The 144,179-nt window shown below is 36.6% G+C and overlaps 9 protein-coding genes across 20 annotated transcripts; 3 read left to right on the forward strand and 6 right to left on the reverse strand.

The window, feature by feature from the left end:
• Positions 1-12,186: 12,186 nt before the first annotated feature.
• LOC130714284 (uncharacterized) lies at positions 12,187-13,891 on the forward strand. The gene has a single exon (XM_057564189.1). The coding sequence runs from the start codon at positions 12,582-12,584 to the stop codon at positions 13,689-13,691; it is 1,110 nt and encodes a 369-aa protein (XP_057420172.1). The 5' UTR covers positions 12,187-12,581; the 3' UTR covers positions 13,692-13,891.
• A 1,322-nt stretch (positions 13,892-15,213) lies between these two features.
• LOC130711660 (translocase of chloroplast 90, chloroplastic) lies at positions 15,214-19,553 on the reverse strand. 2 transcript variants are annotated; one of them, XM_057561368.1, is made up of 3 exons: positions 19,247-19,553; positions 18,854-18,990; positions 15,214-17,911 (listed from the first exon to the last, which is right to left on the reverse strand). In XM_057561368.1, exons 2-3 carry the CDS (start codon positions 18,987-18,989, stop codon positions 15,654-15,656), a joined length of 2,394 nt encoding a protein of 797 aa, XP_057417351.1. In that variant the 5' UTR covers position 18,990; positions 19,247-19,553; the 3' UTR covers positions 15,214-15,653. The 2 variants fall into 2 exon arrangements, with proteins under 2 accessions (XP_057417351.1, XP_057417350.1); XM_057561367.1 differs by having other exon boundaries at positions 15,214-17,917.
• A 1,973-nt stretch (positions 19,554-21,526) lies between these two features.
• On the forward strand, positions 21,527-62,195 carry LOC130710179 (uncharacterized). 10 transcript variants are annotated; one of them, XM_057559350.1, is made up of 48 exons: positions 21,527-21,774; positions 22,334-22,480; positions 23,334-23,411; positions 26,025-26,134; positions 26,376-26,469; positions 26,978-27,021; positions 27,404-27,472; positions 27,937-27,995; positions 28,608-28,815; positions 29,348-29,416; positions 29,527-29,606; positions 30,206-30,355; positions 32,351-32,414; positions 33,780-33,881; positions 34,863-35,060; positions 36,201-36,328; positions 38,013-38,163; positions 38,831-38,926; positions 39,440-39,541; positions 40,924-40,982; positions 41,078-41,180; positions 41,985-42,167; positions 42,273-42,389; positions 42,540-42,820; positions 44,162-45,717; positions 45,818-47,034; positions 49,001-49,129; positions 49,248-49,403; positions 50,080-50,667; positions 50,760-50,831; positions 50,926-51,327; positions 51,435-51,618; positions 51,703-52,447; positions 54,054-54,170; positions 54,297-54,570; positions 54,817-54,930; positions 55,011-55,094; positions 57,588-57,638; positions 57,722-57,901; positions 57,980-58,308; positions 58,409-58,765; positions 58,863-58,926; positions 59,556-59,702; positions 60,034-60,138; positions 60,231-60,341; positions 60,426-60,530; positions 61,080-61,149; positions 61,241-62,195. In XM_057559350.1, exons 2-48 carry the CDS (start codon positions 22,390-22,392, stop codon positions 61,951-61,953), a joined length of 10,506 nt encoding a protein of 3,501 aa, XP_057415333.1. In that variant the 5' UTR covers positions 21,527-21,774; positions 22,334-22,389; the 3' UTR covers positions 61,954-62,195. The 10 variants fall into 10 exon arrangements, with proteins under 10 accessions (XP_057415333.1, XP_057415334.1, XP_057415335.1 ...); XM_057559351.1 differs by having other exon boundaries at positions 22,339-22,480; XM_057559352.1 differs by having other exon boundaries at positions 21,528-21,774; positions 50,095-50,667.
• A 1,178-nt stretch (positions 62,196-63,373) lies between these two features.
• Positions 63,374-79,999, forward strand: LOC130710351 (uncharacterized). 2 transcript variants are annotated; one of them, XM_057559572.1, is made up of 6 exons: positions 63,374-65,051; positions 65,135-65,279; positions 70,975-71,343; positions 78,756-78,797; positions 78,881-79,283; positions 79,377-79,999. In XM_057559572.1, exons 3-6 carry the CDS (start codon positions 70,975-70,977, stop codon positions 79,406-79,408), a joined length of 846 nt encoding a protein of 281 aa, XP_057415555.1. In that variant the 5' UTR covers positions 63,374-65,051; positions 65,135-65,279; the 3' UTR covers positions 79,409-79,999. The 2 variants fall into 2 exon arrangements, with proteins under 2 accessions (XP_057415555.1, XP_057415554.1); XM_057559571.1 differs by having other exon boundaries at positions 63,376-65,051; positions 70,971-71,343; positions 79,377-79,998.
• LOC130710353 (phosphopantothenoylcysteine decarboxylase subunit VHS3-like) lies at positions 66,991-68,699 on the reverse strand. The gene is made up of 3 exons (XM_057559574.1): positions 68,449-68,699; positions 67,567-67,631; positions 66,991-67,479 (listed from the first exon to the last, which is right to left on the reverse strand). Exons 1-3 carry the CDS (start codon positions 68,569-68,571, stop codon positions 67,146-67,148), a joined length of 522 nt encoding a protein of 173 aa, XP_057415557.1. The 5' UTR covers positions 68,572-68,699; the 3' UTR covers positions 66,991-67,145.
• Positions 80,000-80,227: 228 nt separating the features above from the next.
• Positions 80,228-83,211, reverse strand: LOC130710352 (actin-related protein 2/3 complex subunit 3). Its single transcript, XM_057559573.1, has 4 exons — positions 82,952-83,211; positions 82,743-82,851; positions 82,380-82,649; positions 80,228-80,686 (listed from the first exon to the last, which is right to left on the reverse strand). Exons 1-4 carry the CDS (start codon positions 82,952-82,954, stop codon positions 80,544-80,546), a joined length of 525 nt encoding a protein of 174 aa, XP_057415556.1. The 5' UTR covers positions 82,955-83,211; the 3' UTR covers positions 80,228-80,543.
• Positions 83,212-88,282: 5,071 nt separating this feature from the next.
• Positions 88,283-91,404, reverse strand: LOC130711977 (monogalactosyldiacylglycerol synthase 2, chloroplastic). The gene is made up of 8 exons (XM_057561789.1): positions 90,976-91,404; positions 90,628-90,800; positions 90,170-90,331; positions 89,810-89,951; positions 89,480-89,704; positions 89,303-89,365; positions 89,146-89,220; positions 88,283-88,935 (listed from the first exon to the last, which is right to left on the reverse strand). Exons 1-8 carry the CDS (start codon positions 91,264-91,266, stop codon positions 88,678-88,680), a joined length of 1,389 nt encoding a protein of 462 aa, XP_057417772.1. The 5' UTR covers positions 91,267-91,404; the 3' UTR covers positions 88,283-88,677.
• A 6,194-nt stretch (positions 91,405-97,598) lies between these two features.
• Positions 97,599-100,515, reverse strand: LOC130714429 (uncharacterized). Its single transcript, XM_057564325.1, has 4 exons — positions 100,450-100,515; positions 99,589-99,629; positions 98,902-99,196; positions 97,599-98,233 (listed from the first exon to the last, which is right to left on the reverse strand). Exons 2-4 carry the CDS (start codon positions 99,607-99,609, stop codon positions 97,923-97,925), a joined length of 627 nt encoding a protein of 208 aa, XP_057420308.1. The 5' UTR covers positions 99,610-99,629; positions 100,450-100,515; the 3' UTR covers positions 97,599-97,922.
• A 34,124-nt stretch (positions 100,516-134,639) lies between these two features.
• Positions 134,640-135,111, reverse strand: LOC130713156 (uncharacterized). Its single transcript, XM_057562950.1, has 2 exons — positions 134,953-135,111; positions 134,640-134,858 (listed from the first exon to the last, which is right to left on the reverse strand). Exons 1-2 carry the CDS (start codon positions 135,109-135,111, stop codon positions 134,640-134,642), a joined length of 378 nt encoding a protein of 125 aa, XP_057418933.1.
• Positions 135,112-144,179: the final 9,068 nt, after the last annotated feature.

The following is a 144,179-nucleotide window of genomic DNA, read 5'->3' on the forward strand; positions in this document are numbered from 1 at the left end:
TCATGATTTAAATAGATTATTAATATCTGAAAAAAAAATTTCATAAAATTTTAAAAGATTAAAAAACTAAAAATTCAATAAAAATACCTTAAAAATTAATTAATAAAAACTACCAAATCACAATAAAAACTCATAAAATCCTTAATTAAATAAAAATTCGAAAATTCAATAAAAATAAAATAAAATTTAATTAATACTCTAAAAATAAACATTTTTTTACCTAAAATTTATTTCCATAACAAATCTTGAAACCAATTTTTTAAATTTAATTTTAAATTTGAGAAACTTTTTCATAAAATATTAAAATCTTAAAAGATTTGCCTTAATTATCTAAGATTTACCTAAATTGCTCCTTACTAATACTGCATCAGTCATCTCCTCCCCTACATGTCTCTACTGTGAACCGGTTGACATGGAGGAAAAATGAGGAAGATTACTCGAGTATGCAACTTGCTTAATGTAGTGTTGATAATTGTGTAAGTTGATAATTGTGTAAGTGTTTGACATAAATGTTTATGCTTCGCTTCCTAAAGGTTTTTTGTTGCTGAATTTGATTGACCTAATTAGTGAGCACTATATTTGGTAGTGTTGATTCAATTCCTAAAAGCCATGTCCTTTAATTTTCTCTTAATTTGTTCATTGTTCCCTATTTTGTGATGCTTTCTCTTATGCAACCCTTATTCTGAATGTTCTTAATAGGCCAATTGATAGCAGACTTACATGCTTTTATCCTTCCCATTGCAAGTTTATTTAATTGCATCATTGTCTTCCAGTTTTGGCTGTCAAAACTTCATCTACAATGTCAGCATCATGAAGGCAGAGAAACTCTTTCAGAAGAAGGGACGTCCAACAAATTTGACCCAGGATCTCAGTTAAAGAAATGAGATTTAGGTAAGATACTTATTCATATGATTGCTTTTAATTCCAGATTTTGCTATTTTTCTTATTAATTAATAGCTTTTTTTTGTTGTCAATTGTAAATCGCTTTTAGACATAGCTATAGTCTCTTTTATTTTGCTTTACTATCTCAATAGTGGAAGCTTTTTTTCAATTAGTACATGGGTTAAAATTCTAAATTTGCTTAACTAAAGGTTTGATTCTATTTGATTTTCAGGCAGTTTCCTATTTTGCTCAAGAATGTTTGGGGTTATGGTCCGGGAACTGCATCTTTATACCTGTCACATCCATGAGTATTAGTTGTACTCATAGCTGCATCTTTATAACTCATAAGTTACATTTAGTTTGGCTTCATAACTGATACTTGAACTTTTGCTTAGTGGGAAGCAAGCCTTAACACAGTTAATGAGCTGAATGGAAAGGGAATGTGGATAAGGAGAATGAATCATATAAAATTTCCTTATTTTCATTCACCAATTTATGGCCTTTGCTCTTGCTATCTCATTTCTTGCTGATAAATTTATAACTACTGATTTGTGTTGATTTTGGATCTTAGAATTATTAATCTGATCAAATAAGTAACTTTTCCAGCATGTGGTTCATTATACTTTTCGTCTCCATTTTTTTACTGCAATTCTTGATCTGATGTGGAATGGGGTTAGGATATAAGATTGGTGGCAGAATGAACAGTTCTTGGTTCATATAATGAGGATAGGGACTTTGCTGAGCTATATGGACATCACTTCTCATCCCAATTTTAGGTAAGGGAAGAAATTTATTATAGCCTTCACACATTCTGATTGCTTAGTATAAAAAGATTATTAACTCTTATCCGGGTTTTATGGACTTGCATGTCTGCTGCTCACCTTTTTTTTTGGTAATTCAATTGTTTTCCACTACCTAAACATCATTTCATTGTTCCTCTCAATCTGTTTTGTCCATCTCACATGTGCAATGTAAGCTCTTGCTTGGTTTGCAATTTGGTTTTGTATTTTTTTTCTATAACAGATGCATCATCTTGCACAATTTAAGGTCATTCCAATGTTGTAGAGTAAAAGAAAGACATTGATGCTCCCAAATACCAAAGAAGCATGACGATGATTGATGATATGATGGATTTGCAAGAAATTGAGCATGAGTTCTACACCAAGAATAGTATAAAATGTGTTATTCTAAATACAGTTGGTGGCTACTATACAACTCTAAAGGACCACACTTCTTGATAAATGGTGGCAAAAAAGAGCATGCAAAGATCAATGTTTGTTGTAATGATGTTTCAAGGTGTTGCCACCTATGTATAAGTAAATCCTTCTCCTATTTTGACATGTGTTACACTGAAAATTTTAAAATCTTCTTTTTAACTTTAGAGATTTTTTTATGCATATGTAACGTGACATATTGTTTTATATAAAAAGTATCATTATATTTTTTTTAAACAATCATTATACTCTAAACTAATTGATTGATATTGTGTTAAATTACAAATAAAATCAAATGAGATACCAACCGAATGCATTCAGTTATAAATGGAGAGGAGAAATTTCTGAACCAAAAATTTATTACCAAAACAAATCTATGTTGGCTAATTTAAAAATTTTAAAGATGAGAAACTTTTTCATAAAATATTAAAATCTTCTTTTCAATTTTAGAGATTTCTTTATGTATATGTAACGTGAGATTTTATTTTATATAAAAAGCATCATTGTATTTTTTTAAACAATCATTATATTCTAAACTAATTGATTGATATTATGTTAAATTTCAAATAAAATCAAATGGGATACCAACTGAATGCATTCAGTTATAAATGGAAAGGAGAAATTTCTGCACCTAAAATTTATTGCCAAAACAAATCTATGTTGGCTAATTTGAAATCTATGCAAAATTATTTTTGTCGGTTTAAGGTTCGTAAATTTTGTACAAAATCTGATATATTGCTATTTTATGACTTCAAATAAACAAAATGATGTCATATTTTATGATTTATCTTTCACAACCCTAATTTGTGCTACTATCACATTCTTTTTTTTCCCTAATTAATATGTGTTTATTATCTGCTTTATTATAATTGTTCTTACATTCTTGGTATGTTAAATTTTTTATAATTTAAAATATGATCGATGTATCAAATACAATAGACACATTCTTTTTTTTTCCATGATTAATATGTGTTTATCATCTGCTTCATTAAGATTTTTCTTACATTTTTAGTATCTTAAATTTTTTTATAATTTAAAATATGATCGATGTATCAAATGCAATAAACATATTCCCCGTGCAACGCACGGGTAAAAAGAACACTAGTATATATATATAAACATGAGGAGGGATATATTGACTCTTGGAGTAACTTAGAAAAGTGACTCCAAATCATAGCCATTAATTTTAGGCTTAAATACTCTGGAGGTCCCTGAAATTGTCTGCCGTACGAAAATAAGTCCCTAGAATTTTTTTTTCCGATTTCGAATCCCTGAATTTTTTTTTAATCAGAATAACTCCCGACTCGTGTTTCCAGCCTTTGTGGCATAATTGGCTTTTCTTTATTTTTTAAATACACATGGATTAAAAAAATAAAATTAAATATTTTAATTTTAATTTAAAATCTTTTAAGCGTTAATTAGATTTAGTGATTTAGGGTTAATTAGATTTAGGGTTAATTAATTTAATAAGATTTTAATTTTAAAATTAAAATCTTTTTAGGGATTTAGGGTTAATTAGGTTAATAACATTTTAATTTTAAATTTAAATGTTTCATTTTATTTTTTTAATATATATGTATTTAAAAAAATAGAAAAGTCACGTGTAATAAATGACTCAGCAAAAATTGAGCCACATAGGCTGGAAACACAAGTATGGACTTATTCTGATTAAAAAAATAATTTCAGGGATTTGGAATCAGAAAACAAAATTTCAGGGACTTATTTTCGTACGGCAGACAATTTCAGGGACCTCCAGAGTATTTAAACCTTAATTTTATTACAAAACAGTGGTTGAGATTAATATTTAAAATCTCACGTGATTCTACCATATTTCTCTTTTTTTAGCAAACACTCTTCTCCACCGTTCCCTGGTTCATCTTCGCAAGCAGCAAACATCGGTTGAAGGTCTCCCACCGTGGCAATTGTAACAGAATTAATTTTGGTCTTCAGATCTCGTATAATGACTTGTGTATTAGAGAAGGTGCAATAATTAGTTTGATTCAAGTTTTAACCTTTTCTTGTTCAAGATTTACAAATCAGTATCAGCAAGATTTTGAACCACAATTTAACACATAAGAATCCAATTCATTGTGGACAATTATGGAGGCAAATGAATAAGAGGTGATCGATTGTTGTACATGCTACTCGTGTACCATCAGAATATGATATTTTTGTAGTGGTCGTTTGGTCTCTAGATTTCATCGTTTCTCTTAGAAAGATGGAGGTGATTGTTGTGCCTAGTAGCTACGACAAAGACAGAGGAAAAGGTGGAGGAGAACTATGATCCGATGCCTGATGGTGGTATGTGCTTCACGAACTTGGAGTCTTTTTTTTTTCTGAAAGAAAACGAATTGGGAGTCATGTGCTTGCAAAGAATTATGAAATGAGGTAGAATGTCACGTGATATATTTTAAATATTAATCTCAACCATTGTTTTGTAACAAAATTAATGGGTATGATTTTTTCATCAAAAACAAAAAATAATGGCTATGATTTGGAGTCACTTTTCTAAGTTACTCCTGGAGTCAATATATCTCAATTAATAATTGTAATATCTATTTTCTACAATTAAATCTTTAACTATCTCTTAATTCAAAATCACACCTAGTTAAAATCTGAGCTAGAAACTGATACATCTAAAATTAATTCAAATAACTCGAGATTTGTTTCAAAAAAATAACTCTAGATTAATTCTTAAAATTTAAAATAATATTCTGAGTCCATATTTTAAAATATCATCTCTGGATTAAAATAAGAGATAATCTTATTTTCTTACTAGAAATCAGAAAATAATTACAATAATTATATAATTATCTTTTAGAGAATATCTTCAGCTATTATTTTTGAATATGTTTTAAAATTTAACCCTTCTCTAATTTTTCACCTATATATCCTAATTTTCAAATAAAATAACTTTATCTACTTATAAACTAAATCTAAAATTGATACCTAATAATAAATTCCAAAATTGATTCCTAAGGTTCAAAATAACCTCTGAATCATTTTTTTCAAATAATATTTTATGATTACAAATACATGAATTCTGTCGACGGTGTAAAGTTTTTTTACACCGTCAACAAATCAGATATCAAGGATGTGAGAAATTTATTTTTTATTTAATTTTATTAATTGATGTGAAAAATTCTTACAATCTAATTGGTTGACGATGTAAAAAAACATTATATTTTTTTCAATTCTAAATGCTAAATTAAGGGAAAATTTAAATGTCAAACGCTAACTTATTTAACTTTTTTTTATAAGCCCGTTACCATACAAATATTTCCATTTTGGATTCAGAATATACTCTTGTTCGTTTTTCAAATTAAAATGAGTCAATTTCTTCTGTTTTTTAATTTCTAACTAGCAATCAGTCATGGTGAATTCTAATACATTTATTATACGTTTATTTCTAACTCTTGCAAACTCATTTAACGGTTAGAACCCTAATTTGAATTTCACACAATCTGAATATCCTTTCAAGACTCACCTTCCCGTAAGTGCCCAAACCACATCCGACCACCGCTACCCCCATTCCCGGCCACCTGCGGCCGCGCGACCACCGACGACCACTCTCACGGCCACCGGCGACCACTCCGGTCTACGGCCACCACGTCTCTGCTTCGACCAAGCTCTCAGGTACCATTTTCTTTGCAATTTTTTTCGCTTTTCTGGTCTTTTTCTGCCCTCACACGTGGATTTCATTTAAAAGAAATGAAAATATAGGGAAAGAAACCTGGATTTCATATTAATGGTGCAGACAGTTACTCACAAGTTTTAATAAGTCTTTCATGCTACCTACATCATAGTAACGTAGTCCAGACTCGATCTGTTTGGAGTAGTGATCCCAAAGAGGTGAGGTGAGTTGATTGCTCCAGTTGTTGCCTCCATACAACACTCATCCTATCTTCCCCTATAGATATATGATAGCAGCAGCTTTTTTATACTTAATTGTACCGGTTGTTGGCTTTGCAATAAAAATTCAAATTTTTCAGGGGACTCCAAAACGTGGGATGAGAGAGTACTATAGATGTATCAATCCTACACATAAATAATACGTTAAAACACTAGGCAACAAAGACAAATAATAATCAATCAATAACAAATAATAATACCTTTCTTGTGGCTTTTTCTTTAATAGGCTAACAATGAGAGCTCTATGTTCTTCTCTAAGTGTTGTATGGAGGCAACAACTGGAGCAATCAACTCCACCACGTCTCTGCTCAGGTACCATTTTCTTTGCAATTTTTTTCGCTTTTCTGGTCTTTTTCTGCCCTCACACGAGGATTTCATTTAAAAGAAATGAAAATATAGGGAAAGAAACCTGGATTTCATCTGAATGGTGCAGACAGTTACTCACAAGTCTTAATAAGTCTTTCATGCTACCTACATCATAGTAGCGTAGTCCAGACTCGATCTGTTTGGAGTAGTGATCCCAAAGAGGTGAGGTGAGTTGATTGCTCCAGTTGTTGCCTCCATACAACACTCATCCTATCTTCCCCTATACATATATGATAGCAGCAGCTTTTTTATACTGAATTGTACACATCCGGTTGTTGGCTTTGCAATAAAAATTCAAATTTTTCAGGGGACTCCAAAACGTGGGATGAGAGAGTACTATAGATGTATCAATCCTACACATAAATAATACGTTAAAACACTAGGCAACAAAGACAAATAATAATCAATCAATAACAAATAATAATACATTTCTTGTGGCTTTTTCTTTAATAGGCTAACAATGAGAGCTCTATGTTCTTCTCTAAGGGTTGTATGGAGGCAACAACTGGAGCAATCAACTCCACCACGTCTCTGCTCAGGTACCATTTTCTTTGCAATTTTTTTCGCTTTTCTGGTCTTTTTCTGCCCTCACACGTGGATTTCATTTAAAAGAAATGAAAATATAGGGAAAGAAACCTGGATTTCATCTGAATGGTGCAGACAGTTACTCACAAGTCTTAATAAGTCTTTCATGCTACCTACATCATAGTAGCGTAGTCCAGACTCGATCTGTTTGGAGTAGTGATCCCAAAGAGGTGAGGTGAGTTGACTGCTCCAGTTGTTGCCTCCATACAACACTCATCCTATCTTCCCCTATAGATATATGATAGCAGCAGCTTTTTTATACTGAATTGTACACATCCGGTTGTTGGCTTTGCAATAAAAATTCAAATTTTTCAGGGGACTCCAAAACGTGGGATGAGAGAGTACTATAGATGTATCAATCCTACACATAAATAATACGTTAAAACACTAGGCAACAAAGACAAATAATAATCAATCAATAACAAATAATAATACCTTTCTTGTGGCTTTTTCTTTAATAGGATAACAATGAGAGCTCTATGTTCTTCTCTAAGTGTTGTATGGAGGCAACAACTGGAGCAATCAACTCCACCACGTCTCTGCTCAGGTACCATTTTCTTTGCAATTTTTTTCGCTTTTCTGGTCTTTTTCTGCCCTCACACGTGGATTTCATTTAAAAGAAATGAAAATATAGGGAAAGAAACCTGGATTTCATCTGAATGGTGCAGACAGTTACTCACAAGTCTTAATAAGTCTTTCATGCTACCTACATCATAGTAGCGTAGTCCAGACTCGATCTGTTTGGAGTAGTGATCCCAAAGAGGTGAGGTGAGTTGACTGCTCCAGTTGTTGCCTCCATACAACACTCATCCTATCTTCCCCTATAGATATATGATATCAGCAGCTTTTTTATACTGAATTGTACACATCCGGTTGTTGGCTTTGCAATAAAAATTCAAATTTTTCAGGGGACTCCAAAACGTGGGATGAGAGAGTATTATAGATGTATCAATCCTACACATAAATAATACGTTAAAACACTAGGCAACAAAGACAAATAATAATCAAACAATAACAAATAATAATACCTTTCTTGTGGCTTTTTCTTTAATAGGCTAACAATGAGAGCTCTATGTTCTTCTCTAAGTGTTGTATGGAGGCAACAACTGGAGCAATCAACTCCACCACGTAAGAATTTTTTACACCGTCAACCAATTAGATTGTAAGAATTTTTCACGTCAATTAATAAAATTAAATAAAAAATAAATTTCTCACATCCTTGATATCTGATTTGTTGACGGTGTAAAAAAAACTTTACACCGTCAATGTATAGAAATTAAACTCGACAGAATTCATGTATTTGTAATCATAAAATATTATTTGAAAAAGTGATTCAGAGGTTATTTTGAACCTTATGGATCAATTTTGGAATTTATTATTAGGTATCAGTTTTAGATTTAGTTTATAAGCAGATAAAGTTATTTTATTTGAAAATTAGGATATATAGGTGAAAAATTAGAGAAGTTTTAAATTTTAAAACATATTTAAAAATAATAGCTTAAGATATTCTCTAAAAGATAATTATATAATTATTTTCTGATTTCTTGTAAGAAAATATGATTCTCTCTTATTTTAATCCAGAGATGATATTTTAAAATATGGAGTGAGAATATTATTTTAAATTTTAAGAATTAATCTAGAGTTATTTTTTTGAAACAAATCTAGAGTTATTTGAATTAATTTTAGATGTATCAGTTTCTAGCTCGGATTTTAACTAGGTGTGATTTTGAATTAAGAGATAGTTATAGATTTAATTGTAGAAAATAGATATTACAATTATTAATTAAGGAGGGATATATTGACTCCAGGAGTAACTTAGAAAAATGACTCCAAATCATAGCCATTAAATTTTTTTTTGGCTAAAAAGCATTTTTGGCCCCTGATGTTTCAAGTTTGTGCAAATTCTGCCCCTATCTATTTTTGTCGATGTTTCTACCCCTCATATTTTCAAACAGTGCACCGTCTACCCCTCCGTCAGGGGTAGACACTGCACTGTTTGAAAACATGAGGGGTAGACGATGCACTGTTTGAAAACATGAGGGGTAGAAACATCGACAAAAATAGAGTAGGGACAGAATTTGCACAAACTTGAAACATCAGGGGCCAAAAGTGCTTTTTAGCCTTTTTTTTTATGAAAAAATCATAGATATTAATTTTATTACAAAACAATGGTTGAGATTAATATTTAAAATATATCACGTGACACTCTACCTCATTTAATAATTCTTTGCAAGCACATGACTCCCAGTTCGTCTTCTTTCAGAAAAAGAAAAAAAAACTCCAAGTTCGTGAAACAAATACCACCATCAGGCATCGGATCACGGTTCTCCTCCACCTTTTCCTCTTTCTTTGTCGTAGCTAATCGGTACAACAATCACCTCCATCTTTCTAAGAGAAACGATGAAATCTAGAGACCGAACGATCACTACAAAAATATCATATTCTGATGGTACACGGGTAGCATGTATAACAATCGATCACCTTTTATTCATTTGCCTCCATAATCGTCTACAATGAATTGGATTCTTATGTGTTAAATTGTGGTTCAAAATCTTGCTCATACTCAAGTTATTATACGAGATCTGAAGACCAAAATTAATTCTCTTAAAATTGCCACGGTGGGAGACCTTCAACCGATGTTTGCTGCTTGCGAAGATGAACCAGGGAACGACGGGGAAGAGTGTTTGCTAAAAAAAAAAATGGTAGAATCACGTGAGATTTTAAATATTAATCTCAACCACCACTGTTTTGTAATAAAATTAAGGCTTAAATACTCTAGAGGTCCCTAGAATTGTATGACGTACGAAAATAAGTCACTGAAATTTTTTTCCCCGATTCCGGATCCCTGGAAATATTTTTTTAATCAAAATATGTCCCTACCCGTGTTTCATGTTTATGTGGCTCATTTTTTGCACAGTCATCAATTTCACGTGGCTTTTATAATTTTCTGTTATTACACATGGATTAATAAATAATAATTAAACATTTTAAGTTTAAAATTAATCCCTAAACCTAAATCTTAAAACATTTTAATCTTGAAACATTTTACTCATAGCCCCAAATTAACATCACATGATAGCCGAACCCACCCCAACATCCAAGCATCAACTCCAAAACCTTCAAACCCATATTTAACCCCATAACCACCTGATCTCATGCCCAGTATCACCCTCTTCGCCAGCTTCTGCTATTTAGATCACCCTCTTCGTCAGCTTCTGCAACTCCACCGCTCTTCATCTTCTTCATCAGCACAAATTCTTCATCTTTTTCCTCTGCAACCATAAATCCTTCATGTCAAAGAATGTTCAGTTTCTGCAACTACAATCATGAGATGGGTTTGCTGAGGGTGGGGGTGGGTTTATGGGTTTGGTGGTGGCTCTGTTGAAGGCACCACAATCATTCAACCATGGCCTTGGGAGAGAGAGAAAGAGAGAGATGATGGGTTCACGAAGAAGAACAAGTTATAGAAGATGAGGGGAGAGGAATGGGTGGCGGCTGAAGATGGAGAACTAGGGTTGGGAGAAGATGGTTCTTTTCTTCGTTCTTTCTCCCTGGTTCCTTCTGATTTTTTATGGAGTTATTTTTTTTTTTTGAAAATGATTTTTGATAGAGTTAGGGATTAATTAGATAGGGATTAATTAGTTAGGGATTAATTTTGAGATTTAGTTGTTAATTATAATTCATTAACACACTTGGAATAAAAGAAAAAGAAAAAATACACGTGGAATTGATGACTGTGCAAAAAATGAACCACATAAGCATGAAAGTGATGAAACACAGGTAGAGACTTATTTCGATTAAAAAAAATTTCAGGGATCCGGAATCGGAAAAAAAAAAGTCAGGGATTTATTTTCATACACCATACAATTTCAGGGACCTCCAAAGTATTTAAACCTTATTAAAACTATCTTGAAATGATATTATCTAAAAAATAAAAGATGGCTGAAAAGATGAATCAATTCAGTTAAAAAAAAATAAATGAAACAATTGTAATACAATTTTTTAAATTTTTTAAAAAATGTTTTGAAATCACCTCCATCTTTCTAAGAGAAACGATGAAATCTAGAGACCAAACGACCACTACAAAAATATCATATTCTGATGGTACACGAGTAGCATGTACAACAATCGATCACCTTTTATTCATTTGCCTCCATAATCGTCCACAATGAATTGGATTCTTATGTGTTAAATTGTGGTTCAAAATCTTGCTGGTACTGATTTGTAAATCTTGAACAAGAAAAGGTTAAAACTTGAATCAAACTAATTCTTGCACCTTCTCTAATACACAAGTCATTATACGAGATCTGAAGACCAAAATTAATTCTCTTAAAATTGACATGGTGGGAGAACTTCAACCGATGTTTGCTGCTTGCGAAGATGAACCAGGGAACGACGGAGAAGAGTGTTTGCTAAAAAAAAGAGAAAAGGGGTAGAATCACGTGAGATTTTAAATATTAATCTCAACCACTGTTTTGTAATAAAATTAAGGTTTAAATACTCTAGAGGTCCCTGAAATCGTCTGCCGTACGAAAACAAGTCCCTGAATTTTTTTTCCGATTCCGAACCCCTGAAATTATTTTGTTAATCAGAATAAGTCTCTACTCGTGTTTCCAGCCTATGTGACTCAATTTTTGCTGAGTCATTTATTCCACATGGTTTTTCTATTTTTTAAATACACATGTATTAAAAAATTAAAATTAAACATTTAAATGACTAAAAAAATTAATTAACCCTAAATCTAATTAACCCTAAATCCCTAAAAAAATTAATTTTAAATTTTAAATTAAAATCTTATTAACCTAATTAACCCTAAATCACTAAATCTAATTAACCCTAAAAAGAGTTTAAATTAAAATTAAAATATTTAATGTTATTTTTTTAATCCATGTGTATTTAAAAAAAATAGAAAAGCCACGTGGAATAAATGACTCAGCAAAAATTGTGCCACATAGGCTGGAAACACGAGTAAGGACTTATTCTGATTAAAAAAAAATTACAGGGATTCGAAATCGGAAAAAAAAAATTCAGGAACTTATTTTCGTACGGCAGACAATTTCAGGGACCTACAGAGTATTTAAGCCTAAAATTAATGGCTATGATTTGGAGTCACTTTTCTAAGTTACTCCTGGAGTCAATATATCACTCCTCTATAAACATTATTTATTTTGCTAGTTCATTGTTCTTCTATAGACTTTGAGTTTTTTTCTCAACACTCTCATTCTAATTTGAATGTCAAATTGCATTTGGATGTACCTCCTCTACCATGTTTACATCGCACCACTGTACCAAAAGATTCATGAGAATGATGCACAGCACAACCACCACATAACATCAAGAGCATGTACAATGGCTTAGATTCGGGAACAACAATTAGCATATACTACTCTATCTACAACTCCCACCTAAGACAACTCTTTTGATGCTATTTAAAAGAGGATTAAGTATCACAAAATCCAATTCCAAATGATATCCTCATAAAACTCCAAAGTACTTTAGTTTATCTTATTGTACCTTAAAAAAACACCATTCAACACTCAAACCCAAACACACTCATGAGTTGCGTATATAAGGCATAACCAGAAGAAGAAGATTGAGAAACTGTGTTCGAACTGAATCGCCATGGAAGAACCATCAAGAGAAGAAGCTGACACCACCACCATCAACAACAACACCCAGATGATCCCTCAAGTTCTGCAAGTCCTCCAAGCTCTCAAACAAGCTTCACACGACATCCAACACTCTTCTTCTTCTTCCTCCGACGACCATTCACCTGCCATCAACGCTCTCCTCCAACTCCACACCACTCTCTCCACCGACTCCCCACTCTCCCACCACCTCCACCGCCTCAAGACCCTCCTCGACTCCCTCCACAACGCCAAAGGCATCCGCTCCTTCCTCACGCGCCCCCTCTCCGCCCACTCCATCTCCCGCGTCGCCGCCTCCATCGAAGCCGAGCTTCAAGCCTGGATCGACCGTGAAACCACTCAAACGCTCTCCCGCTCCCTCACCAACAACCACGACCTCCTCCTCCTCCTCCCGCTCCTCACCCAGCTCATCGACCGAGTCAACCAAGGCTTCGACCGCGAGTTTCAGAACCTCGTCCTCACCATGAAACTCTTCTCCTCCCTCGAGTCGCTCCTCTTCGATGAAAAGTGCCAGCAACCGGTCCGTGAGCACGCCGGAATGGCCATCGCCGCGTTGATCCGGTTCAACAAGGACGTGTTCGTCGGTCAGGTGCTGATGGGTCCGACCGTTCGAGCCTTGGTTTCCATGGCCTCCGTGGATTCCCTCGACGTGCTGTGTTCCCTTGTGAAGTCCATCAGGTCCCCTTTCGTCGACGAGATTGAGTCCAACGGCGAGATACCGAAGATCATCGCGCTTCTGGGTTCCGACGATCTGCAGTTGACGGTGCTGGCGGTGGAGGTGGTGCTTGAGATTGGGTATTTTGGCCGGAAGGAGGCGATTGAGGCTATGATGAAGGAGGGTGTGGTGGAGAAGCTTGTTGAGCTTCAGAGATTGGAGGTGGAGGGTGGTGGTGGAGGGATGAGGCACCCTTTTGCGAGCTGTGTGGCGATGTTTGCTGTGCAGTTGGATGTAGGGGAAGGGTTGAGGCAGAGGGAGAAAAGGGCTTTGAAGCCTGAGATTTTGGAGAGAGTTAGAAAGGCTTCTCTTTCTGATGCTGAATCTGCTACCATTGTTGCTGAGGTTTTGTGGGGTAGTTCACCCTAAACTTTTTCTTTACTTTACTTTATTTTTTTTTTGGTTGTTTGTACAGATTGCATGTTAGGAACAGGGAATTCAATTTTGTTCATTTTAGATTGTAGAGTAGTGTAATCAATACTTCTTCTTCCTCCACTTTCATTTGTTTGTATAATACCATCATGATAATGTTGTAATCTGAGTGTCAATGTGATGAAGGTATTGGTGAACATGTTTGTCTCATGTGATTGATGTTGAAGGCCATTATTGAATGAGATTTTAACATGGGGTTTATAAGTTTTGAGCTTTTTGCTTTACAACTACAATAACTAGTTTTTGTGGTATAGTTTTGTTAAGGTTTTATCCATTGGTATCAAAGTCTTCTACATTGTTTTACTTGCAAACTAGCGGCGCAGGTGGTAACCCTGATATTGCCGTGTTTGTTTGGAACTAATCAAAGGGCTAGTGCACAATCAGCTCGTGTGAGCAGCGAAACTATGTGTTGTGTGAGATGTTAAGATCCAATTATAACTATGAGATTTCTAGATGTGCAATTGCAAGAATGTTGAATGAATGCTAAAGTGTGAATCGAGATTGTTTGTTGCTTGGAATAATTTGGATACAGAATATGCTGGGGACAAGTCAGGATTTAGAAGGGTATATGCCATTTGTGTGGTGGAGAGTGGGGTTGGAAAACGGAACAAATGTTCAAAGCCTACACACACGCATCTGCACACGTCTACTTAATATTCAATCCACGAGTTTAGCGAGGTGAAGGAGTAGTTGACTGGTTGATACAGCATAGCTTTTGCCTTTTCATATTATATTTAATTCAACAGACATTTTTCTTTTCTACTACATGTTAACATGATTTGTTTAAATACTACTACTAATTAAAGGTAAAATTTAGACCTATGATGTTCCTAGTAGCTTCTACTTCCTCGGACTCGCTTTTTTCAACTGGAAGAGCAAGTCACAGAGTTGCGTGCTGGAATTGGCACCATGGAAACTTACGGAGAGCTGATATCTATTTTAAAGTTTAAATGTCATGACCAATGAACGTGTGGTGCACGAACCATTTATATAACTAGAGTTAATTGCACTTTTAGTCCTCTTATTAACGTGAATGTGTAAATGAGACCCTAATGTTTTAAAACGATCGATTGAAGTCCTCTAACATTGCTAGCCGTTTGCAGTTGGTTGTGCCATCTTTTTTCCGTCAAAATACGAACATTTCTTGCGCTTATAAATAAAATTAACATTTCTTGCTTATGCGGAACATATTAATTGAACTAGCACACGAGTTGGTGAGTTGGACCCTTGCATGTGACTTGCATTCATTCTCTCACTTTCAAGGGAGGTTGTGGGGAAAGGTTAAGCCTCACCTTAACAAAAAGGAGAATTGTTTTAAGATAAAGAAAGAAGATCAACAAGCATTTACTTTCATTTCATCTATCAAGATTTAGATGAAATCGTGTTCAAGATGGTTTCCAATGCATCCAACCTCTAATGAAGGTTGAAAGATTTTGAACTCTTGAAGGTGACACTATCATTCTCAATATATCCTGAGCTTCATTAACGTTTTCCACATTTCAATAACTCCGGTTAAAGCATTCATATTCCAACTAATTTGAACAAATCACATAACAAAAAAGCCAGATGGTTTCTGTGCTTTACTGTACAGTTATGACTACATTTTACTAAATGAATACCAATAGTTGGTGAAATCCAGATACTGATAATTGAAGTATTGAACAACTATGTACAGACAATAGGTTCAATATGCCATCCGTTTACCTGAATGAGACTTCAAAAACAGGCATCCGAATTATCACAAAAAGAAACTAATCTAACTCTTCAAAAATGATCATCTATCCTCCCTTCGCAGGGAAAATGGTCCATACCTATGTTTAGCATGTAGAATGCTTCCCCACTTTCACCTCTTCCTTGAACAAAAATGATCAGTGACAGAACAAAGTCAACAAACATAACCTAATCTCTGTCCATTACTTCCTTCATCACGTTTTTACTTGTTGCCTTCCTACGTGATAACACTTTGAAAATTGAGAAAACACCAACCAGGGCAATTTGTAAATGCTCAGAGCTACTCATCTTTACAGATATTTGCCCCATTTTGCGACTATTTAGATTCGCACCAACAGATGCTCTCAAGCTTCGACTTAACCTGAACTCAGATTGTAAACTTCCACTCAACACCATCTCTTTGTTGAAGGAGAGGATTGTCATTGTCAGACTTAAATTGTCACTTCTTACAGGATAATCTTCCCCTCGTACAATAGCTTCAAAACTCCCGCCATACGCCACTTGTCCAGGACCCTCCATGCGACCAGCATTCATGACAAATTTTAATCTTTTCCCAACTAACACAGTATCCTCAAGTTTTGCACCCAGATAGAACTTCTTTGCAAAAGATGTCACAGAAAGACCACACTCAGCAGTATTGTGCTTTATGTTTCTCAACTTTGTGTTGCTATGAATAGTATATATCAGATCTTTAGCATAAGATTGAACATCAACACCGACAGAATAGGTAGGGCCCCACGGATCAACATAAGCTGCAGCACACTCAGATTGAATACTGAAATCCTGCTTGTTCTTGCTCATCTGTCCCACAACAGATGCATGTACATTCTTCTTTATTTCTGTAGCTGTCTCCAAGTTTATACCATCGAAGCCCACATCATGATCCCAACCTTGAGGGTCAAGAACTGGTCTTACAAGCCATTGGTCATTAGTAACAAGGCAACGGTATCTGTGTATAGGACAATCTGAGTCAAAACTTGGAGGAACAGCCATATCTGGTAACAGAACAGGTTCCGGAGGATCATCATCAGAAGGATCACTATCCAAAAGTGTTTTCTCTTTTAAAAGTAACTTCTGTTTACGCTCACGATAGTCTTCTTTCAATTGTTTCTTTAAGAAAAGAGTCTCCCTGTAATCCAATTCATCCAGATAATCTTCTTTCTGTGCCTTGGACAACTTTTCAAACTGGAATTTTGTCAAGATCCGTATGGGTGGAAGTTGATCATATTCATCTTCTTCTTCCTTATCTGAGAGTAAAATTTCTTCAATTTCATCATCAATTCCATTCTGGTTGGGTACAGGACGATGACGTAAAAGAGACGAAAGGAGATGGGGCAGAGAAGGAATTCGGGAACTATTTGCTGGTCCCAGTTCTACACTGTTCTGAAACTTAAGGAGGGAATTGACATCACCCAGAATTTTTGTACAGATGCAAAATAGCAAGAGCCTAGATCTCCAAACTTGTCCATTTGGAAGAATTTTCTCCCCCATAATATTTTTCGGGCACTGAGAATGGTTCTCAACCAATAGTACGGGGTTTTCAAGCCTTGAATCTAACACTGCCTGATGTATATACTGCTGTATTATGTTGGTACGTTGAGAAATATATGAATCGTAATTAACAGTATACCCATCAGGTCCTTCTGGAATAGGTAAGGAAGAATGAGTCATCACTAGGATAGTGTTGAACCAGATTGCTGTGCCAAATACTTCGGTAATGAGCTTCAGAAGTGGGAAATCACTATAACCAGCATTAGTAAGATCAAGCCGTTCAAAGTACAAAACAATGTCCGGGGGGGACTTTCTGATGAATCTCTTCACAGAGAGCATGATCCTCTTATTTCTCTTCACATTATTGGTGGAGGAAGGGAGGAAACCAGGGGTATCAATAAATGTTAAGTTAAGCCCATTGACATTTCCCACAACTTCTTGGATGAAACTAGTAGCTGGTTGAAATGCATCAGTGATGGCTTTTGCTTGACCAAATATTGAATTTATGGTAGCACTTTTACCAACTCCTGTTTTACCGAGGACAAGTATTCTGCAAGAGAAATCTAATTGGGGAATACCAATTGCCTCCTGTTGGCTTGCTATTGCTCGAGCTCTCCTGCTACTAACATTAACTCTTTTTAGATCTGGTTCCTCAGCACGAATCAAGGTTGCCAGGTGCATCCGAGAAAGAACCTGTGTAACCAAGAGATTTTCTTGTGACGGACCAAGACGCTGGAGGAGACGGAAGAATTTAACTTGGAGTTCCTCAACCTTTGCCAAAGTGTCATTCCGTCTTTCATTGGCATTATGTTGAGATTGACAAATTTCTGCATCTGAAATTTGCTGCAAGGTGGAATTATGCGGAATAATCTGATTACCAAAAGAGCTTGATGTGTCTGAAGGAACTGGTGATGATACTGCACTAGCTGAGTGAACTGTACCTAAAGAAAGAACAAATGTATCAGTTCTATCTAAATTGTACTGATGATAGACAGTGCGGTCACGAAAATCAGCATTAATGCAAATAGGTATTCAGGATTGTTTCGTACACTCGAAAATTAGAATAGCTTGCCTTATCCAACCTTAGTTAAATAAGTTAAGGAATAAACCCTTAAATCAACATCACAACACCACTTTTACTTTGTGGGAATTCCACATTCCTAGAAGTGTGGCAAACAGAATCTTCAAATATACCTGTCCACTGGACTAGACATGAAAGAGAATCCTTCTATTTCACCCAGCATCGAAGAACTAACGATAAGCAAAATGCAGTACATATATGACAGTAGCAATTCCTGAAGAAAGAGGGCATATACCAGGAGAGTCAAGCAACTCCAGCCACCTTAATATGTATTTTTAAGTTCATTAATATAATGGTTATTAGGAATTTAATTTTATAATGAGGTAAGACTACAAAATTTTATTTTACACCCAAAAGGTATTTATTCAACAATAGATGGGTCATTTGCCTAGATAACATCTTGGATTTATATCCCCCCACAGACATCTGGCACGGTAGTACATATATGTCCTAAACATGTAAATGCCACTTAACTGCCTTACATTTTAAGCAGCCACAAAAGAAGAAAATAAACACCATCTTATATATCCCCTCCAAGGACTGAATATAAGCATCGCCATACCATTACCAAAGAGTAGTCTCAAATGATAGCACATGAAAAAATATATGTTGCATTATGGAACTAAGTAAACAACTATTTATCCGCTGAGCTTAACATGCACGAAACAGTAGAGCCAACGAGATCACTATAATCCTATTTCACCACCCACCATTTTTTTCCTTGGTGCATTCTCATGAGAAGCTATGTAAGTGCATTTTCAGTAATTTCACAGAAACAGTAGAATCAGGGTTGTACCTTGGTCATTGATATCTTCTCCCCGGCGCTCTTCATCATAGAAACTACCGCTGCCCGATGTCGACGGGGTTGTTGTTGAGACCAATGAATTGGACAGTATCTGAGAAAAAACCCAGTCCCTCACACCTTTCATCATACTGCAACATTTGAAAGGAAGCTTCCATCACTCCATATAACATTAAAACAAGGAATTACAACGTTTTTTCTACCTAGAACAAACTAGAAACAAATCACATTATCACTTCTCATGGAATCCCTAATTGAATTCCATTTTAGAAAATACTCAATCATTAAGATTAAGTTGTCAAAACCCATGAATGAAAATGCTTTTTTATTCCTGGGTTTTGACAAAATCACCTAGTAGTAGTAGTAGTAGCAATTATTGAAATTCACCTTGGAAATGAGATGTTGGAGACACTGAGTTTGAATTCTGGGCGTGAAGCACGAGGAGGGACGAAAAGCGAGAGACAGGTGCAGTGAAACAAGCTTTGGGATACTCGAATCCCGATGAAGGAAGCGTTGACAAAAACCCTAATTTGAAGAAAGAGGATCCCGAAGGAATTGAAGGTGAAGCAGAACGAGGAGGATGAAGAAGAAGAAAATTGGGAGATGGAGATTACGGAGGGGGATAAGGCAGATAGAGACAACAACTCACACGGTCATAACTCACTCTTTCTCTTCCTTTGTTTTTTTCTTTTCTTAAGTTCTTTAGATAAAACTTAGGATAACAATTTATTGGTTAAATTTATTAAAAAAATTATACACATATCACTGCATAAAAATAGACATAAAAACTTGATGTGCTTCAAATATTGTAACTCCTACTTCTTCTTCCTCAAGTTTAGAAAGATCTTGTTGAGTTAACATAACTACTAACCTTCTCATCAAACTCAATGACATCAACTACCATGTCTGGTGCAAACAATTTTGATCTCTTCTTGTTGCTTGTGACCTTAAAGGTTATGTTATTGGTGCCACTCCCGTCCTCCCGCCACCATTCGTAAATATGACAAGGTTATAGTCAATCCTGAGCACTTTGACTTAATAGGATCAGTTATGTATCTTACCCATTGAGTTGGTATTTAGGATGTTATTTGCTAAAACCCACTTCCCTTACTTGTGATTAGCTATAACTGAACGTAATCATTAGAAAGTTAAGAGTTAGCATAGTTTTATTGATTTCTAGTGCTTTGTTGAAGTTAGTTTCGTAATGTGAGTTTTGAGCCTATTTCAAAAAGTTGTGAAATTACATTGAATATTCATAATGACCTAGTTACTCTATTTTGAATCATAACTGAGTGTTACACTATGTTTAGTTACGAGAAGAATTTTAATTCTTATCATATTTGATTAAGAAAATGGATACTTGCCCGTTGGTTGGGAGGGTAGTCACTTGCCAGTTGCTTCTCTATTTTTTGTTGTTCAAAACTAGTTGCTAGTTGCTAATAATGGTGTACAAGGTCTAACCCGGCTCGATTACCCTTCTTGGCCTAATGATATCAGGTCGGGTTGATCTGACGTCCCGACTTTTTAAAAAATACCGTTTTTAGTTGTCTAATTGAATATCTTATGTCAGGTTGGTACAAGCCTCGATTGACCCTCGGGTCACCCAACCCGAATTTTTTTTAAGTCCTACCTAATAATAATAATAATATCCTTCATACACACAACAAATTTCAAACTCGTAATTTTCAACGTGCATTAATTTTAATGCCATTTTCACACATTCTTATACCAAAATCCCAAGTAATTTCAAAAACACTTCACCTCTGCACATATCTCATATCTCTACCATCTCCACTTCATTTTTTCTCTATCCTTCTCTCAACCCTAAATCTTCTTCACCAGCAGCCTCAAGTTTCTTTTCAACTCAACTTCATCTTCATGTAAACATCATTCTCCTCATCCCTGCTCCATTTTTGTGTTTATTTTATTTATTTTCTCCTACCACTATTGTCCTCTTGCATGCTCTCGGTTTTGAAATGCTCATTTTGCACTTTCAATTTGCGCTTTTTTTTTGTCTATTGCACTTGCAAATTGCGATGTGTTTTTCATACCCTTTGTGTGGTGGATTTTAAAGTGCACTTGATTTTGGTACTCATTGCAATCGTGTTTGTGGATATACCACGATTTACCGCAAACTAATATGTGGTACACTCCACAAACATGTCTCTACTTAAGGTATACCATCGCGAGAGGGTGTTGAAAAATCTTGTATGCGGTCACCTGATCAATTTTTTAAGTGGTTCAAATGTTAGAGATTGCCTCTCTTATGCAGTGCAAATTCACCATGGCCAACAAGACAATGATGTCTCTGTTCATCGAGAGGTGACATCCACAAACACCATATTTCCATGTCATTTTCTGAGATGATTATCACTCTGAATGATGTCGCAACATTACTACATACCTCCGTTAGTGAGAACTTCTTCACACTACTTGTGGTAGATCGATAACTTCTTCCACACTTAAACGTGTAAAACTATGTTTATGCTAACCGTAGTTAAGTTTGCGATAAAAACAATCCCGCACTTTAATTTGCGGAATACAAAGTGCAAAAATGACCTAGTAGTGCAGATTTTTTTTTTTTTTAAATTGTTCCAAAGTTTGTGGAATGTAAAAATCACTGAGGGTATTTTGGGAAGAAAATGACATGAGGCAATGCACTTTTCTAATTTCTGGGTTCCCTTTCACTCAAGATTGCTCATTCTCCTTGCACCACGAACCCTCGCCGTAACACCCAGATGATGAACGCTTGCTGTTGTTTGCTTCCTCGCCGGCGCCTCCGTCCCCGCCGCCACTGAGGATTACGACCACCATCCTGTCTCCTTTTCTGACAGTGAAGAACGGCAAGCAAGTCTATTGGAAGGTTGCTGGCACTTGGTGATTGTATCTCTGAATTCGATTCCCTTCTTGTTCGGGTGGGTTGTAGGATTCTATCATTATTTCTGGTTTATTACGTATTAGCAACTGTGTCTGCTACTAGTTTATTGGATTTGCTCATACAATCTGTTTTTCTCTTGTATGGTGGTTGAAGTACCCTTACTTCCATCAACGCCCCGTTTAGGAAAACAGCTTAATTAAGCAAGCGCTTATTCATAAGCTATTTTATCATTGAAAATAAGTTATATATAAGCCTAAACTCTTTTTCATAAGCTATCCTGAGTAGCTTATGAAAATAAGCTCAAAACAACCATAAGCTGTTTGCATAAGCTCTGCCAAACACTGGCATAAGCGCTTATGCTATCAGATAAGCTAAAATAAGCTCTTCCAAACGGGGCCATGTAATCATTTGGCTGATCAAAATGACATTTTACACTATGTTGCCAATAATGATGCATTTTCTTACTTAAAAATCTGATTTTTATTTTAAAGTTTGGTGTTTTTTTTTGTGTTTTATAGAGAGGGGTTTAGGGAGGGTTGTCAGTGGGTTTTCTTAGTTTTACTTGGTTGCACTAACCAGCTTGTAATTGATTTCAGTGCAGCTATCTGAAAATTATTGATGTTGTTACGTCTACGGAAATAGTTCTGCATCAATGTTTGAAGGTCTGGTTCATCAGTTGCTTCTGGGTTACCTAGGCCGATATTTCAAAGATATCCAGAAAGAGCAGCTGAAGATTAGACTTGGTATGTGATGCCGCAGCAGTGCTTTTTTTTTGTAGCTATGTTGCCTAGTTGTAATATTTACCTTTTTTTGGGGAGCATGTTATTGTGGGGAAATAATCACTTATGCAGCATCCTGAGAGGGTGTTTGAAAGAAAATAAATGTATTCCTTGAAGCTAAATTGAAATAAACAGTCACTAACAGCTCATTGAACTAAACTTTGAGCTTAGGCTTTAAACTTGAATTTGGTCACAAGGTTCGTTTCGTTGTGCACTGTGGTGTACTTTGATAACTTTGCCGCTTCGTTTTGGTCTTCCAATGATACAGGTGCCATCATTGTGGTCCTTTAATGATAAATGCATTATAATGTTGCTTGAATGTTGTATTTTGAGTTTTTGACATCAAATTTGGCCTTTTGAAAGGTCAAACTAATGTGAAAAAATATTTAGAAGGACAAATTTGATTGGGAAAATGGCTATAGAAAGACCAATTTTTTGTATTTAACTATTTATTATTGGAGGAGCAAACCAAGGATACTTGTATCTTTGGAGGACCTAAATAGATCTTTACTTGTTTCAATGTTAGTTCTCTTATTTTGTGAACCAATTTTTCTCGCTATCCACTCACTCGGTCTACTACTGGCTAAAGGATGTAAAATTTCCTTAATGTTAACTATTAACATTTCCTTGTAGGATTAGCTATGCATGTTTGTTTAACTATTTCGAAAAGTTGCTGGTGTACTTCAATCCTATTTTGCTGTTTTATTGTAATGTTTTTGTCGTAAGAAGAAGAAAATTTAACATTCAAACATATATGTACTTTAAGTGAAGTTTTTTTATGGACTGATTTTGGACTTGAACGTGTATTGTTCAATAGAGGAAGTACTATTAGAGAATGTGGAGCTGATACTTGAAGCATTTGATTATCTCCAGCTTCCATTTGCACTAAAGCAAGGTATGGCATTGTCATTCTCCTTCTAAGATTTAACTAATTTCTTCCATTTATAATTCTATTCGTTGATAAAAACAAAACTTATCAAGAAAGTATAGACATAGAAAGATAGATCATAGGAGGATAATCTATCCTCCCAAATAAACTTTTAAAAGAGAAAATTACAAAGAGTAACCAGCAAAACAGAAGTCAAGAGTAATCTTGCACAGTGGCAGCCCAATCTCTGTGCATATATGAAATGACAATTCCCTGGAGAGGCAATGACCAAAGGGCCAAAACCTTCCTACATTATATCTACAGGCAACAGGGACCTTGAAAAAAGCCAAGCAGTCCTATTCAACTAGATACGCCACAGAACACCAATGCAGTACATTTCCATAAAATCTTGATCTCTTTTCTGCTTCCACATCATAGTTCTTCCTTTATAATCTGTTAGGATGCCAGGAATCAGAATTGAAAGATCTATTGCTATTATTGAGTGAAAACAATAAACAGAAAACGAGATAAATCTCCTCCAAGGGTTCCCCTTTACTACTGAGCTAGTGCTCTGCCTTCTCAAATTGACAAAACTGAATGAATACCCCTCCAATCTCATCACCCCCTTTTTATTTTATTGTAGTCTAGAGTAGAGAGTAGTCTACCCTCGGCTATAGTAGATTGTATCTACAAGGAGTTAGTTAGTTATGATGTAAAAACTCAGCTATAATTACTTAGTAGCTGTTAGATCCAGAAACAACTGTTAGTTGCTCAAATCTGAGCTTATATATACTTCTCATGTAACTTTTCTTCAATTCTTTCAATATAATTCAATATTCAGAAATGATTTTTCTCCCTCTCCCTCTCCCTCAATCCATTATATTTACCTAATCCCTTCCTGCTATTAACTAACTACTAGAGCAGCCCCTTACTACTATGAATCCCCCAAACTGATTTTGCCTTCTCTTACATCCTAACAGTATCAGCCATTCAAATTCAAACTTGCCCTCATGCTTGCATTCTGATAAAACTCCATATGCTTCATAGTAATTGAAACCAAAATCTCTCCTCCAGGGTCCCACTGTGGGCAGCAAACAGCAAGAATGTGCTTCATTGAGAAATTTTGCAATGTCCCATCTCTTGTTTAGCAGCCCGCACACTAAACATTAAGGTCTTGTCTCATCTTTATCTTCTTTACTTCATCTTCCCTTTTGTTGTCTTGCTCTCAATAATTCTTGGTGTCTAGATGGGATTGTGCTTCTTCTCGAGGGTCTTGCTCAGCAGTGCCATCAAACTCCAATTCAATACCTTGTTTGGTGTCCATCTTGTAAGCATCTTTCGGATGCAGTCTATTTTTGCCAGCTTCTTCTTGAGGAACTCCAAAGATCGTAGACCTCTGGTCTTCGAAAACCTCCCTAACTTCTCCATTAATTCCCCCAACAACATATCTGACAGGTAGGGTGAATTTTTTTGAACCCAGGAACAGTGTTGTCAAATCGCGATCGCGGAAAATTGCGGCGAGGCCAAAATCCGCTATTTCATTTAGCGGATAGCGTCGCGGGCAAATAGCGGTAACCGCATAGCGGTTAAAATAAGTAAAATATTATACAAAAATAGCTTGTCACAAAAGAAGAACGAAATAAAATACAGAGACAGAATAAAAAGCAGAAAACAGAGGGTGAATAAATGAAAAACAGAAACCGGAACTGTGGAGAAAAAACGAAGTGAAAGAGATAAGGAAAGAGAGCAGAGTGAAAAAAAAAAACAGATAATTGTGAATAACGAACAAGTGAAAAGAGAAAGAGAAAGAAAATGTGAAAGAGATAAGGAAAGAAAGCAGAGTGAAAAAACATAAAAACAGATTCTGAATTCTGAAAGTTTGAATTGTGAATAGCGAACAAATGAAAAAAGAAAAAGAAAGAAAACAGTCTGGAAATTTGAAGAAAGAAGGAAGGAAAAAAGAAAAGGAAAGAAAAGAAAATAGAGTGTGAAAAAAAGAAGTGGCATTACATTCTCCAAGCGGTGCCATTTTAGAAAAATCAGTTGGTGGCATCATTCTCCAAGCGGTGCCATTTTCTTCCACTAATTGGCATCCAATTAAATCAGTCGGTGGTATTACATTCTCCAAGCGGTGCCATTATTGAAAATTCCCTCAAATCACGCATGAAATTAACTCCCACCCGATATTTCCGCTTTGCCCATCGCGGCGTTATTGCGAGTTGCGCCGCAATCGCGTTTGTCGCGGTGGCCGCGATGTCGCGGCGTAGCGATTGCGGCGGGCCAAATTTCCGCTACGCTATAGCGGGTCGCGGCCGCTATAGCCGCTATTTGACAACACTGCCCAGGAATCAGAAGTGAAATAATCTATTTATATTGAATGAAAAGACAATGAATCCCCCTTCCAATCTTGCCATCCCTATTTATCTACGTGATCCGTCCTACTAACTAACCACTATAACAGCCCTAACTACTATAAAAGCCCCCTAGCTAAATTCCCTTCTCTTACATCCTAACATGATCATAGTATATCTTTTTGTTTTCTCTGATCAAGTGGTTGATTTATAGAGCATGGAGGAAGGATTCTTGTGCTGAGGAGATCCTATTTTCTCTTTCCTTACGACGCTTGAATTTTTTTGCTAGGTCGAGTTGGGAGGTTAAGCATAAAAATTCCTTGGAAAAAGCCATGGGATCCTGTTATAATCATTTTAGACGATGTCTTTATTTCTGCATCACAGCGAGGTGATCAAGAGGTACTTCTTAATTGTTTCACTCTTTCTATAACTGTTAATTTGTGTCAATTGAAGAATTTTTGAAAATGACAAAAAGCAATTTCTTTTGTCACTCTGTCATATCATTTGCTGCAATCTATTTTGTTACGTACACTTATTATACAGTTTCTTAGCAATTCACTGTGGTTGTGATAGTGGAGTGCCTATTTTGTTATGTACAATTATTATTCAGTTTCTTAGCAATTCACTGTTGTTGTGACAGTGGAGTGCTGATGCTGTTGAAAAAAGAGAATTTGCTAGCAAAAAGGCCAAGCTAGCAGCAGCAGAATTGGGAAAACTATCCAGGCGTGTGAGTGGTAAGCCATTTAAGTTCAATTTGAAATGCTCCCTTTGGGCTTTATATATTCACATATTTTTTAGTCATTCCCTTGGAAGATAACTAACCAAAACATTGGGCCCTAGACATTTTCCTTATCTAGCTCAAAAGTCAAAATAGGGCTTTGGATTTCAGCAAGCTGTGACTTGAGATATATGGAGCGAATCAATTTAGAACTTGAATAAAAGGCCCAATGAGGGGTTTTACCTCTTTTCAAAGAAATAACCTGTCAATTCTTCTGTTCTGCTGTGTGATACAAATCCTCTAGCTCCAACTCCTTAACCCTATGTCTGTGGCTACGCATTCTCAACCTTTTCAAGCCTATTGTTAATGTATGCAGTTTTGTTTGTACAGAGTAGTAAGGTAGTAAGGTAGTTGGGCCTTAAGGTCTATTTATAAGTCGTATAGATATTTGTTCACTTCTCATGTACTAAGTAATCTTCCCAGACTATATATTTCGGTTTTATTAATAGCTTTATTTTCTGCAGGTAGTCATGCTGGGCAATCTTTTATTTCTCACGTTACTGCAAAGGTAGGATTATATCTTGAAATTCTTGATATAATTGCTGTTTCGGTGTAGCTGATATCTTCATGTTAATCCAATGTAGTTTTCTCGTTAGTTGCTCTGAGTAGTCTCCTATAAACTTAAGTTGTTTGGTACAAGGCTTGGAATGATTCATTTTGGTTTCATCACACTCCTCTTCGAAGAATGGGCTTGAGTTGTGGACAAAGCATATCTTTGCACCTTGTGCTGAAAGAAGAAGAACTAGGATAGAGAAAGAGAGAATGAAAAGAGATTGCACATTCCTTTACATTCATTTCGGCAACTCTCCCTTTTTTCATTCACAAAATCTGCAATATTCTTTTTCTTTTCGATACCAATAACCACTCTTTTTTTTTTTTTTCCTTTTAAGATCCTTGACAGCATTCAGGTGGACATTCGAAATTTTCATATTTTGTACAGTGATGTGCAAAATGATCTGGTAAGTTTATTTTCATATGGTACATTTTTCTCTTCAAATTACCTAGGGTTCCATTCCAGATCAAATCATTCTGTTACATTCCCATGTTTGGTACAGTTTTTGAAAAATGTATTCCCAGTTGAATACACATGTTTTGTCATGTTTCTATTGCCAAGGAAAATGATGGGAATCTTTTATTCCCATGAGAATGGAAGTTATTTTTGAAGTCATCACATGTTTTTCTATATTTTATTTGTTCTATTTTTTATTTAGATAAAATTTAAAAATATTACTGGGAATGAAACACATCTACCAAACAAAATTATACAATTTACCTAGGAATAAATTATGCCTTGGAATATAGCATTCCCGGGAATCTATTTTCAAACCCTCTACCAAATGCCTGCCTACAGATTTAATGATTTTCTTATCAAGTACTGACTTTCATCTGTTCCTGTTTTTTTTTTTTTACTTTATTTTTCCAGGGGCATATTATGTTTGGTTTGAAGTTTTCTAACTTGACCATGAAGCAAAATCTCTTTGGGTAATGCTCTGCTACTTTCGTTCTACTGAGTGATGATAATTGGACCCTTTTGTTGGTTGAAGATATATGAACACAATGGCTACTTACGTGGACCTTGTAGAGTATTTGCTTTGAAAGTTGGCATGGCTACCTTCTAGATATTTTGGGTTCATTTCTTGTGCTGAACTTACACAATAGGACCAAAAGCTGTTTTTTTGTTGGTGCTTAATTTCACAACTTCTCATTGTTTAATTAACTAAGAGTTCTTAATATTACATTTTAATTTACAGCCCTTACTTGCCTTTATGTATGTTGAGAAGACCCTTGTTGACTGGAATATGACTAGCTAAGTGTTTATAAAGGGTAGAGCGACCCTCACCCCTTGTTAAAGATGATGTGGAGAGAGAGAGATAGAGGGGGAGGGAGGGTTGTGATTCTGTTTTTAACTTCTGATAGAGCTGTATAGCTAACACGCTGAGCCTGAGCTGAGCCTAGAACATCTATACAGTATACTCTGTTATAAGTGAACAAGTCCAAATCAGTGCAAGTGGTTGATTGAAATTTTGCAATATGTTTTAAAATGTCAGTTCAGGTGTCAACTTAGATTTGACTTTTTACACCCCTTATGTTCAGGTCTTCAAATGGAATGGTGTTCGGGGCGCAAGAAAATAAAATTGTAGAGATAAAAGGACTGGAATTTTATTCCAGTATGTTTCATAGTACAATGGACTTGGTAACTATGGACAACACGGGTTACTCCTGCTCAGCAAGCAACATAAGATCTGAAGGAAATCATTACAATTCTATATTGGCACCATGTGATGTAACCTTAATTCTTTCGGTATGGATATCTTATCAGTATCCTTGTTTCCCATACCATTCTTTCATCTAGTTATCGTCATTTTAGTGACAGTTGTTAACTCTAAAAAGTGACTCACAATATCATGTCTATGATGTTCAGCTCATGGTCTCTTTTGAGATATTTTGTGAGGCACGCAGAGAGATTTGCATGCCCTGTTATATGGCTCAATATCAAAGTTTTTTTTCCTTTTATAATTCCCTTCTGAGGATGGCTTAGCCTTTCTCTTCTGTCAAAAGTTGTCTTTTTCTATAAAAATAAGTGTTACTTTTCTAGCAGAGTTTTTTTCTTGTTATATGCATATACTGTAACCTCTCTTTTTATTTATTGCATGTTTCATTTAATCGCTCAGTAGAGGTGTACTACGTTCCCCTTATTTTGTTCTTCTTGCTCAATTATTTTGATTCGGATTTATTATTTTTATGCACAACCTTGTGCTCTATATAGTTTTTAATCACTAATTGGCGAAAAGCATGTTTTCCCACTCAAGCTTCATCTTTGTTCTGTCTTTCAGGCTAACAGATCACAAAAGGTTGATGACAATGCTCCTCAGTATTCTCTCACTGCGGAATTGAGTGACTTGGTTGGTACTTGCATTTTACGGAATCATGCTAAGCAGTGTATTGCTGCTTTTGTTTCTTCTCTCCTACTTACAGCACTTGTTATCATTCTAATATTGTCTCTACTTATCAGGTTATATCCTTAGATGAGGTTCAGTTACAACAAATGTTTCTTGTCTGGGATTATGTCTGCACTTGTAGATTAAGAGAAAAGTAAGTTTTTTTTTGCCAGAAGCCTGTGACTATTATATCAGTTCTGTTAAAGATGTGCCTTTCAGACATTCCTTTGCTTGATGTATAAATTAGTTGCTGTTATTAAAGCAGAACCGGGGGGGGGGGGGGGAGATTGTAGAGTCATGCAATTGTGCGATTAAATCGCGATTTTGACCACCAAGACAAGAAAGTTGGTTTGGGAAGACATGCAGTTCCACTAGTTATCAACAAATAAACCCATTTTCATCTTTGATTATGAAAGACATGCACCACCCATTCTAGTATTTCAGCCCTATTAGAACTGAGATTCGTTTCAGGCTTTGAGTTGTTGTATATAACAGTATAAAACATGGATTAATAGTTGTTTCAGTTGCTTTCTGGCTTTGCAATTCCTTGATTATTCAAATGTAGCGTGCATTTATTTTGTTGTTTTTTCCGTGATCATTAAATGTGGAAAAATTGCCTTTCGAGTATCAGCACGATAGCCATTATTCTTAATGTATTTTGACTTGCGCTCAAATCTTACTCTTCAAGTGAAATTGTCGCTTTGGTATTAGAAGTTTAGTTTTCTGAAATATTTTGATCATTATTTTATGTAGGTACGGCCGCTTTCGTCCCTGGCATTGTCCTTTACCAAGAAAGTGTGAAGGTTGGCAAATATTTTGGTGGCATTATGCCCAAGAATCTGTCCTTTCAGATGTTCGAAAGAAACTGAAGAAAACATCATGGAGATACCTTGGGGATCGATTGTAAGTTCATGAAATGATAATTGTACTCAACAAAGAACTATTTGATTTTGGGCTTCTTGGGGTTGTGGTTTCGAATAATTTTATTTATTTTTATTTGCGTATGGCATCCCGAGATTGCACATCTTTATTTCTTTTTAGTGGGTAAATGCATTTGTTGATTTTATATCCAAAATAAACTTTGTCCGCTCATAGTAACATGATGTTTGGTTGTTGTGATTAATCTTTTGTTTTTGTACTTTTCATTTTCTTGTTATGATATTGTGTTTTATTTTATATTTTATATTTTTTTCACTTTATTAATAATTCTTGTTTATGTAATATAAAGACCTAACTCACGTAGCTTAAGTGACCCTTAGCACGTTCGATATGAATAAAATAATAATTTCCACATAGAACTTCTTCACTTGGCTTAAATAGACTTCAGCCCATAGACATGTTCTAATAAGTGACCATAAGTCGTCATCTTGTAATGAGCCTTAGAATACCTCAATATAAAAGCCTTGCTGCTTGGCTTTTCACATCTTCTAATAAGAGTGTTAGAACGTCTTCTCACTTTATCTTGACTTTGGCCTTAGAACATTGATTTCTTCATGTTCACGTTACCAGTCATTAGAATGTGAAAGATTAGTGGTTGTTGTTCCAGTACTTAGAAGACATTACCTGCAAACTTCCAAACATAGAATACACTATAAAAACATCATGTTAGAAGATTGTCTCATCCAAACTCAACTTGGGGATTTTCTAGATTTAATAATCCGTGCATCTTGGTCATACAATGCTGGTGAGTTTGTATTGACTGAAAATAGTAATTATAGAACTTGCAGTTACTCTAATTACCGTAGTTATGTGATTCTATGTAGCCTATACAATGTTTCTAGACACAATTTTTCACCATTCCCAGACGCTCCTCAAGTTGGAGCATATAAGTCATATGCACCAACCTTGTTACATATGTAAGTAACTAACTCAAGGACCTTGTGCAGACTTAGTGAATACATATGCATGGTGTTATTTGGTTGGACAAAGTGAGTGGTGATGTCACCAAATAAGGTATTTTCTTTGTTGAAATGGCAACTCTTAGTCAATGTGTTTTGTCCTATCACAGACCATAAAATATTGGGCAATATGGAATATGATTTACTTATCGTAAGTTAGCATAATTTGGCATAACTCCTTAAATTTGAGTTCTTAAAGTAGTTGTTTTAGCCAAGTGAGTTCGTAAGTAGTTGAGGCCATGGTTTCATACTTTGGTTCCTCATTTATGATCAAGTTTTAGGGGTTGAGTTAGGCTCCACCCAAATTCTAATTGCACCAAGCCAGTGAAGTGTAAGGCAAGACTTCAGTCATCAGTATTGATCCCTGCTGTTAGAGTTCTTGTTAACTCAGTGTGAGTTCTGGTTGCACGTGTATCAGTCCTTAGTTGTATTGCTAATAGAATTAGATTAGCTTAGATTCTGATAGGCTGAGTCAGCTTCTGTTAACTCAGCATTCTGTTACAACTGATTGGAGGCTTCTAGTGTGAGCTTCATCTTCTATAAATGTAACTGATTACACTGTAATCATTCAGATTGTTAATATAGTAACCTTTCACAGTATTCTCTCTCTGGTTCATCTTCTAACACCTGCTACACCATAATTTGACATTAATTTTTTGACCTTGAATCACGTTAAAAAAAGAAGTATCTGTAGAACAATCATGAATATATGCTTATTATCCTTTCAAATAATTATTGTATCACTATCACATGCAACCTGCAAGTGTGAGGTGGGAAATTCTTCCGAATGAGATGTAAGATCTGACTCAAAAAGTCAAACCTATGTCTGTCATATTTTGATATTGTACTGATTCTATGTGTTATCTTTCTTTATTTGAATATTAGTCTTCTTTTTAAATAGTGTTTCAAATTTATTTTTTATTTTATTTTTGTCCTTATGCAGTCTCTTATTGATATTTATCTACCACATCTGGTAATCCACTATGTTTCCTGGTTGCAGAATCTTCCGTAGGAATTATATGAACTTGTACAAGACTAAGTTGGATTTTCTCCGACAAGAGCAGGTGGTTTTCTTTTTCTGTTCTTTCCCATGTAGGCACACACATTTAGATCTGTATGTGTATCATATATTTACTTTTATATTTGTAAGAAATGCCTGTTTCTGTAAAGTATGTAAATAATTTCTGAGTTCATTGTAAGACTGATCAAATCCTGCAATTACAGTAACTAAGATGACTGTGGTTTGTGTATGTAATTGCTGTATTTGTGATTTTTATTCATAATTCAGCTCTGTTTTGCAGTTTAGACTGTAGATATACATTTCATCATTTGACTCTTGTTTTCTCTTCTGCTAACATGGCACCAGAGTCTAACAAGAGGCAGCTTTTGATAGGTAACCTCTTCTTTTGTTAGTGACTTGGTAGAATAGTTTGTGACAGTGAGTTAGATAAGGGAGCGAGAGGGGAAATATTATAACTAACAGAGATTGAGAGGGACTTCATTTTTGTGTCATTGTAATTGGGAAGTGAGAGAGGCTGGGTTCGTTCGAATAGCCTAGAAACTCAAAGTATCCTTTCATTCAATAAAAATTCTATTTTTATCAGTTGGTATTAGTGCTCTATCAAGTAGCTGTGGTGGTTGAATATGGAAGGATCCATGAGCTGTTCACTGTCGTCAGAAATAAGGAAGGAAATTCTTGGAGAAATGAAGAAAGAGATGGCAAATTGGAGGAAAGCAAACGAGAAGCACAACCGTGAGCTTTAAATTTTTGGATAATTCAGAAAGAACTTGCAAGTATCGGAAGAGAGCTCAAGAAGGGGCTACTGGAGAATTCACAGAACTATAAAAAATTGGTGTGATAGATCTAGGACAACCGATTGGAGATCACGATGGTGGGTGAAGGTATCAAGTGACCCGTGGTGGAGGAGAATTAAAAGACAGATGATATGGGGGAATGGGCTTTGAAGGTCACCAGCAAGGTGGTTCATAAGATGAGCCAAGTAGGCTGGCTGCCTTGCGATTGGATCTTAGGCATCTCACCATGCTCCGCTGCCTGGCGCCCACGTTGGCTGGCTGTGCATTAGCTGCCTTTTGATTAGTCCTATGTGAATACTGAACAATGAATACATAAATTTCTTGGTATTCAAGAGACCAAATACTCTCCTAATGACCCTGATTCCCCCCCACCCCAAATTTACAGCCGCATACTCATTCTCTAATCCACTCCCTTTAATTAACTAACTTACTGTTCTACTAACTGTAACAGTTATCTGCTAGTTAGTTATAATCACAGCCTACCCTTAGGAGATTTGTTCCTATAATTTAGACACAGGTTTAATCATGTCTTTTGTTTTCTCATTTCTTACATGATTGAAGTGTTACTTTTGTACTGTCCAGTTGTTGATGATGATAATATTTGTGTATATTAGCCAGTTGATGACAATGTTCTTCGAGATTTGGAGAAAATGGAGAAAGAATCAGATCTAGATGATATTTCGAATTATCGATCTGCTGCAGAATATGAGATGCGGGTAAGTGTGCTACATGTCATGAATGAATGAAAACTCAGTATATTCCATGGTAGATTGACTTATTTTGTGAAACTTTTATGCTGATTATTAGAGTATAAGGCAATTATGCTTTGCTATAAACATTGTAACTGTTAGTTACAAGCTGGTTAAGTTTGTTAGTCAGTTGAGTTTGTTATAAGTCAGTTACGGTTAGTTGCTAACTATGGTTAGCCTAACTGTTAACTGTAGTTAGTTTAGTTAGCTTGCTATGCAAGTCTCTGTCACAGTATAAATACTGAGATACACTCTTGTAATCTTTACCTTTCAATGAATAATATTTTCAGTTCAATTCTTGTTGGGGGAGACAGGGGAGCCCATGGGCCGAGGAGCAAGACACCAAGAGATCTCGACGCCACATCTTAACCCAAAACCTTAAGGCATTAGGTTTATGAGTCACATCTCTTATAAAGTCTTCTCCTCACCCAAACTTAACCAATGTGGGACTCCAACTCCGCACTTGAATTCTCAACAATCTCCCCCTCAAGTGCGAGTCACCTCCACATTATCATGGCCCCCTCCGCGGAAGCATATCCACCCTTGCACCGCCGTTCGCTTCACCGCGTCAACGGAACCCGCCGCCTAGCCACACTGCTAGGAAGACTTTCGACACAAGGAGCCGTAACCATGGCTACACCAACCATCGGCTCTGATACCACTTGTTGGGGGAGACAGGGGAGCCCATGGGCCAAGGAGCAAGACACCAAGAGATCTCGACGCCACATTTTAACCCAAAACCTTAAGGCATTAGGTTTATGAGTCACATCTCTTATAAAGTCTTCTCCTCACCCAAACTTAACCAATGTGGGACTCCAACTCCGCACTTGAATTCTCAACAATTCTCAGATTCAGTTTAGGTTTTCAACACTGATGAGGCTCTGTATTTTTGAGGTGTGTCATTTGCTTGTTTGGTTTTAAAAATTCCTGCTTTTTATGTTCTTACAGGAATTATTAACAAGGTGTTCTAGTTCTACTACTAGCAGTGGCAGGATTCAGACTGATATTCATACAGATAATCATTGCAATGATGAGCACGCAGTTAAATCTCGGGGATGGCTGAATTGGCTATCTCGTGGGATGCTTGGTGCTGGTGGAACCGATGATTCCAGTCAATTTTCTGGAGTTGTGTCATTTGATGTTAAGGTGCAGTGCCTGTGCTCTATTGTTTATTAAACTATCAAAATATCTCGAGGGTTGTGCATGTTTTGGTTTGTGCTATCAAAAACTGAAACTTTCACGTCCAGAATATATGTTGGGGAAAATGCTTCAGTTTGAATTTAAATACCATTTTTTATTGTTTTATATTGGTAATTACATGATGATTTTCCTTTAAAAAACCTCATACAAACGTTAGTGTTTCTGTGAATACTTAAAGCAACTTAGATTATCTCTGAGCAATAATTTCCTTATATATTTTTTTTGTTGAGATATTATTCTGCAGGAAATGATCTAGTATTATTGTTGCTGTATCTGTTATGAACGTTCCTTAGTTGATCCTAATCTGTTAACTTGAGGGATGGAGTCTATTAGCAATGTATGTAATGGGGGTTGCTTTTTGCACACCTTTATTTTCTAATTGCACAACCCATTCTGTTTTTATTTTATTTCTTAATTTCTGATACCCGCTTTTGATGGATTCAAAGGGGTCACCGACTCTCAATACCTCTCTCTCAACTTAAAAAATGGAACTATAATTACATTTGTGGAATATGTTACAGAAGAACATTAGTTTCAATACTGGAACTCCAGAATTGAATATTTTTGCTTTCAAATTTGGAATTCCATAATTTTAATTATAGTTTTAGAAGTCCAATTTTGGGAAGTAAAAAAATTAACTGTTCTTGAAGTTGGAGTTCCGAAGGTATATTTCTTGTATGTAAACTTTACGATTCCAGAACCCTCTGAAACTTCTGGAAGTTAAAGCCCTGCAAGAAAAAAAAATTATATAATTTGGAGTTCCGTAATTGAATTGAATCATTGTATAGAATGAGAAGCTCAATTTTGGAGTGTTAGCATATACTTGCATAAGCTGATTAATCAATAATGAGCTCAAAGCTGAAAACAAATGAGGACCTCCTTATGCTTTACTTTTTGTTCTTGTAGAGATATTTGATTTTGTTGCTGTTTTGATAACTCAGCAGATAACTGATTGTTAATGAAATATGAAAAAACATATATTACATTTAACTTCTAGTTAAACAACGAAAATCTAAACCATACATGGTACTATCATGTTAAATGCTTAACGTCACTTTTCAGTCAACGGTTGCTGCTTGTTTGCAGGATATATCAGAAGCAACTGAATTTCATCCTCTGGTTTCATCCAGTGTCGATTTTGCTACCAAGCATGAATTATGCATATTTGCATCAAAGATTGAAATTCGTCAGATTTCTGCCACTTTATATAGAAAGTATTTTACTCTATCCTTATTTTACAGTCATTTTAAGTGTTTCTTCATTTGTTTATTTTACGGAAAGTATGATTTCTGTTTTTACTTCATATATGTTAAAGTAATACTCATCTCAGCAGTGCAGTATCTGTTATACTGTTTTGCCATGTAGTGTAGTGTAGTTTGCCTAGCCTTCAGCATAGCTGGTAGGAAGTAAGAATTGTTAGAATTTAATCAGGAATCTCACTGATCTGTGAGTGCACATGTATCACAGCCTGTTTGAGCCTCAATGCTTTGGTTTTCTTTCAGTTGCAATTTCAGAATATAAGTTCCTTTCTATCAATTCTTTACTTAATTTTTAAGGCTTAAATACTCTGTAGGTCCCTGAAATTGTACCCCGTATCAAAATAAGTCCCTGAATTTTTTTTTCCGATTCCGGGTCCCTAGAAAAATTTGTTTGATCAAAATAAGTCCCTACGCCGGAGAAGACAGTGGTTGCCTCCTCATTGTTTCCACAAACCATGAAATAACATGTTTAAAACACTCCTAGACCTTCATATATCTGATATGGGCGAAGGAATCGCAAGAAACAAAGCTAAAACGAAGAAACCGAGAAGCTCCATAAATTCCGGCGAGAAGAAATCAACTTGCGACTGGCCTTTTCTCTTCAACTGTGACGACCCAGCCCACGAGACCACCACCACTGAGTTCCTGAGGACGAGACGAAGCCGGCCCAACACCCTGGTCGTAGCGCCGCCATGACCGCCGTCGTCAACCACCGTCTTCTCCGGCGTAGGGACTTATTCTGATTAAAAAAACAATTCCAGGGATCCGGAATCGGAAAAAAATTTTTCAAGGACTTATTTTGATACGGGGTACAATTTCAGGGACCCCTAGAGTATTTAAGCCATTTTTTTATTAATATAAAAAAGGTCACATTCTCAATTTTTAAGATGCCACTATAACTCTTGGAATTTGGGTTAGGTCTAAGAGAGTATACACTCACTGAGTGATAATTTAAGAGGCTAGCTAGTTAGTTGGTTCGGTTACTAAGACCTGAACCTACCTAAGTGTTACAAGTGCACTATATATATATATGTATATATATATATTCTGCTTTTGTGATTGTAATAGTGAAAGATTAGTAGTTCAAAACAGAATTCAGTTGTTCTCTCTCTCTCTCTCTCTCTATACTTGATTCTGTTATGGTATCAATAGCTTGATATTTTTGGAGAATCCATGGCTGACGTCGGATCTTCTTCTACTCCTTCTGTATTCTCGCATGTTATCACTGAGAAGCTTTCTAACAAGAATTGTCTGCTATGGAAGTAGTAGATTGAGCCAGTGGTTATCAGTCATTGCCTTCATATTTATCTAACAAAATGCATTTCGGTCTCAGAAGTATTTGACTTTTGGGATATTCCACTAATCCACTTCTCATAAGGGGGGGGGGGGGGTACACATGTTTAACTATTGAGGGTAGACTGATTACTTCCAAGTGATGGTATGTCTAAAATTTGTTAATGTATGTATTAGAATTTGGGTTAGGCCTAACTCAATCCAAAAGCTAGCTCAAGAGTTGTGGGTTGCTCTACCCTTTATAAACATTTGTTTGGCCATATCTTTCAATGTCAACAACATGTATTAGCATTATGTACTTGTGAACTAAATATCTTTTCCCTCCATCTTTCGCTTCTTTTTCTAGGAAGAATTGTAACAAAATTGCAGAAATAATTCTTGAAGGTGGAATTGTTGATTCTAAGCTACACAAAGAACATGGAATTATTATCACCAAATTCAAGTCGGGGAAAATTGTTAATTCAAACAGCAACAAAGTCATTTTACAGATTAGAGGGGTTGGTATCTTTCTTATCTCTTCTGCACTGAATTAATATAACAAATCACTTTTGTGTTTTGTGTCATCTTTCCCATAACGGTGGCTAGTCCAACTTGCTCCTGAATACAATCATACCTGATCTTGTGCTTTATTTCCACTTATTGACCATAACCTTCTCATTTCTGGTTCACTTATTAGTTGCTGTTGTTCATAACTGTAGTGTGTTATTATTCTTATAGCTCTCTTCACCTTTGAGTTTGATAAAGACTTTGGGGTGACATATTACATTTATACCTGAAATTTTTTTCTGTTTCAGTCACATTGCTTGATTACTGTATGTAGGTCAATCTGCCCGTCACTTTGTAGATAGATGTGAGATATCAACATTTTGCAACTAGTCGTATAAAGAAGGTTGAAATATAATGCTAGAAACATTAAGCAGATAGTTATTGTCCTCCTGCTTTGATTAAACAACATTTCTTGCATTGCTTCTAATAGAGATCAACGAAGTTTTTAGATGGAACTAATGAGGGTGATTTACAAACTGCCTGCACTTATTTGGTTATGACAGTAATTTTTCCATGATAAATGCTTGTTCACTGGTTCTGACTACTGACAGTAAATTTCCCCCCTCCCCCCCAATTTCAATTGCATTGATACTGATGGTGGTATTCCTTGATTTGCAGACTATAGATGAAAGTAATACACTGGACATAGTTAATCATCTCTGCAGCGTCCAAGTAAATTTTTCCTCTAAAGGAGATATGGACATGTCAGTAAAGGTATTTTCATTGTATCTCACTGTGTTCAAGGCAGGAATGTTCTGCTGGTTTTTGTAGTGTGCTACTTTTTCCCCCAATTTTTTGTTAGTGTTAGAGAGCATATCTAGTCTATACCATGAGTTGTAAGTGCCAGCTGTGTTGTAGGGCACATGAACAGTAAACCCCACAGGGCAGTTTCTGGTTTGGGTTAGTTAGTTAATTGTCAGTTATTTTGATGGTTGAGTCAGTTATTTATGGTAGAGTCAGCAGTTATGTTAGACATGGCAGAGAAGTCAGGGAATTATGTATTTGGGAACTAGGGAGAGACTGGCTCTCGATTACCAGAAACTTTGTGACTATCACTATGCTGTGCACACGTGTGTTAGTTAGTTACATGTGCTTTGCACATGTGCTTGCAGTTAGTCACAGTAGCATATATAAGTCTACTTCTCTATGTAAATTTAGATAATAATACAGGTTACATTTACATTCTGTTTTTTGTTTTCTCTCTCTATTTCTTATCTTCACATACAGGGAATGCTTCCCCAGCTTGAAGTGACATTTGATACAGACATTTTATTGAATCTGTTGGAGTTTTATGATGTCTTTACATCCTTCAGTTTTTACAACCAACGGGTATGCACTTATTTTTTTGGTGTTCTGTTTGTTGTTTTTCTTCACTTCCTGCTTTTGGTATTGCTGAAGTTCTAGATAAACTGAACGTGATTTTAAATTCTTTTATGTTAGAATGTTGTATGTTGTTTACATTTTAAAAGTTGAAGATGAATTGGAAGTCTGTGTCCAATGTTTGTGCTCGGCCTTGATACAAAGCCTTCTTCACCTCTAAATAGTTGCCTCCAACCACAAGTCATTGAAACTTCTAATAGCATTCCGTGCCTCCTGATCTGTTTCATAACAAATGAAGCCCACTTTGAACCTCCTTCCCTGTTTTCTTGGCTTCTGAACAAGCACCTGTTGCAATCAACCTGCAGATGAAAAGATTGAGCCAATCTTCTGTTCTGAAATATTATCTCCCAGGCCATCGATGAAAACTGCAAAGGATTCCTCGATTGAGAATACTGCTCGTTTCTACGGTTCTACAGCCATGATTCTGTTCGCACACCTTAGCATCGCTCCTGTACTGGTCGTCGAAACCACCCCTGTCCTCGCATCATTGCTGATCGACTGTACTGATGCTTATCGCTCCATTGATCTCGCCTCCTTTCTAGTTTCTGGACACGCTGCCGTCCTGCATCACGTGAGAATCGCTGCTTCGAGCCAGCCCTGAATCCATGCCTCCACCAATCCTGACCCCACCAATCTCGGCCACTTATAAAACCCCTGGAATATGAGAAGCGCTTCCCCTGAAAATGACCACGACCACATCTGCGCAGAAAGGGTGTAACCGCCGTTGTACGAAAAGCCTCTCATCACCACCAACCTCCTGGGTCTCAAAACCCTAGTAGAGGCGTTCATTCCATTTTAGCGTTCCATTATTCAATATAACTAATCTCATCGGGTCTTATCTTACATTTGTAGGCTGGATTAAATAATCCATCATTTTAATGTATAAGAGTGGATTGCCAGTTAAGCCTATACAATACAATGGTAGAACCAAACAATGGATAAACTCATAATGTATTGTATAAGCTTATACTATCAGGCCTAATACAACGTACCACACAACCCTTAGTTATGTTGCTGAAGGTGACAACTGTATATATAACAACTGATTGTATTTAGTTAGCACAATGAATCAATGAATTGGTTACATTTCAGAATTTTCTCGGACTCTCTCCTCTCTCTCTCTCTTTCTCCTCTCTAATGGTTTCTAACAGACCGGCTATATGTCCCAAACAAAACCATTGGGCTCTATCAAATAGTTGGAGCAACATGGAAGACTTTAGTCTATGGAAGAGAATATTTCTGTCTTCTCTATCTTCTTGTAATTCTCTTTAGAGTATACGAATATTCTTGTGTTTTTGCATTAAATTTGAGTTATTTCTATCAAACTGCAGGTGCTGTTGTCACTGAATGGAATTGGAAATGACTATACTCGGCTCCTATCAAAAGTAGAGTATGTTGCGTTTTGCAATTACTCGAACTATCTCTTTTATGTCATATTATTTCTCAAACTTTAGTTATAACTAATGTACTTCATCTGATCTGCAGATATGTTTCTTTGAACCATAAGAATCTAATGTTGGATTTTACCATTTTTGATATTTCCGTTAATTTTCCTTGGAGAAATACAGCATCAGAGTATAGCAACTTGGTAACTCCTCCATATCTTCAAAAGAACCTTATATCCACTTCTTATGTTAGGAGTTGGGACAAGTGATCAACTTGCAGATGTGTTTACAAAGGCTTTGAATAGGGTGCATAATGATTTTATTTGTAACAAGCCGGGAATGATTAATTCTATGCTCCCGCTTGAGCGGGAGTGTTAGTGATAAAGATTATGTTATAAGTTAGGGCTCGATGTAGAGTCTATGAGCCAAGCCCATATGTACTTTAAGTACTTTGTAGTACTTTTGTAGTACTCTCTCTGACTCTTTCTCCTCCTTCTCTCTCTCTCTTAGTCTTTTCTCTCCTTAGAATAACTAATGGTGTAATGTGCGGTGGTGCCTGATTGTCATATGTGTAGTATCCCCAAACCTCAATTCTTTAAGTAGTTGCTAGAGCCATAAGCTAACAAAGCTAGATGAAACCATGCCTTCACATTTTGCTTCTGCACTTTATCCTAGCACTACAGTCATTTTCTTGCAATTATAGGAAATCAAGTTCTCACCAGTGAAAATGCTGTAGCTTGTAGTGGATCTTTTGTCAGCAAGAGAACTTTCTCAATCTGCATCGGAGTATCCTATAACTTATAAATGAGTTTTGTTTTCATACCGGAGACAATTTCCTAGAGCTCCCTTAATATATTGTGCTTAAAGGGCTGGTTGCAGGCTGTTGTATTTACTCATTTAGCACCAACACTTCCCTAGAAGAATATTTCCTTTGTGTTTTTGTATTACACTTTGATTCTTCATTTTTTTTCCTGGTTATGCTTGTTATTGATGTTATTTTTCAACAGGTAATGAAGTCAAGGTCTCTCTGCTTCAAGTCCACAAGTCTTGAGTCTTTGCCTTCAAAAGTTGAGGAACAACCTTTCACAATGAAGAACTTTTTAAATACAACATCCACATCTGGGATTTGTTTAGGCATCCAACTTGAAGATTTATATCAATATTTTGATGTTAAACTAAATGATTTTAAGGTACGCGTTTTAATCCATGTAGTTGTTCTGTTATGTTTGATTTATAATTGTATATTTGTGATCTATCCTTCTGATATTCGTAACTATAGTTTGTTGTTCTTGCAGATTACCTTAATGAAGTGTGACCAATCTCAAATGATTACTATTCTAGAGAAATTTAGCTGTTCAACTTTCCTGGCATTTTGTGTGATCCCTGACGAGTCCATTTTGAATCAAATGGAGGTGATTAACATATTTGATACAAATAGACTGACTTGACTTTACACTTGTGCGTGCACACACATGGATCTCTGACAGTAATTTTTTCTGTAATTCTTGTTCTTTTTTGTTTTGTCTTTTGTCTCTCTTAGTTTAGATACTTCTTAATTTCAGGTTTATGTGCTCATAGAATCACTTAAAGCACACTTTTCACCCTCAATGTATTGTGCATTCATAGAATTGATTACTCATCTGGACACATTGCTTGTAAGGGGTGAATCTGAAATCTTGAACTGTGATTCTCGTCATAATGTTGTTTCTGATGTTACAAAAGATTCTCCATTTGGTTTGTCGATTATTTCCAAACTTGGTTCTGTTGATTTGGAAGTGGACCTTGAAAATAGTGGAGATAACAGCTCAGAGCTTGTGGTTTCCTTACATGACATGGACTTACGGTATGTTCACCTTTGTTCTTCTGCTTGTTTTAATATTGACTATTGTATGCATCCTGACTTCAAATGTCTGATTTGAAGAAATACTGACCCTTGTGTCATAGAACTAAAAACAAAAAGATATATGATACTTCACTATTTAAATTCTAAAATTCATAGACCTACCTTAGCAGAGGAAAGGGCAGAAGCTACCTAAGCAGAACAGAGTGTTAAAAAACAGAGCACGGGTTTTTTCCATTGCGAAACCTGGAAATACCCCTAAAAAACACCCCAACGTTTAATTTGGAAGGCATTTTCAGGAAACTGGAATTGCGCGGGAAATGGGCCGGGATCACAGCTGGGATGGGATGGGATGGGGGTGGTCGTCCTCCCAGTACTTGGCCGGGATGGGATGGAAAATTGGATCCTGCCGAGATTGACAATCTAGGTGGAGATGCTTACGGAAAATCGGTTAAGGTGGTTTGGATATGTACAAAGAAGAACTATGGAGGCATCGGTAAGAAGTTTTTTTTTGACGGAGTAAGAAGGGTTGATAACATTGTATTTAGTCCTGTGAAGAGAGGTAGAGGGAGGCCATAAAGAACAAGGGAAGATATTGTTAAAGATGATCTCGTTATCAATAAATTTCCTCATAATTTGGTTTTTGATCAAGCTCAATGACGTAGGGTGATCCATATAGCCGACCTCACTTAGTGGGATACGGCTTTTGTTGTTGTTGTTGTTGTTGTGATTGTTGTTGTTGTTGTATATATGTACACTGTTTAAGTTATATAAACTGTACATAACATTCTGTGTCAAATATCCACTTATCCCAAAAGCTTAAGCTGTTGGATAAGGGCCACTTTAATGGTTTTATATTATATTCTAACACGCCCCCTCACGCAAGAGCCCTTTGGGCTTGAAGCGTGGATAAATGCACAGGCCTGCCTACCATGTGCTTAATTAAATTCTACTTTTTAATTAGAAAGTGAGGGTAGCAAGGATCGAACTCTAGACCTCTCGGCCATAGAGGCTCTGATACCATGTCAAATAACCACTTATCCCAAAAGCTTAAGCTGTTGGGTAAGGGCCACTTTAATGGTTTTATATTATATTCTAACATTCTGCATAGCGTCACTATAGCACTTTTGCGGTCGGTCGCTAAGCCGCTATTTATGATTCACAAGACTGCTCTTACTGGTATTTGAGTTTGACGTCACTGTTTCTTTCTCAGGTTACCTTAGATTGCTTTAGGTATATCCAAGTTATTTGAGTTGATATAAAATCTTCGTTTTCTTTGCAGGACAATGGAAATTATTGATGTTCACTAAAACAATTTTTTGCATTTTGTTTTTCTATTTGTAGGTATTCTTCTGCAGAATTCCAAGAGGTTTTTGTCAGTATAAAGTCTTTAATGATCTGTGCTCATAAAATAAAAGAAGAAAAAGACTGCCATTTTGTGCTTTTATCGGGGTCTTCACCATCTTCTGGCGTTGCAGTAGGAGAAGAGTCGCTTCCTGGACCAAGTATTGAATTTGATCAATATTCAGATGGCGCTATGTTGGCTGATGGATGTTTTGAAATGCATTATGAATCTCCTAGAAGTGACATAGTATGTCACAAGTTTTTTATATACCTGAATAACGCTGATATCCACTGCTACCCTCATATTTCTGGACTGCTTATTGGGTTCTTTCATAGGATATCTGCATATAATACTATGTTTGAGAAATCCTCTGAAAGTAAAACTGCTGATATTTCAGAAAGTTTCTTGAGCTTTGGTTTGCAAAAGTTTGGATTCTCTAATTATTTTGATTTTGGTTCCTCTGATTCTGCATGCATTCCATTTGATCGCTTTCCGTTTGTGACGATTTACAATCATGGTTCTCTTGGTAGTCTGGAGAGCTCACTCGTGTATGCCATTCCAGACTGGAGGAAATATTTTACTCTGAGAGAAAGAAAAATAAGAAGTTCCAAATTTAATATGAGAAGTGGGTCCAAAATTTTCCAATCTTCTCCCTCAAAATGTAAATCTGGTTTTGAATGTGAATCAGGGATTGAGAGAACCTCTAATGTTTTTTCCATTGAGTTGCATCTGTATGGAATAAGAGTACATTTTCATGACTCATCATGCATTATTGGAACAATCATGGTGCCTACATCTAAAACTTCTCTATTATTGTGTGAAGACAATATAGATATATTGTCTTCTTCTGAAGGATTGGTTCTTACATCATCATGGGGGCCTCGGAATTTTCAAGATTATCTATGGGGTCCCTCCTCAGAAAATTTATCTCCTATTTTAAATGTAAGGGTTAGGAAACCACAGGACAAATCTTCAGCTGTCGATTTGGAAATAAGCATCGGCGTTCAGCATGTGTACTGCATGTTACCCTCTGAGTATCTGTCCATCATCATTGGCTACTTTTCATTATCTGATTGGGCTGGTGATTCAAGTGGCCAGTCTTCTTTTGAAGAGCCAAAAATTGAAACGGGCATTACATATAAATTTGAAATCTTAGACTCTGTTCTTATTTTGCCAGTGGAAAGTAATGAATATCAGTTTCTAAAGGTTGAAATACCCCAGCTTTATTGTAGTTTTGTCGAGAATTTGGGTTTTGATGATGCAATGAAGGACATTCCTACCAAGTGTTTTGTTCCTATTCAAAAGCTTGCCAAAAGAAATAGTTGTTTGAATGTTTTTGGGCGGGACTTGTTTGTATCATTCCTTTTATACAAGAATGATATGCTGGGCTTGGCAACAATTGAAAATGCGGAATTTATTTCAACTTCTCTAATTGCACCCATAAATGCTGATGTTTGGGTCAGAATTCCATGCAGAGGTGTAACTAATTGCAAAAACTATTCTCCGTCTATATGTTTCATGACAAGCATCAGAAGTTGTCAACTTATTGCTGAAGGTTACGATTCAACTTAATTTAAGTCATACTTTTCTTGCTCACGTACTTTTATATTGTTACAATGTGTGGTTGTGCTTATGAAAGTTTCCTTCACAAACAGATAGCCACTGTCTTGATGGATGTTTGGCCATACGGGATGTTATTGAGGAATTCTCCACAATTGGCGATCAATCCAAATGTTTCAAATCAGATGTTTTGCAGTTCCTTCATTCAAAGAGAAGCCTAATGGAAACTGGAGTCAATAATCCGACTCCGATGACCTCAACCATTGTGTTGACTGAAGTTAAATGTTGCACCGAATCTTTATTGATAAGCTGCTGTCATAGACATGGTGATTTTGTGAAATTAATATCCAAGGGTGATTTGCGTTTTACTTGTGCTGCATCCTTAATAGATGATTCATTGGAATGGTTAGAGTTGGGTTTCTCCTCCTTGGCATTTTACTCCTCACACAATTCAGTCCTAGCAAAATGCACCTCAACTCCCATCTCCACGGTAGTACTTGGCATATGTTTATCTAAATCTGTTGACTTTAAGAATGAACTCAGCTTTCATCTTCCATCTCTTGATATTTGGCTGTATTTGTCCGAGTGGACTGAGGTTTTTAAGTTTCTCAATGATTTAAGTGTACATTTGGAAGAAACTCCTATAGATGTTGCGTCTATGAGTTTGCCGGTCAATGCTGCTAATTCTGTGAAAAAAGCAGCAGTTAAAGATGCTTCTTGTTCCCTTGATTCTGAAGGCGCGTCGGCACCTTTTGCAACACAAGAAATTGAGAATGTTGTCTTAATGACTATTCGGTCAAAAAACGCTTGTGTTAAATTTTACATCCCTGTCTCGGCTAGTGAAGAACCATGTGTCGAATTTCAGATTGCTGAAAGTCTCGAGGTGACACCTTTACGTGTATCTTCTGATGTTATTGAAGAAAAAGACACGAAATTTCTTACTGTTTCTTTCAATGTGAATGATTTTGATTTAGTTATGAGAAGCAGGGATATCCATCTGAAGTCCAATATGGAAAAATTGAGCTGTGTTATAATAATTGTTGAGAATGGAAGGCATACATCTTGGCCACTGCTTGATATAATTCAGGTTCATATGGACACTGTCCTCTGTAAAAATCAGACAAACACCATAGAACTCAAAGTGGAGATTTTATGTGATCATGCAGATGTATGGCTCTCGCATCCTACACTCCTATTGTTGGGTGCTGTGAAATTTGACGTCCCCAAATCAGGATCTTCTCAATATTCAACTAGTGACATTACTTTTAAATTCCAGATGAGAAAGGTTTCTATTCTCCTAACAGATGGAAAGGTATGTTGGTAGTATTTTTTCTTTCTTCAACATATGGATTTATTTTTCTTTTCGCATACATTCATCTCATTGATTATTTTTTGCTTTCCTTCTCACTGAAACTCTTACATTTTCTCTCACACCCTTCATATTATTTGGATAATATCTGTCAAAGAACCAATTGTCCCAAAAGTTTAAGCTATTGGATAAGGGCTACACGAATGATTTTATATTATTATCTCTAACACACCCCCTCACGCAAAAACCCGTTTGAACTTGAAGCGGTCGAGAATGCACAGGCTCACCTACCATGTGCTTTAATTCTTTTTTATTAGAAGATTTGAGAACTCTAGACCGCTTGATCATTGAGGCTCTGATACCATGTCAAAGAACCAATTAGATAAGGGCCACATGAATGGTTTTATATTATTATCCCTAACAATATCCATCAAGTAAAGTTCGTAAGTTTTAACTTCCATTGAATGATATTGATAAATCAAGGATTCAAACACAGTTCACATGGGGCTACAAGTCCTGTAAGTGTTCTCCCATTGGCCTAAGATAGGTGTAGTTTGTACTTTGTAGTAGTTAGTTGGAAATTTTAGTGAGGGACGTATGGTTACAAAAACCAAGCCTTTTCCTAGTGGTTGGGGTGGGCTAGATTATGGGTCGTTTTTTGAATCCTAAGGAAATTTTCAAGCCTTACAAGTTTATACACCTTATTGAAAGATCAGCATTACGTCTCATGGTGTCACAGAATACCAAGTAGAGACTCAAATAAGTCCCACATTGGGTATATTAGCTAGTGTGTAATTAAGGACACCCACACCCACTGCCTTAAGTTTAGAGTTTTGTGGTGGTGTATGGTTCTAACTTATGAATTGTAACATGGTATCATGAGCTGGTTTCGATCCTCAGCCATGGCTTCTGCTTACAAAAAAAAATTCTAAAAAAATGTATATACAGTACAGGCCTCTGAGACTCAAGAACAGAAGTCTAACACCTCATGACGTTCCGCTGAGCTCAAGCCTAAGGAAAAGCAAGCCGTAAGGCCTCTGACACTCAGACGAAGGAGCACAAGTCCGACGACCACTGATGTTCCCGCTGGATTACAAAGCCCAGACAAAGAAAGTCGTAAGGCCTGAGACTCAGACGAAGGAGGACAAGTCAGACGACCGACCACTGATGTTCCCGCTGGAGTACAATCCAAGGCAAAGCAAGCCGTAAGGCCTCCGAGACTTGAACAAATGAGTACAAGCCCAGCCAAGGAGAAGAAGATAAAAAATGGAGTCCCACTTGAATGGGGAGTATTAGAGAATACCAAGTGGAGACTCAAATAAGTCCCACATTGGGTAGATTAGCTAGTGTACAAGTGTGTATATAATAAAGGGCACACACACCCACCCATTGCCTTAAGCTTAGGGCTTTGTGGTGGTGTGTGGTTCTAACTTATGAATTTTAGCACATAGACACACCATTAGTATTCAAATTCTCAAATTTGTTTTCCTGCCTATACTCAACAACCCATGTATTATTATTATTATTATTATGTTTTTTTACAATTAGTCTACTGTACTACTTGGCAACAATAATTCATTCACATGGAAGGTATGTTGAGCAAGCCACTTGAACACAAATTATTTACTTACTGGCGGAAATACCTCCTTTTGCAGCATTAATGAAATGGCCAGTGCATTGCAATCCCTATGTGGTGAAGGGGTTCTTAGGATTGACTTGATACTATAAGAAATTTATTTAAGCCTATAGGATAATAACATAGCCCTTGAACATTGACAAAAAAGAAATTGTTTTATTCCTTGTTAGAAGTCCCACATTGGCTAGAGATATGGCTAAACAAGTGTTTAAAAGGGTAGGGCAACCCTCAACTCTTGAGCTAGCTTTTGGGGTGAGTTTGGCCTCCCAAATTCTAATATTCCTTATGTTATATATTTTAACTTGTTATAAGCCTCTTTTTTGTTCCTTGTAGTGGAGCTATAATGGGCCTCAGTTGGAGATTCTCGTCAGAACCATCCTCTTTCATGCAATTGCAATTGGAAAGCACGTGGACTGTTCTATCACTGGCGATCTTCAAGTAAACTACAAAAATATTGAAAAGGTGTTCTGATTGAGATTACCATTAGTTTTGTTTTCCCCCTGGTATATATACCCTTGTTATTGTTTTAATCCTATGACGTTAACAATGGCTGATATGTTTGTATGCTGCAAAATTGAAGGTGTCATGGGAGCCTTTTATTGAGCCTTGGCAGTTTCTATTGACATTAGTTAGGGATCAAGAAATGAATGTTCTTCCGAACAGGCCCGTTTCAACTGATATTGTTCTCGGTTCAAGAACTCAGCTAAACATTAATATTACAGAATCCTTGGTTGAGGTATATAAACTTTTGCTTTCTTCTTTCGTGTTGTTAATGTGAACTTATTATTTGATATTACACTTGGGATCATCTCTTTCCAGTCTGTCTGTGGACAACTATGGAAATAGCACGGCATTTGGTGGTGGTCATTTGGTGTACAACATAATGGTCCATTGGCCCTATATATAGAATAGTGTAACTCTGTTAAAAATGTAAACACTATTCATTTGAACCTGAAATTTTTCAATTGTCTTATGTCCATGTTTAATCTTAAAAGTTTTGTCTCCTTCGAATGATTAAATACACTGGCATGTTTTAGAGTAGAGAGAAACCTAACTCTAACGGTTGTAACAGAGAGTCAGAATGGAAAGAGTTCATATGTTGAACTAACTAATATTAACTTTTTTTTGCAAATAACTAACTAATATTAACTTATACAATACTCTAATAGCATGAAGAGATTATTGCTACATTCTTCTTCTGATTGATTATATGCTAACAAGGGGTTTCCTTTTCTTCATCTTTTTATTTTTACATGGATTTGAAAATTTCTCTTCGCCTTGTGTCAGCAACTGAATTACAATCTTGACAATCTACACTTTTTGTTTTGTTTAGAGGTTTTTGATATACCAGTATTCTTTATATACATCCAGCTTATCATTACTAAAAGTTACCCAATGTAAATTTTGCTTAGCTTTGTTACTTGCAGTGTGTTTCACATGCTATTGAAATTTTGAATGATGCCTGGGGTCTGAAAGGATCAAAAGATCATGAAGGCAAAGAACTTTCACACTCATCATGTCCTCAGAATATGTCTTCTAAAAGATGTGCTGCTCCTTACGTTCTACAAAACTTAACATCCGTGCCTCTTCTATATCACATATATCATGGGTCCTCGAATCCTGATGAAATTTTTGAATCTGATGAGAATCCTGCAAATTATGTGCAACCAGGTTCTGCAATTTCAGTTTACATGGATGAAAATGATGAACAGAGACTCCCACATTACAGGCATTCTAATTCTTCTGATAGTCTAAATGAGCAAAGGTCAAGCGGTTTTACTCATCATTATATTACTGTGCAACTTGACGGGGCATCTATGCCATCAGATCCAATTTCCATGGATTTAGTGGGACTAACATGCTTTGAGGTTAATTTCTCGAAGACCTATGATCAGAATGGCCAAGGTGGCAGAATGAATAGCGGTGCTACTTTTGTTGTTCCAGTTGTTTTTGATGTTTCTATGCTGCGCTATAGCAAGTTAATTCGAATATATTCCACTGTATGTATAAAGTGATTATATGTTTTCTTAATGATGTCTGTCATTTACTTCATGCCTCCGTTTTACTTATAAGCTAACTTTTTGGCATACAGGTTGTCCTTCTAAATGCAACATCTACACCTCTTGAGCTGCGGTTTGATATTCCATTTGGTGTCTCACCAACGGTACATGAGTTTCTGTTTTTTCTTCACAATTTAAATTGATAGAGCATTGTCATTTTATGATATTGCTTTATGATGTATAATTTCATTACCTCAGATATTAGATCCAATACACCCTGGGCAACAGTTACCACTTCCACTGCATTTGGCTGAAGCTGGTTGTGTAAGGTGGCGGCCAACAGGGAATTCTTATTTATGGAGTGAAGCTCATAACCTTTCAAATCTTCTCTCTATAACTGGAGATGTAGGAAGTCTTAAATCTTTCATGTGCTATCCATCTCTTCCAAGTAGTCATCCATTTCGGTGCTGTATGTCAGTTAAAAGTGTCAGCTTGAGTTCGTCTGGAAGGTTGAAAAATAATGTGTCCACAGATGATGCAAAGCGTTATATTCATCATTTGATCCTAAGTCCTCCATTAGTAGTTTACAACTACCTTCCAGAGGAAATGTTGTTGATTAGTGAGAGTGGTGGGGTAGATCACACTCTGAAAGTTTCGGAGGTTTGTGATAGTCCTTTCTTTGTATACATTGTTGATAATATATTAAGAAATTGATAATGTGCACACCTGTTTATTATGGTGGTGTGACTATGTATTTTATTTTCTAGGTGGATACTTCTGTGTATCATATCGATCCCTCACATGACCTGGGACTGAAGATCTGCATCGATGGATTTAAATGTTCTGATTTTAAATTTCCGCGTTTAGAAACATTCTGCTCAATGGCCAAGTTTAGTGAAACCAAGTTTTCATTTTCTGAAACACTGATACTGGAACCAATTAATTCCAATGGTAACTGATTATATTTGTAATTTTCATCTTGTATGTATTGTTTCGTAGATCCATCCTTTAAAGTATTTTCTTGCTCACTTATAGGCCCTGTTTATGTTACCGTGGAGAAGGTGATGGATGCATATTCCGGCAGTAGGGAACTGATTATATTTGTTCCCTTTATTTTGTATAACTGTATGGGTTTTCCCTTGTGTGTAACGGAAACCACTGGTGAAGCCAATGAGAGGGGGTTTGTCATTCCTTCTTATGATGACTTGGGTGAAAAAGAAACATTTTCATACAAAAAGGATGGCCTTTCTCTTCTTATTTCCAACCATGAACTGCGTGCTGATGTTCCTTGTACCCCAATGAATCATCTAAAGAATCATACCATTTCATGCAGAGAGGATGGTGGTCCAAACTTTGTTAGTTATAAAAGGAACTCTCTGCTCTTTGGTAATTACCATGAAAATTTGGGAAGGCAACAAAGCAAAAGTGATTCTGTAGAAAGATTGGCGAGTACAATGAGGTCAAGTAGCCAGTCAACTTGGAAGGATTCAGGTCCTTGTAATAATGAGCCTGAAAGGGTTTGGCCATGCATGTATTCTCCAAGCCCCAATTCCTCTGTAAATGATGTTTTTGTTAAAGTGAGTAGATGTTTTCCAGATGATGTCAGGAAACAATTGCCATATTCTTTGTGGTCAAATCCATTTTATCTGCTGCCACCTAGTGGTTCAAGTACTATCTATGTTCCTCAGTTGAGTTCAAATTCTGCATTCATTCTAGCTGTGACATCTAGCTCAGTCGCTGAATATGCTGGGAGGACACATGCAATTACTTTCCAGCCTAGGTAATATAGTGGTTCTCAGATATTAGATACTGTTATTTATGTATCTTGAAATCTATTTGTCGGTTTTTGGTGGGTTCGATGACATGGTACTAAAGCTTCTTTGATGAAGTCACGAGTTTGATATTTGCTTATGTTGGAAATCATGTGTGGTATTTTAGGAAATTTGTGTGATGATGTGCACATTTGTGTTATTAGGAAAATCCCTTAAACCAAGGGGTCTTCGGTTAGGACTAGGATAGCAAGTTTTCTTATTTCCTGAACTAGCATAGGTCTCGTGCATATATTTTGTATGATTATTCTGATTAATGCAATGAAATCTGTTAGAAATATAATGTAAAACCACTCACTTGTCCTTTGTGGAATATTTGTTTTTTAGACTAAGTTTGTTATTTTAGATTTGCTTTATCTCATAGAAAAAGAGAAGGTTTATCATACAGTTTTTGTATTTTAGATTTGTGTTATCCATCAAGATAGAGTTATCTCTTTGTTGTATCTTTAAATTGTACAATCATGTCGATGAAATACACAGAAAATATTTTCATCAGATTCGAGTTGGTATCCAGAGCTTTTTCGGGTTAGGGTTTCAGCCGCCACCTTGCCCTGACCCTTTTTTTTCCGGTGGTCCAGTGACTTCACGACCCCCACCAACAGAACCAGAGGCTACCGATATTCCTTTCTGCCGAAGTTTCGCTGCAGAGCAGCCTCCCACTCGCCGCCACAATGCTGCAGGTTCGCCGGCGCATGAAGTCTACGCGCCAGGCCACATGCCTTTTTGCTGCCTTCGTAATGATTGCCCAGCCTTCCTCTTTGTGTTTTGACCTCTTTTGGTTCTTGGGTCTGCTGTTTTTGACGTCTCCCTTTGACATCTCTCCTCTCTGCGTTCTTCTCGCTGGGTTCTCTGTTTTTGGCCTCTGTTTTGACGTCTGAGGTCAGTTTTGGTTTTTTGGGTCCTCTGTTTTGGCCTTTTTTTGACGCCTCTCACTGTTGTGCACTGTTCACGCTGGTTCATCTACCCTCCTTTTCTGTGTTTCGGGTGTTTTTCTATCTTCTTCAAGGCTGACCTGTCCAAAGATCACCCGCCGAAGAAGAATTTGGTGTCCTATGCATTTACCGGATCTCCTAGAACTACTTGAAGCTGTTGAAATTTGGTTTATGGGTACATCTTTCTAAGAAGGTGTCTGGCATTACTGCTCCTCAGAAAGAAGAATGGAAGAAGGCCAATTGTCAGCTTGTATCCTTGTTATGGCAGTCTATTGAGCCTAGATTGATGGTCTAGGGATCTTTGGTTAGCTTGGAAAGTTTTTTTATTGTTAAAATAGCATAGGATTGATGTTTATATCTTATTTGATTATTCAGATAATGCAATGCAATCAATTGAACCTTTGTAAAGATATTTTCTTGATTTAATTGAACTTCTGTGAAAGATAAGTGCATGGCTCAGCTCTATTCACCCTTCAATTTAGAAAGGGGTTCATGTTAGGATATTGGTTATAGCTTATTTTTAGCCTTATCCTACAAGCTCTTAGGATAGCGAGTTTCTTGATAGACACCTAAAATTGTTTACCATGGTGTCATTCTGTCTTATTAATGATCTCTAAATATGCAGATATGTGATTAGCAATGCTTGCAGCAAGGAAATATCTTATAAGCAGAAGGGCACTGATATCATGTTTTATTTAGGAGTAGGAGAACATGCTCATCTTCACTGGACAGATACGGCTAGGTATTTATCTTGCATAGTTTTTGTGTGTGGCTATCTCGAACATGGATAGTTCTTTTGGTCATTAATATTTTCTTCATCTCTTTCTCTTGTTTGTTTAATCTATTTCTATTCTACTATGTGATGCAGGGAGCTGCTTGTTTCAATTTGTTATAACGAATCTGGATGGCAATGGTCTGGCAGCTTTTTACCGGATCATCTGGGAGATACACTACTGAAAATGAGGAACTTTGTTTCTGGGACTTCAAACATGATACGAGTTGAAGTGCAAAATGCTGACATATCAATGGGAGATGAAAAAGTAATTGGAAGCATCAAGGGAAACTCAGGGACCAACTTGATTCTTTTGTCAGATGATGGTACAGGATATATGCCGTACAGAATTGATAATTTCTCGAAGGAGGTCTGTCTCTATTTTTCAGTCGCATTTCAGCTGTAGTTGGAATTCTGAAGAGTTGAACTGCTTTCTGATCCCTGAAGTGCTACTGCTTTTATTTAGATGGTTTTGCCTTTTGTCTATATTTTCATCTAAGTGCATCTACCAGTAGTATTGGTTGTGATTAAGTTGTTGCACCAAAGGAGCATGAACTGTTTTATTCTTAATCCATTTAGGACGGAAATTTATTATGTTTTTCCTGCTACTTTTTAGAGACTGCGAATATATCAGCAGAAGTGTGAAATGTTTGACGCAGTCATTCACAGCTATTCTTCTTACCCTTACACCTGGGATGAACCCTGCTATCCACGCCGTCTTATTGTGGAGGTATTTTTGTTTATTTTTTAATTTAGTACAATGGAAACCATAAATTACATGGCCTAACATGCTTGTTACAAAAATGGAAGGTACCTGGAGAGCGGGTTTTGGGGTCGTATGCCCTTGATGATGTTAAAGAGTATATGCCTGTCCACTTGCCATCAACCTCTGAGGTAAAACATTTTGCAAAATATATTGCAATGGTCTCATTAAGTTATTAAAACAATGTTGTACATAATGTAAATTAGATATATTTTTTGGACAAACTAACTGTTTATTCATGCGGCATTAGTTTCTCTTTTTTAGCATTTATTTCCTTTCTTGGTATAGGTTTTTTTTCCTGTTGTATATAAATTGTAAATAAGCTATGTACATTTTTCCTAGTGAATGGTATTTATAATGTCTCTTTGCAACCTATTTCCCCTTATATTGGAGTTCCTGATCTAGGAGAGACTGCTCTTGCATAGCGTCGGCTGCCTTTATTGCAGCCATGCAAACTCCAAGCCTTCTTGATTACAGTCATCACTGTCCAGCGCCTCCATTATCCTTTGAGGACATCTTTCCTTGAGCAACTTTATTATGGGCAGAAATTCCGTCATGTGCTATCTGCCATCTGCAATGCTGTCTGTTGCCAACTTGCCATCCGCTTCTTTGGCTTTCATTTAGACCTGAGAACCTCATCTCCGAAACATTCTCAAATGCCTTTATGTGCATGTCTTCTTGCAAATGCCTGTAAACCAATCGCCACTTTCCAAGCCTTTGTTTACCTTCCTGCTCGTTTTCCTTCCCTTGTCTTACACCAGGTGTTGGTTCATCACTACCTATATTCAATTTTCTGTTGTTGACTAACCCTCGTTCAGCCGTTTATGTTTGCTACCATTGGCTATTATGCCTTCTGTTTTCGCCCCCCGCCCCCTCCCCAATGTTACATATATTTTTATACTACCAAGTAAATGACTAACACTCTAACTCCCTTACTACCAGGTTAGGCATAACAACTAACAACCTGTAATAGAAACTAACTGGCTCTAAGACCAAGCTTCATCGCTTCCAATGATAAACTGGCAAGTTTCTTCAAATCATTGGTCGCGGCGGCCGCGTATGGTGGCGCGTCCAGCCACCTTTCCAGCAGCCGCCACCACCGCCTGGATCACCCTCCTCTTGCGGTTCCAGATCTGCTCTTCTTCCCTTCGACACATGAAGTGTTCTAGATCTTAGTTTTTCAACCTCAGTTTTGCTGTTTTGTGTTTCTCTCTCTTCTTTGCAACCCATGGCTTCCGGGCTCTCCCAAATCTCATCTATTGATGTTGGTGCTTTTCCGTATGTCCCAAATTTGAGCTTGTTTTTCTGTTTGGCGTTTCTCTCTCCGACAGCCGCCCCTCAAGTTAATTATGTTTGTTACAAGTTGTGCATATGACATATAAGCTCTAGCTTGAGGGGGAGTGTTAGATACTGTTAAATATCTTATACTCCCTCCGTTTGTTTGAAATCCTATAGAACCACACACCACAAAACCTTAGGCTTAAGGCAATGGGTGTGTGTGTTCTTTATTATATATGCACTTGTGCACTTGCTAATCTTGGCAATGTGAGACTTCTTTGAGTCACCACTTTATTATCTCTATTACTCCCCCTCAATTGGGACTCCATTTTTTTTTTTGCATGTGCCTTGCACTCCAGTGGGAACATCAGTGGTCGTCAGACTTGTGCTCCTTCGTCTGAGTCTGCCTTTCGACTTTCTTTGTCTGGGCTAGTACTCTAGCGGGAACATCGGAGTTCCTTGGACTTGTGCTCCTTCGTCTGAGTCTGAGGTCTTGGCTTGCGCAAATGGGACTGCCATTTTTGCTTTTTTTTTTTTCGATTTTTTTTTACTTTTTTTTTCGTTTTTTTTTTTGGGAAGCGGAAGTCATGGCTTGGATCAGACCAGCTCTGATACCCTGTTAGAAATCCTATAGAACCACACACCACAAAACCTTAGGCTTAAGGCAATGGGTGTGTGTGTTCTTTATTATATATGCACTTGTGCACTTGCTAATCTTGGCAATGTGGGACTTCTTTGAGTCACCACTTTATTATCTCTATTACCGTTCCTTAATATAAGAACCAAGCAACCACTAATATCTCTATTACCGTTCCTTTAAGAAATTTAGTTAATCTAGATAATTGCATTAAATTTGTTCTAAATTTATATCAACTTTCCAAACTTATCCTCCACCCATTATTCTTAACTTTATGCATCATTAATGCTATAGCAAGTGGAAAGAGAGAGAAATTCAATTAAGTAAGGGTATTCTTGTCTAAAATTAATTAATTCTCCACAAATTTCAAGTTGGTTCTTATAAAAAGGGCCAAGTGCACTTTCTATTTGGTTCTTATAAATAGGAACGGAGGGAGTATATAAGTTTTAGTTATTTTATAGATAAGTAGGATATGCTATCTTAAATATTACTTGGGTGATACAATTTCATGTAAACAGGGAAACCGTTGTGTAGTTTAAACACGCGCATTCAGTCTATGTTGTCTCTCAGTTTCTCCTAATTCCACAAATATATTTTATCTTTGACTAAATACAAATTTTAAGTCTGTAGAATTGATAAGTACAAAGTTCTTGGGCGCAACTCTGGTTCCATGATTTATAATTTTGGCTTATGTAAATGGTGATTGCAGAAACCTGAGAGGACATTCTTTTTATCAGTCCATGCAGAGGGAGCAACAAAGGTAAATCCATAGTATTTGACTAAAGATACCTGACTTGAAAAATCACGACCCTTGCCTTCATGGATAATATCTTTTTCTTTCAGGTCCTTAGTGTTCTTGATTCAAATTACCATATTTTTAATGATGTGAAGAATTCAAGTGTCCAACATGCCGCAGAGAAAAGGGTATATGATCATAGCCAAGTCAGGCCTGCAGAATATAAGGAGAAAATATCAATTTGTATTCAATATATTGGGATTTCTTTGATTAATTCATACCCACAGGTAACTGGACTGTGAGCTTTCTTTATTGGAGCTCTTATATCTTTGTGATCCCTGTTAATCATACTTTTATTTCCGTAGGAATTGCTTTTTGCCTGTATTAAAGATATAGAAATAAACCTCCTGCAAAGTTTGGATCGCCAAAGGCTTTCCATGATGATATCATTTATACAAATTGACAACCAGTTGCACTCTACTCCATATCCAGTTTTGTTGTCCTTCAATAATGGATATAGGTCCTGCCAAGTTGACAATACAAAGTCGAGGGATGATGTCATGAGAACAAGTATTGAAAAATTAAATCAGAAGAGTTTCGGAAGCAGCTCTTCTAATCCTGTGATGTGCTTAGAAATTTCAAAATGGAGGAAGAAAGACATTTCATTTATTTCATTTGAATACATAAAAATGAGGTTTCTTTTTCCCCATCTTTGTTGCATCGTTTACAGTTCACCATTGCTGGTATTGTTTTGGTGTTTATGAGTCATTTCTTATTTTTCTTAATATTTGCAGGATAGCAGATTTCCATCTTGAGATTGAACAAGGAGTTATATTGAGCTTATTTGAGTTCTTTACAAATTTCTCTTCGGGACAGCAGTTTGGAATCGTGCCATCTTCCAATCACTATGACGGGGTATCACTAAAGGATTCATTCTCATTTGTTCATACTAGTGAGAATTTCAGATTAAGTGCTGACCAGCGTCCTCTAAGAATTGCCCCAATGTTTACTGGAAAATCTAATAGAATTGCATCATTGCCTTCCGTCGTACCAATAGGAGCCCCATGGCAGGAAATTTATCTGTTAGCCCGAACCAAAAAGAAAATTTATATTGAAATGCTTGAATTGGCTCCAATCCAATTGACTTTGAGGTCAGTCTCTCATTCGTATGTTTACTCTAACTGCTATTTTAAATTACCTACTATACTGTTGACACGCCCACTTGACATATAATTTGTACAAATCCAGTTTTTCCAGTGCCCCATGGATGCTTCACAATCGTATCCTCACATCTAAGGAATTTCTTATCCATGTAAGTAGTATTTCTTTCTTCTTTTATAATGGTGGGTTCCAGCTCCAATACGGTTTAACTGTAGGCTGTCGATTAGAAACTTGAGACTTGTGTGCGCATGGCGTGTTCTATATACAAGGATGGCTATTCCACCCGCAGATGTTCATTCCTGCAAGTTTCACACTCCAGATGTCCAACCCTGTGCGTGAGGGGGTGTGTTAGAAGTCTCGCATTGACTAGAGATGTTACCAAAATAGTCCTTATAAAGGGTAGAGCAACCCTCACCTTGTTTTAGGGTAGAGTTAGGTCTCCTAAATTTTAATAATGTACATGCCTAAACTGATTAGTAGCATTTTTTTCTTTAGTCACTTCACAATATATACATGCACCCATTTCATGTTGTTCAACAATTTTCTTTTTTAAAGCTTTAGAGTGTTAGAAATCATAAGTTAGAACCACACACCACAAAACCTTAGGCTTAAGGCAATGGCTGTGTGTGTTCTATATACACTTGTACACCAGCTAATCTACCCAATGTGAGACTTCTTTGAGTCTCCACTTGGTATTCTCTAATATAGAGAGATATATTAATTCACAGTAAACTTACTGATAGTCGTTTATTTTTAACAAAAAGTTATTATTAATTTCAGAGAGGACTTATGGCCCTTGCTGATGTTGAGGGAGCCCATATTTATTTAAAGGATTTAACCATTGCACATCACATGGCTAGTTGGGAATCCATTCAGCAAATTCTAATTAGGCATTACAACCGCCAACTTCTTCATGAGACTTACAAGGTAGGACTTAACTTATATCTCAAAATCTGGCCATGTTTGTTCATCAGTCTGGCTAGAAATGGCAAGTCTGAACTTTTGCCCCATCTCATCAATTTATCTCAATTATCTATGTTGAATATTGGAACGTGTTCATTCTTTTTTTGATGTGCTATCTTTAATGTGCTTTCTATTTTGATAAGTTTTACAACCTGTATTTGAGAATATTTTGATCTGCACCTAGTTGAGTGATTAATTTCCTTACATACAACTTGTTACTGTGCAATAATATTAACTTAATGTACCCAGTGTCACATCTGTATAACACGTACCTTTTTTCCTTCTAAATTTGAAGTTGTTTGGTTCGGCTGGTTTCATTGGTAATCCCTTGGGCTTTGCAAGGAGCATAGGACATGGCATTAGAGATTTCTTGTCTGTTCCTGCAAAAAGCATTATGCAGGTAAAAGTCTAAATATGCTAGTCCCTTTTCTTTATTTGTAGTTCATATTCTTGTCTAATAAATTAGTTGAGCACTATGAGTTCAATTTGCAGAGCCCTACTGGACTTATTATGGGGATGGCTCAAGGCACCACTAGTCTTTTAAGCAACACACTGTATGCTATTAGTGATGCGACTTCTCAATTCAGTAAAGCTGCACGCAAGGTGATACTTGCTTCTATTTCATTGTATTTTGATTCATATTATTGAACTTTGTTCTTAATCATAGCTTTCCTTTTCATATTCTAGGGTATTGTTGCATTTACATATGATGACCAAGCTGTTTCAAGGGTGGAAAAACACCAAGCAACTGTATCTTCTGACAGTAAAGGCGTAATTAATGAAGTCTTAGAGGTATATGACCAGCACACATACTAGCATCAACTTAGGCATCAACTAGTTTGACAAGCTTAGGGATGGAACCACACTAAGGATAACACAATTCAAAATAAAAAGTTACAACAAAAATAGCATGAGTTTCCTCTGCATACTTATTATTTCCAAAATAATACTAGAATAAGAGGTAAAAGTTTATTGGTAGCATATTGGACCAACCAGGTGATTTCTCACCTACAACGGATCCCATAAACTCAAAATCTGTAATCCCAATTGCACGGTAATACCGCTTAATCGACCTGTACCTGTTTGAACCTCGGTTAATCATGTCATTTTTTTTATAAGAATCAATATGATCTTTATAAGGTTCCTCTTTGGAATGAAATTTAATGGGATCCAGAGAAATCATGCCTCCATCCGTAGTTATATATAATCATGCCGTTTTTTTCCCTTGTAATTTATCGTGGAATAAAATACTAGTTATATATAATGACTGTTTAAGTTAATAATTGCCGTGCATCCACTAGAAGATCTAATCCTGCATTTGCATTTCTATATTGTTTGCAGGGACTCACTGGTCTCCTCCAGTCACCTATAAGAGGAGCAGAGAGGCATGGTCTTCCTGGTGTCCTCTCTGGTAAATCAAGTTGATTGAATTGTTTTGATCTTATAGACTTGAAGCACCTTTAACAATTTTCATTGGCAATTGTTGCTTATTTTTATTGCAGGAGTTGCTTTAGGGATTACAGGACTTGTGGCAAAACCTGCTGCTAGTATACTTGAAGTTACTGGCAAAACTGCACTTAGTATTAGAAACCGCAGTAAACCCAATCAATTAAGATCACAATGGTTTAGGGTCCGGCTTCCGAGGCCACTTTACCGTGAATTTCCATTAAGACCTTATTCATGGGACGAAGCAGTTGGTACATCCTTCCTTATGGGGGGTGATGATGATGGGTTAAAGTATAAAGATGAGAAGTTAGTGGCCTGCAAAGCCCTTAAAGAAGCTGGTAAATTTGCTGTCTTAACAGAAAGGTTTGTATTGATTGTTTTCAGTCCAAGTTTGATATACTTGGGCAAGCCTGAATTTTGTGGCATCCCTGCTGATTTGGAGTGGATAATTGAATGGGAGATTGGATTGGAGAGTATAATACATGCTGACAGTGATGATCAAGGTGTTTTACACATTGTTAGTAGTGGACCAGATTCCTCCTCATTTAGGCAAAATCAGCATTCTCCCAAGAGAGGCAGTGGTAGCAGAACCAGAGCCGTGCGTTGGAACCATTATCCGAATCATCTTCCACTTCCTCAAACCAATTTAGAACTAGCTTGTGAGGAAGATGCAGCCAACTTGTTACAGATTTTGTTGTCTACTATAGAGAAAGGAAAAGGTAAAGCTTGGGACTCAGGGAGGATCTTGCATCGAGCTAATTTCAAGTAGGTTGTGGTCCCTTATGGAAGTTTCTGCACTACAATTGGAACTAGAATAATGGAAATGATAAGCCCATTAACATCTTCATATGCATTTGAAAGGGCTTTGTTTTCATTACACCTATTTCAATGGCCTCATTGCAGTTCCAGCTCTCAAGTAACTAACTATATTCTGTCCTTTGTAAATATGCTTGTATCTTGTACATTATGTATATTGCTGACGCTTGTATAGATCGATCCATTGTTTGCTCCTTTTTTAGCTCTCGCTAATTTTTTTTAAAGTAATCTTCTTCAGGTAAGACTTAAGAGTTACTACTATAGCAATTTTCAGAAGAAAAAAAAATACTACTATAACTAACAAATAAACACTAGCGTATAGTAACTACATAACTACGCAAAAACTTTTCAATTAAGCAGGGACCAATTAGACATATGTTCGCACTGGGGTTTCACTTCCTCCAAGAAATTGGTCATCTCAATGAGGATATACTATCGTGGAATTGTCATGGGTTTTGGAACTTACGGGCAGTGCGTGCTTTGCATCAACTCATCCACTCTAAAGCTCCTCATTTTTTTTGCTTCTGGAGCTGGCTTACTTTTTTCTCAGATGTTGACGCATCGGGGAGAGCATGTGACTTTTCTAATCTGTTTCCGGCAGTGTACTTGCTTTGGGAGATCTTGTGTTGGTGCTTTGTGCTTGTTCTGGAGGGAGTGATGTGGAGATTATCAATGTGTTGCTTAATCATATGGCTTCTCGGAGGAGCGTAATGAATCTTGGTCCTTTGAATTTGCTTTAGAGATTTTAATGATATTCTTTCTCTGGTTGACAAGCTGGGAGGGGACCTTAATAATGTTGGACACTTGCAGTTTATATCTCATATTTGCACTGATGATGGGGTTTTTGGTTATCGATTTACGTGGTCGAATAAGCAACGAGTTCTAGCTACAATAGAAGAGAGATTGGACTATGTGCTAGTTAATGACACCTGAGAGGTAGAAAAGAGATTGGAATATGTACTAGTTAACGACACTTGAGAAGTGTAGAGTTTGGCTTATAAAATTTTAGAGGTGAACATAACAATAAATATTTGGGACTTGATGTTGTTGGAACCACCATGTATGTGGTTGATACCAGCCCAGAGTCTTAGCCATATTGGAACTCAATGTTGTTGGACCAACTTGCATGTGGTTGACATTATAGTACGATGCATAATGATATTTTAGCTCGACATCGTTGGGATCTCAGTCATGGTGGTCGAAGTCAGGTTGGAGCTAAGGCATGATGATTTTAAGAACCATACGATTTCTTTGGTTTTAAGACATTTGAGAAAAATTGGTAGGACTAACAATTAAATATGTCAGAATTACACAATTAATTAGAAGGACAAATAAATTGAATTTAAAAAAAAATGGGAAAAATGGTTGTTGTCTATTAAGCAACATTTTAATACTATTTTCCAATATATGATAAATATATTCTATGTATAATAAATGTAAAAATCCCAAAATGCATGAGGAAATTAACAAAAAAATAAATTGCAGTTGAAAAGACGGTAGAATAATGGTTTTTTCTTATTATTTGGCTACCTGTGGCTGGCTAAGAGATTGATTTTCCTTGTACCGCTTTCGGGAATAGAATGGAATCCGGGATCAAAGTATCCAGAGTAGCTTGTCCATAAAAGCCCAGTTTAGCTGGCAAATGAAAAAGACGAGTTAGTGGAATGTCGATCATTGAGTTGGCGAAGATATTGGTTCTCAATTTAATAGTTCAATCATGATTGAACAAATAATACTTATATATATATATATTGACTACAAATGGAAGATAAAAGAAAAGAGCAACTAAGCTAAGACATCCTGGCAAAGCTGGGGCACCACACTAGTTGGCAACAGTTTCCAAACACATTAACTACAATTAGTTCTAGTTGCATATTTTCCTAGAGCATCCGCCGCCATATTGTGCTCCCATGGAATGTGATGCACCGAGATTTGTCAATCCTGATTAATCTTGTCCCAAACCTGCAGAATTACATCTATATGCCAGAAATGACAGACATCCTACACACCTGTTACCGCATCAACTAACTCGACACAATCGGAGAAGGAAACCACCTTGCGATAGCCCAACTCCCAAACATGTTGTGAGCCTTCATTGAGAGCCTGCAGCTCCGCCAAGAACGCTTCACCAACACAAAAGCCACCGTGAACCCAGACAACCATCTCCCATCTTCATCCCGCAGAATACCTCATCCACCAATTGTATTCCTCCCCAGCACCATGCTCCCATCCACACACATCTCCACGAACCCTGCTTCCCCAGAACTAGGCATACCCGTACTCCCCACAACACTATTCATTCTTCCCCATTGTTGAAACTCAACAACCGCCACCTGAATCCTTCGGAACACCACCTCTACCGTCCACGGAACCAGTTCGAAGATTACATTATTCCGCATAGTCCAATTTTCTTAATTTTTTTCATAATTTTAAAATATAACCCGTTAAAATTTATTCTTGCTAGTTCAAAACGGTTCTTACTTCTTCAATAGCACCAACCAGCCACTTGATTGATTTTCGATTCAATTAGTTGGTCTAGTTTGATTTTCAAAACTATGGCCAAAATAGCTCACCAATTAGCCCAATAAGCCAAATTTTCACTTATTTTTATGGTACATTTTTAAGTGGAGGTTTTTCAGCCCTAACCCACACAATTCACTCATTAAGTTCTTTAGGATATGGTTAGCCTCAAGATCAACCCACATTATCATTTTAATTTATATGGGGTTCTTAATTTTTTATTCAAAAATTAAGAAAATCCAATTCCTAAATTTTTGCCTAATCTGCATCCCTAAAAACCCGGACTTTCCGAATTTCGTAGAAATATCACATCAATATCACTTAAAACCCTTGTTATCGCCCATCATTTAGGTTTGAGCAGTTGTATAATTGCATCGATTGACCTCTTTGTGTCACGAGCTATCTTCCTCTTCATAACCATTGTCGCGACAAGCTCACGATTTGGACCCACCACCCATTGTCAACGTGTAGTCCCATCCTTGTCATTCCATCGCATCATCTCTTCAATCAGCTTCTCAACTTCATAACAAAGTAAGATTCATCCCTTGTTATCGCTCATCATTTAGTTTGAGCAGCTATATAATTGCATCGTTTGACCCCTTTGTGTGATCTAGCTCTCTCCTCTTCGGAGCCATTTTCGCGACAAGCTCATGATTTGGACCCACCACCAAACCTCGAAGCGACATTGTCAACGTGTAGTCCAATCCTTGTCAATTCATCTCATCATCTCTTCAATCAGCTTCTCAATTTCATAACATAGTAAGATTCATCCCTTGTTATTGATTTGTATAAATTAGGGTTTTTTTCATGTAAATTTTTTGTTGTTCATGATTTTTAAACTCCATTGCATTAACATACATCATGTTAGGGATAGAAAAAGTTTTACTTGTGATGTCTTGTGTTGTGTGAGTTTTAATTATTTTAGTGTTAGTATTTGAGCAGATAAAATGGTGTGATGTCCATAATTTGAACTTGGTATTGGACTATTGGTTATCGGTTTCCTTACAATGTAACTCTTTGTTTCCTGATTTCTTGTACACCAATTCGTTTTGGGAATCATCAATTGTGCAGAATTGTTGTACTTTCTTCATAAAACCACTCATGTTTTGGATTTTGAATTTAATGTTGATTTTCTTCTGTGTCTGACATTTCAATTTCCAAAAATGAGATTTATGTGTGGTTTAGTGTGTGCGCTTTATGACAGAAACCCAAGAGGATGTCACCATCTTAGTGAGGGTTTGTGAGGGTTTTCCCTCTCCTTAGTGAATGTTTCCCTCTTTATAGTGAGAGCTTCAAACACCTCCATCCTCCACCCTCCACCCTTCACACCACAACCACCCTCTGTCCCCCAGCCACCCTCCACCTTCTTCTTTCTTTCATTCCCCATTTCCTCTGGTCCCATCATATTTCCTTCTTCTGTCTCACCATTTTCTCTCATTTTCATCATTCATTTATGATGTTTCCTTTCTCTGTCATATGTTCTTCATCTACTGAATGTGTATGCATCTTTTTCTTATAAAAGGTGTGGCCCTAGATATAGTGGCACCGGTAAAGTCGGTTTGGCCAAAAAAGAAGTGAAGAAAATAAGTTAGAAATTTTGAATTTTCACTTTGGTGTCAGTAACTTGGATTGAAGAATTTGATGGTGTTTTGAGTCTGTTGGTTTAGTTGTTTTTCTTTGGTTAAGTTGTAATGTCACCATTATTGAGTGAGCATGCTTTGATTTATATTGATGTTATTGTGTAACATTGCCGAATCACTCTACTAGGTGTGTTATTTTCCTTCGGATATATGTGTGCTTTGGCTAGCCTATAGGCCTTAATCTAATAAATGCTGACAAAAATATTTGGGATGATGGTGCATTGAAAAACAGGATTTAGAGTTAAACACATACACTGAATGAAGCTAAATTGGTTCATATGAACCAATTGCTGTTATTGTCACATCTTTAGGAAAACGAATATCGGAATATGAAAAATCATTGAACTTCAATACATAATAAATGGCAGATATAGTTCCAAAAACAACAGCATACCAAAACAAACTAAGACCAACTTTTTGCAATGGTTTTTTTGTTTAGATAACACTTTCAAGCAATAACCTTGATCACAAAAGTAGAAGAAAGCACATACATACGAAATTATTGATACTTAGGATTTGACCACATTCTTTCCTTGAGAAGCTGCTCCAATGTTTTAAAACAGTGGCTTAAGTTGAAAATGTTACAATTCTTAATCATAAAAAGTGAAAACCTCCTAATGAGATCACAATCCCATCCAAACACCAGTGAATGTGAGAACCAGAGAGAGCATAAACCATAAGCAAAACATGTAAATATCATTCACACAAACATATTTCAATTTCCAAGCAGACAAAACCCCAAAACCATGACTTGAAAGCAATTAAAAATTTTAAAAACCTTTTCTAAAAACAGATACTGATGATATAAGCGCGGAGAGAGGAAAGTAAGGTAGAACCAACGAGAAACGCTAATATAACAATAATTATCCTCATTCACATATAAATAAAGGAGATAGGTTTACTCAAGGTTGCTAATTTGTCTGTCCTAATCACTAAGCTCGACTCAAGTTCATTCCCTGAAAACAATTTCCTACTGATATAATTCTCACTTTCTCTTCTTAGCTGGTGGCTGAGGAGTCTCCTCTTCTTCCTCTTCATCCTCATCATCGTCTTCATCCTCCCCGTCATCATCGTCTTCATCATCGGCTTCCTCATCGTCATCATCCTCCCCATCATCAGATCCTCCTGCACCATTAGCCTCAGGATCATCTTCAGGATCTGCTTCCTCACCTTCGTCACCTGAGTAGTCCTCTCCCTCATCATCATCATCATCGTCTGCATCATCATCTTCATCATCTCCGTCCTCATCATCCTCTGTTTCACTATCCTTGTTTGCTAGGTAAGCAGGTTTCCTCCCCAAAAGGTCTTCTAACGAAAACCTGACAACAATTTAACACACATCAGAATCATTAATATTTAATAACAACTGTACTACCTTCAAGTAAGGTACATAAGTTTATTCTTACCTTCCATCCTTTGAGTTCAACTTTGGTGGCACCAAATCAGTGATCATAGTCAGCAGATATCCAATCTAGTGGAAAATAAAAACAAGTAAATAATAGTCAACAGATTATAAATGCCAAGGATATTGTAGCTTATACTCATCAAATTGATCTTAAACCAACAAAACCCATGGCATACCAACAAGCGCAATTACTATAGAAGATTTTGGATCTATACATATTCAAGAAACAAACAGCAAAATAAAATCACAGCTTTAGTGTCAACAGATTCTCCCTGGTCTCAAATCCTGAAAAGGACTAATGTGCCATGTACACTGATGTATGTGAAAAACCACCACAATTAGTCAGGACTGGATCCAAGCCAACAATTAGTCAATTACTCAAACACAGAAAATAGGGGGAACAAGTAGGGCATTGTTCATCTGAACTGATGTATCCTTCATTTTTTTCAATTGTAGCATTATGAGAATTCCTCACCATGCAGCCACAACAAGTACAAACCCTAATACAAAACAAAGCATCTGAAACCATATCTAATTTACTCATGACAAACAGCAGAGATACAACAAGTACCAAAACACATCATCCGGCCACAACAATCCAGGGCAAAAGGGGGGCCTTAAACAGTGAATGGGGGAACAATCAGTCACATGAAACCCAATTGTAAACAATCCTAACAGTCAATGACACACAAAACATCATCCCTTGCTATGAGCCAACTAAAAACACAGTTCCAAGCAAACAAATCAGTGAAAAAACCCTACTTTCACAACAGCATACTAGGTTAACAGGCTAAACCACAGAGAAAAGGCAAGAATTTCAAATGGGCACATGATGAAAACACTAAACAAGATGAAAAGATGAGATTTTTGAAGAGAAAAATACCAGAGTGAGGGATTGAACGGCGGAGATGAGAGTGTCGGCGGCCACAGCATGGAGAAGAGAGGGCAACTCCTCCATGACGGTGAGGAAAGGAACCTGAGCCACCATCTCTGAGACCAATGCCATAGCCAAAAGAGTTTCCAACCAGCGGAGAGAAGAAGAGTCAATAGGTTTGGTCTGAATCTGAGAGAACACTACACTACTTAAGTAAACCCCTCACTCACTCACTCTCTCTCTCTCTAGTTCTCCACCGCTTTAGGGTTTTTGTGAACTAGTTTTATTTATTGGTGGAAGTAGCTAAACTATTTTCTATTTACAAAATGCCACTTGTCACTTTATCATCAATTTGAAATTTTGATTTTTGCACCCACAAAAAGTTGAAAATTTGATTTGTAGCACCTGGGTTTGGATCTTGTGTGCATGAGCTTTTGGGCCTCTCTTTTCATATTTACATTTGAATCTAAGGGTCTTCAATTTCATACCCCAAGCATCAAAATGACCAGCCTACCCAACATTTGAGAATCTCAAAACTACCCCTCCTTCATTTGACCACCACACCCCACTACCTTTCCCGCTTTCTTTCACTCTTACTCCCTCACTCACGAACCAACTCTCGACCTCTACATCTTCTTCTTCTTCTTCTTCTTCTTCTTCTTCATCATCAACCTTTGCATCTTCTTCTACTTCATCATTAGCAGGCGCATCATCAAGCACCTCGTCATCTTCTTTACCTTTTGATTTGAGGTAAGCTTCCCTTCCCCTCATCTTTGTATTTTTATTCGCTTCATCTTCTTCATTGGTCGACGAAGCTTCGTCATTCCAAGTTTTTAAATTCGAAGATGTGTTTAGAATTCCCAGATTTAGGTTAGATCCAGGGTTTATATCCCGGAACACAACTATTAACGTTTCGGGATTTAGAAACCGTAACATTACATAACGTGCTAGGATTTATAACCTAGAAGAATTTCATATGCTACAGTTCCGGCAATTAGAACCTGGAACACACCACTGTAGTTCTGAGATTTATAACCCAGAACATTTTGATCTTTCATGTGCTACAGTTCCGAGAATTAGAACCCGGAACACATGACTTTAGTTCCGGGATTTATAACCCGGAAGCATATGTTCTTTCATTTGTTATAGTTTCGGGAATTAGAACCCAGAACACACCATTTTGGTTCGGGGATTTATAACCTGGAACACATCCCTTTATTTTAAAACTTAGGTACTTGATTTAGAACCCGGAACACATCCCTTTATTTTAAAACTTAGGCTATGTTTGGATTGATGGAACATAATGGAGCGGAGCGGAATGAAATATAATGGAACGGAATGGAATAAAAATTTCATTCCATTGTTTGGATATTTTATGACGGAGCGGAACAAAGTTACTACTACATTGTTTGGATAATGGACGGAGCGGAATGGGTTATAATTTTTGTTATTCCTATATTACCCTTATTTTAAAATAAAAGACAAGCTGAAAAAGCAATTGAAAATTGGTAGCCAATATTCAATATCTTATGATCTGGTGTGTCTAACAACTGAAACATGAATGCTCCTATATTCCCATCGAGTATTGAAGACATTGAGCATACCAAGTACCAACAAGTTTCAAATTTACATTATGCAGAACTCAACATCTTTACAAACTATGACAATCCGGTGTCTGGCTTGGTTAAAGCCAGAGGAAAAACTTGAAATGGAAAAAGAGTTGTCCATGTGCCCAAGAAGATCTGCAGCATGTGTGGTTTTATTTAAATGAAAACTGGTTGGTTTGTACTTGCATTCGCATGATATTTTCGAAATTGACTGCTTTTCTTAGCTATGGCCTATGGATTTTGTACTCATTTTACAATTTTGGAGAAAATGAATGTTATTAATTTTAGATTTTACCCAAAAAAAATCGTGTATAGAAAGATTTCCTACAAAATATTTGATACAGGAAGAATCAAAAGATTCAATCTTCAATGACAAAAGCAAAGCAAAGGAGAAAGCCAGATTGTTACGTGATGGTAGAAAATTAGGACCACCAACTAGGAGAAGTTATGTATGAAGGTTACCATGGGTAGAATAGTATTTTCATAATTTAATTAAGTGATTAGTTTTTCTTTCCATTCCTTTCCATCCAATTTTGGGGGGAGCAAATATGAAGGAAAGCAATGGAGCATGATGGATCTTGGACCACTACTTACGATCTTGGACCACTACTTACCACTCCCCTCCATCATATTTTAAATAAAACAAACAATGGATCACTCCCTCCTTCCTCACCACTCCACTCCACTCCATCCCCCTCCCCCAATCCAAACAAAGCCTTAGGTTCCTGGACTTATAACCCCGAACACACCTCATTTAGTTTCAATTAGGTTAGGTTTCAGATTCTAAATCCCAAAACCTAATTCCAACTAATTTTAAATTTAGGTTACAGGTTATAAATCTCGAAACCTAATTATGCATACCTTAGAATTTTTTTCAGTTGATGCAAATTATGAAAAATGTTGCTTAATTTGGTTTGTTTATAGATAGATGACTCACACACATGGAGGTGGACGGGGCCAGGAGGAAGGGGGTTGCATCCCTGGACGTGATCGTGGTCAGGGACCGCTTATGCCACAAAGAACAACGTACCGTAAGCTCCGACAAGCTAGGAAGGCCTCAGCTCCACAACCACTTATTCAAGAGCCTGCTCATGAAGAGCAGGATCCTGTGACACCAGCAGCAGCTCAGCAAGAGCATGTGGCACCTCAGGAGGAGCATATGCAACCAGCAGCTCAACAACAACCTCTTGTTCTTCAACGGGACCCTCCGTTTCCTGGATGTCGTAAGGATCTTTCATTGCTTACATCACGCCGCGTGGTACCATTTTTGTATCACGCCTTGCTACGGACCCGCCCGGTATGTATTGGATGGTTGTTTCATGTTTGGAAATTTTATTTATGATTTTCGCTATTTTGTTTAATGTATGTTGATGTTTGAACATGTTTTAAAGTTTACATTTTATGTTTGGTGATGAAGATGATGATTTGAATGATGTTAATTTTGATGATGATGATTTTGTTGATGCTGATGATTACAATGTGTTGGTATGTGTTGATTTTAACCATGTTAAATTTTTCTATTTAATACCAGGTTATAATTTTTTGAATGAAAAAATATTTAGGTTCATACATTCCGAGATTTAAACACCAGGAACTTTAAATGTATTCCAGGATTTCATTACTCTGTAACACAAATGAATTGAATTATGGGAAAACAAATCACATAACCTATTTTTCTTTATGTCTTCTGGGAGTTAAATCCTGGAACGTTAAATACATGAAATGTATTTCGGAATTTAAAACCTCAGAAGCATACACATGTATTAGTGTACCAGGTTTTAAATCTCATAATATTACTAACAAAACTGAAACTAATTTCCATTGAATCAAGAAATGAAGAAGAAGAATACAGAAGGATAATGCTTCAGTGGTTTTCAGAATGGAAGATGCTAGGTTATATAACAAGATAACCTTCTAACAGAAAACACAACTAACTAACTTCTAATTAAAGACAAGGACTCTAACTAATACTAATTACAAACTAGTCCTTGATCTATTACATATCTATTAGCCCCCCTCAAACTGGGAGGTGAATGTCTTTCATGCCCAGTTTGGAAATACAAGTCTTGAAAGGTGCAGGAGTCAAAGGTTTTGTGAATACATCAGCAGTTTGTAGAGTAGTAGAGATAGGCAAGAGATGAACTAATCCTTGTTGAAGCTTTTCTCTGACTATATGACAGTCAAGTTCAATATGTTTGGTCCTCTCATGATAGCTGGGATTGTGTGCAATGTGCATAGCACTTTGATTATCACAGAACATGGAAGTAGGAGCTAGCTGTGGCTGATTCAGATCTTGAAGAAGGTAGTGTAGCCATTGAATTTCACAAACTGTTGTTGCCATGGCCCTGTACTCAGATTCACAAGAAGATCTAGATGCAGTGCTTTGTTTCTTAGACCTCCAAGAAATCAGAGAATCACCTAAGAATAAGCAATAGCCAGTAATAGATTTCCTAGTATCAATACAACCTGCCCAATCAGAATCACTGAAGGCAGTTAGAGTTGTAGAAGATGAAGCAGGATAGAACAAGCCTGATCCAGGAGATCCTTTGAGATACTTGAGAACCCTGTGAGCTGCTTGTTCATGAATGTCAGTAGGAGCAGAAAGAAACTGACTGAGCTTATTCACTGCAAACGTGATGTCAGGTCTTGTAGTATTAAGATATAAAAGTATGCCCACTAGTCTTCTATAAGACCCTATATCAGTAAGAGGAGTGCCAATGTTTGTTCCTAGTTTCTGTGAGTTGTCCATGGGAGTAGAAACAGGTTTGGAAGCCAAATGTCCTGAATCTGAAATCAGTTGAAGAGCATACTTTCTCTGATTGAGAACAATGCCTGATGTGGACCGTGCAATTTCAAGACCTAAAAAATACTTGGCCTCACCCAAGTCTTTGATCCTGAACTGGTCATGAAGTGAAGATTTGACAAGTTGAATCTCATGCATATCATTTCCAGCCAGAAGAACATCATCAACATATAGAAGCAAAGCAGTAAAAGAACCTGAGGATGCTTTAATATAGAGGGTGTGATCAGCATTACTTTGCTTGTACCCTAGTTTCTTGAGAGAAGCACTAAGTGTGTTGAACCATTGTCTGCTGGCCTGCTTTAAGCCATACAAGGATTTCTGAAGAAGACAGACTTGGTTAGCTTTGTTACAAACTAGTCCTTGAGGAATTGTCATATAGATCTGCTCATCAAGGGATGCATGTAGGAATGCATTGTCTACATCTAATTGGTGGAGATGCCATTGCTGAGATGCACACAAAGCTAAAATCACCCTTAAAGTTGTCATTTTTGCAACAGGGGAAAATGTGTCTTGGAAGTCCACTCCTTCAACTTGAGTGTAACCCTTTACCACCAAACGAGCCTTATACCTCTCAATGGACCCATCTTGCTTGTATTTGACCTTATACACCCATTTGCAGCCAATAGGTTTAGAGTCAGGAGGTTTATCCACCAAAATCCATGTTTGATTTCTCTCCAAGGCTTCAATCTCTTGATCCATAGCCTTTCTCCAGCACTCATGTTTCACTGCCTCCGAAAATCTTGTTGGTTCCAAGCTTGAGCTAATGTTCATTACAAAAGATTGATACTTGGGATTAAGATGATCATAAGACAACACTTTGGATAAAGGATAGTTGATACATGTGCTTGAAGAAGTAATTGGCACACTATCAGAAGACAAGAGAGTACAATGGTAATCTTGAAGGTAAGATGGTGGTTTCCTTATTCTTTGTGATGTTCGTGGAGCAATAACCTGATTTTGGTTATTAACTGGTGGTTCCTGAGCTTGTACAGTAGCTGGAACAGGTATGTCATCATCAAAGATAGGAGGAAGGGTAGTAGGTAAAGCTTGTGTTGGAGTTAAGTCACTATCAAGAGGTTTGAAGGGGTAAATGTGTTCATGAAAAGTCACATTTCTAGAAATGGAAATGACTCTACTTTTGAGGTCATAGGTAACAAAACCTTTAGTGCCAGGTTTAAAACCAAGGAAAATGCACTTAGTAGCCCGAGGATCAAATTTTTTCCTGTGACTGGTAAGTGTTGAGACAAAACACAAAGTGCCAAAAATTTTGAGATTAGTGAGGTCAGGGACTGTATTGTAAAGGATTTGAAATGGACATTTATTGTCTAGCACTGGTGTAGGTAGGCGATTTATGAGATAGACAGCATGTGCTACAGCATAGGACCAAAAAGTAACTGGTAAATGAGCTTGAAAAAGCAAGGCTCTAGCTACACTAATGACATGTTGATGTTTCCTTTCAACTATGGCATTTTGCTGGGGGGTTTCAACACAAGTGGTGTGATGAATGATGCCCTCAGAAGAATAGAAAAGAGGCATGAGAAATTCCTGGCCATTATCACTCCTTAAGGTTTTTACTGAAGTGCCAAACTGATTTTTAACAAAAGCACAAAAAGTCTTAATGAGAGGTCTCACTTCAACTTTGGATTTCATGAAATAAATCCATGTGTGTCTTGAAAAATCATCAACCACAGTAAGAAAATAAGAAAAGCCAGACAAAGACACAGTTGCAACAGGGCCCCAAATATCAAAATGCACAAGCTGAAACAGAAAACTTGACTTGCTAGTGCTTAAAGGAAATTGAAGCTTCTTTTGCTTAGCAATTGGACAAATGTCACAAGAATGTGTTTTATTACAATGAACATATGGAAAAAGGTCCTTAATGGACTGATCCTTTACACAAGAAGGATGTCCTAGTCTATAGTGCCATAGGTTTGAATTATTAGACACTGAACTATTTACAAGGCTATTCACAAAGCTATTTACATGAGATTTATGGATAGAGTTGGAAGACTTGACCGAAGCAAGGTAGGCATCAATGATGGGAGCACTGGCTTGATTTCTGAAGATGTACAACCCTCTAATTGCCTTAGCTGTGCCAATCATCTTCCAAGCATTGGAATCCTGTATCAAACAATCATCATTTTCCAAAGTCAGCTTAAACTTCATGCATTTAACCAATGTGTAAACTGATATCAAATTATAGGTAAAATCTGGCAAATACAACACATTAGTGAGCACTAAAGTATCTGAGACTCTAATTGTGCCCTTGATTGTTGCAATGCATATAGTGCCATTGGGAAGAGACACCCTGACAGGAGAAATCTTCTTGTAAGTGATGAAACAAGCAAGATTAGTGCAAATATGATCTGTGGCTCCAGTGTCCACAACCCAAATTAAAAATTTACCATTCTTGGTGGTGATGGCAATCTTGGAACAAGCATTCACACTAGCTGTTTGGGAATCCTGAGAAGGCAAGAGAGCTAGCAAAGTGTTGTACTGATCTTGTGTGAACCCAAATTTGCAAGGTTGATCTTGAGGATCTGCAGCTTGATCGTCCTCATTGACATGGACACAATTAGCAGATTTAGGAGGATACTTCCTGGACTTGTACCCTGGAGGAAACCCATGCTTTCTGTAGCATTCCTCAATGGTATGACCCATCTTCCCACAATGTGTGCACTTCTTAGAGTTGTACCTTCCATAATTGCCAGCAGATCCAGAATTACTAGAAGAATTAGGCTTGCTCATGGTAGTTTCCTTAGAAGCCATCATGGCATTAGCACCTGCAACATTCTCTGTAACAAATTGCCTTTCCTGCTGAGCTATCATGGCAAAAAAGCGATTGACATTCGGAAGGGAATCAAGAAGCATCAACTGAGAACGAACACCAGAATATTGATCGTTTAGACCACGCAAGAATCGAACAACCTGATTTTTATTGCGCTCTTCACCAATCTTCCTAAGAGCTCCACAAGAACATGATGGATTGCAAGTACATACCGGAAGAGGATTGAGGATGTCCAATTCATCCCAGAGTGTCTTCATCGAGGTGTAGAATTTCGAAATTGAGCTATCCCCTTGACGTAATCCAAAGATTTCTTCTTGGATCTCAGAAATTCGAAACAAATCTGCTTGAGAAAACCTCTCGCGCAATTCATTCCATACATCGGTAGCTTTGTCACGCCAGAGAACAGATTGTGCAATTTCAGGGGAAATGGATTTGATGATCCAAGATAAGACCATCATGTTACCTCGTTGCCAGAATGGATAGATTGGGTGATTCAGAGGAGGCTCCACGATCGAACCATCAATGAACCCTAGCTTGTTCTTCGTCATGAGGCTCATCCTCATAGCGCGCGCCCAGTTGTGGTAATTTCCTTCCGATAGCGGTGGCGATACAAGAACCGTCGACGGGCTCTCATTCGGATGAATGTAGAACGCATGTGACACGGTTTGAGCATCCTGCACGGTGAAAGGATATGGAGGAACTGCATCGGCGGGCATGGCTATGAAACAGAGCAAATCGCGAAGACAAGAAGCTCGATCTGGAAATCCAGAGAGAAGATGAAAAGAATCGATGCACAGAGAAGAATCGATTCACAGAGAAGAATCAAGAATCACGTGTGTGCGGAGAAACGTGAAATCATCTGATACCATAACAAAACTGAAACTAATTTCCATTGAATCAAGAAATGAAGAAGAAGAATACAGAAGGATAATGCTTCAGTGGTTTTCAGAATGGAAGATGCTAGGTTATATAACAAGATAACCTTCTAACAGAAAACACAACTAACTAACTTCTAATTAAAGACAAGGACTCTAACTAATACTAATTACAAACTAGTCCTTGATCTATTACATATCTATTAATTACTCCTAAAGTGTTCTAAGAATACAAATCTTGGAATGCAATTTCAACAAGGATATTATAGACATTTACAATATTAAAGTGGGGTGTGGAATCTGGTGAGTGGAAGTGCCAAATTAAACACTCGTGAATCAAGATAGACTTACACATAGGGATGTCAATAGATTAAGACTAGGGGTGTTCGCGGTTCGGTTTGAACCGATTTTAGGTGAAACCAAAAATCAACCCAATCAAAATTCCTTGGTTCGGTTTTGATCGATTGTTAGCAAAAAGAAATTCCAAAACCAAACCAAACCTAACCGATGATGAACGGTTTGGATCGGTTCGATTCATCGGTTTCACAACTTTTTTTGTCAATATCAATTCCACAACTTTAAATATATAGCAACCACATATGATTCACAACTTAACAATACATACAAGGTCAAATCAATAACTCAATCATAGCTTAATCTATAATGCATAATCAACAACTTAAATACTTAACAATGTAGAAATGATTAAATTAGTGTTTAATATTAGTGTCATTACAAATTAATAATAGAAAACAAAAACATAATAAGTCTAAAAAACATAAAATTCTAACATAAACAATATTTCTTCATAACATTTCTTTAATAAATAAATACACACACATATATATATATATATATATATATTTTAAAATATTTTATAAATAAATATATATCATTTGTTCGGTTCATTGGTTTTTAATTTTTCAAACCGCGAACCGAACCAAGTTTCATTGATTTTTATCGGTTTTGAACCGAATAACGAAAAAACCAATCCAATTGCTTTGGTTCGGTTCGTCGGTTTCATTTGATCGATCCAATCCGATAAAACCCCCTAATTATGACACTCCTGTAAATAAGGGAGTTTGTCATTGTTTATTTTGTGATATAATCACCTTATTTTTAAAAAATATTATCCATTCAAAAAAAAATCACTTATGTTTTATTTTTAAGTTGTTTGTGTGTGCTTTTGATAAAAATAAAAGTAAAACAAAAATTTGATTATTTCTTTAAGCTATTTCTGGTTTTTTTTTGAAATAATCAATTATTTTTTTGTTTATTTTTAAGTCAAAAGAAATATTTATATTTGTACACAAACATAAATCAACTTCGGCTTTTCAAAAATTCGCTTATAATAAAATCATATTTTTATTCAATTTCAAAATCACTTATTTTTAAGTAGAAACAAAAGGGCACAAAATCTAACTTACTTAAAAATTTAAAAGTCTTAATTGTTACCACCGGTATACTCTTTTTTTCAGGTCCAACTTAGTTTTTTTGAAAGTTTTGTTTGATCTGATATCTTATTTAAGTACACGTTTCATAATTAGAACTTTAAGGGCGTCATCTAGGGTGGTTCTTTCATAGAAGGGACCACCAATGGTCTCAGGGTCTAGTTAGTAATTTCTCATTTCACTTTCATGATCTCATTGTCTGTTGGTGATTTTAGAATCATCAATGTATTTTAGTAGTAATGTGATCTACTATAGGCTGATGCAATTACGCGTTAGGCTCGGAATCGAGTCAGGTTAGTGCGGAGTGCACGCTCGGTGAGCCAAGAAACAGATTGATTGTCAAGTATTATCCCAACAAAGATTTCGTGAACCCAGGCAATTATAGGGTCGAAATAATTTGTTCGGAAAGTGGACGCTCACGATTCTTGACTTTATCCAGGATTATCACAACCAGTTTTCTAACATTGTCCAGCAGAGAAAAATAAAAAATCCAAAAGTGGGAGAAATTCTTCAAACTATAAAATAAACTGTCAAATAGATTTTGCTATTACTCATTACAAATAATCTTCAATTCATATATATATTGTTCAACAGGCCAATGGTCATGTTACCAAAACCAGCTGATAAGGGTGATGCAACGGATTGATAGTATTACTATCATGTTAATGTGTTAGCTATTCGTTGATTTTACTAATCTCCCACTCTTTGAACTTTGGTGCTTCCCATAAATTTATGTTGCTCACTTTCTTTCTGCATGCTCATTGTATGCAAAAAATGTCACATGCCAAGAAGATTGACCCGAAGAGATTTCGTGCAAAGTTCATCCCAGGAATGGTATAGTAAATATTGTTTGCTCATGTGTAAGTTAATTATATACTTTACATATGCATTGTGCTTCAAATTATACGTTGTTTCAGGAATACATTCCCATCAATGAAAAGTTCTATGATTCCAACAAGGATGACCTGCTTAACTTCAAGAAGCTGTGGCTATATGATCCAGTTGATAATGTGTCTCTGCTCAGTATTAACTTTGTTGATGAGAAGCCAGTATTCAAAGATGATCTTAAGTATTTTGTTGATTTATATCAACTTCAGTCTAAATGTTGGATTCACTTTGAGTACAAGAGTGATGACCGTTTCGACATTTTTATTTTGGGTCGCGATTTAAAAGAGATTCATTATCCTCCTCCTATGGGGCGCAAAATCGTTTTTCCTCCTATCTCCCCAAGTGTTCCTCCTACAAGGCCAAATGTAGCTATGGATGTGGACTCTGATTCAGACTCTGATACTGAATTGGTGTTTCGTGATCCGACTAGGGGTAACTGTCTTTTGTCTAAATTTATTTTTTGGTATTGCATTGTGTCAATATGTGGCTTCTAAGCTGTGATTCTATATTGGTTTGGAAAAAAAGACTATTCCTGCAGATACTACGACTCAGACTGAGTTAACGCTGATTGATAGCAATGGCAAGAGGTTTGAATGTTTTATTGCCCGTGGGTGGAGTAAAAATCCTCCAAAAAAGTTTCTTGGAGATGGATGGGACCGGTTTCGCAATTTCCAGCAGCTGCGTGATGGAGATGTTTGCGTTTTAAGCATGGAGAAAATCCAATGTAATGTTTTGTTGAGATTCGTCGTGCTCGTGCATAAGAATTTGTACACTATCTTTTTATCATTACCAGATTGTTGAGGGAATGTGGTTATAATTTATTTTGAAAGACTATGCGTTGGCTGCTTTTAGTGGTCAAAGACACTTCGTTTGTTCGTTTGTACTCCCTCTGTTTCTTATGATAAATAATTCTGATTCTCATACACTAATTGCAGGAAGAATCAAGTCATTTTCACACTTTGGGGAGGTCATGCTGATACTATACTCAAATATCTTAGGCTTGTCCTTAGGCTAGTGTGGTTTTATCCTTAGCCTTGTAGGCCAGTTGAGAGCTTGGTTGTTACTAGTCTGTGTTCTGGTCACAGACCTAGAGTGGGTCATGACAAAATATAAAAAGTTGGTTTGATTTACATATGGAAAGCCTATCGTTCTCTCGCAAACTTACTGAGTGTATGTTTGGAAACTCAAAGATAAATTGCGGGGAAACCAAAGTCATGGTAAAAAGAAGCTACCATTAGTTGCTTTTTGGTTACTCGAATCATTTCTGGCTATCTCATAATGAAAACCAAACATACTATTAGTACTCATCTGAAGAAAAAAAAATACCTATCATGCACATTCGTGATACTGATAAAATGGTGACGCTGAAGGGTAACTTGATGCAAAACTGCTGCTATATTTAATTGACAATTGACAATACAACAACTAAACTTAACCAGCACAAGCAAGGTTGGGGCCATAGCTCTACTATGATCACTGACTTAAGTATAAGTGACAGGCAAACGAATTGCAAAAATGAGTTCTAACCTACCAAGCAGTAGTTGAGTACATTCAATATCAAATAGTGGAAACAGACAAGCAACACCATGCCCTTGAAGAATCATTACATTTTTACTCGCAGATCAATAGTGTTGAAATGTACTTTTAACAGCTTAGTCTATGATTCAAGCACTGCATGTTATCCACAACAGTTCAAGGGATAATTATGTTCATAAATTTCCTCTTTGCAAATGCCAGCCACCATTTATTTGGAGTGCCATTAGGTCTGTATGCAACGTTCAGTAACCTCCCACTTGTTTCTTCCCTTATCTGCTTCAAATAATTTCTGAACAATTCTGCATTTATTTAAATCACAAAGCTTGAAATATAAGAATAGATATAGCCTGTAAAAAATTTGACCCAATTGCAACTTTGCATCAACAAGTGAACACAAATATGTAAGTTCACTGTGAGCCAGCATATACAAATCTCTATCTCAATATGTTGCAATATTGTAATGATTTATATGAAAAGCAAGAGCAGTTACGCAGAGAGGCATTCATCACAATCATAGTTAGTGGAAAATCAAATGTTACAACATCTGGTTAAGTCAATGAAAGATCATCAGCTCTTTGAAAAAATAAGTAAAAGTTGCTAGCTTGAGTCAATTACAAATATATGTGGGGAAATAAGAAAACAACATATATTGACATAACTGGTATAAATAAAGGCTGAAAATTCTTTATGGAAGCATGAAGTAATAGAATTGAAGTGTTCATTCTCATGAGTCATGATTTTTCAGATTCAGGTTCCTTGCAGTTTCAAAGTGAAAAAACTGCACATGCTGCAGTTGCAATGCCAACCATTAAAACTCATTAAATTTGATTTGAATATAAATATATCTTTATAACTAACTCAAAGGTTGGGATTTAAGCAGTTTTTTTCAGATCTATAGAGAATCATAATCCTGAGTTTTCACTCATCAAGGAAGTACATATTATACTCTATCTTAGAAAGTAATTCTCTTCCATTTTTTCTTTAAGTTCACTCCAAGCATGCACCTTAGTGCAAAATTTGGTTTACAGCATCCAGATTATAGTTTCTAGTAGCGTGTTAGAAAATATTACGTATGGTGGTAGAATTGCATCTGCCAAAAGCTATTGCAAGTAGCAATAAGACCATTTATGTGATTGTGAAGAGAGAAAATGCATAGCTAAACATGCAATGAGAAAGGTTGGGGTTAATAAATTGAAGCTTTATGAATGAGAGTTGTCCTAACTCTAGGTCTCTGATGACCACTGCCAATGCATGCATTTGTTATTCACTCCATTCCCAGTTCACATTTTCTTGAGTTATCTTATGAAATACCAACCTAGCTTCATGCCTAGTGTTATGCCCATATCCTTACTTTCAGAAAACTAATGATACTAGGAAGATACTTTGTGTCTATTTTCCAAAACCTTGACCTGCTTGGGTCAGTACCCTGCCTGTAGACAACCAAGCAGTGATACAATTTTTTGTCTTTCAAACAACTCCACAGAGGCATAGACACACTCAGCTTGGTCAATTGATTTTGAAGTGAAGTGAACTAATGCAGCAAATGTGAGCAAGAAATAGAATGCAATAAATATAGCACAGATTTCTGAAGGCCGTCACCAACTAAATAACTCCTCAGACAATCAAAATTACTTATTAACATGTTGATGACATATATTTATCATATCATATGATTAAAGTATTAAACTAACTCATTTTGATTAACTTTTATGACTCTTTGAATCAATTCTCACTTATAGAAACTCTCTTAGAGCATGTTTTGATGAGCTTCTCTTATCTTAGCATCGATTCTAAAACCCAAAAGCTACTCACATGGCACATAAGCTACGCCCCGAAATTGATTTAGGCTTTAGAAATCAATTATAGAAGTATAAAGTGATCAAGTATGGTTTCACAACGCGTAATCAAACAAACACTAAGCATATGCATCTGCTACACATAAGACGATAAAAAAAGCACCAAGCTAAAGCAAAAGTGATCACAGTATTTCACCTGCTTCCTTATGAGATTGAGGAAGTGGGAAAAGCCCCGGAAAAGGAAAACCAGATTCTCCAGGAACAGGAACTTTTTCAAGACCCAAGTTGATGATTGCCTTGGTTCCTTCAGCCAAAGTTCTGCGACCTTCAAGCCTCTTGAGAGCAACATTGATGTAAAAAGTCAAGTATATGAGAAGCTTATCAGCAGGGCTCTTGATATCAAAGTTTCTGAAGAACACATTGGCTCTGAAGAATGTGATAGCTTCATCCACAATATCAGTTCTATCTGCAACACCAACACACATCACAGTAAATCTCAGATTCTGAAAACACAGAACAAAAACATCAACAACAACCATTTTCAGCTGGGAATTGAAACCTTGATCTGAAACTGGAGCAGGACCCTTGATATGGCTCTTGAGAGGAAGAAGAGGGCACCCACAAGCTTTGTTCACTCCATCTTCATCCACAAAGCTAGAGTGATAAACCTTCCAACAACAACAACATCAACAACAACCATTTTCAGTTGGGTATTGAAATTTCGACAAAATTATGAATTTAGAATGACTATGAGTTGAATTGTCGTACCATGTCTCTTGTGGCGATTGATGATAACAAGGTTTCTTCGGAAGAATCGAATTGGCAATTCCCAAATGTTTTCTGGAAACGTGAAAAATCGATTCACGCAGAGGAATGTGTGCTTGTTAAGAATGACTATGTAGTTTATAGGAAATGGATTGAAAGATACAATGAATTGTGGAAATTGAAGTGAAATGGTGAATTCATTGAGATACCAAAGTTGTTTGAAGAAGAAAATGAAATCAAGATTAACTACTAGTAACTTAAGGAAAAAGGATCTGAGATTAATTATTTTCAGTACCAACAATTTCTCTATTGGACTCTTTAAACATTTAATTTAGTTCATGGTTCGATTCTAGGCGTTACGTATGAAAAACGATTTGTTGGAAGAGAACGTGATCTAAATGTCTCAAGAGATTAGTCTCATAGTAGACAATTGTGCGTAACTTCGGGGATAAAAATACATTCTTATTATCACTTAACATATAAGGGAAGAGAAGCTTGAAAGTTATAATTGGGCCCACCTACAACAAAAGCCCAAATTCATTCAGCCCATATGAAATCTTTTTTGCCGTAAGCAATGCAATGGATGGCTGATGCGTTTCTGTTGACGGCCAAGCCGGCAAGGCTTGAGAAGCGACATACATAGTTTCTTTATCAAATTTTCACTTTATTTGAAGCAGATCAGACTTTAGGTTGAGCTTTGGAGCCACCGCCACCGTTCCGCCGCCATCTCCTCTCTGTGGTTGGGTGAGGGTTTGTATGTCCTATGGTTCTTGGGCTCAGCTAAGTGGTTCGGGCCTTGGTTCTCTTGGTATTTTACAAGCAGTTTTATTAATCTCTTAGGTAGCGTTTGACCCAACTTTTTTTTAACTTAAAAGTTACTTTAAAACTAAAGATAAAAATAAGAGCTTTAAATATAAGGTTCAAGTTGTTTGGTAGTTTTCATATTTTTCCATCTTAATTCACACGTACTCATCTAAACATTTTGTACACTTAGCTTGCGCTTTTATATACATGATCAAACCTTCACAAACCTTCACGAAACTTTTGCCCACAAGTATTATACAAATCAAACACAATGGCCAAAGCACATCCAAAGGAAGCAATTTTGCAATTTAAATTTTTTTTTTTCATCCACTCAAGTGACTCAACCCATCTTTCCTGACATGGTCATTTCGGTGTTGAAAACACCAAAACTAACCGTTCCATAACACTTTGAAATTGATTTCGTCAACAATATCAATAAAAATCAAAATAGAAACAAAAATTTGTGAAGAAGGAAAGGGTCTTGATCCTGTCAATTTTTTTTTTTAAAAATACCATGTCTTGGCCTGTGACCACCATGACAGAGTTCATTCCTCCTTTTCAACCCATCACTTCCAAGTTTCATCCTTCTTTCTATTCGACCAGTTAGCGGATGCCCTCTATCAGCATGTAATGGTGAAGAATGAAGTTTGATGATCAGCGACTTAGCGATCCACACAATAGATGCGCAAAATAAAATTTAGCCTTTTCAAAAAAGCTCCTATTGATAGCCTTGACTTATAAGTTACTTTTCTTCATTTTCTTTGTAAAATTTAAGGAGCTTATTTTTTAAGGAGCTTATGTTAAAATCTGTTTGGCCCACATTTATCTTAAAAGTGACTTTTAAGTCAAAAATAAGCTGGGCCAAACACTACCTTAGTCTCTAACTTTGGGTTAGGAGTAGAAAGGAGTCATGGACTCAAGTGTAAGAAATTGACTTGTAATTATGTGGGCTTTACCCAGCCATTGTACTACCTTCTTGGGTTATGGGTCTGACCCATGTTATCAATGAATGAATTGTTCACCTTTAAAAAAAAAAAAAGGCGACAATATCCCCCGACTAATCAGACCTCTGCTAGGGCAAAACATACTCAGCGTCGTCTCCCCCCCCCCCTTTGGGGGTCTCCTCCCCCATTGCGGGGTTTCTCCTCCTTTGGGGAGGTTTTTTCTGCTTTGGTAGTAGGTTTTCTTCCCACTTCAGGTGGGTTTCTTCCCACATCAGGTGGGTTTTCTTCCACAGTAGGTGGATTTCTACCCAAATAAGTGGGTTTGTTCTCTTGTTTTGTATAGGCTTTTCCCCCTTTCCTTGGCCTCCACCATCTTCCTCCACCCGCCACCACGCTTGCCTCCACCTTGGCCTTCTCTACCACCGCCATCTAGCACCGGGTGCCCAAACGCAGATCCAGTGTTCGGTTTGTCTTATCTAGAGGAAATCAGAGCTTTGTTGAAGCCTCTATGTTTCTAGAAGCTCGATCCGCAGCCGAGATGCCTCGCCACAACCCAAGCCTGTGGCCATCTTCTCTTCGTCTCTTCCTGGCGGCTTTAAAGGTTGCAAAGGGTGGCCCTGTTTGGTTCTGTTTTGCAACATATGGGTTTAGATCCGGCGATACACCGTCGACAACAACAATTCAGGCTGCCACCTACAGCTCCGGCAACGGATCCAGCCACAGCCTCCACCCTGTTGGACTCCGCACTTAGTCTCTGCTCCCCTTGGCATCTCGTCTCCTCTTTCGTCATATCCATCACTTCATCGCCCCTCTGTCGGCTCCTGCTGCTGTATGTTTGGAATCTACAGAAAATCTCCCCATCCCCTTGCTAACAGAGCTGCTGTTTTGACCCTTATTTGTGCACTTGAAGCCGCTGCTGGTTTCCTATATTGTTGCACTGCAACTCCGGCAGAGCCGTTGTGTTGCGTAAAGGGAGCGCTGATTAAAAAGTAAATCAAGATCTTCTTCGCTCAGAAGTCAATTGTCTCTCTGTTTTTAGGGTTTTAGGGGTTTCTGTACGTCCCTATGGATTTTACTTTATGTTTTTAGCTGGATGTATCAGCTGAGTGTGCATGCTTGTTCTTCATTTTCTTTGGGTTTGTGCATTGTTGTAGCACTCTTAGAGATTATTCTCGCATGATGTAAGTGCCGTGAGGCAATCTTTTGGGTTATATTCCAATCATCTTTGACCCAAAAAAAAAAAAAGGCAATGCATGGCTCAGTTGGTAATGTAAGTATGTAACCTTTGCTTTGCAAAGAAAGTTACAACCTTGGTAAAAAGAAAAAGCAAGTGCCTACCAAATTCAGTTTGGATATTTTATGCATTGCTAATTGTCCTCACGCAATCTATTAAGTATGATTCACATGCTGTTTTTATTATTAATTTAAAACAAAACAGCAAGACCATCTTTGGTTCTTAACTTCTTATGAGCTCTGAGATGAATCAGCCTAAATGTCAAGTTGGCTATCAGTCAACATGCAGGTGAATTTTTTTCCTTGAACATGGTTTTTGAAAACTGCTTGCCAAATTTTTTGTAAAATCTATACCAAATTTTCCATTTTGGGATTGATCATATAGTCTTTTTTATGTATTTATTTGGCCAATGAAGACAAAATTCTACTACTGCGTTATAGAGTTTAAAATGAACCTACTTGATGGAGAAAATATTTCCGATACCACCTGCTTTTGTTATTGACAATTTTTTATAATTGCTCATGTAGCGGAGAAATAAGTATATGACGTGCATCTCTTGTCGTTATATCAATGTGAGGTTGATGGACATGTTATTTTCTCATTGTTCTTATAGCTTGAGGTTTCATTGTAGATATTTATGTTTTCATAGTCCTAGAGTCACCAATCTTCCTTAAAAAAAAGAGTCACCAATCTTTATCAAAATATAGTACATTATTAACCACTTGGGGTTCATGAGGAGAAACAATCAGCAATACATTTTTCCTTGGAAGTTCCAATGATGTATACTTTCCCTTGACATCACACATCCTATAATCATTTTGCAGGCTTTAATTCAAACTCTAATATTGCCAATTTAAAATAACCCTAGTCTTGTTGTTAGTAGAAGATTATGAAACATTGTTTAGTAGTCCAACCAATGTTATGTTTGGATCTCTGTTGTTATCGGTGTAAACCGATAATGGAAGTTAACACACAAATAAAAAGTGAATGAAACTCTTTTTATTAATTGAGATAAAAAAGTTCATTTACATTAGAACTAATTGTGTATCTTAACACACCAAATCTAGCAATCAAGTTTCCCCTGATTATTTGTACAGCAAAAATGGTCCACAAGGTTACATGTCAGGTAATCATCTTATTGGACCTAATTGAATATGATTTCTCATCATGTCATCCTCTCTATGAGGGAGTTTGACATAGCAATATTTATTTGCATACCTAACATACATGAGAAGACTGAGTCCAATGCAACCGGAAAGTACAGTTGAAAACAAGAGTGTTAAACTGTCTCATCTTCCTATAGCTCCTTAAAAATGTCAAGCGCATGTGATCTGAGGTAGCATGTTGTGAGAACAGTCTGTCGCCAACTGCTGACAATATTAAATGCTCATGTCTTTCTATATTTATGACAATGCACAAACAGCATTAACTTCACCTGTAATTTAGTACCTGAACTTGATGTGCAACTGTGCAAGGATCCTAACCATATGTTAGCGGTTTATTTAGGTCCACACCACACCTCTCTTTGCTTGCCTTCGTTTTAATAAGAGAGTGTCAACTACTAGTAAACTACTATGGTGATATCTAACAACTTTTCAACCTTTGTTCTGTATTGCCTTTTTTTAATTGCTGGTAGTTTTGGAAATTCAAGCTTCGAGTACAAATGATAACACATTTGGATCATATACATAATTTCTTTCCTCATAATCAATTATGGAATTCAACAGCTATTTATGGAAGCTTCTCCCTATAATTGATTTTGATCGTAGAATTAATTGTAGAAAAATTTACAAAAATGCACTGAAATGCCTTTTATTTGAACTCAAGCACATAATGTCTTTGGTATAGTTTTTGCAATCAAATTTTGGTCCTAAAGTCAATTGTATTAAGAAGCTACAAATGTGAGGCTATTGATCACTCATTGCCTTGCCTTCTATGACCACCATTCAACCAAACACACACACTATGAGGCCAATCATCATTCATTGCTAAGCTGTTGGAGTGCCAAGTGTGAATGAGAAAATCCTAAAATATATTTAGTTAAATGACTAACGTACCCAATATAGATGATGTCGAATGAACTTGTGAAGTGCTCTTAGCTCAATGTGGATGTGGACGGTGAACTCCCTAACCCTGTCACCTGCAATCAGAGCTGATGATGCGACCCCGGTGATCCAACAGCGATACAAGAATTGATTTACTTACACAATGCCAATTTTCACCCTTCTTCAACAGAGCTAAATATATTGATTTTTTGCCTTATGGAATGTAATGGCTTTGGTAATGCATTGTTCTTGAACCTTGACAAAGATGATGCTAATAATCACCTTATGTTTCACTTTGCTTCTCGACTTTATAATAGCAAGCTACTTAAATTTCAAAAGCAAGAGTTTACATCATGTGCTTCTCAAAGAATAACCAGTAGGCAATTTATATTACATGGTAAAGTAGCACTCTACAAAACCTAAGTTCTGTTTCTAAAGTTTTAAATAGAATTCCAAAAGGAAAAAATTGACTGAAAGAAGAACCATTAGACTGAAACGTACAGCAGAACGTTGAACCACCTTGCGCAGACATCCTAAACAAATTCCAAATCTTCTAAAAATACCAGAGCTTGTTTACCAGAATTTTAGCTTATTGTAGTAAAATCAAGCTCTAGGATAAAGAATGACGTAACTTGAAATGCTAACTGTACATGTCAATCCTAATGGAAAAAAAACTAATGCTTAAAAGGCACAAATAATCAATTAGATAAGGCTAGTAAATGATGAGGTCAACAAGTATGGAAAATGTGCCGGTTCGCGTTGCTCAGCAAGCTCATGAATGTCCCTAACAATGTCGAACACGGCCTCTGGTTGCGCTAATTTACGCGCATTCTCTGCCACTGTTTTCCGTTCATCTGATTTTGTGCTGAACCATTCAGCCACAATTCTTGCTGTTTCCTTGGGACTACGAGTGAAGACACCAGCTCCATTGTTTACTACATATGGCACATTACCCTTTTCCTGTATTTACAATTGCAACCAAGAATCAATATGGGTAGAATATTCAAAAAAGACGGAAAACAAGAACAATTTAGGCAAGTTTGGAAATCTTTCTATAATTAATTTTAAAGTCAATCAATTCTGGGAAGTGGCTTCTAAGAGTAGCATTCAGGAGTCAAAATTGATAATGAGGAAAAATAAGCTGATCTAAATATGCTATTAGTGATTCACCTGTCCAGGGATATAGTCATTGAGGACTATGGGGAGCCCTCTGATTAATGCTTCTGCAATTGTACCTGGTCCAGCCTGAAAATTTTATAGATCCAATGAGAATGTTGTAACATAAGTAGCAGCATATCAAGAGAAAAAAAAAATTGGCATAACTTACCTTTGTTATGATGCAGTCACAAGCTCCCATCCATTTTGCCATTTGTTTCTCAAATCCTCTAATCTACACAAACCATGAAACAAAGTTTCAGTGTCTGATATTCTATCATGCTCATATCTGTAGTATAACTATGGTAAGATATCAAAGGTTTAAAAGGGAAGTGAAGCCAATTATTACCACTACTGGAACCTTCCATTCTAGAGATTCAAGTGTAGATGCTAAGCTCTTATTACGACCACATATGATTGCTATCTGTCCAATTGGTTTATCAGTTTCTTTATCAAAAAGTGCTTCTCCTAGAGCCTTGGCAGTTTTCTTGACAGGACCCATTCCTTCACCACCCGCCATAAGCAAAACTGCTGGCAAGTTGGGATCCATTTTAAATTCTTCTCTTAATTGATCCTATAACATAAACAAAGTTGAAGCCAGTTCAGTGACTTGTTTGGATCAGTTTCTCTTTCATCATAATCAATCAATTGTGAAAAAGTTACTAACACGCAAGCCTACCTTCTCAAGAACTGCACGTGCAAAAGAAGGCCTGATGGGCAAGCCATAGACTCGGATTTGAGACTCCTCAAGACCCTCTTGTAAAGCTTTCTTTGTCACTTCCTGTGAAGGGCAGTAACATCTATTCACCCAAGGATGAAACCTGGAAACAACTTAAAGGTTAGAGTAAGTAAACATTAATTCATGGGCCTTCACTTTCAAAGCAAGAAACTTAAGTCCATGTTTGGAAACCCTTCTACAATTGATTATAAAGCCAAAATCAATTCCGGAGCGAAACTTTTGTGACTATGAGTAGCTTCTAAGTTTCAGAATTGACGATACAAACAAGCTATAACAAAAGCTACCGTGGCGTGAACTTACCAAGTAGGGTGGCAGGTAGTAAGGTCCGTGATCACAGTGACAAAAATCACTTTCTTCTGCAAACCTTGCCACTTCAGAACCCACAATGGAATATGCTGCATCAAGGGGTGGACACTGATTATAATATCTGGCTTGTACTCCATCAGCCCTGCCTCCACCTCTCTGGAAATGAAACAGTGCATGCCAATTAGTAAAACACTAAACACCACTTAAATTCACATTTTCATAAATAAAAAAAGTGTAAATTAGAAATTCAAAGGTTGTACAGATAAAGAAAGTAAAAAAAGTGTGACTATCATTGCAATTCTCAACCTCTGAATAATGATTAAGGGCCAAGCTGTCTACAAGTTAAAGTCATCTTTATAAGGGAAAAAGTTGAATTAGATTATGATAGCAAAACTCCTTATCAAATTTAATCATAAAGTTGAAAAAGCATTACAAGAGGACCAATAACATACCTTGCATAATAGGCAGCAATGGCAGCTAAATACACAGAGTGAATCCATTTAGGAGAAGTGCTGTGAAAAGCAACATTCCATAACTGTACATGCTTAATCATGAATTTATACTGACCCTCCATGTCATTCAATGGCCACCCTGTATACTCCTTCCAAACATCCTTAACAAATATCTGAAAAAATTCAAAAATTCCAAACATCCTAAATCAGCACACACAAACAAAACCCATCAAGCAGAAAAATCTCTGCAAATAGCTCCAAGAAGAAAATGAAAACAAAACCATATATGACAAAATTCAAAGCAGGGAACCAAAAAACAGATCCAGAATGAAATCAGAATATACCGACCCTGTATTCATCGCCAAATTCAATTTGGAAAGCGTCACGGATGGCTTCAGCGGAAGCTCTATGACCGCCACCAGTATCACTCATGAGAATCAAGACGTTCTTGGTTCTCTCAGCTCCAATCTCCATGAGCTCCAAGCCGCCATCATCATCGGTATTCTCAACGTGAGAGGTCTGAGCCTCATTGCTGGAGCCGGCGCCACCGCGCTTCTTCATGCTAAAGCTCCCGGAGTACGCTCCGAACACCTTCTCCGCCAAGGACTTCCTCGGCGTGGTCGCAACAGAAACCTCCATAATTCCGGTGACCGGCGGAGGAGGTGGTGGTGGTGGTGGTGGAAGGAGGAAGAGAAGAGAGAAGAGAGAAGAGAGAAGAATGATTGGTGGTTGGCGAAAAAGGAGGGTGAGAGAGAGAGAGGTTTGGATGGTTTGGAAGAAGAATGGTTGTTATAGTGGTGGGGTGAAGGAGAATGATGCCATGGAATTTTTGGAGGGTGCGTGGTGAGGGTGGATCACAGCCGTTGGATCTGGTATGAGTGATGGAAGGAATGTTCGGATATCAAGATTCGAATCTTCTTTGCTTCAGTTTTTTTGGTTGCAAAAACTGTGGTGTTGTCATGCTGAGTTGTTTTGTTTTGCGTGTATTTGTATTTGTATTTGGTTCCCTGTCATAGCAAGCACCTCATTATCAATTTTTTTTTATTTTTTTCTTATAGAGTAAGATTTTGGGTTAATTATAGAAATTCAGCACTATTTATCACACTTTCTTTCATTTATGTCAACATTTATTGTTATATTTGGCTAAAAAAACATGTATTGTTATATTATATCTCTCGTCTGCTACTTCATATTTCTATCTATCACAATTTTTACTAATTACTTAACTAATATTGCTCCTCTTAATATAACTCAATTTTAAATAAGAGTGTTTTAGACAGATTATATATCAATTTAATGAGTTTTGAAACTGTGTCCGTAACCTTAAACAGCAATTTTAAAATGAAGAGAGTAATAGAAAGATTGATTAGTTAGTTGAGAAGTTACATAATCATTTTAATATAAACAAGAACATTAATATTTCTTGTTAGTACTTGTCCTAAAACCTTAAATTTACACAAGGAATGGAGATAGTTCACGAGTAATTTTGTAAAATTGATTCAGGTCTCAAAATCAATTTTTTTCCACCTAGGTACACCACAGATTGCGAGGTTCTGAGATCATATTAAGTGGGTAGATTTTTCCGGACAAATCTTCCTCCATACACATGAGTTAGGAATAAATGCTTAAGAATCACTTTATCTATCAGTTATACTAGAACTTATTGGTCTCAAAATCAATTCTTCTAGAAACTATAATAATAGCTTTTGTGTTACATATAATTAATTCTGATTTTTAGTATTATATTTCACAATGTTATTCTACAAAACTTACTTTATTCATAAATATATCGAAACATAAGTGACTTCATTTTCATTATAATTAATATTTTCAAAATCAATTTATCCACAATCCCTAATAATAATAATGTTCCAAACATGCACTCAATTGATTTTGTTGTTATGCCCTCTTGGTTTTGTGTATTTGCACTTGTTTCCCTCCGATAGAGGCTGAAAACGACGTGTTTCGAACTTTTTTGAAAATTACCTGTTTGGACTGTTTTGCCCTCCCTATATGAAGGCCTCACCATCTCTTATATAACTTTTATTTTATTTGACGGTTTTCATATATAAGTATATAACTTATAATTTTTTTTTTGAAATAAGTATATAACTTATAATTAAGTTAAGGTTCATGCGGATATTTGCTTGTAAGGAAGTAGAGCTTTTCGAATTTCAGACTTTCAGTTGGACATAGAAAAAGGGATTTGGAAAGTGTACACCATATATATCCTAATATACTAGCTATGTGTGTGCCAACAAAAATTATCCAAATATCCTAAATATAATCGAATCTGTCTATGTAATATAAAGAAAGTATCTGTGGAACTAGATATAAGGAGTTTTTGTCAAGTAGCTCTTTTCATATTTCACATGATCGACATTAGTTTTTTTTTGTTTTGAATAGTATCATCTCATCCAATAGGTAAGGGATTAATCTTTAAAAGTACTAGTAAATACTAAAGTAAACACCCCTTCCTTATGTGTTTCGGCATACACATGGATTCCAGATCAAATCCAAAATCATATGTTTAAAAAAATCGAACCTCTTTCACTCGGATCAATATATTGTTAATCGGTTGAATGTTATAAGTTATCTTTCATAGGAAATTCTTTCTCAAAACACAAGGTATAATTTGATTTGTAATGGGAAGTTTAAGCAAGTCAACTTTACCTGTATATTGTTAATTTAGACTAGTTTCTTAGCCGCGCACGCTATTATATATATGGAGTTTATTTCTATTGTTAGAAAATGGTCATATTATATGTTGCATTATGTTTCGTTCAGACATTAATTCTTTAGTGAGTTGAATGATATCTATCGCTGTCAATAGTGAATAATCTTCTCACCACAAATCCACAATGCTCAATCACATTTAGAGGTAAATGAAAAATGCATTTCATTCTTAATTATGGACGAAGATTCACCATGATTAAGGGACAATATAATTAATGTACGCAATCACATATATATGTCACATGTTTAAATGTGATTAATTTAATAATTAATATTAACAGTTAATATGGATAACCAAAAAATATATATTACATCCATTTTTTATTAATTGTTCATTTAGAGTGAAATTTTTCTACATATTTTTCCACCAAAATTTAATTAATGATATTACTTATAAACAAAACTGTTGTATATATCGATAATAATTGACCGATCGAGTGTAGAATATCCCATGGATTATGCTGAGTCTGGGGCCAAATGTTAAGGCTGAGGAACATATTCGATGTTGACCTTAACTAAGTGGGTTCCCTTGACCTTAGCTTAAATTTTTTCCTTCTGTAACATGTGTGTTTTTTAGTGTTTTAGCCGAGTGGAGCCAATTATATTACAATAAAATTCAGATAGAAATAACTCTAGCTTACAGTAAATATTTTTTCAACAACAGTACTCGAACCTAAATCTTGCTTAAAATAACAACATATGTATTGGCTAAACTAACCACAAAAGACAAGAAGATATCAGGGATATCTAAGAGAAAAAAAGCTTCTGTTCAGAGAAAAAGGTAATACCACACAAGTAGAAGGACTATAATGCAAATAATTAACTTGTATAATTTTAATAAGTGAAAACGTTTGCAAGCAATTATGCATGGAGTGACCAGCGCAGCTTTTTTGTAAGGTTCACAAGCTAAGCCTTTTGGTTTTGGCTGGCGAAGGGGCCATGTCCGGCTTTGCCAGGCTGCAATTTAATAATCAGATATCAGTTGATGTAATATATAAGAAAAAGACTATGACCATTGGCCTTGATGGGACAAATAAATAACCAACTTGTTAGAGTTTGAACGATTTACATGAGGATTGAATTCTCCTTTAAACCTAAACTTAAATAATGTATAGATCAACTAGTTTTAAATTTTTCAATATTTTATAGGTGACATTAAAATGAACTTAAGGTGAGAGAATATGTTTTGAAATAAGATGAGATGAATGTAATTTAAGCTTCTCTTTATGGGAGGAGAGTGTACCTTTGAAACAAGAAGATAGATAAAATGTAATTTAAGTTTTTCTTAATGAAGAAGAAAGTAACAGGTGGTTGATTCAAGTTGAATTAACATACAACAAGGTTTTGACTCACCGTGATATGATGTTCTCGACTCGAACATAATTATCTCTGATGGAATATGCTTGTAAAAAACAAGAAAATAATTTACTTTAAATAATATCATCATTAATGTTATTTTCAACTCAATTTTACTTATATATATAATTATTTTAAATGGTTTTAGAATAATAAGGTCCCAATCCATCACCTTCTTGAAAGTATGTTTTATTTTTCAATTATAACTTGCATGGTCATCCTATATTCATTTTGGGTGTTAAACAAGTCTTGGTTAAACAAGTAATACATGTTTTGTATACATCACCCTAAGTAAATGACGTAAAATTATGGTAGTCTTATATAATTAGTAGGCAAAGTAATTAGTCATATTTTAACAGTGTGATTTTAATACCATAGACACATATTTTTGGTCGATACTATGAACACTTTTCATATTTTTTAAATGCAATTGGGCTGAAGGCCTTTTTTTGTCAAAGGGCTGCAGGCCAGAAAGAATGAGAAAACAATTTGTCGTCAAGTCTGCACTGAGTTATGCACACTTCATTGGCCTGCAGATGGGGGGGGGGGGGGGCGGGTACCTAGTTAGCTCCATGCTACATTAAATGATAAACATATTGTTTGACAAAAAAAAATGAAAACATATTGATTCCCTTTTATGGAGGATGAGAACGACTTGTTACATGCACGCCAAAACAGGTATTACTTGTCTGATCAACACGCTTAACCCACCAAACATGACGTGGTGGGTTAAACCCATCAACTCACTTTCACCCACCCTGCATAGCTCAGTGAAAATTGGGTTAAATGCGGAGTAGAGCTAGCATTTCTTACTTCATGAGTCACTTTGAGGGTTGATCGGTTAACTCACCCATTTTGAGTGGGTTAACATGCCAACCCACTATAGTACTTTAGGGGATTAATGAACTATGGCAGCCCACCTTACAATAGGGCAGGTTTTAATGAGCAACTCATTCCGATGGCGGATCAATCCACTCCACGTCATTTAACGTTGTTGGCCCGCTTTGCCACTCTTACAATGAGAAGAGAATAAAATGCATTGGAGATGGATTGTGAATTGATGACTTGAAATGATAGCTAGCATAATTATGGAATTTATAATACACCATCCTGCCCATCAAATATTTTCTTCAAGGAACAGGAAAACTCTCTCTAACAAGTTTACCAAATGAAAATAGACCTATAAAAAATTCAGTAAGTCATCATATTTTTTTTTGCAAACTTTTATCACGATTTTCCTTTTATTATCATTGCATTTTTAGGCTACATTAAATGATAACATATTGTTTGACAAAATAAAGGGTTGTCTAAATGACCCATGTTGAAATTTGGGTTAAATAACTCATTGTCTAGGTGTACCAATCACATTTAAGATAATTGATTGAGTTTTTTATATTTTATTTATTAATTTATTTAGGATTAAATATGTTTTTGGTCCCTAATTTATACAAATGAATCTAAAATGCTACCTGAAAAATAAAACACAAAGGTTTTAGTCCTTAAAATTATTTTTCACATCTAATTCAGTCCCTCCAAAATTTCTTCCACTAAATTAGTCCTTCTCCCCTTCAAAACCTAGAATTTTATATATCCCAAAACTTAAAGAACGCATCCATGGAATTCTCAGGTCACTTGGTTTCATGTTGTTGTGTTCTTCAAATCTAAATATATAGAATAATGAATTTGGCAAATCTTTTCGTTTTGTTTTGCTTTATCTTGCTATGTATTTCTCCGTATAACCGTAGGTGAGCTCTAGGCCACCGTTTGATGTTTTCTGTTCTTTATTTGAATAATATTTGGCTTTAAAAAAAATTAATTCATATAACCTGCAAAAATGGCTTCCTGTACCATATGCAAAAATGGAAACGTGGAGTTATTCCTGTACAATATGAAATAATTATGAACGAAAGAGGGCTAAAAATTTGATGGAAGAAATTTTAAAGGGACTGAAATTGTCACGTATGTTTTATGATATCATAAATAAGGATCATTTTATATTAAATGAAATTTTTCAAGGACTAAAACTTTTGTGGATTTTTTCAGGTACCATTTTATATTTATGTGTATGAGTGAGGGACCAAAAACATATTTAACTCTAAATAAATTATAAATAAAATATAAGAAATTCAACTAATTTATCTTAAATGTGATTGGTCCACCTAGACAATGAGTTATCTAACCCAAATTTCACCATGGGTCATTTAGACAACTCCCAAAATAAAATATAACATATTGATTCCATTTTATGGAGGATGAGAAAGACTTGTTACATGTACGCCAAAACAGGTATTACTTGTCTAATCAACACGCTTACCCTAACAAACACGACGTAACCCACCAACTCACTTTCACCTGCCCTGCATAACTCAGTGAAAAATTGGGTTAGGTGCAGAGCCGAGCTAGCACTTCTTACTTTATGCCAACCCACTATAGTACTTTAGGGGATTAATGGACTATGAATATTTTATTTTTCTTAGTCAGCCAAACCCACCTTAAAATAGGGCAGGTTTTAATGGGCCATTTAACGTTGTTGGCCCGCTTTGCCACTCATACGACGAGAAGAGAATAAAATGCACTCGAGATGGATTGTGAAACAAAATTTGATGACTTAAAATGATAGCTAGCATAATTATGGCATTTATAATACACCATCTTGCCCATCAAATATTTTCTTCAAGGAACAGGAAAGTTCTCTCTAATAAGTTTATCAAATGAAAAAAGACCTATAAAAAATTCAGTAAGTCACCATATTTTTTGAAACTTCTATCAGGATTTTCCTTTTATTATCATTGCATTTTTAGAAAAACTGATGGAAGATTAATCTTTCTGATGACAGCATAAGTACTGTAGAATGGGTAATATTTTCAACTTGGTATATCTTTCAAATTCTAAAACATGCACAGCTACTAGAAATTCTGTGTTATGCCTCATATTACCAAAGCATTAAGTAAGTGATACAATATTATGATCCCCTATGTCATATGTGCCTAGTGAAAAATAAAAGTGATATACAGGAAATTATACAAACTCTCCCTAATCCACATATCCTGAGAGTCTACAAGATCTTTAATTCTTTATCCTAGCTACTAGTTCATTTGCAACAAAATGAACTACCTTTCATGAGAGCATTTTGTTATCTTTCACAAAATTTTGTTCCATAGTAGATAATCAGCATCAAATGGCAACATTCACCTGCTAGGAAACTATTCATGCCCTTTAGAGTCATTAGCATGCAAGAGTGAACATGCACACATAGGACATGGCGGATCACGCAGTTCTTCAATCAGAGTTTCGTGCTCCAGACACTCTGCATGATAAACATGACCGCATACTAAAACTGCCACAACTGAAAGCTCACTGCAAGACACAGAATTTCCAAGAAAATTAAATTTGCGCCTCAATGGCTTCTCACAAATCCCACAAATCGTCTTCATTGCATCTGGTGATACTGCATCCATCGCTAAGGAACTTGAACGGATTCTCTCTGGCCTAGAAACTGTCTTTTCTCTGTATTCTGAAAAGAAAAGAAAAAAAGGATAGAGCACAAGAGTTTTCAATCTCCCAGTCCCAAAGTAGCAGCACTGAAGTGGTGACAAGTGCATGAATCAATTATCGCAAAAACTAGTGGGTAAATGACATGTTAATGGTTTTATATTATATATTTCTAGCACGCCCCTCATGCAAAATGTCTGGAACACAAGTTCGTATATTTGTCCTGAATTTCAATTTTCTACCATGGTATGAGCTAATTATCTCAAAAGTTTATTTTTTGTGTAGACTGCATGCTGCATGCATCTCCACGGGAGGCAACTCTATTTGAATCATGAACATTCATATCATGGTGGGATTAGCTAACTCTTCCAGTGAATTTTTTTCCATTTACAAGACTCGAACCAAGACCTGGCCTAAATGAAATCAATCATGTACATGAATGTTTTATAATATATATCTAACAACAAGAACGATTCTCCAAAGAGAAAACACAACAAATAAGAAGCATTCTTGTAATGTTCAATATTGCTCGCATCAAAAACACAAAAGCATCCTAACATTCCCAAGACATCATACAATGAAAGTAATTTTTCTACAGAAAGTATCCATCAGAGTATAATGAGTATAAACTAATTTTGAAATACTGAAAATTAACTAGTACAGAACAAAAAGTAAGCATTAAAGACAAACCTGTATGTTGTCTTGGCTGTGTGTTGGGTTGGGGAGCCAACTTGAAAGAAAGCTTGTCATCAAATGAAGCTCCCTTTCCACGAGAAGAAGATGCACTGGCATGGTTAGCAGAGTTTCGTCGAGAATATTGGTGGCCATAATAATGCCGCGAACGTTTCAAAAATATTGAACGGCCAAGACTCTGGTGATGATGTGTCATGTTTGGATGGGTATTTAGCAGCTTCATAGATCCATCTGTTATGTCCAATACAGCTGGTAGTGGGAGTGTACCAGGATTGCATGAATGTGAAGGCTTCTGGAATGAAACAAGAAAAGGGGGACAAATGATATTAGTGCATGTTTTGAAACCTGTCTGCACTCAAGGTAGCATCAATTTTGGGGAGAAACTTTTATGAGTAGCTTCTGCGTTTTAGAATTGATTGTAATGTAAGAGAAACCGATACAAACATACTATTCAATTATGTATAATGAGATCAAAAGGAAGCAATGGATGCTTGCAATTCACTTTCATACTACTTCCAAAGATAAGAAAAAGAGTACATTCTGTATGTGCACAAGTTTATTCATTTATGACCTTATCAACAGGTGATGTAAGGAAATTGAATAAGAATGATGAAAGTGGAAGAGAGATTTAAATTGGAGGGATCTTTAAATTTATCATGGAAGGAACGGGAGAAGAAAGCCAACCTCATCCGACAACAGCTCCATGTTGGAAGAGCATTGAATGGCTTTGCAATATTGATGAAAAGGACAACAATCATTTAGTAATGTGGCTTATGATCAATCACACACATCATAGAGTACAAACTAAAAATAAATAACAGAGAGGAAAAAGAAATAAAGAGACCATTTAGGTTGTTTCTTAAAGATTCACAATGCAATTAAATTTCATTGCAAGGTTTTACAATTTCAATGTTGATATGCTGTTAGTGTGAGAAACTAAACATACTGACCAATATCTTAGCCCCCAAAACCATAGCATGCAAACTATATCACATCACATCAATTTCCTAATTCTATAATGTAACTTGGCATGCAATCTATTGATACATTGGTTAAGCCTAAATCTTAGCCATTTAAATAGAGCACACATAGCAAAAGAATATACAATGTGATGAAGGAGTGGTGAAAATAAAGCAGTCTAAGATCGATGATGCTATTGAAAAAAACTGGTCATAGTTCAAAGAGCAGATAAGGAACAATTTGCTAGTCAAGAAAAGCTCATGAAACTACTCAGAGAATGAAAGAGACCAGACAAGAAACTACAAAGCAATATGCACTCCTTTATTCCTCATTTTTTAGATTCAGAAAATGCCTTCCAAACCCACTTAAAACTAGGGAGAAAAGGGTGAAGAAAGTCAATTTCTTTCCTTGACTTCCTCAAAAAGCAACAGTGAATAAAATTCTCACTTAAACAAAAAGGATTGGCCTCAAAAATAAGGGGAAGAGAGAGTTTTTATTTGTTCACTTCAATTAATGTAACTATTTTGCAGTGACAACACTTGAAAACAAAACAAGAAGAAAGAAATAAAGCTAAAGAAAAATTACCTGAGGAAGGAGAACACAAACTGGGGTAATGATCCGTCTGGGAGAAGGTGTGATGAGGAAATGGTAATTAATTTTATTAGAAGAAAACAAACAGAAAAAGGAAGGAAAAAAACTAAATGAAGTTAATGTTAATGGCTGAGAAAGACCCACCAAATGAGGAGAATAGGAGGAGGGGTTTAAAGTTTATGAAGCTATATCTGTGGCTATGCGGTGAGAAAGCAAAGGAAAAAATATTTTGTGGGGTGATTGAGTGAATGGTCAAGAAAAGATTTTTAGTTTACAGTGTGTGAGAGAGGGATTTTTAGCTAATTGCACAATCTCATGGATTTTTTATTGCATTCATTAACTATGGCTTTAGATGATTAAAACAAAAATATATTCTCATTCTCCTTGGCATTTTAGTTTGGGCCTTTAGAAAAATGCATCCAAATTTGGCTCCGATGTTACATGATTAATGGTTATAATGTTTACTTTACTTTTTTAAAGAAAAACTAAATCCTCCATATTTTAACTCATATAAATAATTTACACAACATCCATTTACAATATTGCTCATTAGGCATCCATTAGGCATAAATATATGGCTTAATACATCAGAAGGCCCCTGAAATTGTAAAGGGAATCAATTCCAGGGCCTGAAAAATTTTCGCATCAAATTGGGTCCCTAACAATTTTTTTTTAATTCAATTAAGGCCAAATGCTGCCATATCTCAATTTTGTCCTAGTCATCAATTACACGTGGCTTTTATAATTTTTTTTAATTAAAAAATTTTAGAAAAAATAATTTTTAATTCCAACTCAATTATTTAATCAGAAAAAAATATTAAAAACTTAATAAAATCATAATCTAATAATCCCTTAACTAAACAATTACATAATCTAAATAATAAACTAACATAATAATCTAATTATAATCAATCCCTAATTAAACCCTTTCATCCCCAAATTGAACCCAATTACAAATCTTTCCCATCCCCAAATTGAACCCAGACAAGAACCAAGCTCTCCTTCCTCCTCCATCACCAAGAACAACAACCAAAAATAAAATTCCTGCACCTCTGTGGTAGAAATTTGGGGTGGATCTGAAGAATATGTGTTTGGAGTGAGAGGAGAGACCGAAAGAGAGAGGAGTGTGTTCTTGTTGTGGCTCATGATTGAAGAAAAGAGAGTAAGAGAAATGGGTAATGGGTTTTTCTGGGGAAAGAAAATAGTATTCATCATCTTCTTCCCCATCGTGTTCAAGATCCTGCAATCGAGAACCACTGAAAAAGAGAAGGGGAGGAAGAAATGGAGAAAGGGGAAGAAGAAATGGAGAAAGAAAACCCAATATCACAAATCAGATCCTCTTCTTCATAGCTACCTGAATCACAAACCCTAACTTTCTTTTCTATTCAACAGGGCCAAGAAATCGTGGGTGCTGGGGAAGGTTTTGGGGCTTGAATACGAAGGTTCAGATGAAGAAGCAATACAGGGCCTCGGGAGTGCGGAAAAGGAAGGGTGGAAACGGCACGAAGAAGAGGAATTGGAAGAGGGGATGAACGTTTCCTTGCATCTCTTGCAAATAACCCAGATCTGCTTGTCTCAGTTCCTGTGTTGGCCAGATGGGGATGAAGGTGGAGAGAAGATGGTTCTATCTTCTTCCACTCTAGGGTAGAAATTGGGGATGAAGAATGAAGATGAATAGTCAGGGTTTAATTGAGGATTCTCAGATTAGATTAGGGATTAGTATTTGGTTAGATTAGGTTTTTTTTAAGTTATTAGGTTAGATTAAGTTTTTTTTTTAAGTTATGAGAAGATGATTTGGGGTTAATTTGAGAGGGTTTGGAATTAAAAAATTAAGTTTTAAATTTTTTCAATTTAAAAATAATTTTAAATGCCACGTGGAAAAGTTGAGTAGGCTAAAATTGAAGCCACTTCAGCATCAGACACACTTTGGCCTTAATTGAATTAAAAAAAATTTCATAGGGATCTAATTTGATGCAAAAATTTTCCAGGCCCTGGATTTGATTCCCTTTACAATTACAGGGGCCTTCTGATGTATTAAGCCTAAATATATTAGTAATATTACTTTATCCCTGTTATGAATATTTGGATGCCCATCAGAGTTAGGAGTCCATGGGCCAGGCCCACATGTATACTTGTTCAACACTCTAAACCTAATAGTATAAATACAAGGGAGTCTGCACCTAGCAGAGCATCCCCATCACACTATTTCTCTATCTCTTGTTCCTCTATTCTCCTCTTATTTACTTGCTTACTCTTTATTCATAACACGTTATCAGCACGATAGTCTCTCCATAAAATTCTCAATTCCTAAGTGAAAGAGTAAGTATCACTTCGAGAGTAAGTACCACATCCATGTGGAAGATTATAATTTTATAATTTTTTTTCTTCTTTCTTCTTCTTCTTCGAATCATTTATCTATGAGTCAAAAGTACTATAGTAATAAGCATGAATCCTGAAGATTCATAGCCTTACAGTCCAGAAGTACTGTAATTGAATTAATTGAATTATTTTGCATGAATCAGGAAGATTCATAGCCTTACAGTCCAGAAGCACTGTAATTGAAATATTTTGCATGAATCAGGAAGATTCATAGCCTTACAGTCCAGAAGCACTGTAATAATAAAGAATCATGAAGATTCATAGCCTACAATCCAGAAGCATTGTAGTTGAAATATTTTGAATGAATCTTCACTACGTGTCTAGAACTACCGTAGTAATAAATATGAGTCCTGAATATTCATAGTCTTACAGTTCAGAAGCACTGTAATTATATTATTTTGAAAGAATCATGAAGATTCATAGCATTACAGTCCATAAGCACTGTAATCAAGAATCATGAAGATTCATGGCCTACGTGTCTAGAAGCACATAGTGCAATTTTCAAAATATGAATCCTGAAGATTCATAACCTACGAGTCCGGAAGTACCGTAGTTGATTTTTAAAATATGAATCCGGAAGATTCATAGACTATGAGTACAAAAGTACCATTATAATTTTTTTTTTATGAATCATGAAGATTCATAACCTACGAGTCGAGAAGTACCGTAGTGCAATTTTTTTTTAAATTTGAATCCTGAAGATTCATATCCTACGAGTCCATAAGAGTCGTATTGAGATATATTCTCTTTGAGCTATGAGTTCAGGAGTACCATAGCATGAATACACAAAAAAAAAAGTTCATGAAGAACTAAAAACTCATATGGATACTTGAATGTAAGAGAGAAATTGCTCTGCATCTCTTTACATATCATCTTCATTCCTTCCTTCCTTCCTTGATGTGTATGGAGTATTATTGAATCTTGCCACTAAAGTGGAAGAGATAAAAAAAGGTCATGAGATACATCAAGAAGAGATCAAGAAAAGAATCATAAAATATACTATATTTAAATATTTTAAATTGAATTGATCTCTTTAATTTTGTTACTATTAAAACAGTTCTATGATGAAAAGATTTTATATATATATATATATATATATATATATTGTGCTATCAATTTTGTCGCATTTTTTTTCTTCTTCTTCTCAAAACTATCAATTATTAAAGTCGTTTCTTTTCCATATTTTTTTTTAATATGTGGATATCTTTTTATTATACTCATTGATTCATAAAGGAATATATTCTCAATTTACGTTTATAATGAGTGCTTGATTTTAAAACTAGATACTACAGAAATTTTTTATATGATATCAATTGATTTTGAAGCTCTTAATAAAACTAGAATCGAAGGGTAATTGTAGAAACATTTGTATGTGGATGTACTATTTTATTTAGTTCATAAATCTTTATTAAATCTTAAAGGATTTTTTTTAATGTGTAAATATTTATGAGATCATGAAGAGAGTATATTTAGGAATAATTCTATGAGTTTGTTATAAAATTATTTTCGTTATTTATGACAAACAAATTTATTTACATGTATTTGAACTTCCTTTTTGTATAATAAAAGAATATTTAAACAAACTTAGTTGTTTGAAATAAACAAAAGAAGACCTTATAGTCTTTTGTCAATACATTATAGTTCCTGAAGAACTATATCGTTATCATTGATCAAGTTGATTGAAAGATATGTATCTATCATGTAAGCTACATAAGTAGCTATATTAAGGAAGGATTGAGATATTCCCTGAAGTGAATATCTCAACAAACATGACAAAAGTTATGATCATTTATATCAACGCATGGTTAAATGTCCCTGAAGGACATCCAATGACATATATGATATTGTTTCATGAAATGGAACTTTTGTGGTGGCTCTCTAGAAGAAGCCTATGAAATATCAAAGCAATATTTTAAAATGGATCATTGACACTCTTGAATAGATCCATAGATCAATAATATTATATTTTTGCAAGAAACAACCCAAATGCGGTTGTAATCATAGAAGTGATATTTGAATCAATGGTTGATGTGACCATGATAATGACTCCTTATATCGGAAGTCTTCCTGACACAATGTGGTGGTCAGTCGACGTGTCCTATTGGCACGGTGATGAAGCAAATTGCAGTGCAATTGCTAATAGCTTGCTGAGGGGGAGCATAATAATGTGTTTGTGACTCACACTTAGGGGGAGAATGTTGAGAATTAAAGTGTGAGTTACAGTCTCACATTGGCGCATGATCTCATGCTTTCTACTCCCCTTATCACCCCCTAAATTGATATCAAAGTATACAAATATGATGAGCATATATAAACATTGTTGCTAGATATTGCTTTGATCGGTAGTAATCCAGAGATGTCAAACCTATTGAGTTTTTTCATGCGATGGATATGCGTTAAAGGAAATTATGAGATGCAATACTCATCTTGTGACACAACTGTCATGTACACAAATTCCTTATTAATTTGAAAGTCTTGAAGGACTTTATTTACATCTAATTGATGTAACGATAAACTATGGGTTGAAAATATCAAAATCCTTAAAGGATTTAAAACGTCAGGAAATTTTACTTCAAACATTGAAGTATTATTTTGAATGAGAAAGTTCTATATATGGAACAAAGTGAATGTGATTGGCATGACCGGTTAGACCATTCCGAGTCTTATGATGCGAAAGTATATGAATTCATATGAGCACTCATCGAAGAACCTGAAGATTCTTCAATATAATGAATTCTTATATCTTGTTCTCATGACCAATTAATAATTGGTAAAATATATGGGTTTGAATCCCGCATACTCTTGAGTATATTAGATGCGATACATGTGCACGTATTCACTCTTTTTATGAGTCATTTAAGTATTTCATAAATTTATCGATGCATCGACTAAATGACCAAATATATGTCATCAACTCTCAATATTGATAGAGTGAAAATTCCAACCTTGATCAAGTTGGTAAATGATATGATTTTGAATATCTAGTTGCACATGTTCGTATTCAAGTGATCTAGCTGATTTGTTTAATTAAACGCCTCATATTTATGGCTAGATAATTACATATGAGAACAAATAGCCTTATTTATGGACATGTGATTTTGCAATTAGCAGCATTGACACGCATCAAGCCAACAATTCATTAGAATTCTCCCCATTGTAATTGGTTCATGGTCAGGAACCTAATATCTCTCAACTAAGAATTCTCAATGTGCGTTATATATTTTCAATTGCTCCACCACAACGCACTAAGGTGATACCACAAGGAAAGCTGAGATTATGTAATCAATTTGAGCCATTACCGATAGATATTTCATATCTTACTTGTTGTTTCTCAGCATTAGGGGAGATGAAATTAAGCAGCTCTGAAAATTTGTAAAGAATGCATATGTATACTCGCACTATGAACCAGAAGTTCAAAAGATGCATTCTCTGACCTAAAAGGAATTATTAAATTCCTTATATGCTGCAAATACCCTTCTCTAACTTGATATCCTAGTTGGAAAATTTGTCATTATTATTAGGTTAAGGCATGCCTAAAACTTGGTTCAAAAATATATATCCTAGAGAAGGATGATGGTCTTGTTGAGGAGGCAAACTATCTTGAAAAGTGTAGAGACTACAAAAATGTTTATTCCTCCTGAAGAGGTTCAGATACCTGTAATTATTTATTTAAGAGATCTCATATGATTATGTCTCTACAAGTTAACACAAGGAACCAAGAACATGAAGAATTGTCGACATGGTGAAGTAGCGCTCAATATTAGAAATATGTGCGAGAATCTTGAACCCGAAAATGAATGGGTGTGATTGGCCATAAATAGAAAGAAGCAATTCATTTGCTGAATTTAAGGGTCTTTGGACCTCATATCTATACCCTAAAGGTATAAAGACGATAAGGCTTAAAGAGTCTTTGTAGTAAAGTGAAATAATGTTGTCATATTTAAGTCAAACAAGTGACAATCATGGTGGATACTTGGAGTTACAACTTATTGGTATGGCTCACTTGAGATTGATATCTCTATAAAACTCCTTGAAGATTGTAAGATGCTTAAAGCACACAATTCATGTTCTCAACAATGAACAAATTACTAGATTGAGGCAATCTAGATGATTATTTTCTTAAGGACGGTCACAAAAATGACCCAACAAACTCATGCATATTTATGATGAGATATGAGATTGTTTATGTCATAATTAATGTTTATGACAATGATTTATTGAGACTCTAGAAGAGCTCACAAAAGCTGTAGATTTGCTAAAGAAAGAATTTGAGATAAAAGAGTTGAGAATGAAACTTTTGTCTAGCCTTATCAATTGAGTATCTAAAGGATGAGGTATTTATTTACCAAAGGACTTATATTGCAAAGGTACTAAAAGGATTCTATATGGACAAATCATGTCCACTGTGTACTCTATTGATTTTAAGGTCATTAAATGTAAATAAAGATCCTTTTAGACCTTGAGAAAAGAATGAAGAATTACTTGATCCTGAAGTACTATATCTTAGTGCTATCAAAGCATTATTGTATCTTGCTAGTCATACTCGACTTGATATATCATTTGCTATTAACTTATTAGCAAGATATAGTTCTTCACCTACACAAAGACATTGGAATGGATAACAAGTGTTTCGTTATCTTAAAGGCACATTAGATATGAGTTTATTTTTTCCCTTTATGTCCAAGCTTAATCTAATTGGTTATGCAGATGCTAGATATTTGTCTAAATATCTCAAACAGGTTACTTGTTTACATGTGGAGGAACAACCATTTCATGGAGATCTGTGAAAGAAACTATGATAACCACCTCAGCTAACCTTGCAGGAATATTAGCATTACATGAGGCAAGACGAGGATACGTTTGGCTGAGATTCGTGATTCAATGCGTACTTGATATTGGTGATTTGTCCTCTTGAAAGATGCCGCCAACAACTATATATGAAGATAATACTACATGCACTACTCAATCAAAAGAAGGATACATCATGGGAGATGGACAAAGCAAATATCACCGGAGCTTTTCTTCACTCATGATCTACAAAATAATGGTGACATAGACATCCAACAAATTCGCTCAAGTGATAATTTGACAGACTTATTTACGAAGACTCTTCCAACTACAACATATGAAAAGCTTGTGCAGAATGTGGGAGTTCGTCGGCCTAAAGATTTCATTTAAAATGCATTGTACTCTTTTTTCCTTAACCATGTTTTTTCCCATTGGGTTTTTCATGGTAGGGTTTTTAATGAGGCAATGTACAAAGACGAACTATAGAATGATGTACTCTTTTTCCTTCACTAGGTTTTTTATCCCACACTGGGTTTTCTTAGTAAGGTTTTAATGAGGCACATTCTTAAGGGATGGTCATCCAAGGGGGAGTGTTATGAATATTTGGATGCCCATCAGAGTTAGGAGTCCATGGGCCAGGCCCACATGTATACTTGTTCAACACTCTAAACCTAATAGTATAAATACAAGGGAGTCTGCACCTAGCAGAGCATCCCCATCACACTATTTCTCTATCTCTTGTTCCTCTATTCTCCTCTTATTTACTTGCTTACTCTTTATTCATAACAATCCCCAGCACCTAGGTGTTTTTAGCAGAAAATTTGTATTGAGAGTTGAGACCCAGTTTAACCAACAGCATGAAAAGATTATGATTTCTATATGGACACAACCTCTTTGTTAAAATAGTTATTGAAATGAAATTTGGGTGTGCAAATGATCGAGTGTGTACAAAAAAAGTAATGCCCTTCCTTAATCGAGACGGCCCAGATCAAGTCTTCAAGGCCAGGCCCAAAACTTAATGAGATGCCGTATTGGAGTGCAAGTCTTTGTAGAAGAAATACAGCCCTATTTCGGTTTCTAAATATTTCAACCTCAAATTTCATTTCGAAAAAAAAAACATCAAATTTAGTATGTTGGTAAAAAATAAAAATAAAATAGTGTAAGCTTCAGCGCAATTTAGGATTAAAATTCATAGAATGTGAGCAATAAAGAAGAGAATTAGATAAAGATGAAGATAACATCAAAAGTTGCAGAATAATTCCATTTTGGATCAAAGGAATCTATATATAGTGATACTATAGGTTTTTTTTATAAGACCATATGCAATGGTATGTTGAGAGAGATGTTGAGAGTTGTTGAGGGTTTGTAGTGGTTGTTGAGGTTTTGTTAAGGATGAGGTGGATGAGAGAGATGTTGAGAGTGTTCAACAAAGTTGAGAGGGCTGCTCGGTGCCACGTGGCGACTTCAGAATGGTGGACGTCAGGCGCGTGGGAGACACGCGCAGACAGGGTGCGTCAGGTGTGGTCGGTAGGAGAAAGAAACTGAGTGGAGATTGGGTTGGGACACGTGGCGACTTCTGATTCGTCCGCCGGATTTTTTGTTTTTAAAAATTTTAAACTGAATTATCTTGTTGAAAAAAAAAATTGGGAAATTTTTTTTAACCAAAATTCATAACTTTTTTTCCTCTATAAATAGAGACTTTGTTCGTTTGATTTGGACACAGAAAAAAAAAAACCAAGTTTTTCACCATCTTATTATCTCTCTCACCTTCTTATTATCTTTCTATTAGCCTTTGTTTTGAAATGGATCCCAACAATCACCATTTCAACACCCAGAATTCTTCTAACTACCCATATAACTACCAAAATTCCAACAATTATCAAGATCCAAATCAATTTCTCAACCAACATCCTCAAAATCCCAACAATTATCAAGATCCAAATCAATTTTTCAATCAACGTCTTCAACATCCCAACAATTATCAAGATCCAAATCAATTTTCCTACCAACGTCCTCAAAATCCCTACAATAATTGTAATTTTATGTAAATAATAAAAACAAAAATATAAAATTAAATAAAAATATGAAATAAAGAAGTGGTGGGGTAGGGTGAGTGGTGAGGTAGGGTGTTGAATGAAAAACCATTGAAGTGGGTAAAAGTTGAGAGAGTGTTGAATTGAAGAGAGAAGATGATGTGGAGTGTTGAGAAGAGAAAAAGTGGTATTGAGAGTGTGTAATTTAAACAAACCATTGTACATGGTCTAAGCAGTGATACTGTAGGTTGATATTCAACACCTATAAAACTAGCATTGAGTTTTTTATAGGTGAATTAATCATAAAAGTGTCTTATAAAAAAAATATCATAAAAGTGAGTAACACATGATGATTATTAAAGAGGCACAAAAACAGGTGATCCCTAAGAAAACTCAATAGCCTTCAGCATCATAGATTCCAAGACTTAAAATAATTTTGTTACAATAAACATGTGATCATGTTAATTTTTCTGTTACAATAAATTTGAGCGGATGGTGCTCAATGGTAGAGAAAATTATTGGACTTAAAAAACACTTATAAAAAATTTATATTTCGATGTACAAAAAAAAAAGACTAGTGGGGTACGAACCTACGTACGTTTCTCTTACATATAAGACCCATGTTATGGGTATGAAAAATTATAGATGAATAGGTCATATCAAAATAAACTAGATCGTGAATGTTGGGTTTTATAAAATCTGTGAGTCTATTTAAAATTTCATCTCATAATAAGTTATACATATTATTAGTCAATTTCTAAATAGTCTTATATGCTTATTAAATCAATAAATATTATATAAATTATATAATACTACTATTAACATGTTTTGATCAAAATCTGACATAAACGAAAAAAGATTTTATATGAATTTAGACAGGTTGTATGAACTATAACATTTTCACTAAATAGACTTTTTCTTTTGTCAAACATGAAATAGACTTTAAAGAACATAGATTATGTTTTTTTTTTATTAATTTAACTTGAGTATGAAAAACTGTAGGTCATAGGCCCAAACTAATTGCCCCAAAAAAATAAAATATTCACCGTCAATCCTAATAAGCAATATATGACTTTCCGGTCTTCACCTTCACCGTGTGAATTCATGAATATGTAGGAGCTATTTTAAGTTTAATGGTAAATTAACTTCTTCCAGAACCAATTAATTATTTAATAATTAATAGAATCAACTCACAGATTTCGCATGCTTGGTTTAATAGTTAATGTACAAAGACGTGGAAAAATAAAATAAGATGAACTTTCCAGTTTCCACACACAAACTTTGACACGTTCTATACAATTTATTAAATTGAAGAACGCTGTAATTCTCACACGAATCAGCTTTATCATATACAGAAAGAAAGCTGTGTACAACAAGTGTTAAGGAATAATTCATTATTTATCTCCATTTGTAGAAATTTGACTGCAATATGAATATATCATTCTTTAATCACTTTTTTTGTTCTTTTATTTTATTGTGGAATCACCTTTTACTAGTAGACATTTTTATTCGATAACAAGTAAAGAACAAGTTCTTTTTAAGGGGGGTCAAATCAAAGGACTAGTTGAGGTGAATTGAATCATCTTGAATGGATAAGAGCTAGATCTTAGATGTCCATATAAACACAAAGCCGATCCTATCCTTTTTATCATCATGCACCTCAAAACTTACATAACAGCTTTCATGAAACCAAGTCCACAGAGAGTCTTGAAATTCATTATTGGCCACTCAATGCGTAACTAATAATAATTAATGTATTGTTAGCTCGTGTGATTAAAAATATAAGATGATTAATTAGTACTAATCTGTGTAACAAAGTTTTAAATTTCTTATATAATATTAAGAACATTAGAAAGGAAGGTGCAGTTTTTGGACGCAAAGTGTGTGGTTGGTTATAGGAAAACCATATCTTATCTTAAAAGCCGTGTTCGGTACATAAGCAACTAAGTGCCAGCATCTATTTCTCTGTGTTCATCCCACAAGATATATAGATAAAATAAAATACCTAAGCTTCAACTAAAAACTATGCATGATTCACTTCTTACATGTCACGAGTCACAGTGAGAAAGCACGGTGAGGGTGAGTGAATATATATAAGTAGCTTCTTTCAGCTTTGCTAGAACGAAATTTTAGATCATAAATTTTCATTATGTATCCAAACATGCACTAGACTCTTTTACATGTCTTTTGAAAAAAAAGATAAATTAAAAATCTTCATGCCTTTCCAACGGTTTTTATTTATAAAACTATATCCTAATCAATATACTATAAGGTTTGCGTGAAAGTAATTACTTCTTTCAATTTAATGATACAAACAACGTATTTTAAATGGTTTTCGCGCTTTGGAGATATTTTAGGTTCAATTGACCATCAAGTAGTTGGTGCTGACGATTTGATTTCACATCTTGGTGAAGTTGTTCCCGCCAATTTCAACACGTGGATAACTATATCAATATATTAATAATTAATAATCATTAACAAAGCTATCAAGGATGATAAAGTGGAATTGGTAAGTCTTTCTTACTATTATTATTTTATTATTACAATTACTATTATTTGGTGAGGTTAATCTGGTTGCAAATGACAAATCCATGGCTCGTTCATTACACAAGTACTATCCACTTTTATTTATAATATGATTTAAGTCCTTATTTTCAGTGTGAAATCACTTTGGTCTATACTCCTTTGATAAAGCAATGTTGTATCTTTCTTGTATTTAATTTATATGTGCTGGTATTATGATTTTTTTTACATATACACTTAATAATATTTTGTAATGTTTATTTTCTTCTAATTTTGTAATTAATTTATTTATGAATTTTTATTGCAAAAGTAAGCATTTGACAACGGGTGCATGTTGTTGTCGTTCTCTCTACTTCTGTCCTAGCTTATAAGAACAGTATGAATTAATGTGCAGGTTTGAGAAAAATGAAGATGAAAATATGATCCCAACCTTATTTCAATCGGGTTATGAGAAAGAAACTCAATTTAATCTACCTTTTCCCCTTTTATTCACTTGTGTATATTTTGAATAAATCAATGTATTGATTAAAAAAAATTGTATACATAAACATCAAGACTTTATTTATAATTTTTTTAGGAAACGTGTTATTGTCGGTAATAACGAGATTTTGCACGGTTTTTAAGTTGTCAGTAAAAAGTTGTCGTTAATACTGTGATTTCTTGTATTGTCTCTTTCCTACCTCTACAACCAGTGATAGATCCATAAATTTAATGCCGTGAGGGCAATATATACATATATATATATATATATATAAATTTGTAAAAAAAATAGCATATATTATTAGAAGTGAGACATTTTTTTACTAAAGAAGACACAAGTGAGGACATTTTTTACAAAGGGACCATAAAAAACCACATACTAATTACTACTCTAGTGAGGGCATTTAGCAATGTGGAACACAAGTGATGACATCTTTTTACCAAAATTAAAGGGCCATAAAAAACACATATTTTTACTACTTAATTATTTTTTCTAGTGATTTTTTACAAAATCAAGTGAGGGCACTTGCCATCATAGTCACCCACCTACATCTGTCTTTGTCTACAACCCTTCCCCCACCTCCCCCTCCACTAGTATTTTGTAACAGGGATTTTCCTCATTCAAATACCCTAGCATCATTTCTCTCCCCTCTATGAAAATCCTCGATTTAGAAAGATGGAAATCGGCGTGCATGTGATTGATGCAATGGTGGTATCTCATGGAGTTGTCTTGTGTGTATTGTTATATATCGAATACACGTAATAATAGGGGCAAAGTAGACAAATCCATGGGGAATATGGAGAGAGTAGGGGTTTGAGAAATTGTGAGAGTTTGAGAAGATAGGAACCTTAAATGGAGGAACGAGTAGAGAAACAATCAAAGGTTAGTTTTGGCTAACTTATAGGCCTAAGAGATGGACATATCCCTTCGTTAGTATAGTACTGTTGGTCATAATCAGCGTTGAGTTGGCCAATAAATTTAGCGTTAATCAGAAACTACCGCTAATAAACGGTGGTCGACAAACACAAATATGTGGAAGAGGGGCTATAAACAATAATGGGGGAGGGGGTTCAATATAATGGTTAATGACATAAATGTCATCTATGTATAAATGTGAAATATGGACCTTCTCAACCCAATTTGAGAAATTATTGGATCTTCTCCAACAGATGAGGAGATCTCTCAAGCATGAATTTTCTAATTTATACTTAGTGGCTTAAAATATTGATTAAAGTGTGAGAGCAATTATACAATTTAAATATATAATGAGTATTTTTATATTGGTGGCACGATCTAAGTCGTGTGAGAGGATCTCAATTCCTCAAGAACATGATTTTGTTGGTACATTGCAAGAACATGATTAGTATATGTAGTACATACAAACAAAAATTTGTGGCAAAAGAACAATAATTTCCTTGTAGGTTACATGGAGAGCATACAATTGATTAAATATTCATCAAATAATGGTCCGAACCGATTCCATAGAATATCAATATAGATAGAAATCATGGATTCGCATAATTCACATGAGATGCTGTTTGGAACAATTATAAGTTATGATCCGATCGATCCCATCGAAACCTCGCTCCTCCAACCAAACCAAACCTTAAAAAGGCGACAACATATAATCCCCACAAATGAGGATTTTGGATCTATCTTTTCCAATTACAAATGCTGCCAACTTGAGGGCCTAACATCCTAACACACAGTGATATGGAAATATGGTCCCATTATATTCCCACCCTCCACCACCCATGACAGCACACTCTTAGCTTCACTCACCCAACCATATATCAGTTTTCTATGCCAGATAGATATTAAGCAGCTATATAATCGGGATGAATAGCTCACATGATTGAGTTGAGGGTAATTTTAGGTCAAGGATCAGGGTTCAAATCCTGAGGAGAGATAATTTGTATTAATTTATTAACAACTAATATTTATCTATAAAAAAACCAGTTATAAATAATGTTGTTGAAACTATAATTTAATCACTTTTTTATTTGAATGAATATTACTATTTCTATAATAATAGGCGGCCGAGCTACGAATTAGAACGATTCAAACGAACACTTCAAAATCACGCTTCATTCTTTTAGCTTGGTGACTTGGGGGTATTAACCCATGTATTGGCAGCCGCCGACCAAGCTTAGTGGACCAATTGGATCTTCTTACGTGTGTTGGAGTGTTGGGGCCTGCAAGTGGTATGAAAGCCCAATTTGGGGAGTGAGCATTTCAAACATTGAGCAAAGTCAGTTGTTTAAGACCCATAATTAATAAGAGGAATGTGTTGGAAGCGATTTCTCAATGCTATAGACATGAATTTCATTATGAGTTATTTACACAAGAAGCAATTATAGGCGTTATGTACTATATTGTGGCTAGGTCGAGTTGATTATACAATGAGTTCCTCAATCGTGACTAAGGCATGATCATTTTGTGCACCTTGCCCGAGTTAATTAGGATTTTTCTTGACCTAGCTTGTACTTTAGGTTCACTACGTGAACACAACACTGTCTAATACATCTATCATTAACAGGAGATAATTAAGTATGAGTCATTAGATATTCTCATTCTCGTGAGACTATTCTTTCAAGTTTCAACCAAGTTTTTTTTCTTCATTTTATTTACAAAATTCGAACTTGATCATTGTCTTACTACTTTGAACCAACCAATTGATGCTGATTGAGTATTGTTAGTTACGCATTTCTTGGAGTGTGCCACACTACATAGTTCAAACTAAAAGGGAAAAATTAAATTAAACTACTAAATGTTAATTATATGTATGGTTAAGCTGTCATTGCACGTTGGTGACAAAAATCAGTGAATGGTGAAAAAATAATATTTTGTCGGATGGTGCCTCATAGTCACTAACATATAACCGAATCATCTGGTGTAGGGAGATTCAAGCCGAAATACCCTATTAAAATCAAAAGGCACAATAAATAAATTAATTAAATTGATGGTATTTTTAATTCAGGCTCTGCAAGTTCCAACCATTTTAACAACTGAAAAAAAAGTGATGGGTTTTAATCATTTAACATACAATAACATTAATGTCATAAGTATTGAGTTGAATTTAGTTTCTTTCTTATCGAATTAATCTCTTCAATCAAGCACCCCAAACAGAGGATTTTTGCTTTTTTGGGAGTCAACAATGGTAGAGCTTGTCGTTGTGCATCGTGTCGGACCTCTGGTGCCCTCCTTCTGTAGTCGTGACTCGTTGAAAGGTGTAGATTATGGAGAATGAGAGATGAGAGAGTTACCTTAATCAACTTTCTTTTTTTTTTGGGAGGGGGGGGGGGTATTATTATAGGAGTGAGGTCGGGGGTCCTAGGAGACGTCAATGTCGCTGTTGGCATGTGCTTTTGGTTGATCGTTGGATTGATTCGATGAGTTGTCCCATAATCCAGGAGATGGACGATTGGATTGGTCTTCTGCTCTCTACTCTGTCACTCACTGCTTTGCTCCTATACTATATATGCGCTTGCTTCACCTCCTCGGGTTTCGTTCAATGAGTGAGGTCCTTTAAGGCGGGAAAGTGTCTGCGGGTGTGCGCTCAACCGTCTCTCAATGTTTTCAAACCTATTTTGTCTAAGTCTTGGATCTCGGTCTCTGAGAAGGCTGGCCCTGTATTGAGATTAGTTTAGATTAAAACTGAAATTAATTAGAGAAAAGGTTTTAGTTAGGCTATGTTTGGATTGATAGAACATAATGGAGCGGAAAAGAGCGGAATATAATGAAATGAAATGGAGCGGAACGGAATGGAATGAAAATCTCATTCCCTTGTTTGGGTATGTTATGATGGAACGGAACAAAGTTACCACTTCATCGTTTGGATAATGGACGAAGCGGAATGAATTATAACTTTTTCATTCTTATATTACCTTTTCTTATATTTTTATTTTATTTTTATAATTTTTCAAATATAATTCTCAAATCATATAACCCAAGTAAACATATTTCTTTCCTTTCTAATATTATTTTAATTCTATTATTTTACCTCTTGTCACATAATTTATTTAGTATTTGTCATTCATTCATTTTTTTTATAAAAAAAACTCAAATATTTGAGCTTTGTGGCTGTGACTTTAGCTCTGTGGCTACGTACGACTTTAGCAGGCTCATTAACATTGAAGAGAAATAAAAAAACATACCTTGCCAAGAGAAACAATTGATGGCAAAATCTGAAGGAGCGAAAGCAGGAGCTTTTTCACAGTTTAAGCAACGTGAAGGGAGAAGAATGGTGAAAACATGGAATTATGGAGGAAGTTACAAAAGGGTAAAAGAGTATTTTAATAATTGTATTAGACATATGTTTTTTTGCTCTATCCCATTCCTCCCAAATTTGGGGGGAACAAAAGTGAGGAAAAGTAGTGGTATGTGATGGAATGTGTGTCACTGGATTTCATCCCTGTTGGCCCAAGATATTTGGCCCAAGGTATCTGGCCCAAAAGGCACGAGGCAGTCGAAAATGGACTAAAGGAAGGAAAAGAAAAATGCGCCAAGTTAAAGATGCAGTCGAATTCGACAAAAGGGACATTAGTAACCGTTGCTACAAACACGGGCACGTTTAACATGTGCAGCATTGACCGAGTCAGTTTCTCACCACAATGGCTGAGTACGTGGCCAGTAAGCGGTTGAAGCAGTTGAGGCACACGATCTCCACCACTACGCAGAAAACTTCCGGAGCAAGCAGCAGATCATGGGAGAAGAAGAAAACCGCCAAGGGGCCAAGTCACAGTTCAAAGTTTGATCGACTTCGTGGCGGAATTAACACCCACGGAAGGCGAGAAGACTCGAGGAGAATGGGTCCTATCTGTGGATGGATCCTCTAATAAGACTGGAAGTGGGGCTGGGATAACAATTGAAAGTCCAGACAAAATGATCATTGAACAGTCTCTAAAGTTCGAGTTCAAGGCGAGCAACAATCAATCTGAGTATGAGGCTTTGATCGCCGGCTTAAGGCTAGCCATTGAGCTGGGGGTCCAAAAGTTATTTATCAAGGGAGATTCGCAGTTAGTGGTTAAACAGGTGAAAGGCGAGTACCAAGTAAAGGATCCGCAACTTTCCAAATACTTGGAAGTGGTACACAGATTGATGATGGAGGTCAAAGAAATTAAGATAGAACATGTCCCGAGGGGCCAAAATGAGAGGGCAGATGTGTTAGCAAAATTGGCGAGCACAGGGAGATTGGGCAATTACCAAACAGTCATTCAGGAAACCCTGCCTCGCCCGAGCATTGATTTGGTAGAAATAAAGTTGAAAGCAGTCAAGTCAGTAATTGAAGGCGAGCCTTCTTGGATGGAGTCAATCAAGATCTTCCTAGAAAACCCTCCAAAGGATGACGATGTGAACACAAGAGCGAAACGAAGGGAAGCCAGTTTTTACACAGTGGTGGATGGTGAGTTGTATCGGCGGGGAATTATGTCCCCTATGCTCAAATGCGTTGACACCAAGAACGCCCATGGAATAATGGCGGAAGTCCATGAAGGTGTTTGTTCAAGCCATATAGGCGGGAAATCCTTGGCGGTGAAAATCGTGAGAGCTGGATTTTATTGGCCGACAATGAAGAAGGACTGTCTTGAGTATGTTAAGAAATGTGAAAAATGCCAAGTCTTCTCTGACTTGCACAAGGCTCCACCAGAAGAGTTAACAACCATGATGGCGCCTTGGCCATTTGCTATGTGGGGGGTTGACATTTTGGGACCATTCCCAGTAGCGAAGGCACAAATGAAGTATATCATCGTGGCGGTTGATTACTTCACTAAATGGATAGAAGCCGAGGCGGTGGCAACTATCACGGCTACCAAGGTCAGGAGCTTCTTGTGGCGAAGGATTGTTTGTAGATTTGGGGTCCCCAGGGCGTTAGTAATGGATAATGGAACACAATTCACAAGTAATGTTACCCGGGAATTTTGTACAGAAATGAGAATCGAGATGCGATTTGCCTCTGTAGAACATCCACAAACCAATGGGCAGGCTGAATCGGCTAACAAGGTTATCCTGAAAGGTTTAAAGAAGAAACTGGATGAAGCAAAAGGGCTTTGGGCGGAGGAACTACCAGGCGTTCTTTGGGCATACAACACCACTGAACAGTCAAGCACAAAGGAAACCCCGTATCGTTTAACTTATGGGACTGACGCCATGCTCCCAGTTGAAATTGAAAACCAAAACTGGCGAGTGGTTCGGTTTAATGAGAATGACAACGGGGAAAATTTAATAGCAAATCTAATCATGCAGCCCGAGGAACAACGTGAGGCTCACATAAGGAATGAGGCGGGAAAAGTGAAGGTTGCAAGAAAATTCTCAACGAAAGTAGTGCCTAGAAAAATGAGGGTAGGAGACTTAGTGCTCCGAAAAAATACAATACCCGATAAACACAACAAACTTTCACCCAACTGGGGCGGGCCTTACAGGATTATAGGCGATGTTGGAGGAGGAGCTTATAAGTTGGAACAACTAAATGGTCAAAAGGTTTCACGAACATGGAACGCCTCTCATCTAAAGCAGTATTTTAGTTAATAGAAACAACCAAAGGTGAATGAAGTCGCACTCTTTTTTCCTTTCTTTGGAGAGGTTTTTAATGAGGCGGCATGTAAAAAGAATGGGACAATTGTTCTCATGTGAAAGAAAATTAATGAAAAGGTTATTTCAACAAAATCGCCTGTATTTTTTAATTCAATGTAATTTATATTACGAGTTCATGCAATGCAAATCGTATCAAAGTATGCAATACTGCGAGTAAACCTTTCGGAATAAGAAAGTGTCGCCATCAAATGTTAAAAGCCTTGGCAATTCTAGTGGCCACTAGAAACCAAGCCTCGTCGAAAAATCGGCTAAGGTATGCAAACCAAAGTAACAACAAAAGTTAGTAACAACTCAAGGTAACAACGAATGAACTTAAAATGGTATCCATTAAAAGTAAGGCAAAGGGGGCGACGCCCGTACATGATTTGGAATGATGATAAAAGACAGGGCAATGCCCAAAGCAAAATTTTAACTTCATGAAATAAAAGAAGAAATTCAAGCCAGGTTCTCATTGTTGGCGTTGTTGCCCTGGCTTGTCCCAGCTTGAGGGTCTTCCTTCTCGTGATCCTCGTTCTTGTGCTGCTCATTCCCATCCTCGCCATCTTCTTCAGGCTCACTTTCATCATCGAATTGGGGAAGGAGGTCGAGGCTAATGTCATCATCACCAACTACTTGACCATCCTTGATCTCCTTCAGCCACCCAATACGGGAAAGATCAAAGCCCGGCTCAACCACACTAATCTGCTCTTTGGCCGCCAGAAAGCCTTGAGCAAACTGGAGAGAAGCACGCCCCAAGATGGAAGCATTTAGGCGTTCGTACTTCTTTTCCAGTTTTTGGCACTTGGCCTGAACAGCAGTGTGTTTGTCGTTGATAGTTTCTTTCAGAGATTTGGTCTTTTGAAGAAGCAAGTCAGAAGCCGCCAAGTCATCAGTTAACTTAGCACACCTCTCCTCAGCAGCCTTCAGGTTTTTGTTGGCGGTCTCAGCATCGGCTTTTGCTTGCTCATAGGCAGTCTTATAGTCAGCCGCCTTCTTTTCATAACGGTTCTTGGTTGCTATCAACTCCTTCACGCACTGAGCCATTCCCGCCACAGTACTGGCGGCAGAGAGCGCATGATGGATCGCCACAGAAGCAATGTTGGGAGGGCCTTGACCGGAAACATCCTTGTGAATCCGGTTGTCAAAGGTACGATTCATAAAATCCAATCCGTTGAAGCGAGGATCAGATAGGTTCAGCAAAGGGGGAAAAGCCTCGCCACCAATAGCTGAGCTAGGGCCAGCTTGGATGAATGGAGTTGAAGGGCGGTTGATCAGTGCGCCTGAATCCGGTTGATGTGGCGGGACATTGTCATGCCCCTTCTTTTTCTCATTCGGACGACCTTTTGGATCAAGAGTTGATTGGTGAAGAGGTTTGACACCAGCAGCGCTCGAAGTTTTTTGGCGCTTTGGGTCCCTGACGTTATCAGAGCCCGAAGTACCTTCATTCTTTTTCTTTTGCTCAGTCTCGGCGGCCCTTTTCTTCGCCGCCGCAGCAGACTGGGCGAGGTATTCCTTCATCTTGATGGGGTTGGCATCAACCTTGCTTTTTCCCATCGTGGTTGCATGGAAAACATCAATTAGGCGAGGTACATAAACAAAAAGAAAAACAAGTTGTGCAAAAATTATAAACTTACTAAAAAATTGATTTAAAGTGCCGGATTTCGACGCTTCAATCAAGTCATGACCAGAGATTACTGGTAATGTGCGGAGGTAATCGGCGATGGCTTGCTCGGATTCATCCAAGGCGTCGTATGAAACGGATATTTTTCGGCGAGGGTTTTTTGTCCAGTAAAAGGGGAAGAGAGGGTGGTTATTGGAATCTCGAAACAAGTTATTCATTTCAGGCGACTCCATGACTTTGAAATATTTTTTCTGCCACACTTTGTAATGGCTTTTAAGGGCGGTGAATCGGCTCATGTTCTTGCGAGCCAAAAGGGGAACCCACTTGACAGATGTAGGTTTTGTGGTGACTGTCTTATAAAAAAGGAAAAACAAGGGATAGGTGGGAGTGCAACTCAAATGTTCACAGAGAATTTCAAAGCAGCGTATGAAACCCCAGTCGTTGGGCTGGAGTTGACAAGGCGCCACGTTCAAAAAGGTGGCATATGAAGGGCGAGAAAGGGAGTTTGATATTCAAATCCAAGAAAAAATAACCATAAACAAAAAAGAAATCGGGCGATTCATCAGTGGGTTCCTTGCGAAAAAGAACGCAATCGTCCTCGCCACATGGAAGAACATTTAACAGGTGATCTTCGTTATTTGAGGTGGCGGGATTTATCTTTGTAAAGAGAAGATATTCGAAGCGAACTGATGCTCCCAAGGCTACCCCAGATGGAGCGCCAAAGACACTTATCTTCAACTAAATGCGCATTGGAACGCCATTCGGGCGAAGACAAATCTCCATTAGAGGAGAGAATAGAATCAACGGAGCCGGCGGGACCGGAATCCTCGTGAGTGGAGGGCGAGGATTGTATTTCGATAACGGTGGGGGCAGAAACTTCCCCCTCCGTAGAAGGGGAAGTGAGCTCTAAGGAGGAAATGCTAAAATTTTGTGTCGACATGCTGGGAAATTTCATAAAAATAAAAAAGAAGATGAACAGGTCCAAACACAAAGAAAGAAGAAGACACAGTGTCAAGAAAAGAGAAAGGGGAAGGACTCACCGGAGGAAGAAGCGGAGGATTGAGTAAAGAGAACGTCGGCGATGGGGGAGCACCGCGCAATGACGACGGCCGGAGTGAGCAAGGTTCACCGGAGAACAAAGAAGAGAGGGAAAGCTGCGATGAAAAAGTTTTCAGAGCAAAGGTTTTCAGAAAAGTGAAAAGTGAAAGGTAAAAAGGGTATTTGTAGAAGAAAAAGGAAGAGAGAGAATGAGTGGGAAAGACTGCGAAGGATCGTGGGATTTGAAATTTGAAAAGGTATGAAACGAAAAGACATAACTCCTCGAGACGCACAACTGCATTTATGGCAAATGATAGCAAAATCCCGGAAAAGAAGGATACGTGCGTCAGTTGAAAAGACGTGTTTGACAGGTGTGATAACGGCGAGATATCGACAAAGATAAAAAATGGCGACATATAAAGGAGCACGAAAATGGCGAGAATTCATAAGCAAGAATGTGACGACAGGCCCATGACTACAAAGAATGGCGATATACTGTAAAGACGTCTCGACTCAAGGAGCCTAAGTCTCATGTCTTGGGGGCATGTGGACTGGGCGGGACACCTACACAAATGAAAGAACGGCGACACAATTATCAGAAGAACGAAGTAAATGATAAAGGTAGGCGACGAAGCAACGTATAAAGACATTTCGACTCAACTTACTTAAGCCTCATGTCTTGGGGGCATGTGGACTGGGCGGGATATAAGTATCCCTTATTCCCGCCCAAATCGAGCATTTAGATGAACGAAAGCAGCCATGGCGGGGTTATGGAACAACGTCGAAGCCCGCCCGTCTTCTGGATGGGTCCACGCGCCAGCTGGAAGATTCCTTTAGTTTTGTCTTATATGTATAGAGGCTTGGGCCCCGGTTGTCAGGCCCAAGTACAGTGACAGTCCATGTTATGATCAATCCCTCTATAAAAGGAGAGGTCAACCCCTTGTAAAAAGTACCTTTCAAACATTTAATGAGAATATTCCTTTTGTGATATTTTTAGCACTCTGCTAGGGTTTACTTTCTGTCAGTTTCCGACGTCAGAACTCCCTAGTACGGAACAGACATGCAGAACATGAGGCTCTATAAATAGGAGAATTCAAGTCAAAAAAGGGGTTCCCAACTCAACTCTGAAAAACTCACTAAAAAGCTCTAATGTCTGCATTAATGAGACTCAAGGAACAAGACGTGATGATGGAGGAGTACGTTGCAGAACCAGCTGTTTATCTTCCCTGCATTTAAGCTTGTCGCATTACGTGTTAATTTCCCGTCGATATTTACATTTTCTGCAGTTTTTCCTTTTACTTTGTTACACTTTGATCTTCATGTAATTGATCCGTGTTTAATGAAATCCAGTTTCTTTTGAATCATTCATCTTTGTCGAAAAATATCAACTCACACACAACACTTTGGCAAGACGTTTTCCCAAAAGGACCCTGATTCTAAACTTCCTTTAGTCGAACTAAGAGGATATTTGTTTACCAAAAACCACCGTAAACAATCCCTTTCCATCCATTTTTAATTAATCCAAACAAATGACCTCTTCCTCCATCCCTCCACTCCATCCCGCTCCATCCCTTCCACCAATCCAAACGAAGCCTTAGTCAGCTATTTAATTAGCTCTCAATAATTGTAATATATAAGTTGTGTATTGTTGAAGATTAGTGCAATTTTTCACATTGATTCATTGATACGGTCTTAGATGTGATTTTTTTCGAATGCTCTATACCTCAGAATTTTGTATCGGCCAAATGGCTATGAGTCGGTTGTTAGAGTTATGTCTCGACCTCAATCACATGATTATAAGTCGGATGGAAGGATTATGTCTTAGTCCCTCTGTCTTGAATACTAGAGTTATATCTTGGCCTTGGCGACATTGTGTGATGCTTAACCGGACACCGGCCAAACACTTTTTTCTCTTAATTTTAAGAACATATTATATCTCATTCTATTTGCTAAATCGTGACACATAAAATTTACACTACCTCCCTTTTTTTCTCTTTTACAAATTGAGAGGAAAAGCCATTTCCGTTGCATTCATGTATGCGAATATATTAAAGTGTCAATGTCAGCTGTTAACTCCTCTTTGAGTGACAAAATGCGTGGTAGGCCATCTCGTAAATGCATGATTTGATTCATTTGAACAAAACGACAGCGAAATATCATCGATCAATCATATAATACTTCAAGAAAAATATTAATAAGACATTGTGTTACAATATCTTTTCTTTATGTAATTTTTTTCTAAATATGATTTTCATTCATGGAAATTCAACATATTTTTATTTTAGTCCTTATGAAAATTTTATTCATTTTTAGATTTTAGAAAACCCAAAAGTAATGTGGTTTTAATTAGTTTCACGTCTAACACAATAACACTGCAATCACCATTAGTTTCTCGTGAATAGCTGAGTGCATATTAAAATTACATAACGTTCATATTTTGTGGGATATAGAAAGGAATAAAAATTTACAAGGACAAAAAATTAAATATTTAATACAATTTATATTAAACTAATAAGGTAATATAAAATGTAAAAAAAAGAAAACGTAAAATTCGAACTAATCTGCTTTTCCAATTGAGAAAAAGGAAAGTTGAAAAAGAAACAACAAACAATCAAAATATAATGGGATAAAGAGTTAAGGAATACAAGCTTCCATAAAAAATAAAAATAAAAAGTTAAGGAGTACAAGCTGATTCGGGCACCCGATGCGTTTGAAATAATCCTTCATCATGATAAGGAAAAGTTGCATACCTTCTCGATCTCGTTGAGATGGGCGCCAATAGGGGTGCATGTATACTTGCATTTTTTATCATTTTATCCCCAAAGTAATTGATTTAGTAAGTACTTAGTTTTAACTTAGAAATAATATAAATATTATATATTTCATGAGCTGAGCTTAACTTGGACTTTTGATGCAGGGAAGATATTCATGAAGAATCCAAGTTTAAAGAGAAAAATTGATTTTTTTTAGAGTTGTAGAGCGCTGAGCACCCAAAAAGGGGCGCTGAGCGCCCAAGTAGCTGAAGAAACCCAATGCTGAAGGAAGCAGGGCGCCCGGCGGCCTCTAATGAGCGCCCGACACCCTGTTGATGAGCTATCCTGGAGCATCATGCATAGCATCATGAGGGAGTATTTTTATTCTTCTTTCATTTTTTGTCTTTTAGTTTCTTGTTAGTATTCTAGTAGAAAGATAAATTAACACTTTCTGTGGATTTCATGGATATATGATTGATTTCAATGGCATGGTTGATGAAGAATCAATGGAATTGCATGATATGTTTTAAATGCAACTTGGATTGTTTGATCGCATGGTCTAACTGGTGTTTACACTCATTGATAACATGATATGATATGATTGTATGACTCACATGGAATTCATAGGCATAACATGAAATTTTTGAAAATCAGGGACTGCTTTGAATCCAAACCATGTGAGAGAGTGTGCCTATACACTTGCGAGCTGAGAGAATCCTCACTGTTTTGCAGGATTGGTTTTGTTTGAGTCTCTGGTTGTCATTGTTGTATGGAATTTCTTGGAAATGATCAAGGCATGTTCTTTCTTTAGTGCTTACACACTCACTAAGCCAAATGACCATACCCTTTTATTAGGAAATCCATTGTTCAACCCCATTGAGCTTGAAAAGGAAAGAATTTGTGATTTATTTCTTGTTTATAACCTTGAGCCTTAAAGGAAAATAATGTTCTCACCTAAGCTGAATAAGTTAAGAGAGCATTTGCAAGATGTGGTTATATTCAAGTTGGGGGGAGCTATTGTTGTGTTCAAGTTGGAGGGAAAGACATGTTGGTTCAAAAAATGTTGAATTCTCAATCTCTTTTGTGTACTATATGTATATAGTGTGAATAATTGTGAAAAAAAAAAACAGAAAACAAAGATTGAGAAAGAAAGAAAAGAAAAGAATGGTGAATGAGATAGTTGGTAAAAGGCTTAAATGCATTTGGTGCCCCTGATGTATTCCAAATGTGCAAATGATAACCCTACCCTTTTTTCGTAAACGTTTGTACCCCCCTTCTTTTGAGAAGGTACACCGAATGCCCCTCCGTCAGGTTGACGTTAAAATCCTAACGGAGGAGCTGACGTGGATATTATTTTTTCTTTTTCCTTTATTTTCACTGATGCCACGTGGATTTTATCAACTAAAAACAAAAAAAAAAAAGAAAAAATAAAGGATTGCACGTGCTGGACTAAATTGGGATTAGGGTTTAGTAAAATCCCCAAATTGGAACATAGGAACCATCGAACCAGAAGAAGAGAAGTGTGGCTGTGAACCCTGATTTGGAAACCTTGTGCGTTCCAGGCCCCATAACTTTCATCAAACCTGTTCTTCGAATCTTCTCACATGGTGGTTGGGTCTCCTAATCGAGGTCGAGGTCGAGCTCGTGGGCGTGGTCCTGGTGGGAGAGGAAGAGGGTCCCCGAGACAGGATAAAGGCAAAAATGTGGTCCCTGAAGAGAGCACATGCGAAAAGTTAGGAGATAACCCTACATACTCTCTTTAGGGGGATAAGTTTCCCGACAATTATCGGTTTAGGTACTATTTTTCAAGAATCTTCTCCAATATTTAAACATCTTTTGTTTGTCCTTTTGATAAAGTGTGTTTCCACTTATGTTGATGTTGATGTGGATGCACATTTGTTTATTGCCTCTTGTTTATTCCCATTGCATGTTGTTTTCACTGCAGGCCCATTAGTCGAGATTTATCAACAGTGCATATATGGCATGGTGGAAAATTTGTGTGTGAACCTAGGGTAGATTATATAAATGGGGTTTGTCTTACTCTACCAAACTGGGATATAGATGAGATTAACTCAATTGATCTAGGCAGAATTGTCAGAAACATTGGCTATGTGAATTTTAATGTGTGGTATAGACATCCTGCCCTAGGACTTGACATAGGTTGTAAGCCTTTCAAAGATGATTCAGATGTCTATGTGTTTCTCAATGATGTGAGGGTTCATGAGGTAATTAACTTCTATGTTGAGCATATAGTAGATGAGGAGCCAGAGATTATTGAAGAAGTTCCTTTAATTGATTTTACACCTACTGATGTTGAGGGGGGTAAGGGAAGTGAAGCTGTGAATGAGCCACAGTGTACTGATGCATTAAATGCTGCTGATGTTACTAATGAGGCATTGAATGAGGGGCAAGGTAATGGTGAAGGAGTTAATGGTGAAGGAGGTAATGGTGAAGGAGGTAATGGTGAGGGGGTTAATAATGAGGCATTGAATGAGGGGCAAGGTAATGGTGAAGGAGTTAATGGTGAAGGAGGTAATGGTGAGGGGGTTAATAATGAGGCATTGAATGAGGGGCAAGGTAATGGTGAAGGAGTTAATGATACTGTTGAAGTTCAGGTTGAGGGAGAACCACAATCTCAGGTTGAGGGACAACTAAAATCTCAGAAAAAAAAGGAGAAAAAGAAGGACAAGAAGAAGGAGAAGAATAAGGACAAGAAGAAGGAGAAAGGAAAAAAGAAGGTAACAAATGAAGATGGAAACAAAGAAGGGGATGGCAGTGAGTTTAGTCTTGATGACAGTGATTTTGATGAGAGTTGGGATTGGAAGTCAGCTTTAGAAGTTCCAGAAGATGAAAGAAATCCAGATTATACTTCAGAAGAAGAAGATGATGATGTTGCCAATAATCCAACCTGCTTTAATGATTTTGACAATGAAGATGGATCTACTGATGATCTAGAAAGTCCACTAGATACAGATGATGAAATTGGCAACCAACCAAGGAAGTTCCCAAGATTCAAGCTCCCTCCAGATGGTGCAGAAGTGAAATTTGAAGTTGGGCAGGTATTATGATTCACTAATTTGTATGCTTCACTAATTAGTATGTTTTCTATTGCTACTGATTTCATTTCTACTGACTGTCATCTCCTTTTATCAGAAATTCAATACATCAACTCTGTTTAAAAATGCCATTAGAGAGTATGCACTCCAGAGGAGGAAGAATGTTATAATTGAGAAGAGTGATAGTAAGAGAGTGGTAGTCAAATGTGAAGGTGAATGTACTTTCTACTGCAGATTATCAAAGTATGAGCAGAATAATTTTTGGCAGTTGGTATCTCTGGTAGATGAGCACACATGCTGTAGGAGTGCAACTAATCGCCATGCGAGGCCACATTTCCTTGCTAGGAAATTGCTGCCTAGTATAAGACATAACCCAAATCTGAAGTGTAAGTCTGTTATTGCTGAGGCACAGATTAGGTGGGGAGTGGTTCTTAACAGGTTTCAGGCCTCAAGAATTAGATCTGCAGCTAGGAAGATGATTGATGGGGCAGAACAAGATCAGTACAAACATCTTAGGAGCTATGCTGATGAGCTTCTTAGAAGCAATCCAAGCAGCACAGTTATCATCAAGAGCTCCCTTGGAGTTGATGGGCCTGTTTTTGAGAGAATGTATGTTTGTTTTGCTGCTTGTAGGATTGCATTTGCAAGGTATTGTAGGCCACTTATTGGACTGGATGGGTGCTTTTTGAAAGGAGTGTATGGTGGGCAGCTTCTTACAGCTGTTGGAAAGGATGGGAACAACCAGATGTTCCCCATTGCATTTGCCATAGTTGAAGCTGAAACAAGGGACTCTTGGGAATGGTTTGTGTCCTTATTGTTGGAAGACCTCAATTTGGTAAAGCAAAACAAATGGGCATTTATTTCAGATCAACAAAAGGTATGGTTCCCACTCATTGTCTTTCATTTGTTAAATTTCATCATGAATTATACCACTAATTGTCTTTCATTTGTTATCAAATTACAGGGTTTGGTACCCACCTTACAGTCATTGCAAGGTGATGTGGAGCATAGAGTCTGTGTGAAGCACGTTTATGGCAATTGGAGGAAGAAATATCCAGGACAAGAGATGAAAGGAGCTATGTGGGCTGCTGCAAGAGCATGCACTGTGCCTCAATTTGATAGGGCAATGAAAAATCTGAAAGAGATGAATGAAGAAGCCTGGAAGGACTTATGTGAGATACCTCCAAAGCAGTGGTCAAGGGCTCATTTCAGCACAAATTCCCTGTGCGACCTTCAAGTGAACAACATGTGTGAGGCTTTCAACATGGCAATTCTGGAACACAGAGATAAACCAATCATTTCACTGATTGAGGGGTTGAAGCATTACATAAGTTGCAGGATTGTTAAGCAAAGACAGCTGATGACCAAATATAGGGGAAACATAGCTCCTATGATTCAAGAAAAGTTGGAGTCAAACAAGAAAGAGGCAGAAAATTGGTTAGTTCATTGGTGTGGGCAGACAGTTGACACATCTTTTGAGGTTTACAATGGACCTTTTAAAAAGTATTCTGTGGACCTTAAGCACAACCATTGTGCTTGCAGAAGATGGGATTTGACAGGTATCCCATGTTGTCATGTCATAGCTTGTATTTGGTATAACCGGTGTAACCCTGAAAACTATGTTCACAACTACTACAAGTAAGGATTCTTTCTAGACTTTCACTGTGATTTTAATAGATTAGGAATACATTGCTAAACTTTCACTGTGATTTTAATAGATTAGGAATACATTGCTAAACTTTCACTGTGATTTTAATAGCTTAAGCCAATAGCTTATTAATCTGATTGTTTGCAAAATGCAGGAGGGATACATTTCTTTCCACTTATTCATATGTCATTTTACCAAACAATGGTCCAGATCTATGGACAGAGAGCAATCTTCCACCACTGTGTCCACCCTATGTAAGGAGGGCACCTGGCAGACCAAAGAAACAAAGGAACAAGAAGAATGATGAACCAAGAAATCCTTATAAGTTAGCAAGAAATCAATCAAAAGTCAAGTGTAGCAGATGTGGAAAATGGGGTCACAATGTGAGGACTTGTGGAGGGAAAACTGGTGCTGACAGGGAAATAGAGAAGGGAGGAAACAAGGTTCAATTCAAACTTTATTTTTTGGTCTTATATTTTGTATTTTTATGTCTTATATTTTGCTGAAGGTTTTAATCAAGGTTTTAAATATACTTTGTCTACATAATCCACATTTACAGAAAAATCCAAAGAAAGTCCACCCTGGAGGGGCTTCTGGAAGTGGATCAATACCAGGAACAAGGAGTGCTAGGGCTGGAAAAGCACCACAGAAACCACAGTATAAGCCTGCTGCAAATAGAAAGAGGAAGGCTCCTCAAAATGCTTCTCAGGATGCTCCACAACCAGCTTCTCAGCAAGCTTCTCAGCAAGCTTCTCAGCAACCTTCTCAAGGAATCACCATAACAGCTTCACTACCTCCTTCTGGAGCATCCACACGAGGAAATAAGAGAGCAAGAGTTGCTGTTGGCACTTAACAGAGCACAAGTTGATCTATGGTCTATTAGGATTGTTGTGTTTTTTGGGGCTGTATTGATTATAGACCTACTTGTATGAGATTGTTGTTTTTTGAGCAAGTTTTGGAACTTAGTCTATGAGCTCATGGTGTTTTGGAACTTAGTTTTGTAATGCCTTTAGACTTGCTTTTATTTAGCCTCATTAGTTTATGGGCCTTGTTTATGTATGACATTACTTTGAAGGCAATTAAATGGTAGTATCCATTCCATCTCTTCTCTGATTATGAATGTTATTTGACATCCCTTTGTTAATGATGTAACACCCCGATTTCGGTGGCGTCACTTTAGTAACCAAAATAAACTTAATGCGGAAAAACGTGAATATTTTTTTTTTCGATAATAACTAAGACAAGACTGAATTAAATAAAACCCAACAATAACAATAATCAGAACTAATATACAATATATATAAACAGCCCCCGCTGTAGTAGTAACCTCGTCACGAGTAAACCTCCAGTGACGGAAAGAAAAGTGTAACGCCCGAAGGCAAAAGGTACAATCCACAAGAAAGGTCAAGTGTCCGCAACACCATCCCTCAAAACTGGAATAAGCTGGCCCATCGGCCTGAAGCAAGACCTCCTAAGTCCAACCAACTCTCTGTGATTCTCGTAAAGAACCACACAAAAAGCTATAGGTGGGAAACTACCCTGTCCCCAAAGAAAACAAATGTTCAGAGCTAAGACTCTACTCCTACACTAATCCCATCTCGAGGAGCTCACACCAGCACTAAAACCTACATGCTAGCATGATCGTCGCCCGAATCTGAATCCAGAACGACCTAGTCTATGTACACCATCCGTCCTCCTCTCGCTACCGCGATACGCTCCAGTTCCCGCATCTCAACCCTAGTTCCTCCCGAAGGATGAATCATCATGAATCAGCCCGCCAAGGACATCTGACAAAGGGCGTTTGTTCGCCAAAGCACACACAGAAGACGCGAGGGTCAACTCCAAAGAATTATGTAAATAATAGCACCAATAAATATAAATAAGATAATAGCCACTTAGGCTTATAACTAGGGATAACATCCTAGGGTTGCATATTTCCACAAAGAATATAACGACTGTAAATCACAGTTAACATGCATCAAGTAGAACTAACAAGTATCAAACACACTCATCAACTATGTCAGTATGCATGTTGCATGAAATGATATGCAGGTTAACCCAGTCAACCAATATGCAATCCGGAACGGATGGACATCAACGGATCAGCCCTTCACCAGCCACGGTGGTGCCATTTCGGCCCGCGTGCCTCTTACACCACACAAAGGTAGTCAGATCAGCCGTAACCCGTAGGTCTGCCATTTCGGTCTGCTACAAGAGACGTTTACAAACGCTCTTTCACGGAAATCCGGGTCTTATGACCATTTTGGAATCCGACGAGGTCCAGAGTACGTCCTGTGTTAATACCCCATTAATGTTGCATGAATGCAGGATGATTAGTCAACCAACGTCTCCGATCTCACTCGACACGTCGCCACGTGTTCTAGGTAAATTAAAGTTTCTAAAAGCTTACCCTAAGGTAAAGTCGATTCTGCGACAAAATACAATAATCATAAAATGAGTGCAACCACTCACGATGACTCTTCGGGTCATCAATGCTCTCACGAAGTCTCACGCTTCAGTGAAGTTTCATGCTCTCACAAGGTCTCACGCCTCAGTGGAGTTCCATGCTTTCCACAAGGTCTCACGCCTCAGTGGAGTATCCCGCATTCACAAGGTCTCACGCCTCAGTGAAGCTTCATGCCGTTCACGGGGTCTCACGCCTCAGTGAAGGTCCATGCTTTCCACAAGGTCTCACGCCTCAGTGGAGTATCACGCATTCACAAGGTCTCACGCCTCAGTGAAGCTTCTCGGCTCATCCCTTGGATGGCTAACAAACTGCTCAACGAGCGAAGGAGTACCAACATACTCAGAACTTACCAAACTCCTCAACACTTGGATCCGACGACACTCCTCGTTTTTCCAAAACTATGACTTGACTTCCAATGCCTTCCTTCGAGGTTGTTATCATTACTTAAAGATTTTGAGGTTATTTAAGGTCTTATGAATTTTCTTTATAAAATAGATTCCATTTCGTCTTATCGCAAGTCTTATACATTTGCAGGATCTCCCAATCCCAAGTCGCTTCCAGAGGATGTCTCGATCCACTAAACAAAATTAAGGCCCGAACCTCGTTCGTCCTATCAAACTTTCTCAAAACTCTCAAAATAAAATCGGCATGACCTGCCCGCTATTCTCACCATTCAGAATCTCAGATTCCAGTACAGAGCATATTTAAATCATCACAATCAACAACATGTCATATATCAATAAATCGCATCATAAACACTTAGCACTTAGCATATAAAGCATGCACCACACATCCTAGATTACCCACATAGCACATAGCATGTAAGACAATCTCAAAAACATTCAGTAGATGAATCATCTACATTGTCAGCCGAAGCCTCAGAAAACATTTTCCAATCACACACAATTCCAGTGCATAAACAGTAAACAATGTCGAAACATCGACCCTAAGCATTAACTAGAGATTCAGTGAGAAGCCCTCACCTGCAGATTCTCCAGGATTATCTTCTAACTCTTCCTCACAAGCAAAGCGTTGCTCCTCAAGAAATTCCTCAAAAGTTCCTTTAAAGCAAAGTCACAGAAATACTATCAGAATCTATCGAGAACTAAGCTATCGATACTTACTAAGGTTACACGAAGTAATCTATACTCTAAGGTACGATAATCTAGCGCGAAAGACAAGTTTTCGGAAAAGGAAATTTTCCTCCTCCTCCCCTATAGGGCTCGGCCACTTTTGGTAATTGTGGGGCTCGATTTTTCTTCGATCAAACTTGGTTCCTATGCTTTCATAAGCCGTAACTAAGGGTATTCTGAACTCGGAAAAATTATCGGATCAAAAACTGTCGCAGGGGTATTTTGGTCATGATTTTTAACTTAGGATTTTTCAAAACTGAAATCCCAAAAATAAAATTTTGCAGGGACGTTACTAACGACGTTTATGACAACTAATCCTACTAACACTAAGCTAAGGCGATAGTTTTTAGCCTAAAGGTTGAAGCTTTACCTCAAAAACTTCAAAAATGGGTATTTAAGGCTAAAATTGATTCCGACGGAATTCCGGCGACATAACGGAAAATCTAATCCGGCAGAAGTGATCTTGGGCGCATAAGGAAGAGGTTTAGAATCAGAAATGAAAGATTCAGGATAGTTTTGCAAAAACCCATAAACTATCCGCTCAGAAAACTCTACAGAAAAGCTATGGAAAAAGCGATCAGAGGTAAGGATTAGCGACTATACCTCGAAGCCTTGAAGCAGCAACTGATTGATCGACGATCAAGCAAGGTTTGAACAAAAACTCTTCTTCCTTCTTCCTTGTTCTTGGCCGCGGGTTTGAAGAGAGAAAATGGAGGAGAATTTGAGTTTTTCTTCCTTTCTTTGCTATATATAAAGGTTGGAAATTCGCGGGAAAATGAAAGTTTCGCGAATCTGATTTTTCCGGCGTCATTCTCCGTGAATTAATAGATATGTTTTGGCGAAAGAATTCCAAAACTAAGATGAGGTCTCTTTGTATTTTTGGCAACTAAAGCATAGTCGGTATAAAACTATTTTACCCGATAAGTTGCTTTTTGCATCGAATGTCGGAATAGAAAACTTCCTTCGGAAGAAAGATTGAAATCATCAAGAGAAATGGGTGTACGCGTGTAGAATATTCATTTGAAGCTCTGAATAGATAAAGTCTTCATTGTCGAGAAATTCTAGGGTTTTGAAATACCAGGGATTCGGTTTCGGCAAACTTCCGATGATTGGAATCGGACGTTCGTAGATCCTAGAGTTTCGCCTCGAAACGATTGTGATATATGGAAAAAGAGAAGTTCTAACATTTCTCTGAAGATTTTTGGAATTAACTTCCGTCGTGCCTAAAAGTGAAAATTAGCTATATACTAGGGTTTCTGACCTAGGTTAAGCGTATAACGATCGTACTATAACTTTTATCGACTTCGATACGATCCTTTGACTTTTCCTGAACTTTCTCCTTCATAAATTTATTTCATTTGGTAAACTCTTGTTCAGGTTTCCTTTCACGATACATCAAGCCTAATCGTAAATGGAAATCTCTTCCACTTATTCTAAGCTTAAAATCTTGGGTCTTACAAATGATATCCTTATGTGCAATTACATGTCACAATAGTTTTAGGCTTGTGTGGATATGAAACAAACAACATTGCATAGCCCATTACATAATAACTTGACAAACTGCCATATTTCATTTCTTTTCAAAATCAAAATACTTGCAGAAACAGTACAATTAAGGCTACAATTACTTCAACATTCCTTCTACTTCAACATTCCTTCTCATACTCCTAATTCTACTACATGATTCCATACTCTTACTTATACTTCATCAATTTCATCATCTGAATTACACAAACAACCAACAGAAACACAACTAAGGACCATCCCAACACACACCACTTGATCAACATTGCTTCATTCTTCTTCATCCCCTCAACTCTACGCAACAAGGCTGCAATTAACTTCTTATCACGCGGGTTGCCCTCCATCTCATCATACCACTGAAAGAAATCACATTGCCTCTTGTTCTGTTCCTGACAAAGATGAAAATGCCCAGGAAATTTCAGACACAACAGAATAGAAGGAGACAATCAACCTTCATAGAATGCTAAAAATTAGGCAAATTACCTTAAACCTTCCACATCCAAAGAAACGCCTCCCAATGTTACCATTTTCATTCGTCCAAGTAGTGATAACCGGAGCAACAACACCGCACTTGCACAGTACGTTCCTCCTTCGACCATACCCATTGGACGCAGAACTCCTTGTTGAAAAATTACTTGCCATGGATGCCTCTGGTTCTTCCTCGCGATTACTTACTCGCCTAAACATCTCTCTTTCGAAGGGTTCCAAATCAGGGTTCACAGCCACACTTCTCTTCTTCTTCTCTTCTTCTGGTTCGATGGTTCCTATGTTCCAATTTGGGGATTTTACTAAACCCTAATCCCAATTTAGTCCAGCACGTGCAATCCTTTATTTTTTCTTTTTTTTTTGTTTTTAGTTGATAAAATCCACGTGGCATCAGTGAAAATAAAGGAAAAAGAAAAAATAATATCCACGTCAGCTCCTCCGTTAGGATTTTAACGTCAACCTGACGGAAGGGCATTCGGTGTACCTTCTCAAAAGAAGGGGGGTACAAACGTTTACGAAAAAAGGGTAGGGTTATCATTTGCACATTTGGAATACATCAGGGGCACCAAATGCATTTAAGCCTTGGTAAAAAGTGAGAGAGTCATTTATCATTTATGATTGTTTTGAATTGTAATTGCTCTCTTAGCTTATTGAGTTTCTTGCATATCCAGAAAAACCAATTATCTTTAAAACCTGGCCTCATTACAAACCTTAAAGACCTTAGAGATCCTTGATTGAACATGCAATCTTGATAACTGTGGAGACGGGTAACAAAATCGATTTTTGTGATTCAGTGTGTGATTGAGTGGAACACTTACCTTACTCTGTACAAACTGAGATGTTGAGTGAAAGAGTATTTCCTGGTTCGAAAGGAATGGATTGTATGCCTATTGATTTTCAAATAAAAAATGCAAGCATACAAGTCAAATAAGTGCTTAAAATGATATTCAAATATACCTAAAATGAGCACTTATCAACTCCCCCCAACTTAACACTTTGTTTGTCCTCAAACAAAAGGTATTGACTTTCAATCAAGAGGCATGGAATATGAATTCTCCAAAGCTTACATTGCATGATTTTTCAGAATCTCAAACTGAATGATCCAAAATCAAAATATGAGGCCCACAAAAGATAACACAACAGTAACACAAATACATATTCATCATGAAAATCAATAGGCATACAATCCATTCCTTTCGAACCAGGAAATACTCTTTCACTCAACATCTCAGTTTGTACAGAGTAAGGTAAGTGTTCCACTCAATCACACACTGAATCACAAAAATCGATTTTGTTACCCGTCTCCACAGTTATCAAGATTGCATGTTCAATCAAGGATCTCTAAGGTCTTTAAGGTTTGTAATGAGGCCAGGTTTTAAAGATAATTGGTTTTTCTGGATATGCAAGAAACTCAATAAGCTAAGAGAGCAATTACAATTCAAAACAATCATAAATGATAAATGACTCTCTCACTTTTTACCAACTATCTCATTCACCATTCTTTTCTTTTCTTTTCACCCTTTTCTTTCTCAGTTTCTTTTTTCAATCCCTCTTCTCCTACCTTTTTTTTCTTTCTATTTTTCATCTTTTCTCCTTTTTTTTATGTACAATTTTCACTTTCAAGTATGTACAAATAGATTGATACACAAACCACACAAAAATAGCACAACTAGCCTTCTCCCCCCAACGTGAACACAACAATAGCTCCCCCCAACTTGAATATAACCATATCTTGCAAATGCTCTCTTAACTTATTCAGCTTAGGTGAGAACATTGTTTTCCTTTTAGGCTCAAGGTTATAAACAAGAAATAAGTCACAAATTTTTTTCATTTTCAAGCTCAATGGGGTTGAACAATGGATTTCCTAATAAAAGGGTATGGTCATTTGGCTTAGTGAGTGTGTAAGCACTAAAGAAAGAACATGCCTTGATCATTTCCAAGAAATTCCATACAACAATGATAATTGGAGACTCAAACAAAACTAATCAATGAAAAACAGTGATTCTCTCAGCTCACAAGTGTTTAGGCACACTCCCTCACATGGTTTGGATTCAAAGCATTCTCTGATTTTCAAAAATTTCATGTTATGCCTATGTATTCCATGTGAATCTTACAATCATATCAAGTTATGCAATCTTTGAGTGCAAACACTAGTTAAATCATGGAATCAAACAATTCAAGGTGCATTTTAAAAACACATCATGCAATTCTATTGATGTTTCATCAACCATACCAATTGAAATCAGTCATATATCCATGAATTTCACAAAAAGTGTTAAATTATCTACAGACTAGAATACTATCAAGAAACTAAAAGAAAACAAATGAAAGAAGAACAAAAAATAATACTTCCTCATGATGCTATGCCATGCTTAATCTTGTATTCCTCAAAACTCATCCCCTCTGAAAAATTTGGATTGTCCTCAGGCCAAACAATACCAGCAACACAGATTCCTGCTAACAGTAACTTGAAAACATGTTAAAATACAAGAGAGATATGAGATCATAACAACAAAAAAACAAACCACACTCTAGTTAAAATGAAAGTATACTAAACGAGCTTTCTAAAGAGTGGTCATTTACTCAAATCGGTTAAGAAACAAGGAAGTTATGATCATTTAAAGTAAGGATTGTTATGCTGTTTTTGTGATAGGCGCTGAGCGCCTTCTGGTAACCGCTGAGCGCCCTCCAAAATTCGCTTGGCATCCAGTGACAGAGATCCAGGACGTTGGGCGGCCTCTGAAGCCCGCTGGGCGGCCTCAGCAGTGTTAGATCTCAGAAAACCCCCATAAACCACAACTGGACATGCTAAATTTTGAGTTTTAGATTTCTCAATCATGTAAATTGATTCAATCATATTCATATATTATTTAAAATATGTCATTGCATTAAAATTTAACAAGCAAATGTATTTATCAAAGATTGACAGTGCAAGATTTTCAAAGACAAATTTCATGCTTTTACACAACTTGATAGGCTATATTTTGATGTGAACCTTTCTAGCACATTCCAAATGGTTCAAATACATTCATATCCATTAAGAAACTTGTGTGGATCTTAAAAGCCAACAATTGAAAACAAATTGCATCAAAATCAAATTTCAAATACCAAAATCATTTCAAGTGCAATTTTCATGCAATTCCACAACCCAATGCCTTCAATTTTGCGATTCTCAAATTCTATTCATTCTAGGCCTTAAAATCATTCATTCACGTCATTTAAAACTTGTGGATATCCTTAGAAAACAACGTTGAGCATGTTTACTCAAAATCACATTTCATGGCTAAGAAAGAACACAATGAGGAGTTCTTATTCACTTTCACTACAAAATCAAAGAGTTTAACTTAAAACCGAATCTAACACTTGAAGAAAAGTATTCTAACACAAAAATGAGTTTGCTCAAGATCATTTGGAAGACGTTTTCACAGTTATGCAGAAAAAACACTTCGGAGGACTTGTTGTTTTACCATTTTCACACAACCACATACCTCAAAATTTGCAATACTCACCTACCTTGCATTCCAACCTTCCATGTGCATTAGATATAATATTTTGGATCTGTTAGAAGTCTCAAACACAGGTTATTAACATCAAAAGCACATAATCCAAATTTGACCGAATGTTCACATGCATTTCAACAAGTCACACCCCCAAATTTTGATTTTATCACATTTCTTGCTTCTAAACTCATTGAACAATCTCAATATGATAAACAAAACTTGTGAAACTGATAAAAACTAAACTTTAGGCACAACTTCACTAAATCACATATACTACATAATTTAAAAAGAGAAAACAAGCACACCAAAACACATGGTTTCCAAAACTCTTGGTTCTATCTTTATTCAAATAACTCAAAAGAGGATTTTAAACATGAAAACATACAAAGATCATTCAAGAACCCAAAGTGAGGAATCCTTAGGAAATTTAAAAACAAAAACAAGAGAACAAGAGAAAGAAAACAGAAACAACTATGCACAAGACAACACCTATATACATTATCCTATGCATCAATTCATGACTAATGAACCTAAATTACATTAAATTCACTAGCTGATTCATTCTAAGACAGGTTCACAGAATTCCAAACCACAAATCATGTTATAGTTGATCATGCTACAACAAGCATTAAAAACAAGAACAAATCAGTGAAATTGACACATAAGAACAAAACATTCATTATATACACTATGTACAGCTCAAATCAAAATTCCACTAGTTTCACCAACATATCAAAACACAATCCCCGGCAACGGCGCCAAATTTGATAAAGGTTTTTTCCTCGTTGTTTGTACTGCTTTTGGCTAAACCTTTATGATTCAATCATAGTAAAGCAGATACGGGTTTATCGTCCTTAGGGATTGTGTGAACATTAGTTCCACCAGTTAAACATTGATCTGAGCGGATACAAAGATGTTGGATAAATTGTTTTTGTGGTTTTTGAATATAAAAGAAAACAGTAAAAGAAGATTTACTGAGGTAACAAAGAAGAAAACATATTTAGAATGCATTTTCACCTAATTCTCTAATTGCTTTCAACTCAAACACTTTTGTAATGGTTCATTTCATTTATGATGCCGAGAGCTATCCACCTAACTATCCCTAGCCTAGGTGAATCTATCAATTAGAATTTCTAGACGTAATCCCTTACCATCTAGAAAACCCAAAATGAATAATATAGCTCAAGTTCTCTCTCAAAGACATTCCCAATGACCAATTCATCCTAAGACAAGGTACCATAGGCTTGCAAGTCTCCGTTGTCACTCCAGAAACTCCTGTTAGAACTCAAAACTCCACCTATCACATGGAAATCCACTATTGCTCCTACCCAAGATATTCTCATTCTAGGACAACTAGTTCACTTAGTGGTTTCTCTCTTGAACCGGACCCACAATTATCTCCCGATCTCATGCTAGTCCATAGAGATCTAACACAACAATCAATACTTGAAGCGAAGAAAGCAAGAACCTAAGACATAGGTGTCTACTTTCATTGATCTAAACATACACCAACTCATATCAACCTCTCGATCTATTTATAAACTAGTGCAGCTCTTTTGATTATCAATTGATTGGTTAGAAACATGAAGTATAAAGAGAAACACCATACATGAAAGATTTCCACTTACATCAATGAACAAACTTAGAACAATCAAAGAGTCAGGTTATACAATCTAAATACATAAATAGAAAATAAAAACTACAAGGGAAAGGGAAGAAAGAACCGAAACCCAAGAGGAGACGACGTAACCACGACCATGGAAGCTTTCCCAAGCTTTCCAAGGCTTTCGGGAGGTTGTCACCGTCCTCCCATGGCTGCCATCACCATCTTGAAGCTCCAATCCATCCAATCCTAGCCCAAGGACCCCTCCTCCATGAAGCCCAGCTCCCTTGCTCTGTTATGGTGCCAAAGTTGGGAGAAAATCGAAGAGAATGGGAGAGATCGGACAAAAATCGAGTTTCTACCCTTTAATAAGTGTTTAGGGCGGTCACAGGGTGTTGGACGCTCATCAGAGGCCGTCGGGCGCCCTGCTTCCTTCAGCATTGGGTTTCTTCAGCTACTTGGGCGCTCAGCACCCCTTTTTGGGTGCTCAGCGCTCTGCAACTCTAAAAAATCAATTTTTCACTTTAAACTTGGATTCTTCATGAATATCTTCCCTGGATCAAAAGTCCAAGTTAAGCTCATGAAATATATAATATTTATATTATTTCTAAGTTAAAACTTAGTACTTACTAAATCAATTACTTTGGGGATAAAATGATAAAAAATGCAAGCATACAAGTCAAATAAGTGCTTAAAATGATATTCAAATATACGTAAAATGAGCACTTATCAGGTGCACATGGGCCGGGTCAACCTTATGAATCCATCCAACCCAATCCGATCCAATTGTAAAAATGCGGGTTGGATTGGGCAAATGAGTCCATCGGATGGATTTTATTACGATCCAATCATCTTTGGATCGGATATCGGATTCCATAATAATCCATCCAACCCAACCCGAAATCCAATCATATTATAACAATATATTATTTAAAATATATTTATAATAATTTTAATTTTTACCTAACCTACTAATAGGGTATGTAATTTATGGAGACTTGGAGTCCTACTATTTTAGTGATTTTTATGAGACTTTGAGACTAATTTGTTTGTAATTACTTGTCATATTTAAAGACTTGAAGTACTAGTTTAGTTATGTGTTATTGTATAGATGTGTGTAGACGGTAGTTATGAACTTATGATGTAATTGCATGTTAGAGACTTGAAGTACTTGTTTTTTAATATTTTCATTATTTCAGATTTATTTTTATTTTAATATAGCGATCCAATCAATCAATCCAAACCAACCTGAAGATTGTCGGATTGGGTTGGTTCGGGTTCGTAGGTGAAAATTCACGAAATCCAACCCAACCCAACTCAAACAGTTTTGATCGGTTCGGGTCCTGATTAGCCTGAAAATCCATCCAACCCAACCCATGTGCAGCCCTAGGCGCCAAGGTTATCCATCAAAACTTAAATAAACAAAACAAAAATAAAAAATCTCATGTCATCTAGGCTCACATATTTAAGGGTTCCCCTAATATGCACCACTCTGGTGCAATTTTACACCAATTATTTTTACTGGTTATAATAGGTCAACACATTATTATTTTTTTAAAAAAAGTATCATTAAAAATTTTTTATATATTAAATTTGTCTAAATAAAGATGTATTAACCTGTTATAGCAGATTAAAAAAGGTGATGTAAAATTACACAACTCTAAAAGTGGTGCATATTAGGGGTCACCATGACCCATATTTAAAGGGTGGAGAAATACTTTGCATAAATAAGTTTCGCATATTCAAATTCAAGACGTAAGTCTGATTTGTTACCTAGGTTTCTTTTAAAGTCTGACTAGGGCCGACCCAAGGGTAAAATCACTCAAGCAAACTCTTTATGCCTTCAATTTTTTTTTTACCAAGTAAAGAATGTCTCAATTTTTTTGTTTGTTTTACTAAGTTAAAAAGGCTCCAAAACCCAAGCATTAATACTAAGTCAAAAATTGTCTCACTTTAAAGTTTTGCTTTAGGTCTCATTTAGTGTTGGGCCGACCCTGAGTCTGACATAATCATATAGCTTATTTGATCTTTCCATGTGTTTAGGGAAATGCTGAGCCTTTCCGTCTCCATCAAAGCGCAAAGCGAATTCAAAAAGTCTCCTAATATATGATCTCGTTTTTCTCTCACCGAGTCATGACACAACAAATTCCATTCTTCGTCATTCATAGCACGAGTGTGGAAATGAGAAATAAAAGAAAATAATCAGATAAATGTAGAACTATGCATACCTAACGTCGTACCAAGTTTAGGAGACTCATATTGACATTCGAGAGACTCGATCACAATATCAAGTTCCTCGCCATCCTCTTCAAACTTTATATTGTCTACAATTGTAACAACCCTCTCAACCTCTTCTTCAAGTAGCATCACCCTGGTGAGGACCTCAACATCCTATAATGTGTTTGGTTTCAGTTTGGAAGTCTGTTTGGGGCATTGGAATTCGAGTTCACACATTGTAATGCCCAAAACGTGAAAAAAGGTTTGGACCTTCATTTGATGAAAGCACTTTCAAACTGAAAAACAAACAAACACCCAATCTCTATCACTAACGACATCAACCTCAACCCCATGATGAAGTAAATTATTTATTTTTGTTTTGAGTTTAATATCAAAGCAACATTTATCTTTTTTTTTGAAAGTAAAAAGATATATTTATCCAAAGAGTGAGACAAGTCTCATGGGGAGAGAAGCCAAATGCAACCGATCTGCTACAACAAAAAGGAGCATATCACCAGGAACCCCAAGAGCCAAAACAAACCAACATAAAATCACCAGGAAAAAACCCACCCTATAAAACCACAAAGCCTAGATAACAAATCAAGAAGGGAACTAGGGGAGCAGCAAAAACCTAGGACAATGCACCAAAAAACAAAGTTTTGAAAGCTAACTAAAAAACCGAACATACAAGAGACAGAAAAAAGACCCACTAAGAGCCTCCATACAACCTCGGATGGTTAGCTATGAGATGTTTAGCATAGCTCTGAATGGCTTCCTCATCCGTCCCATTGAAGACAACTCCAACCTGTTTGGCAATAATTAAATCCCTTCTAGCTCTCGTCATAACGCCATCGGATCCCACCGCCTCAGGAAGAATTAGCGATGACTCCTTTGCTTGAGCATCAGTCAACGAGAGCCCCGAGTCCATTGCAATTAAAGCTTGAAGATCCTTCTTCTTCCGTCCTCTTGAAATGATTTTATTTGGTCGACCCCTCCTCCGTCGCACCACCGCCTCTTCAGCTCCAGAATGCCCTTCCTCCATACCCTTACCCGCAACAGTATCCAAGGAAAGATCCGAGACAAGCAACGTCTCATGAAAGAGAGGATTAAAATGTGAAAGCACCACCCCATCGGGAAAATCACCAGAATAAGAAAAGTTCTCTGCCCTGTTCAAACCTTCACCAACAACATCCCTAGAGAAATCAAGAGGCTGCATGAAGTTTCGGCTGCTGTAAACCGAAGAAACCTCATCCCTTCCAATAGAGCCCCCAACTTCACAACATGAAAACAGAATTTCCGGGAACAAGACAGCAGTAGGGATCCATACCACCGAAACAGAAACTGGAGAAGGAGCCCTGACCATTCTCTCCTCATCCTCTGAAAAAGGAGTAGGCAGCTGAACCTTGCTATTCCCCAGCACAATAGCGCCTCTAACACCTAGAGGAGGTACCGAACCCTGCGGCACAGAAGCTTTCCCACCAGGTTTCTCAACAACATAATTGATACCAACCTTACGGGGGAAACGTGCTTGATTAACGGAAAGCGAAACATCTTCAATTAGGACACCATCCAGGGCGTTGATGGTTGCCGAGGCATGACTCCAGACCGAGAAGTTATTGCATTACATAGGATGCAATCAGTTATTTTATACAACATTAACAATTTATAAATTTTAATTAGTTATTGAATAATCGTCACAATTTTCAGTCTTCGAAGAATATCGCCACCATTCAAGAAATAATTGCATGTCTCACCAAAACATAGAAATATCCCATAATAAATAAACACATAAAATATGAACTAAAACATTAAGAATTTTATGAAGTGCAAGTATATATAATATTAGTCCATCATTCATTTTTATAAGAACCAAGTGAGATGTGAAATTTGTTCCATTTTATAAG

This window comes from Lotus japonicus, chromosome 4 (genome assembly GCF_012489685.1).
Source record: "Lotus japonicus ecotype B-129 chromosome 4, LjGifu_v1.2".
NCBI lineage: Eukaryota > Viridiplantae > Streptophyta > Magnoliopsida > Fabales > Fabaceae > Lotus > Lotus japonicus.

Coding starts and splice junctions, on each gene's coding strand:
- LOC130710352 (XM_057559573.1), bottom strand. Junction 82,650..82,742: donor TGCTCCAGTTTCAGATCAAG/GTTTCAATTCCC, acceptor TTGGTGTTGCAG/ATAGAACTGATATTGTGGAT. Junction 80,687..82,379: donor TCAATCTCATAAGGAAGCAG/GTGAAATACTGT, acceptor AAATAAATGCAG/AATTGTTCAGAAATTATTTG.
- LOC130710179 (XM_057559350.1), top strand. CDS start 22,390: ATGTTTGAAGGTCTGGTTCATCAGTTGCTTCTGGGTTACCTAGGCCGA. Junction 29,607..30,205: donor ACTTGTAGATTAAGAGAAAA/GTAAGTTTTTTT, acceptor TATTTTATGTAG/GTACGGCCGCTTTCGTCCCT. Junction 50,668..50,759: donor TAATTCGAATATATTCCACT/GTATGTATAAAG, acceptor TTTGGCATACAG/GTTGTCCTTCTAAATGCAAC.
- LOC130711660 (XM_057561367.1), bottom strand. CDS start 18,989: ATGATGAAAGGTGTGAGGGACTGGGTTTTTTCTCAGATACTGTCCAAT. Junction 17,918..18,853: donor AGAAGATATCAATGACCAAG/GTACAACCCTGA, acceptor TTCTTTCTTTAG/GTACAGTTCACTCAGCTAGT.
- LOC130713156 (XM_057562950.1), bottom strand. CDS start 135,111: ATGGCAAGTAATTTTTCAACAAGGAGTTCTGCGTCCAATGGGTATGGT. Junction 134,859..134,952: donor TTGGATGTGGAAGGTTTAAG/GTAATTTGCCTA, acceptor CATCTTTGTCAG/GAACAGAACAAGAGGCAATG.
- LOC130710351 (XM_057559572.1), top strand. CDS start 70,975: ATGACTCACACACATGGAGGTGGACGGGGCCAGGAGGAAGGGGGTTGC. Junction 71,344..78,755: donor CCTTGCTACGGACCCGCCCG/GTATGTATTGGA, acceptor CATGCCAAGAAG/ATTGACCCGAAGAGATTTCG. Junction 79,284..79,376: donor GTTTCGTGATCCGACTAGGG/GTAACTGTCTTT, acceptor TTGGAAAAAAAG/ACTATTCCTGCAGATACTAC.
- LOC130711977 (XM_057561789.1), bottom strand. CDS start 91,266: ATGGAGGTTTCTGTTGCGACCACGCCGAGGAAGTCCTTGGCGGAGAAG. Junction 89,705..89,809: donor CACGTGCAGTTCTTGAGAAG/GTAGGCTTGCGT, acceptor TTTATGTTATAG/GATCAATTAAGAGAAGAATT. Junction 89,366..89,479: donor AATGGAAGGTTCCAGTAGTG/GTAATAATTGGC, acceptor TGGTTTGTGTAG/ATTAGAGGATTTGAGAAACA.
- LOC130714429 (XM_057564325.1), bottom strand. CDS start 99,609: ATGGAGCTGTTGTCGGATGAG. Junction 99,197..99,588: donor TGGAGCTGTTGTCGGATGAG/GTTGGCTTTCTT, acceptor GTTTCATTCCAG/AAGCCTTCACATTCATGCAA. Junction 98,234..98,901: donor ACAGCCAAGACAACATACAG/GTTTGTCTTTAA, acceptor TTTTCTTTTCAG/AATACAGAGAAAAGACAGTT.
- LOC130714284 (XM_057564189.1), top strand. CDS start 12,582: ATGGAAGAACCATCAAGAGAAGAAGCTGACACCACCACCATCAACAAC.
- LOC130710353 (XM_057559574.1), bottom strand. CDS start 68,571: ATGGCATTGGTCTCAGAGATGGTGGCTCAGGTTCCTTTCCTCACCGTC. Junction 67,632..68,448: donor CCGTTCAATCCCTCACTCTG/GTATTTTTCTCT, acceptor ATTTTCCACTAG/ATTGGATATCTGCTGACTAT. Junction 67,480..67,566: donor TTGAACTCAAAGGATGGAAG/GTAAGAATAAAC, acceptor AATTGTTGTCAG/GTTTTCGTTAGAAGACCTTT.